At 46.2% G+C, this 127,929-nt stretch overlaps 3 protein-coding genes, 1 long non-coding RNA gene and 1 pseudogene across 9 annotated transcripts; 1 reads left to right on the top strand and 4 right to left on the bottom strand.

Moving 5' to 3' along the window:
* Positions 1–17,259: 17,259 nt before the first annotated feature.
* Positions 17,260–18,126, bottom strand: LOC134340718 (probable G-protein coupled receptor 139). The gene has a single exon (XM_063038189.1). It carries the CDS (start codon positions 18,124–18,126, stop codon positions 17,260–17,262), a length of 867 nt encoding a protein of 288 aa, XP_062894259.1.
* An 11,295-nt stretch (positions 18,127–29,421) lies between these two features.
* LOC134340970 (zinc finger protein 721-like) lies at positions 29,422–48,757 on the bottom strand. Of its 2 annotated transcripts, XM_063038631.1 has the most exons (3): positions 48,742–48,757; positions 38,202–38,467; positions 29,422–34,635 (listed from the first exon to the last, which is right to left on the bottom strand). In XM_063038631.1, the coding sequence occupies exon 3, from the start codon at positions 34,085–34,087 to the stop codon at positions 32,150–32,152; it is 1,938 nt and encodes a 645-aa protein (XP_062894701.1). In that variant the 5' UTR covers positions 34,088–34,635; positions 38,202–38,467; positions 48,742–48,757; the 3' UTR covers positions 29,422–32,149. The 2 variants fall into 2 exon arrangements, with proteins under 2 accessions (XP_062894701.1, XP_062894702.1); XM_063038632.1 differs by lacking the exons at positions 38,202–38,467; positions 48,742–48,757 and adding an exon at positions 35,703–35,727.
* LOC134340971 (oocyte zinc finger protein XlCOF6-like) lies at positions 39,163–49,307 on the bottom strand. Its single transcript, XM_063038633.1, has 2 exons — positions 48,742–49,307; positions 39,163–45,854 (listed from the first exon to the last, which is right to left on the bottom strand). Exon 2 carries the CDS (start codon positions 45,112–45,114, stop codon positions 43,213–43,215), a length of 1,902 nt encoding a protein of 633 aa, XP_062894703.1. The 5' UTR covers positions 45,115–45,854; positions 48,742–49,307; the 3' UTR covers positions 39,163–43,212.
* Positions 49,308–67,375: 18,068 nt separating this feature from the next.
* Positions 67,376–87,629, top strand: LOC134340976 (zinc-binding protein A33-like; annotated as a pseudogene).
* Positions 70,399–89,954, bottom strand: LOC134340987 (uncharacterized). Of its 5 annotated transcripts, XR_010016688.1 has the most exons (5): positions 89,899–89,954; positions 84,059–84,200; positions 82,219–82,256; positions 76,521–76,654; positions 72,062–74,492 (listed from the first exon to the last, which is right to left on the bottom strand). It is a non-coding gene; the product is annotated as an uncharacterized LOC134340987 (long non-coding RNA). The 5 variants fall into 5 exon arrangements; XR_010016686.1 differs by lacking the exons at positions 84,059–84,200; positions 89,899–89,954 and adding an exon at positions 70,399–70,972 and having other exon boundaries at positions 74,207–74,492; positions 82,219–83,143; XR_010016687.1 differs by lacking the exons at positions 84,059–84,200; positions 89,899–89,954 and adding an exon at positions 70,399–70,967 and having other exon boundaries at positions 74,207–74,492; positions 82,219–83,143.
* Between the last annotated feature and the right edge of the window lie 37,975 nt (positions 89,955–127,929).

Genomic DNA, 127,929 nt, shown 5'->3' with positions numbered 1-127,929 from the left:
ACTGATCCATAAGCCACACAGCCAGAATCAAGAACAGATTGAATTACACAAATATAAATGGTCAAAGATTTTAATGTTGCACTCCAAGAATACCCACACAGATGCCTGAGGATATTTAATGCTCCTTCACATTTATCAATTATTTTGCTGATATGGTGCTTCCATGTCAGCTTATTATCTATTCACATGCCTGGAAATCTCACCACTGACATATTTTCAGGAGTTTGACCATATAATTTCAAATCAAGTGCAGGTCTATTAATCCTGTTAGTAAAAACACATAACGTGTTTTAGTGACTGAAAACTTAAAATCTTCGTCTATTTGCCCACTGTTTGATCTATTAATTGTAAATTTCATCTTATTTGCAGTAAAATTGAAATGCTACCTCTAATCTATAAAGCTATATCATCTGTATAAAGTGATTAACCCAGAGTTCCCATCTCAGAGAAAATGCCATTAATCATAATATGAAATAATGAAGGGCTAAAAATACTGCTTTGTGGGGCCACACTCCCCATTTCATAGAAACACAAACATAACATGCCCACCCATACCTGCACAGTCCGTCCAAATAAAAATCTCAGATCAATTATGCAATCTCCCCTCATTCCTAATTTCCAAAATGTAATCAAAAGTCCTTCCATACCATATGTATTTACAATATTAAAAATACTGCTATCACAACATCTTTATTTAGCCGTGCTTTCCTATAATCATCTTCCAAAAATAAAACTGATTCCAATGTCATTCTATCCTTCCGAATAATAAAACACTATATCATCACACTTTCCAAAATATAACTGAAACGCTCGGTTACCATACATTCCATCAGTTTACATAAATGAGACATTAACAATGTAGGCCATAACTAGAAGGATCACACTGAGATCTGCCAGGTTTCAGAAAACAGGCAATCCTGCTGCCAACAACAGGAATTCAGCAGAATCTGGAAATTCAAGCAACATACATCAAAGTTGCTGGTGAACGCAGCAGGCCTGGCAGCATCTCTAGGAAGCGGTACAGTCGACGTTTCAGGCCGAGACCCTTCTTCAGGACTTCAGGAATCCTGCTGCCATATTCCATGAGGGAGGGAGATGGCCCAATCTCTAAACACGATTCAAAAATGTTAGTATTTTCACAAAAGATAGTTACATACAGCTACAAATACATACATCACCCCTTCCTGGGGATGCCTGACTTGCATAAATAATAGACTTTTAAAAAATTGTACAAAGAAAACTCTACATCAATGATACTATCATTGATACAGCTGACTTCCAACACATCAGGATATTCACTTAGAAACATATCCCTATATTGAATAACTTATTATGTCAATATGACCTCCAGTAAATCACATCCTTCTTCACCATGACCTGTGTCCTTTTATTCTTAATAATGTCACTTGGAGACAGATGCATCATCACATTAAAAACTTACATTTCTCCCAATTTGCGTTACCAAATACTCCACCTCCTACAAGTGGCATCCGATCCCCGATATAAATCCAAACTCAAGCTCATAAAGACACAAGTCTGACAGACGTTCATATTAACTAATCACCGTGTGAGTTCTCATTTGATCGACACGCACTACAGCCAATGACCGCAGGGGTCAGAGGAGTTCCTGACCTACGATAGGCTGGTGGAAATCTGCCCCCTGTTCAGCCCCTGCTGCTCCTCTCCATCGCCATGGAGGAGTTCAGCGAGTCGCTGCGGTCGGTGGTCGCCGGTCTCGGCACCCACAGGGACGGGTGCGGTTCTCCTCCGACGCCTCGGTGACTCCATTCCGGTGATGTCTGTGGTGGCAGAGAAAAAAAAATGCAGGGAGTTAGCGGGGAGGAAGGCCTATGACTACAACTCCCAGAAGGCCCCGCTGATGACACAGAAGTCGGGGGTGTTGTGGGTAGTCTGGAGGGTTGTCAGAGATCACGGCGGGAAATAGATAGGATGCAGAACTGGGCTGAGAAGTGGCAGATGGAGTTCAACCCAGATAAGTGTGAAGTGGTTCATTTCGACAGGTCAATTTTGAACACAGAATATAACATTAATGGTAAGACTCTTGGCAGTGTGGAGGGTCAGAGAGATCTTGGGGTCCGTGTCCATACGACACTCAAAGCTGCTGTACAGGTTGGCAGTGTTGTTAAGAAGGTGTCTGGCATGATGGATTCATCAACCGTGGGATTGAGTTGGAGCTGTGAGGGAATGCTGAAGCTATATTAGGAGACATTTAGTCCCCACTTGCAGTACTGTGTTCAATTCTGGTCACCTTACTAATAAAAAACAATGTGGATACGAAAGAGGGAACGAAATGACTAACGTGAGGGGACATAGTTTTAAGGTGCTTGGAAGTCAGTACAAGGGGGATGTCAGGGGTATGTTTTTCACACAGAGATTGGATGGTGTGTGGAATGCACTGCCAGTGACAGTGGTAGACGCAGATACAATAGGATATTGTAAGAGACTCTTAGATAGGTACATGGAGCTAGAAAAATAGACGGCCGTACAATAGGGAAATCCTGGACAGTTTCTAGAGTACTTTACATAGTTGGTACAACATTGTGGGCTGAAGGGCCTGTAATGTGCTGTAGATTTCTATGTTCTGTGTCAAAGGCAGGCAGAGGGATTAGTTTAAATGGACACCAGGACAGCATGGAAAGGTTGGGCCGAAGGGCCTGTGTCAGTGCTGTAAGGTAGGGGTTCTTTCCCAAACATCGACTCCATTCCCCTCAATAGATGCTGCCGGACTTGCCAAAGTTCTTGAAAAGTTGTATTCAGTTCCGCTTAGCATTATGTACAAAGGGTGTTTTGTGCTGGAAGGCTGCAGAGGAGATTCATCATGAGTGAGGGGGTTTGTGTCCATAAGACCATAAAACATAGGAGCAGAATTAGGCCATTCAGCCCATCGAGTCTGCTGCTTTTCTGTCATGGCTGATCCCAGATCGCTCTCAATTCCATACACCTGACCTCTCACCATCTCCTTTGATGCCGTGAGCGATCAGGAAACGATCAACTTCTGCCTTAAATATACCCACAGACTTGGCCTCTACCACAGTCTGTGCAGAGCATTCCACAGATCCAATACTCCCTGGCTAATAAAAAAAATCCGCTTAACTCAGTTTGTAAAGGTGGCTCCTCATTTTGTAGATGTACCCTCTAGATCTTGATAGCCCCACCGTCAGAAACATCCTCTCCACATCCACCTTCAGCAGGTTTCTGTGAGATCCCCTCTGCGTTCTTCAGAATCCCAGTGAGTACAGGGTCAAAGCTGCCGAATGCTTCTCCTATGTTAACCCCTTCATTCCCAGAATCATCCTTCTGAGCCTCCTTTGGACTCTCTCCAATGACAACACATCCTTTCTGAGATATGGGACACAACACTGTTGACAATACTCCTTGTGTGGCCTGACTAGCGTCTCATAAAGGCTCAGCATTATCCCCTTGCGGTTATATTCATGGGATGAGATTGGACAGTATTGATCTGCAGAGGGAGCTTGGAATCTGAGTTCATAACTCCCAGATAGTGGTTCCAGTGTCACGCAGTTACGTTGCCTTTGGAGAATTGCATTCTAATGTAGGAATAATGCGGTGGTTTTGGGTGGTGATTAGAAGAAGCTTAACAGGATGCTGCCTGGATAAAGCGAGACTGGACAATCTCGGGTAATCACCGGCAGAGGCTCAGGGAGGTCTGACAGACGTTTACAGGAATGTACCAGGCACAGACGGAGTGGACAACCGGTATTTTTTCTCTAAGGAGGAAATGTCCAATGCCAGAGGGCATGCACTTCAGGAAAAAGGGGGAAAACAACCTCATTGGTCCTTTTGAACTATTTAAGTATTTTGTAATTTAGTGCTATTTTGTCTCCGCACAGCTGCTGTTAAAAAAAAAGCAGTTACAAAAGACAATGATTTAAAAAAACAGACTCAGAATGTTGAAAGGAGATTTGCGTTTCAAGTTTTGTTTTTCATACTCATCGTGGTGAGTGTCTGGAGTGAATGTCAGGGGTGGTGGTGGAGGCAGATGTGATGGAGGCTATTAGATACTACCTGAATGTGAGGAGAATGGAGTGATGTGGACGTTGTGTAGGCAGAGGGATTGGTTTAGTAAGCATAAGATGACCCATTCAGTTTGTTCAGTACAACACAGTGAGCAGAAGGGCCTGTTCAAGGACAAGTAGAGCAAACAGAGCAGGTAAACTGGATAAAGTGATCCCACTCAGAGAACAGACTGTGACGTTAGTGGAGATATATCAGCATCACAGTTCTCTCACCAAAGATAATTCACTGCTGGATAAAATGAAGTTCGTAATCTTTATAACTGATCTGGTGAATTGTACTGCTCATACATCTCATCCTACTGAGAAAATTAAAATTATTGTGAAAGCTGTAGAAAGGTATCTTGGTGTAACTGGTGTTCTGTGGGAAGCTTTAAATGACGTTTTGTTAGGTGGGGTATCTGTATCTGAGTCTACTTGTGAACATACATAATAGGATTAAAATATTGCAATGAAATGAGAGAACTCTGATTTATAATGGTCAAGACTGTAAGAAGTTTATTTCTGATTTGTCAGACTCTTCCGATGTTATATCTGTTCAGGAAACCTGCACATTTTAAGTTTTCATTCCTGTGCAGGATTATATTGTCATTAGGACAGACAGGTTAGTTAGTAGAAGGGTGGTGTTGCCAGTTGTATAAGGAAAGTGACAGGGTATAGAGTTGTGAATGGGAATAAAATGTATGAGGAACTAGTAGTAGAAATTCTTGATTCAACACGTATGTATGTAATTTTCTTTTGTGAAAACATTAACTTTTTGAATCGTATTTGGAAGTTTAGCCTTGACTTTCCACATGGAAAACAGTTGTAGTAGTGCCCATTCTAAAACCTGGATCTCCCCGTCTGATCCTCCTTGTTATAGGCCAATATCAATAACGTCTCCTTTATGTAAACGTGTGGAATGTATGGTAATCAAGCGTTTGAGTTATATTTTCGATAAAAGAGGTGATTTCGTGTTTTATCAGAGGGGAATTCGGAAGGGTAGGATAACACTGGAATCAGTTTGGGGTTTGGAAGATCACATCAGGATAGCACAGTTAAATAAAGTTGTAATAGTCAGATATTTTGATATTGAAAAGGGAAATGATATTTATTAAAGGAGGGACTTTAAATTAATTTTTGGAAATGCAATTGAGGGGGTTATTGTACAATTTTATCTGGTTGATGTTCTTTGGATGTCTGGTAAAGGTATGGGTGGGCAAGAATGACATTGAATTCATTTTTATGTTTGGAAGATGATATTAGGAAATCACAGTTAAATATAGATGTTGTAACACCAGTATTTTTGCTATTCAAAAAGGCAGATGGCATTTATGGAAGGAAAGGCTTTTTATGAAATTATGGAAATGAGGATGGAGGAGGCGAATATCTAACTTTTTCCTGAGTTTTTTTAATTGGACATCTTGCGTCAGGTACGGGTGGGGGCAGGTTATGATCGGGTTGTTAAAAGTTAAAGATTGGGATCCCACAAGGCAGTTTTTATCACTTCATATTATAATTAATGATATTTTTTCTGAGATAGGTTTAAGAGTGTGTAACTCACGAGATGCAGATGATGGAGGTTTATGGATTAGAGGTAGAAATTTCAACTTTACTGTATATAGGACGCATTGGCAATTAATCAGCTGGAACAGTCGGCAAATGGATGGGATTTAAGCTTTCAGTAGCTACAAGACAAGTTATGTGTTTTACAAACAGGATTAATGGACCTACTCTTGATTTGAAATGATATGGTCAAACTCCTTAAAAGGTGTCAGTGGTAAGAGTTCCAGGCATGTGGATGGATAATAAGCTGACATGGAAGCACCGGATCAGACAATAATTGATAAATATACAGAAACATTAAATATCCTCCTTTATCTCTGTGGGTATTCTGGGGTGTTACTGTCGGGTTTCGGTGGGACTCAAGTGCAGACCGATGAATACTTTTTCGCCAGAATTTGTTAGGGAGAACAAAGGCAACAGTCTTTCAAAAACAGAAGGCAGGCACTAATCCGAAATGGCATGCGGAGGTCTTACCCAGGAAAGGCAGTCAGGCGAGGGCAGACAATCAGGTCCAAGAACGGGCAAAATCCAAAATACAGAATCAGGCAAAATCGGTTGGCAGAAATCGCAATGACAGGCTGGAACGACACAGGTCAGAACTGGGACGAACTGGCAGAGGATGCTAGTCAAACCAGGGTTTAAATGGACAGGGTAATGAGTGAAAATTATAAACAGGTGGGTGCAAATGAGGAGACAGGCAGGTAATTAGAGGAAGTCGAAAAAGGAAAGGGGCTGGGCCAGAACCCACATGTCCAGGTGAAAGAAAACAGAAATTAAAGACTGTCGTGATCCAGAGATACCAGCAGAGGCCCTTCGACCCAGTGTTCAGGCCGGATGCTTAACAAAGACACCCCAGAGGATTCATCCAGCGAGACAATGTCAGTCGTAGAAGAGAGCATAAAAGCGGGTCATTCACTCACGGGTTTACACCACAGATCTCCCAAATGCCAGCAAGAGATAAAGGATCAGAAATGTAGCAGGTTATGAAAGATATAAAAACAAAAGAGTAGTTGCAGTTGGTGAATTTAATTTTCCCTGTGTTGACTGGGGCTCCTTTAGACCCGGATGCTTACATTATTCTGCAGCTACTTGGAAGAATCCTGGGATGTTTCTTAACACGGAAGTGGATATATCTTCAGCGGATTGAACGGGGCACGACTGCGCAAGCGCGTGGTGGTCGGCCAGTGAGAACAGCGGGAAGAGTTTAAAAAGAAGACAGATTTACAGGGCGGGCGAGAGAGTAGGGGGAGACAGAGTATGAAGGCTTTGGCTAAACGGGGCTTAGGCGATAAGTGGTTGAGGCCAGGTAGGTTATGTTTAAAACGAAGACATAAAGAATGTTTCTGAAGCCGGTTTTCTGTGCTTGATGTCAGATGCGGGAGATCCTGGAGACTCCCGGCCTCCCAGACGATCACATCTGCACCAGGTGTGTCGAGCTGCAGCTCCGTAGGGACTGCGTTAAGAAACTGGAGCTGCAGATCCATGACCTTTGTCTGGTCAGGGAGAGTGAGAAGGTGATAGAGAGGAGCTATACGCAGGTAGTCATCCCGGGACCACAGGAGACAGAAAAGTGGGTAACAGTCAGCAGAATGAAGGGCAAGAAGCAGGTGACTGAGAGCATCCCAGTGTCTGTCCACCTTAATAATAAGTACCCCTGCTTGAGTACTGTTGGAGGGGACGGCCTACCTGGGCGAAGCAACAGTGGTCGCGGCTCTCGCAGAGCGTCTGGCCCCCTGGCTCAGAAGGATAGGGAAAGGAAGAGGATGGCGGCAGTGAGAGAGGACTCTATCACTGCCGCCATCCTCTAGGGGGTCAGATAGGCGATTCTGTGGATGCAGGAAGGAAACGCGGATGGTAGTTTCCCTCCCAGGTGGCCACGGTCCAGGATGATTCTGATCGGGTACATGATATCTTGAAGTAGGAAGGAGAACAGTCAGAGGTGGTGTCATATATTGGTACCAACAACAGAGGTAGGAAAGGGGAGGAGGTCCTGAAAACAGACTGCAGAGAGTCGGGAAGGAAGTTGAGAAGCAGGAACTCAAAGGTAGTTATCTCGGGATTACAGCCTGTGCCACGAGATAGTGAGTATAGGAATAGAATGAGGTGGAGAATGAGGGATTGGAGCAGGGGGCAGGGATTCAGATTTCTGGATCATTGGGACCTCTTCTGGGGCAGGTGTGACGTGTACAAAAAGGAATGGTTGCACCTGAGTCAGGGGGGAACAAATATTCTGGCGGGAAGGTTTGCTAAGGCTATTTGGGAGAGATTGAACGAGAATTGCTGCAGGTTGGGAACCAAACTGAAGTGACGGAAGAAAGGGGTGGCGGGGGGGGGGGGGCGGAGTTGGCTCACAAATAGAGAGAGCTTGGAGACATTGCAAAAGGCAGGATAAGCAGGCGATAGAATAGGGATGCACTCAGACCGATGGTTTGAGATATGTGAATTTTAATGCGATGAATATTATGAATAAAGTAGATGAGCTTAGATCGTAGATCAGCACTTGGAGCTATGAAGTTGTGGCCATTATAGAGTCTTGGATGGTGCAGGGTCAGGAATGGTTACTTCAAGTGCCAGGCTTCAGATGTTTCAGAAAGGATGGGGGAGGCAAAAGAGGTGGGGGCGTGGCACGGTCGATTAGAGATAGTGCAACGGTTGCAGAAAAGGAGGAAGTCATGGAGGGGTTGTCTATGCAGTGTCTGTGGGTGGGGTGAAAGTTAGGTATAGGAAGGGGTCAATAACTCCACTGGGTGTTTTACCCAGTAGTAACAGGGATCGAGGAGCTGATAGGGAGGCAGATAATGGAAAGGAGTAATAATAGCTTGGTTCTGGTGGTGGGAGATTTCAATTTCCCAAATACGGATTCGCATCTCCCTAGAGTGAGGCGTTTAGATGGGGTAGCGTTTGTTAGGTATGTTCAGGAAGGTTTCCTGACACAATATGTAGATAAACCTACATGAGGGGAGGCTGTACTTGATCTAGTATTTGGAAATGAACAAGGTCAGGTGTCAGGTCTCTCAGTGGCAGAGCATTTTGGAGATAGTGATAACAATTCCATCTCCTTTACCGTAGCATTGGAGAGGGATAGGAACAGACAAGTTAGGGAAACGTTTAATTAGAGTAAGGAGAGAGATGAGGCTATCAGGCAGGAACTTGGAAGCATAAATTGGAAACAGATGATCCCAAAGAAACATACGGAGGAATTATAGGAAATATTCAGGGGATATTTGCGTGGGGTTCTGAGTAGGTACGTTCCAAGGATGGTAGGGTACCTGATCCGTGATGTACAAAGGCTGTTGTAAATCTAGTCGAGAAGAAAAGAAGAGCTTTCAAAAGGTTCAAAAAACTAGGTAATGATAGGAATCTAGAAGATTATAAGGCCAGCAGGAAGGAGCTTACGAATGAAGTTAGGCGAGCCAGAAGGGGCGACGAGAAGGCCTTGGAGGACAGGATTAAGAAAAAACCCAAGGCATTCTACAAGTATGTGAAGAGCAAGAGGGAAAGGTATGAGGCAATAGGGTCAACCAAGTGTGACAGTGGAAAAGTGTGTATGGAACCTGAGGATATGGGAGAGGTACTTAATAAATACTTCGATTCTGTCATACAAGGGCGGTGGAAGCGGACCCAAATGTCAGACACAGACACTGAAGCGGTAGGAACTGGATTATGTTTTTTTAAGATTGCTTGGGAAGCCAAGGAGCGATGATAAAATGATAACACGAAGGACGACGAAGTGTTACAAACCGGAAAACCTGGACTTGGACTTGGGACGAGAACTCGACAGGGAACTCAGGTCATGACTCGGAACTCGGGTCTCAGCTGGGACTCGGCACCAGGGTCTAGACTTGGCTCTTGGCTGGAGCTAGGACTTGGCTTGGACTGGACTCGGGCTTGACTTCGACTGGACTCTGGACTAGGCCTTGGAACTTGACTCTTGACCTGGACTAGGCTCAGACTTGACTTAGACACAGGACACAGACCACTGAGCCGGCGCTCCTACTTGGACACAGGACATAGAACCGGGACTCTCCCTAGACACAGGACAAGGAACACTGAGCCGGGGCTGCTCCTTGGACACAGAACATAGAACCGGGACTCCTCTTGGACGCAGGGCACGGAACACTGAGCCGAGGCTCCTCCTTCGACAAAGGACATAGAGCCGGGAATGTTCTTGGATGCAGAGCACAAAACACTGAGACCGTTTCCCCCTCGGTAGCGGGAAACAGCCGGACATACCCAGCGGAGGAGAGAACGCAGAGAGACAAAATCATACCACATGAAAAGGCTCCAAGTAGCGGCAAGCCCTAGACGCGGCCCAGGAACCACAGACAGCGGCACTAGTCTCACTCCGGTGGTTAACTTGACGGGGATTCTGAGGAGATTACTGCCGACGTTACTGCCCAGGTTACCGCCGAGGACCCCAGAGCTATGTACGTTACCAGCCGGAAACGAGAACCAGGTGCCCCAATTAAGGCACCCAACGGAGCAAGGAAACAACGGAATTACTGGAGTACGGAATCTACCAACCGGACTGTGAACCGGAGTGCCCACATCACGGACCGGACCGTGACATATTCAGGATTCACTACGGAAAAGGATCTTGGCGATTGTAGGGATGACTTCCAATGGACTGAAAAGCTTGAGCATGCAGATATTAAGGAAGAGAATATGCTGGAGCTTTCGGAAACCATCAAGCCCAGGCTACTGTGGAAGCGAGGGTGGCTGTTGCCGAACCTCTGGCGATTATCTTTGTACCTTAGGATTTGTGAACATTTGTAGAGGCATAATATGATTAGGAATAGTCAGCATGGCTTTGACAAAGGCAGGTCATGCCTTCCGAGCCTGATTGAATATTTTAAGGAGGTGACTAAACACATTGATGAAGGTAGAGCCGTAGATGTAGTGTGTATAGATTTTAGCAAGGCATTTGATACAGTATCCCATGCAAGTCTTATTGAGAAAGTAAGGAGGCATGGGATCCAAAGGGATATTGCTTTGTTGATCCTAACTGGCTTGCCCACAGAAGGCGAACAGTTGTTGTAGACGGGTCGTGTTCTGCATGGAGGCCGGTGACCAGTGGTGTGCCGCCGGGATCTGTTCTAGAACCCCTACTCTTTGTGATTATTTTTTTTTATTGACCTGAATAAAGAAGTCGATGGATAAGTTAGTAAATTTGCTGATGACACAAAGGTTGGGGGTGTTGGATATTGTGGAGGGCTGTCAGATGTTACAACGGGACATTGATAGGATGCAAAACTGGGCTCAGAAGTGGCAGATGGACCAATTAACTGTGAGGTGGTTCATTTTGGTAGGTCAAATATGATGGCAGAATATACTATTAATGACAAGACTCTTGGCAGTGTGGAGGATCAGAGGGATCTTGGGGTCCTAATCCATAGGACACGCAAAGCTGGTACGCAGGTTTACCCTGTGGTTAAGAAGGTATACGGTGCACTGGCCTTCATCAATCGTGGGTCTGAATTTAAGAGCCAAGAGATAAGGTTGTAGCTATATAGGACCCTGGTCAGATCCCACTTGGGGTACTGTGCTCAATTCTGGTCGTCTCACCACAAGAAGGACGTGGAAACCATAGAAAGGGTGCAGAGAAGATTTACAAGGAAGTTGCCTGGATTGGGGAGCATGCCTTATGAAAATAGGTTGAGTGAACTCGGCCTTTTCTCCTTGGAGCGACGGAGGATGAGAGGTGACCTGATAGCAGTGTACAAGATAAAAAATGGCATTGATCGTGTGGGTTATTTCCCAGGGTTGAAATGGCTGGCACGAAAGGACATAGTTTTAAGGTGCTTGGAAGCAGTTACAGAGGAGATGTCAGGAGTAAGTTTTTTTTTTCGCAGAGAGTGGTGAATGCGTGGAATGGGCTACCGGCGGCGATGGTGAGGGCCGAAACGATAACGTCTTTTAAGAGTCTCGTGGATGGATACATGAAGCTTAGAAAAATAGAGGGCTATGGGTAAGCCTAGGTAGTTCTAAGGTAAGGACATATTCAGCAGAGCGTTGTCGGCCGAAGGACCTGTATTGTGCTGTAGGTTTTCTATGCTTCTAATATTATCAAATTTTTCGATGAAATTCCTAAATCTGTGGAAACATAGACCGTAAATGCTGGTAAATAAAACAATGGTAAATACAACATTGTCACCATATATAAGAACAAAGGGGACAGAAGCGACTGCAACAGCTGCAGGGGAATCTCCTTGCTGAGCATCGTTGGGACGGTCTTCGCCTTCGTGGTCCTGAACAGACTGCAGAAAATAGCCGAAAGGTAATATCCCGAGTCTCAGTGCGGTTTCAGGTCAGAACGCTCCATAATCAACATGATCTTCTCCCTTCGACAGCTACAAGAGAAATGCGGAGACCAAAGACAACCACTCCACTCCGCTTTCATTGACCTCACGAAGCCCTTTGACCTTGTGAGCAGAGACGGCCTGTTGAAAATCCTGGCCAGGATTGGTTATCCCCCGAGGCTCCTCAGGATAGTTCAGTCACTCCACACAGACATGAAGGGCGTCGTTCAGTTCGACGGCTCTTCTTCGGAGGCCTTCAACATCCGCAGCGGTGTGAAGCAGGTCTGTGTGCTTGCCCCCACCCTGTTTGGCATCTTCTTCACAGTCATGCTGAAGCACGGCTTTGGAACATCAACCGATGGTGTCTACCACCACACCAGATCGGACTGTTCAGTCTGTCCCGGCTGAGGGCAAAAACCAAGGTTCGTGAAGTACTCATTTTTGGACATGTTGTTTGCAGACGACGCGGCACTGGCAACACACTCTGAAGAGCAACTGCAACGCCTCATTGACAGCTTCTCAAGAGCCTGACAGGACTTCAGCTTGACCATCAGCCTGAAGAAGACCAACGTGTTGGGCCAAGGCGTTGAGCACCCTCCTGCCATTACCATCAAGAACTACGAGCTGGAGGTAGTTCACGAGTTTACATACCTTGGCTCCACCATCACGGACAGCCTCTCCCTAGACCCCGAGATCAACAGACGGATCGGACGAGCAGCCTCAACATTCGCCAGGCTGACAAAGAGAGTCTGGGAGAACTGAAAGCTGACGACGCACACCAAAGTTGCAGTCTACAGGGCCCGCGTCCTCAGCACACTGCTTTACGGCAGCAAGACCTGGAGCCTCTACTACCGACAAGAGCGGTGTCTCAACGCCTTCCACCTTCGCAGCCTGAGACGCATCCTGGACATCACGTGGACTGACCGAGTCACCGACAATGATGTCCTGTCCCGCGCCCAGATACCCAGCCTCTTCACCCTGCTCCAACAACGCCGTCTCCGTTGGCTGGGCCGCATACACCGCAGATCAGTCGGGAGGATCCCGAAAGACCTGCTGCACGGGGAACTAGCCTCCGGCAAGAGAGCACAAGGGCAGCCCGGTCTTCGTTTCAAAGACGTTTGCGAGAGAGACGTGAAGTCACTGAAAATGAAGGTCGAGAGGTCGGAGGACATCGCAAGCTATCGCTCTGACTGGAGGCTGGATCTACGCAGAGGTCTAAAAAGAAGAGAGAGAAGCTGAAGAAAAGCGCACTCGTCGGAAAAACTGGAGGACAGCGCCTTCAAGTGCAGTCGATGCAGCCGAAACTGTCACTCCCGTGTGGGCCTCTACAGCCACAACAGACGCTGCTCTCACACAGACTGATCCAAGACCTTCCAGGCGCAGATCCATGGTCTCGCGAGACTAACGGATGCCACCAGACCAGACCAGACAACAAATTCCACACTAGGATAATCTCAATCAATTTTGTGGAAAATACACACTGCTCTGTTGCTTTTAGAACTTTCCATAACCTGCGTAGATTCTTGTTCCTCTTTCTGCCGGTGGCATTTCCAAAACTTTTCGAAATTGAAGAACACATAATTAAATGTTCTCCTTTATCAACTCCCTTTTACATCCTGAGAGATGCCCAATGGGAGGGAGGGGAAAGATAGTGTCTCTGAATAGCAGTCCAGTAACAGTGCTGTACAGGTCTCTGTCCTTGAAGTGCCTGTGTTGTACAGGAATTCAACGGTGGTGTACAGTGTTGGGTATGTACAGGTCCATGTGCTCAGTGCACAGTGCTCTGAATATCATAGGCCTGTGTCCTGGTAATGAAGGTCTAGATATTGCAGAGTTCACTGTCCGTGCATTCAAGTTCTGCTTTTCTTGAACAGTGACATATGCAGGGTTGTTTATACCAGAAACAGACTCTCCCCTTCCTCTTGCAGGACGGACCAGATATTGTTAAGGTGTGTCTCCTTACAGTACAGTGCCAGCAGTTTAAACCTCATGTTTAACTGCATGTGGTCTGTGTATCCCAAAGGACTAAATAACCCAAAGGATTTACCCATCTAAATGGTCTCAGATTCCCAATAGCACCTCCTCTTCAGTATCAACACGCCAGAGAATATCGCCATACCCGCTTTCTGATCACGCTTTCCTACATGACCTTCTCCTTAGTGAACACCAATGCAATGTGTTCATTTTCTACCTCTCATGATAACTCTGTCTGCAGGTATGAACTCAATGTATTCATTTTCTGGTCACTGTCCGTTCTCCTGATTCACAGAGTGACTAGTTTCTTGCTTCTGGTATCGTCCTCCAAGACCGTGGCTAATTTCACCTTTCTCAACCTTACATCAGCCTCAATTCTCCAATGTCCCTGTCCTTCTCTACTTCCTCTAAGAGACAGGGAAATCCTGAATTCTGACCGGCTGGACTGTAAGTGACGCTCGCATGTCGGACATCACTTAATATTAGCGCCATCTAGTAACATCAGCTCCCAGACTACTCTGCATGATTCATGTCCAATTCTGCTGTAACTTGTCTTCCACAAACTTACATTCATCCAACTGCAGGTGCATACTTATCCTTATCAATAGCCATCTGAATACTTTCTGCATTATCATTCTTAAATCTTTCCCAATGAATCTCCGATCATCTTGCTAGGATCATTTCCCAATACTATGCCAAATATGCCCCCCTCCTTGGCGGACCATCTATACACTGTTTCTGGAAACCTTCATGAACACACCTCACAAATAATGCCCCGTCCAAGCCTCGGATGGTAAAGGAGTCCCAGTCATTCTGAGAAGATTATTCTCCCACTACAGCTACTCTATTGTTTTTACATTAGTCCAGAACCTGCTGACATATCTTTTCCTCTCTCTTACTGGCTATTCGGAGGCCTACAGTATAATCACATCACAGTGATTGTACCTTTCTTATTCCTGATTCTACCCAGACTGTCTTACGCGATGAGGCTCTGGGAGGACCCCGAACTTGTGACGTTCTGTCTGTTCAGCAGTACACCTCCCCAACCTCTTTTTGCACCCTCTGGACTGTCCGAATCATATAAATCCTGGAGTGTTCAGATACCAGTCCTGCCCCTCTCACAACCAGATCTCTGTAATGGATGGTTCACCGTGACATTACTAATTCAGGCTCTAAGTACACCTGCTTTCACTGCTCTACACCCTGCACTGAAATAAACTCACTTCTGCCCTTTGGTACCACTGTGCTCATTAATGTGGCCCCATCTTTACCTCCTTTGGGGGTTCTTTGACCTTACCTCTACCCTCCGCTCAATACTACTTACTGACCTGTAGCTCTGGATCCAAACACCCCCTCCACATAAAACGTGATAAAAATCATCAGGGTGGCTCCAGCAAGATTCCCTGTGAGAATATTCGTTCCCCTTCACCGTAACCCATCCTCCTTACACCAGCCCCACTTATTCTGCAAGAGAGCCCAATGTTCTGTGCTCCTGATGCATCCCCCCACTGCACCAGTTTATTAGCCACTCGTTTAGGTGTACCAAATTACCATCTCTTTCCTCGCAAACATGTGGCAACTGCAGAAATCCTGAAATCATCACCCCAGCTTTCATAATTCTTAACTCCCTAAATACCCTTTGCAGGACGTTGTCTCTGTGTTGTTAGTTCTAACAAACACCAGGACTTTTCGCTGCTCACTCTGCCCTTTCAGAATGGCCCGTATGTACCTTCTCAGAGACATCCTTGGCCCTGGCATGATCGAGGTAACGCACCTTACTGCAATCTCACTCGTTTCCACAGATACTCCTGTTTATGACCCTGTCCCCCACCCCCACCCCGGCTAAAGTGATTGCTGCATGTGATTTATAGCATTCTGTCTCTGTCTATTCATGTCCCTTCAAATAGCCTCTTGGTAATGAAAATTGTTTGAAAATTAATTCACTGTATGCTTTTTTTTTGCTTCAGTTAAGGGTAATGACTTACCCATTCGCAAACAAAGGAGCCTGCACACGTGTTGAAACAAAACACTTTGTTGGAACTCGTACGATTTTAATACAGAAGGAAAAACAAATTTCTACAGGTGTAACTGTCCATAATTCAAAATAATATTTATCATGCACTAAGCAAGCCAATCCCAGGGAAACACAGATCCGACAACATTACGCAGCCTCTTCTGTCTCTCTACCTCTATCTCTGTCTCTGTCTCTATATCTCTCCCTATCTCAGTCTCACTCTCTAGCTCTCTCCATCTCTCTCTATCTGTCTATCTCTATCTCTCTCTATCTCCCTGTCTCACTCATAATGTCTCAGTAGCTTCACTAACTCTCTCTCTTATTCTGTCTTTCACTGTCTCTCCCACACGCCCTCTCTCTCGCGCTCACCCTCGCGTCATCTGCCTCGCGCCCTTTCTCTCCCACACGCCCTCTCTCTCGCGCTCACCCTCGCGTCATCTGCCTCGCGCCAACTCCCCCCGCCATCGTCCTCGCGATGTCCTATTCGCTCTCTCCTTCGCGCCCTCAACCCTCGTGCTCACTCCTTCACGATCTCATTCGCTCTCACTCTCTCTGTCTCTCCTCGCGATGTTTCCTTCTGGCGCTCACCCTCGCGCCCTCTTTCTCGCGATATCTCATTCACGCCCTCAGCCCTCCCGCTGTCTCCTGCTCGCCATCACTTTCTCCCCCTCTCTATCTCACAGAGAGACAAGTGACTGTAACGGTACTTTGTCTTCAATTTTAAAAAAAAAGTTAAAATTCTCTTACAGGAAATAGTTCAAGGTGGCATTCAGAAAAAGAACCTACAGATAAAGCCGGAGGGGAAAAAGAGAGTGAAGGAAAGGACGAGTTTTGTCGTGAGCAGGAGAGGTTGATAGAGACGAAAATATACTCCAAGATCAGGCAGTTTTGTCAGAACCGGGAAGCAGGGGTAACAGTTTCGCCTCAAGCTTCAATTTAACAGGGCGGGACGCGAGTTACAAAGGGAATTTCTCTGGGGTGGTGCGGACAGTACTGCCGTGGGGATCAGCTGTAAACAGCAGTTTTGTAACTCTAAGGCAACACACGCAAATGGAAAGAGTAAACAGTTCACGGGCCTCTGATGAAGGGTTTCGGCCTGAAACGTCGATAATTTACTCTTTTCCATAGATTCTGCCAGATCTGCTGGCTTCCTCCAGCATTTTGTGTGAGGAAAACAGTAAACAGTAGACGTTTCTGGCCGAGACCCTTCATCAGGATCTGATTTTGTGTGTGTTGTTTTGTATTTCGGGCATCCGCAGATTCCCTCATGTTTGTTTTGTAACTCTGTTCATCACGTTGTTTCCATTTACCCACAAGTGGGAAGCTAGAATAGGGAGCATGAAGGCAGCTAAATTGTAAAACTTTACAGCATTTATTTCATAAACAGTTTCAAAAGCTGATTCACTGGATATTTCACCGCATTCTTTAGTTCGTCTCGGAATTTGCTCTGAGTCACGGCGTAAATACACGTGTTTGTGCAGGAACTGAGAATCTGCAGAATTTCCGATGTGTGTTGTGTGATGTAACGGGGATCGGTGAAAGAATAATCAAAACTCTTCGAAATCCGTTGATAGATGTAAAATACCACGTACGTTGCCCAGAACATTATGAAACAACCGGTTATACTGAAGAGCAAAACGATGGATTTGCGCCGGTTCTCCATCTCCCGGTCCTTGTCATTCTCTCCACTCTTCTGTCCCCGGAGCCCCCTGCGGGCTCGACTGGCCGCTAGAATCCGCCTGACAGTCAGAATATTGAACAGTAAAATCAGAAAAAATGGGGCGCAAGGGGTTAAAATAAGGTCAAACATGTCGAATGCCGCCCATGAGGGAGTGTTTGTGTAGCTCTGTGTACGAACACAACCCCAGGGAACACCATCAATTATTTCTCCAGGCCCGTATGCAAAGCTCCAGGGGACTCCCTCCAAACAGGCCAGCACACTCACTGTCCCGATAACCACAGCCGCCGTTCTCTCGGTGCAATATCTTGTTTTCAGCTTCTCACAGCAAATAGCCACAAATCGATCGACGGTGAAAGCTACAGTCAGCCAGACTGAGGCCGCTGTGCTCGCAGAAATCAACCAATGATTGAGTCTACACACAGGAGTGATGAGCAGGAATGATCGGGGGAAATAAATAACAGCAGTCCACCTCATCAGCGGATCGGAGATAACGACCAGGAGATCGGCCGCTGCCATTCCCACCAGGTAGCGAGTGACACATTTGGAGAGACCGCACATTCCCCGGGAGAGGATCACAATCGCCACAAAGTTCGCTGGAAGAGAGACAGGGAACAGCAAGTTGAGAAAATACTGAGCAGAAGCCAACGCAGCAGTTTGAGGAGATCCTGTAATATTTCAACTTCATTGCTGCATTTAGCGGTGGGAGGGTCGATAGAGGGCGCAGAGCTGGCGGAGAGAGAGAACGAGTTTACACAGTAAAATAAAATCAATATGATCTGAAAATGGATTCTTTACTGATGCCCGAATATGATGTGGCAGCGGAAAGCTAAAACTGGGTAGCTACCTCCTCAGATGCAATACTGCCTTCCGCATCTCGTCTGTACGAAATGAGTAAATCGGGGCGCTAATGGCGGGATTCTTCCATTAGAGAATCATCAACTTCCTTGGCGATCCCTGTCAGAAGCAGAACAGCCGAAAGACGGAACACAAACAGGAAATGCTGGAAACACTCACCCAGGCGAAACCTCACTGACTTTACAACAGAACATTGACTGATTCGAACAGATACATCGCAGCCTGACACAACCTCACAGACAGACATAACGCCTCCCACTGAATCCATCACAGGGAAGCGGGGAGAGGAATTCAAACTCGGCGCCGCAGTCAGATGTCCGGAACAGTGTCAGATGTAGATAAAATATAAAACATTTCACAGTATTGATAACTATGAAGCACCACATCTTATTAATTGGCTTAGCAACGACTTCTTTCTGTTTTGTATACAGTCATATCGTAAACATTTATTAAAAATCCACAACAGTTTCGTCTAACAACACGGAACTCCTCAAATTTGCTGAAGTGTTACTGCCAGCCAATGCTTTATTGTTGCATCTAACTCTGAAAACCGCTCAAATAAACATTCAGACAATAAATTGATGTCATCACCCTTATAAACACAATATTTGCAAAAGCTGTGCAGCTCCTACAAGACCAAAAGCAGAGACACGAACATCACTTTGTTGATCACAAACCGCTGCCTGACCCGCTCATGCCAACAGAAATTGACAGATTCGTTGACTTCCTGCATCCAAGTCCCAGCATCTTTTATGTCCCGGCGTTTCAATTCCATTCCTGAAATGCGGAATACCGGCACTGGAATGTGAGAGTTTAAACCAGCGGCAGAATCAATCACATCATCCGAATTAAACTCCAACATCCGCCCACGGCAGCTGACACCGCGGCTTACCGGGAATTCCAAAGGATGAAATAAAAGGATAGTAAACGTCTTCTATCCGCCAGATGACTGGATACACCATTTCAGTGAGAATCTATGATTTCTGCTGCTCCTGTATTCACAGCTCCGGCAGACAGCTGATGCATTCAAAGCAGCCCTGATTTATACAGAGGATCTGTCTCCAGAGATACGGTTATACACCTCACTAACTTTCTTAGTTACAGTTGCTTGAATGTAATTATTGTAGCGATTGGAAACAAATATATCAAAACTCTTGAGCATTACCTCAGCAGTCCCTCTGTTGGAAACAAACCGGTAGATTTAAATTAATTGTGTTGGCTAATTATTCATCTCTGAACGGAGACCAGCGATACTGATCGATCCCTACCTCTGTCTCAGCAGTTTCCCGTCTTAGACTGTCCTTCAGTCCTTCAGCTTCTTCCTGGTGACACACACACACACACACACACACACTCACTCACACACAGACGCGCACACACACACACAACACACACACACACACACACACACAAAACACACACACACACACACACACACACACACACACACAGAGGCATACACACACATACATAGACACACACACACACACACAACACACACACAGACACACACACACAAACATACACACGTACAACACACACACACTTAAACACACACTCACACACACAGACACACAGACACACAGACACACACTCACTCACACACAGACGCGCACACACACACACAACACACACACACACACACACACACACAAAACACACACACACACACACACACACACACAGAGGCATACACACACATACATAGACACACACACACACACACACAACACACACACAGACACACACACACAAACATACACACGTACAACACACACACACAACACACACACACACTTAAACACACACTCACACACACAGACACACAGACACACAGACACACACACACTCACACACACACACACACAGACACACACACACACTCACACACAGACCCACAGACCCACACACACACACTCACAGAAACAATTGTACAATTGTATTTCTATGTTCTAGTGACTGTCCTACTGTACATTCTATTTATTATAAATTACTATAAATTGCAAATTGCACATTTTGACGGAGCCGTAACATAAAGATTTTTACTCCTCGTGTACATGGGGGATGTAATTGATAAATTCAATATAATTCAAAACACACAAACACAAATTCGGACAAAGGTGCAACAAAAAAAACGATATCAGGATGGAAACGGTCAAATGACCACGTTGCTGATGTACAAACAAGAGAAAATATGCAGATGCTGGAAATCCAAATTCCTCCAGCATTTTGTGTGTGATGTTGTTTGTGACAGAAGAGGGTTACAAAAGTACACATAGACTAAGATGTTAACTGTCCTGTGCTATCACCAGTGGGATCATCAGTTGATCTGCCACCTGTCTTCAGGAGAGAGATAAGTAAGACAATGGAGCAGCGTTTGGAAATGTTAATGAAGAGACGAGAGAGATTAACAGAAAGAGACACCGGTCTGAGTATTGTCAAAACTGGTTGCTTTGATCCTGAACTATTTGAAGTCTGATGGATAGGCGATACCCCAACAGGGGGATAAAAAGGGACAGGTTCGCTAAGGCAACAGACACACCACGCAACACGACACCACGAGGTAACGAGATCCTGGAAGAGGTGTGCCCCCACAAGTCGGTGGAGTTTTGGAGGTCTGGTCGCGGAACCAGCCATAGACGCACAGGGTGGAAAGATACGTTCGGGAGGGTACCTGGTGTATGTGTCCTCCCTTGTCTGGGTGCCGGGTTCACCGCAGAAGAACGATCGTATCTGGAACGGAGGGGTCAGAGTCGGTGACCTCAGAAGACATTACAAAGGACTCGCCCGAAAGCTAACTGCGAGGAATATCTGTTTGGAATCCGATCTGCATATTCATTCGTTATCTCTCTCTCTCTCTCTCTTTCCCCAACGGCACGACGGCGATTACTGCGAACTGAACTAAACGGAACTCTGTCACTTCTGATTGATCATTTTACCACTAGACTGCGATAGAGCTTGATTGATCCTATTATCATAGTTCCGTGTACGTGTGTGTTTATTCATTGCTAACCTGTTGCATTTATATCCTTACAATTCGAGCACTGTATTGCTTATTTCTTTACTAAAACTTCCTTAGTTCCAGTAATCCAGACTCCAACTAAGTGGTCCATTTCTTCTGGTTTGGCAACACAGTTACGGGGTACGTAACATAAGTGGGGTTCTCGTCCGCGATTTTGAATGCTAAATTTGGGACGGGGTAGATTGATTGGGTTAAAATTCCCGAAAGAAAGAAAAGGTAAACAGCAGAAATGGAGATTGAGGAATTTCTAAAGGCGCCGACTTTGGAGGTATTAGAGGATGCCAGGAAAACAGAATTGGCAGCTGTGGCCAAACGGTTGAATCTTGTTAAGGGGAAGTCGACAATGAGGAGAGAGGAGATACACAGAGCTATCATAGAGCACTATGTATCTAAAGGTGTGTTTCCCCAAGGGGAACTGGAGATGATGTCTATTGGAAAACCTGGTGGAGACGCAGTACAGGTGTAGATTGAAAAATTGAGACTCGAGCACGAGTTCCGGGTACGGCAGCTAGAACACGAAGAGAAGCAGTTAGAACGGCAGCAGAAAGTGAAACAGTTAGAGCGAGAAGAGAAAGAGAGGCAATGGGAGCGAAGAGAGAGAGAGAGGCAGTTGGAGCGAGAAGAGAGGCAGAGGGAAAGGGAATTCGAGCTGGAAAGGTTAAAGATAAGGGCAGAACAGGGACCCATACCGGACCAAGGTGGAGGGTTCAGGACGAACCAGGAGGTTAGGCTGGTTCCCCCATTTGACGATACCCATGTGGATCGGTACTTTCTCCATTTCGAAAAAGTTGCTGCAAGTCAGGACTGGCCGAGGGATAAGTAGGCTGTTTTGCTTCAGAGTGTTCTTAAAGGAAAAGCCCAACAAGCTTACTCTGCTTTGTCCGCGGAAGATGCCCAGAGGTTTGAGGTGCTGAAAGAGGCCATCCTCAGCATTTATGAGTTGGTCCCGGAGGAATACCGGCAGAGGTTCCGGAATGCGAGGAAGCAGTGGGACCGCACGTATTTGGAGTTTGCCCGTGAGATGCAGACATATTGTGAGCATTGGTGCGCCTCGAAGGGGGTAGAGGGGATTTATGACAGACTGCTACAGCTGATCCTGATTGAGCAGTTTAAAGGTTGTGTCCCTAAAGGTATGAGACCCTACCTAGATGAGAAAGAGGCAGCCACGTTAGCCGCAACTGCTAAGTTTGCGGATGAGTACGCGTTGACGCATAAAGTGAAGTTTGCCCCGAGTAAAGGCTACCAGAAGGGTAGTCAGGACGGCGGGGAGAGTCAGCCAGAAAAGTCAGTAAGTAAACCGGGGGCTAGTGAGAAGGATAAGGTGGACCAGGAGCAGTCTGGTAGGAAGTCTCCTGGGGTCGTCTGTTATAATTGTGGGAAAGTCGGACACTTTGCGTCCAGGTGCTTTGCACCAAAGAAGGAGACGGGGAAAGGAAAAACGGCGATTTCGACTGGTTGTTTTCAGCTGGTGAACAAGCCGCTAGGAGAGGAAAGGTCTGCCAAAGGTCACGAAGGGCGCGAGAGGTTTATCTCGGCCGGATTGGTATCGGTGAAGGAGGGGTTAAACCCAGTTCCAGTACGGATCTGGAGAAACACGGGAGCGTGTCAGTCATTGATATTAAAGGGTGTGTTAGACTTTAGTTCAGAGACCGAGACTGGGAAAGTCAGGGTCATAAAAGGCATTGGACAAGGGACCGAGGCAGTCCGTTTGCACCAGTTACACCTACTGAGCAACTTGGTCTCCGGACTAGTCACGGTCGGGGTGAGGCCCGAACTACCGATGAAAGGCTTGGAAGTCTTGCTCGGTAATGACCTTGCCGGGGGAATGGCATTCTCAGCAGTGAGATTGACGGGTCAGCCCGCCAGCATTGAGGCCCCGCCCGTGGACTCACAGGTTCATCCCGTTTGCGCAGTGACTCGGCGTGTGTCCAGAGAGACTGCCGAAGTAAATTTAGCTGAGACCTTTCTAAAGCCTTGTACCAGGAGGAGGAAGAAAGTGAAAAGAAGGAGTGTAGTGAAACAGGAGGAACTGAGGGAGCTTAGGCAGACTTAGCATTAGCCAGGAAGGAATTTGTACAGGCGCAGGAGCTGATGGTTTCGGCGGAGACAACTCTCTCGGAAGCAGGATTAAAAGGAGAGCCAGTCGGCTATTGTGTGGAGGAGGGAGTGCTACGGAAGAAAGGGAGACCAAGTACTGTACCCGCAGATGAGGAAAGGGGGATGGTGCAAAAATTTATGGGGATGAGATTCTTAACCTGGCCCGCAGGATACCCCTCGGTGGACATTTTGGGGGGAGGAAAACAGTCGGTGGAATCATGAAAGAGTTTTACTGGCTGCACAGGAGGAAGGATGTTATTGACTATTGCAGACGTCAGTTAACACAGTTAGAGGCTATTAACATGCTAAAAGCACACCACGATCAGAGAACAGATCTAGCTGGTGGTATCATGAAAATTAATGAGGCTAAGGTGCCACCTGATAAGGGGAGGACCCATTTTGAATATTTAAGTGTGGTGCCGACCAGATGGGAGATGTCTATTGTTTTGACCCGTTTTGCTGATAAGGTCTCTCACCTAACCCCCGAACAAAGCGGGCCATTGATAAAGCTAATTAACCGGCACGCGCACGTAGGTCTAGGTGTCCCGAGGCGATGCAAAGAGCTGGGACATGGAGCTGTTGTCACATCAGGTCAGCCTAGTGAGCAACACCCCTACAGAATGATTAATTCAGTGACAAACGGGCGAAAGAACACAGAAGTGTATATTGGCGATGTAGTGGTCTGGAGTGACACGTGGGAAAGGCACATTGTGGCACTGTTTAAACAGCTGTCTGAAGCCAGCCTGACAGAGAACCTCGCAAAAAGTGAATTCGGCCGCGACAGAGTCACTTATCTGGGATTTGTGGTAGGACAGGGGCAGCTGGCTCCGATGCAAGCTGAATTCCCCACCCCGACAGACAAGAGAGCCCTGAGAAGGTTCTTGGAGATGGTGGGGTACTATCGGAAGTCTTGCAGGGAAAAAGAAACAACTTTGCGGATAGTACCCCCTGTCATACTAAGCCCTTGCCAAAGAATGCTAAGTTGGTATGGGACGACCCTTGTTATCTGTGTCCGGGGCGAAAACCACTGAGAAGTCACACTGATCACAATTCATTAGTGTTTTCGGCCACTATGAAGTCTGCTAAGTTGGAGCCTGGTTTGAGAGGATTATTAAAGTAACACATATACAAGGAACAGAAAATGTGATTGCTGACTGTCTGTCAGGTGTTGACAACTTAAAATTCTCTGTATTAGCCAAATAGCTGATGAAGATGTATATTTGTGTGTATCTAATAATGTATTCATGCTTGTAATTTTTACCCCGGTAAAAATCCTTAAAGGGGAGGGGTGTGACGAAAGAGGGTGACAAAAGTACACATAGACCAAGATGTAAACTGTCCTGTGCTATCACAAGTGGGATCATCAGTTGATCTGCCACCTGTCTTCAGGAGAGAGAGATAAGTAAGACAATGGAGCAGCATTTGGAAATGTTAATGAAGAGACGAGAGAGTTTAACGGAAGGAGACACCGGTCTGAGATTGTCAAGACCGGCTCCTTTTTGAACCCTGAACTGTTTGAAGTGATGGACAGGCGATACCCCAACAGGGGGATAAAAAGGGACAGGTTCGCTAAGGCAACAGACACCACACAAGACACCACTCACGACACCACGAGGTATCGAGACCCTGGAAGCGGTGCGCCCCCACAAGTCGGTGAGAGTTTTGGAGGGCTGGTCGCGGGACCAGCCATAGACGCACAGGGTGGAAAGATTCGGTCGGCGGGAACCTGGTGTGTGTGTCCGCCCTTGCCTGGGTGCCCGGTTCACCGCAGAGGAACGATCGTATCCGGAACGGAGGGGTCACAGTCGGTGACCTCAGAAGACATTACAAAGGGATCGCCCGAAAGCTAACTGCGAGGAATATCAAAGGTCTGTTGAATCCGATTCGAATATCAGCATTCGCTCTCTCTCTCTCTTCAACGGCACAACAACGATTACTGCGAACTGAACTAAACTGAACTCTGTCACTTGTGATTGAACATTTTACCCCTAGACTGCGATAGAGCTTGATTGATCCCATTATCCTAGTTCTGTGTACATGTGTGTTTATTCAGTGCTAACCTGTTGCATTTATATCCTTACTATTAGAGTACTGTGTTGCTCATTTCTTTAATAAAACTTTCTTAGTTCCAGTAATCCAGACTCCAACTGAGTGATCCATTTCTGCTGGTTTGGTAACCCAGTTACGGGGTACGTAACAGGAGGTGCACGGATTTGGGAATGTCACCGGATTTGGAGGTGTTCATGCATTTGGGCCGCGGGAGTATTTCACGTTCTGAGGATATGGAGGTGCGGTGAATGTACAAGTTGTTTCATTTATAGATACTTTAATATTAAATGCAGTTTGAGCTTTGAAGTTTGCTCTTGCTGTATTATTAACGTGGAACTACTGAAAATGATCCTACCTATGGGATAATCTGATGTGCAGGTAGGGGTGTGACCACGGAATTGGGGTGCACACTGAATAGGGATTGTGCACTGATTTTCGGGTGCACACGGAATGCCGATGCACACAGATTTGGGATATGCCCTGATTTATGGTGACGACAACGAATATCCGGGTAAATACGCATCTGGACGTTTATTGAACTCTGCTCTTGCTTTTTCTTCAAGGTCAAGGCAAATATTTTGTGAAGTGTTTGAAATTATTCCTGCTCTGGGATAGTCTAATGTGTATGGTGTATGAACGGATTGAGCTGCGCACGGATTTGGAGATGAATCTGGGGGTGCATACGGATATGGTGACACATGCGGCTTTGTGGATTTGCGCAGATTTAATGGTGTGTCAGCGAATGTGTGAGTGAACTGGGATTTTGTGGTGTCACTTGCTTTAGGGTCCACACTGACTTGAGGGTTTAATGCGCCTTTGCTAGTGAGCACAACTTTGTTGGATCACACAGATTTGCAGATATGTGCGGAGTTGGGTGACTGACTTAATGGTTTGCTGGTGAGCTGGGGTGTTTTGGGGAATACGGAGTTGCACAGGGATTTGGGGAAGTGCACAGAAATGGACGTTTATCAGGGATTATAAGGCTGCATCTGGATTTGGGGGTGTCGGAGGATGTGGTGGCATATACGGACTTGGATGTGCACACGGATTTCGGGGTGCACACTTATTAGTGAGTGCATGAGGATTTCAGTGGGTGTAGAGTCTGGGAAAGTCGGCGGATTCGACAGGGCACATGGAGTTTGGGGAATCTGCTTTATGAGCATGCAAACCTATGTTTTTTTTTGGATTTGGGGGTGTGTATGTATTTCAGTGTTCTCAGGAATTGAGGTTTGACGACTCTCAAAGTTGTTTTATTAAGAGATACTTAAATAATAAATGCACTTTGAACGTTGACATTTGTTTCTTTTTTTCCATTTTCTCAGGTGTAGTCAGCCGTTTTCGAAACTATTTGAAATGATTCTTGCCTTGGGATAATCCAAAGTGTCTGTGGGGTGTCTGCTGATTTGGAGCTGTGACGAATCCAAAGGTTGTTTCATATGTACAGACATTAATAATAAATGGAATTTGAATTTTGATATCTGCTCTCGATTTTTTTAATGGTTCAGGCACCATTTTTGTGAAATCTTTTATATGAGAGATCGAGAGGACGTACAATTCGCAGAAACAGATGGGAAGGGACTGAACCAAAGGGGATAAACTGAATTCGAGGTATACTCACACGTGTATAGTCAGACAGGGTCAGGCAGAAACAATGGGTCTACCCACACACAGACACAGAAACACGCTGACACACACTAACTCACAAAGAAACACACACACACACACACACACTGACACACACACACACTCATAACTACACTTTCTTATCGGTCTCTGGTTGTAGTCTGGTTGATTTCTGGTTGTAGTCCCACCGAACCTCAATACAAAAGCGTGCTTGCATTGCATGTACCCAATCAATGCACCTCATCATTTTTGAGCAACTCCATTATATCTTCTCCCAATCTTCTACGTTCCAAGCAATGAACTCGTGAGCTATTCAATCTTTTCGTATAACTCAGGTTCTGCTCTGTAATCTGTGGAGAGTCTATGAAGCTGATGCCCCGTTGCCTCACTTCTACAGACTCAGTGTCCGTCTGTTGAGTAATGGAGCTGCAAAAATGTTTCCCTCATCTGTTTTAAGTCCACGCATGGATAACCATTCCGATATACCGGATCATCAGTTGTGTCTCTTGCAATCCTTAATCCCCGCCTCATTACCACCCTCACCTCATCCAAGTACTGGAAGGATTTCGACTCGACCACGAACGCCCCTTCACTTCAGTGTGGAATGGGACAGGATCCCTTTCCGGATCAATGTGAGAGACGTCTCGTCGCGGACCTTCAGCCAGATTAATTCCCGTCGACCACTATCTTGCCTTTTACGGGCAGGGCAATTCTGAATCCAAATGGCCAATTCACCGTGAGGTTTGTGGAGTTTGGTGTTAAATTGAAGGGCAGGACCTCCAGGTTTATGATATCAGGATTGTATTAGCAGGAGTTTGATACAACTTGTCTGCTTGGAGGTTAAGCTCCGGGTTAAAATCTTCTTTCAGCCACGATACGGAGATGTAAACAAATCACACTGTGCTAAAAGTTCACCTCTGTTATTCCGTACGCTGCGCACATTCAAATATAGCACCTTCAGTCCTACATTCATCACCCTTATCGATGTTATCCCACTTTAACGCTTAAACTCGTCCCGCTTGCCCTGACATCAGCCTCTGCTTGCTACTACTGTCACTGCACTCTACCTCTGTTGCCAACCAACGACTTCATCCCCAGCACTCACACTCCGATTTCCATCCCCCTGACAAGTTATTTTAAACACAAGCTGTAACAAACCTGCCCACGAGCACACTGGACCCCGCCAGGTTCAGATACAACCCGTCCCTGTTGTACAGATCATTGCATCCCCAGGAGAGATCCCAATGACCCAGAGATCTGGTTCAATGCCCCTGCACCAGTTCCTCAGCCACACATTCATCTGCCGAATCATCCTATTCTTACCCCATTTTGAAATGTTGCCTCACCTGGAAGAACTGTTTCTGAGCCAGAATGGAGCTGAGGGAGGAAGTAAATGGGAGTGTGTAGAACTTCCCTCGCTGGCAAGGATATGTTCCAGGACGGAGATCAGTGGGGGGAGCGGGGTAAGGTAAAGATAGGAAGGTAGGAAGCGGTTTAGACAAGATAACCATGCAAATCGGTCGAGTTATAAAAAATGTCAGCTGGTGTGAGTGTGTTTTGTGAGCCCTGCTACCTGCCACGGTCGGCGTCTTTCTCAGGTCAGCTGTCAGCTATTGCGCCAGTGTGGATGGTGGAGGGCTTTACAGGGATGGTAAATGGTGTAGGGGTCAGGCGGGGTTACAAAATGACGATGGGTGTAGGGTAAGAAGGGTTTTCACAGATGGTGATGGCCGCAGGGATCGGAGGTGTTAACAGAAATGGGGAGTGATGTAAGGGTTTTCACAGAGGGCGAGGTGTAAAGGAATGTTTCTCCACCACCGGGGAAACGTACTTCACTTGTCGGTCCAAAATGGCATTTCTTTCTGTAACAAAATGGAACCTGTAGTGTATCAGAGTGCTTTGCTAATAATCTTCGTACAACATGATGCTGATGGTACTTGAATGCAGAACCGCAGCTGTGTTACTGGAAGAATGCCAAACATTGATTCAGCAGACAACAGAATGCACCCTGTCCTTGAACTTGTGTCCAAAGGGGTGATGGTATTGTCTCTTTTCGATAAAGCTATTACCAGATCTTGGGCAGTGCTAGTCTTCCCTTGCTGCAAGTAAACATTAGATTAGATTAGATGATGAGGACACTCAGTCCTCGTTTATTGTCATTTAGAAATGCATGCATTAAGAAATGATACAATGTTCCTCCAGTATGATATTACAGAAACACAGGACAGACCAAGACTAAACCGACAAAAAACACATAATTATAACATAGAGTTATGACACAGAGTTATGAGCAATACCGTAATTTGATAAAGAGCAGACCATGGGCACGGTAAAAAAAAGTCACAAAGTCCCGATAGCCCCAACATCTCACGCAGACGACAGAAGGGAGAAACTCTCCCTGCCATGAGCCTCCAGCGCTGCAAACTTGCCGATGCAGCATCCTGGAAGCACCCGACCACAGCCGACTCTGAGTCCGTCCGAAAACATTCGAACCTCCGACCAGCCCTCTGACACCGAGCACCGAGCGCTTCAACTCCGCCCTGTTCTCCGAGCAACAAGCAAAGCTGAGAACTCGGGGCTTTCCCCTCTGGAGATTCTGGATCACACAGTAGCAGAGACAGCGAATCAGGCATTTCAGAAGTTTCACCAAATGTTCCTCCGTGCTCTCATGTCTGTCTCCATCAAATCAGAATTGTGCATGGCACCCTACTTGACAGATAACATATATTCATCACCGGAGTGGCCGCTGCGCGCTGCGTCTCGCCGCCATCTTCTCCTCCTCCTCCTCCTTCTGTGTAAGGGGAGTTCGGACAAACTTGGGCTGTTTTCTCTGGAGTGGAGGAGGCTCTGGGTGACCTGATAGAACTTGATAAGATTACGAAAGATCTCGATAGAGTAGATAGCTGACATTTTTAATCTTCTGGGTCACAATGTCAAATACCAGAGATCATGCATTAAGGGAGATAACGGACCTGTGAAATTCATTGCCACGGACAGCTCAGAGCCCAAGTCATCCTGTTTAGTTAAAACATACATTGACCGGTGCTTGATTAGTAAAGGCAGGAGAATGGGGTTGAGAAGACCATAAAAGACACTGGGACAGCTGCAGAATAAGGAAACTTTAGAGGGAGGTGCATCAAGCACAGACAGATGGGACAGACTCAGACAGGGGTTTTTGTCTGGCACGGAGCAGTGGGACTGAACACCGGTTCATTTTCCACTCTCGGACCTTCACTGAGACCATTTCTCATCAGTACATGTTTTATGAAAAATACGTTTAAATCTTCAAGTTCAACGTAAATTTATTATCAAAGTATGTGAACCAGATGCTATTGAACAATTCACGAACTGTTTACAAGGTAACTCAATGCCCACCCCCAGCCTGGGGAAGGGAATGGGATCAATTCCAGAGGGGGAGGGCTGGGTGAGTCTGGGACTTTGTGAAGGAGCCCTAACTCCAAACTGCTCATTTCGCTTTTCCCTTCTCACTCCCCTTATCTCACGCTCCACTGCATGTGTGTGTGTGAGAGAGACAGAGAGAGCGAAAGAGAGACAGACAGACAGACATACCTGCCCACTCACCCTCCACCAACGATGTCCCCTCTCCCCAACGCACTCACACGCCTGTGCACACTGCAATCCCTGTGAGCTCAAATAATCCAAAAATGTTACGTCCTCCCTGCTGCACCAACTCCTTAGCCACGTGTTAAACAGTTTATCCTTCGTATTCCTGGCACATGGCACAGATGGCAGTCCTGAGACCCCAGCCCTTGATGAGTTGTCTCTTTACTTAGCACCTCACTAACTGAACTTCCTTTGCAGAACCAAGCGCCAGAGACCCTGTAGCTGTGACTTCCCTTTGTGAGGGCATCCCCCCATCCCAACAGTATCTAAGGTGATATATGTGTTGTTCAGGGGGAGGGCCACAGGGGTGCACTGCACTCACTGTTTTACCCCTTTCTCCTTCCTGTCACCCAGTTTCTTGTGCTGTGACCTTGCGTGCAACTACCTCTCTATAGGTCCTACCTATCACCCCTTCAGCCTCCCAAATGATCTGGGGTTCATCCATTTCCAGCTCCAACTCCTCAATGTGGATCGTTCGGAGCTGAAGCCGGATGCCCTTCTCACAGGTGCAGTTATCAGGGACACAGGAGGGTCTCCTGCCTTCCCACATCCCGCAAGAGGAGCTTTCCACTACCCTGCCTGGCATCTCGACTGTTCTAACTGAGCAAATGTAAAGAAGGGGGCAAAAAAAAGTTCCACCTCCAGCGTAATTTTGCCTTCTCGGATTGAAGGCTCTCCTCACTGAAACCTCAAAGACTCCGCTCCAACTTTGTCCACTCCAACATGGGCCGCTCCAACACTGGCCACTCCAACATGGGCCGCTCCAACTTTGTCCACTCCAACATGGGCCGCTCCAACACTGGCCACTCCGCTTGCTCCTGCCTAACATTAAGTTATTTTTGATAATAAATCCTGTACACTGATTGGCCACTGCTCAAAGCTTTAATAAATACTGTCCTGAGCCACTGCCATTAATACTCAATTGTCGAACCTGAGTGAATTACATCCTCTCAAACTTCTGATCTCTCCGATTAATGATGGGTCAAAGCTCAGTAGTGTGAGACAGGGATGAATGACTGATTGAAACCCATCCCACACTCAGAGCAGGTGACCACACTCACCACAGTGGGAACCCACCACTGTCTCTGTAGCGTGGGTAAGTGTGTGAATGCCTTCCCACAGTCTCAGCAGGTCAACGTCCTCTCACTGCCGAAAATAGTCTGGTGTGTCGTTAGGTGAGATGTCTGAGTGAATCTCTTCCGACAATCTGAGGAAGGTGAACAGTTTCTCCCCAGTGTGAACGAGCTGATGTCCCTTCGGTTGTGATGACGGAATGAATTCCTTCCCACAGTCTGAACGGCTGAATGGCTTCTACCCACTGTGAACTCGCTGATGTTTTTTCAATTGAGATGACTGAGTGAATCCCTTCCCACAGTCTGCGCAGGTGAACGGCCTTTCCTCAGTGTGAACTAACTGATGTGACAGTAGGTGAGTGGACCGAGTGAATCCCTTCCCACATTCAGAGCAAATGAATGGCCTGTCACATGTGTGAACTGACTGATGTGTCAGTAGATGAGAAGACTGAGTGAATCCCTTCCCACATTCAGAGCAGGTGAATGGCCTCTCCCCAGTGTGAACTCGCTGGTGTGTCTGTAGCATGGATGACTGAGTGAATGTCTTCCCACAGTCTGAGCAGGTGAACGGCCTCTCCCCAGTGTGAATGAACTGGTGTGTCAGTAACTGACTGGAATGAGTGAATGCCTTCCCACATTCAGAGCAGGTGAAAGGCCTCTCCCCAGTGTGAACTCGCTGATGTTTTTTCAATTGAGGTGACCGACTGAATTCCTTCCCACAGTCTGAGCAGTTGAAAGGTTTCTCCCCAGTGTGAATTCGCTGATGTTCCTTCAATTGCGAAGACCGAGTGAATCCTTTCCCACATTCAGAGCAGGTGAACGGCTTCTCCCCAGTGTGAACTCGCTGATGCACTTTCAAGTCAGATGACCGAATGAATTCCTTCCCACAGACTGAGCAGGTGAATGGTTTCTCCCCAGTGTGAACTAATTGGTGTGTCAGTAGGTGAGAAGATCGAGTGAATCTCTTCCCACATTCGGAGCAGGTGAATAGCTTCTCCCTGGTATGAAGTCGTTGATGCACTTTCAAGTCCGATGACCGTGCAAATTCTTTTCCACAATCTGAACAGGTGAATGGTTTCTCTCCAGTGTGAACTCGTTGATGTACTTTTAAGTCAGATGACCATGTGAATTCCTTCCCACAATCTGAGCAGGTGTACGGCTTCTCCCCAGTGTGAATTCGCTGGTGAACTTTCAAGTCAGATGACCGTGTGAATCCCTTCCCACAAATTGAGCAGATGAATGGTTTCTCCCCAGTGTGAACAAACTGATGTTTCTTTAGTTGAACTGACTGAGTGAATCCCTTCCCACAGTCTGAGCAGGTGAATGGCTTCTCCCCAGTGTGAATTCGACAGTGCTTCACAAGTGTGGATGACTGAGTGAATCTCTTCCCACATTCAGAGCAGCAGAACGGTTTCTCTCCGGTGTGAACTCGCTGATGTACCTTCAGTTGAAATGACCGAGCAAATCCCTTCCCACATTCAGAGCAGATGAATGGCCTATCCCCAGTGTGAACAAACTGATGTTCCTTCAGCTGAGATAACCGAGTGAATCTCTTCCCACATTCAGAGCATGTGAAAGGCCTCTGCCCAGTGTGAACTAACTGGTGTCTCAGTAGGTGAGATGGTCGAGTGAATCCCTTCCCACAGTCTGAGCAAGTGAATGGCCTCTCTTCAGTGTGAACTAACTGATGTTCTTTTAGTTGAGCTGAATGAGTGAATCCCTTCCCACAGTCTGAGCAGGTGAACGGCCTCTCACCAGTGTGAAGTCTGAAGTGCTTCACAAGGGTGGATGACTGAGTGAATCCCTTCCCACATTCAGAACAGCTGAACGGCCACTCCCCCGTGTGAACTAACTGGTGAGTCAGTAGGTGATTTGACCGAGTGAATCCCTTTCCACATTCAGAACACGTGAATGGTCTGTCCCAGGTGTGAACTAACTGGTGTGTCAGTAGGTGAGATGACTGAGTGAATCCTTTCCCACAGTCTGAGCAGGTGAATGGCCTCTCCCCAGTGTGAACTCGCTGGTGCCTCTGAAGTGTGGATGAGTGAGTGAATCCCTTCCCGCAGTCTGTGCAGGTGAATGACATCTTCTCAGTGTGAACCCGCTGGTGTTCATTCAGTGGAGATGACTGAGTGAATCCTTTCCCACATTCAGAGCTGGTAAATGACTTTTCCATGCTGTAAACTTGCTGGTGTCACTGTGGTGTGTTTGAGTGTGTAAATGCCTTCCCACACTCACAGCAGATCAATATCTTCTGACTGCTGAATTTTTGTATATATTTTTCGCATCAATGACAGAATGAATGGCTTCCCACAGTCAGAACAGGTGGAGCATCTCACTATGGTGTGAAATTGCTCATCTATCTTCAGGCTGGATGACTGAGCAGTTCCCCTCCTCCACATAGAACAGGTGAAAGTCAGATATTTGAATCGCTTGTAGAATCAATGCAGTTGAAGAACTGATCTCCAGTGAACAAATGCTGGTGTGTTCTCAGCTCCCGGTTCCAGTAGATAACACTGAGTTACAACAGAAAACTTCATTTCAGACACAAAATACATTTCCAGTTTGGATGAGATACTTCCTCATCTCCAAGGAATGACAACAGATGTGTTGTTGTTGCAAAGACAATATTTGCTCACTCCTTAAATATCCATTCAGAGACAGCAAAACTGACGTGCTGCTGTGTTTGAGATTCCCGTGCACAAGTGTTCTGGAACTTGAAACCTGTAAAAATATTTGCAAAAGATATCAGTGGATGAAGGACAATATTTCAGGTGAGATTTTAGTCTGTCATGAGCTCCAGCATCACAATGTTAGAAAGTTCATCTCAAGTTGAAGCCGAAGGGTTAGTAATGTACTGTATATTTCTATGTATATCTATGAATTCCTCATCTTCTAACTGGGCTAGGATCAGGCATCCTAACTGACTAGAAAATTCTCTGACTGTATTCCTGTCTGGATGAAAATGGGCTATTTCTGCCCTCAATCAACCTGTGACTTGGCTCAATTTGTTTCTGTCCTTTGGTATTATTTCAAGTTCTGGTCATGTTCCACAACACTACAAAGAGCCTTTGTTACTACATGTCTGATCCTGGAGATTTTCTAATTCCTCGGATCCCCTCTCCCGAGCTGATTGACAGAGATAAACCCATCAATGGCAATGCCAACGAATATGAAGGGGAGGGCAGCAGTTATTCGAGTGTGGCACTTTTGTGATGTGAAAGTCACAGGTCACTTGTCATCGAGGACAGAGGTGGTTCATATCATTATTTACCCGGAGAAAACAAAAGCTGACGGAATGTGTCCCCCCCCCCCCCCCACAATTCAGCAGTAAATGACATTTTCACTGACTGGAAGGTAGACTATTTATCGGAGATTAACTTGAAGTATATTTTTTTCCGAGTTCTTAATCCTCGGATTTAAACAGCTGGAGCTCGGCAGTAGTTGGGAGATACATCCACCCACACCATTGCCTCCGCCTGTACGGGGATAGGGCTGGTAACTTCACCTATGGCTGCCTCTTTACCCAGAATACCGGATGCACCAGAAACCTGTCTACTCGCTGTGCAACGATTCAGCGATGCGCATGCGCTGCAGGGCTGGCTGCGGCTCCAGCGCTCATCTGACGAAAGGTCCCTGGGGCCCGGGTACAGATTGTGGGGCTGAGAAAGGGGGAAAGCATCGGGGCTGCCGCGGGGTGTAGAACCAGTGTGGCCGGAGCTCAAAGTAATTGTACTTCAGTCGCGGTTCGAACACCGGTGATTAATTTCCCAGCCGGAGCCTCCTCCTACCTGCGGCCGATCCTCCTGAGCCTCTCGTCTACTGAGCGCATGCGCGTTATCCGGGATTAGCTCAGACCTCTACGCATGCGCATTTGATCCCGAGTGGAAACTTCGTGACGGAAGCGTCATTTACAAACTCACTTGGAATTGCGCAGACTTTGCGAAAAATAAAATATAGAACTATAATAATAGAAACATAGAAACCCTACAGCATAATACAGGCCCTTCGCCCACAAAGTTGTGCCGAAAATGTCTCTACATTAGAAATTACGAGGCTTACCTGGATAGAGCCCTCTATTTTTCTAAGCTCCATGTACCTATCCAAAAGTCTCTTAAAAGACCCTATCGTATCCACCTCCACCACCGCTGCCGGCAGCCCATTCCACGCACTCACCACTCTCTGAGTAAAAAACTTACCGCTGACATCTCTTCTGTACCTACTCTCCAGCACCTTAAACCTCTGTCCTCTTGTGGCAACCATTTCAGCCCTGGGAAAAAGCCTCTGACTATCCAGACGATCAATGCCTCTCATCATCTTATACACCTCTATCAGGTCACCTCTCATCCTCCGTCGCTCCGAGGAGAAAAGGCCGAGTTCACTCAACCTATTCTCATTAGGTACGCTCTCCAATCCAGGCAACATTTTTGTAAATCTCCTCTGCACCCTTTCTATGGCTTCCACATCCTTCCAGTAGTGAGGCGACCAGAACTGAGCACAGTACTCCAAGTGGGGTCTGACCAGGGTCCTATATAGCTGCAACATTACCTCTCGGATCCTAAATTCAATTCCACGATTGATGAAGGCCAATACACCGTACGCCTTCTTAACCAGAGAGTCAACCTGCGCAGCTGCTTTGAGCGTCCTATGGACTTGGACCACGAGATCCCTCTCATCCTCCACACTGCCAAGAGTCTTACCATTAATACTATATTCTGCCATCATATTTGACCTACCAAAATGAACCACTTCACACTTATCTGGGTTGAACTCCATCTGCTATTTCTCAGCCCAGTTTTGCATCCTATCAATGTCCCGCTGTAACCTCTGACAGCCTTCCACACTATCCACAACACCTCCAACCTTTGTGTCATCAACAAACTTTCTAACCCATCCCTCCATTTCCTCATTAGGCCATTTATAAAAATCATGAAGAGTAAGCGTCCCAGAAGAGATCCCTGAGGCACACCATTCGTGACCGGCCTCCATGCAGATTATGACCCGTCTGCAGCCACTTTTTGCCTTCTGTGGGCAAGCCAGTTCTGGATCCACAAAGCAATGTCCCCTTGGATCCATTGTCTCCTTACTTTCTCAATAAGCCTTGAATGGGGTACCTCATCAAATGCCTTGCTGAAATCCATATACACTACATCTACTGCTCTTCCTTGATCAATGTGTTTAGTCACATCCTCAAAAAAAATGAATCAGGCTCGTAAGGCACAACCTGCCCTTGACAAAACCATGCTGACTATTCCTAATAATATTATACCTCTTCAAATGTTCATAAATCCTGCCTCTCAGGATCTTCTCCATCAACTTACCAACCACTGAGGTAAGACTCACTGGTGTATAATTTCCTGGGCTATCTCTCCTCCCTTTCTTGAATAATGGAACAACATCCGCAACCCTCCAATCCTCATGAACCTCTCCCGTCCACATTGATGACGCAAAGATCATCGCCAGAGGCTCAGCAATCTCCTCCCTCGCCTCCCACAGTAGCCTGGGGTACATCTCATCCGGTCCCGGCGACTGATCCAACATGATGCTTTCCAAAAGCTCCAGCACATCCTCTTTCTTAATATCTACATACTCAAGCTTTTCAGTCTGCTGAAAGTCATCACTACAATCACCAAGATCCTTTTCCATAGTGAATACTGAAGTAAAATATTCATTAAGTACCTCTGCTATTTCCTCTGGTTCCATACACACTTTCCCACTGTCACACTTGATAGGTCCTAATCTTTCACATCTTATCCTCTTGCTCTTTACATACTTGGGGTGCCTTGGGGTTTTCCTTAATCCTGACCGCCAAGTCCTTCTCATGACCCCTTCTGGCTCTCCTAATTTCCACCTTAAACTCCTTCCTATTAGCCTTATAATCTTCTAGATCTCTAACATTACCTAGCACTCTGAATCTTCTGTAAGCTTTTTTCTTTCTTCTTGACTAGATTTATTACAGCCTTTGTACACCATGGTTCCTGTACCCTATCGTAACTTCTTGTCTCATTGGAACATTCCCATGCAGAATTCCACAGAAATATCTGCTGAACATTTGCCACATTTCTTCCGTACTTTTCCCTAAGAACATCACTTTCCAATTTAAGCTTCCAATTTCCTGCCTAATAGCCTCATAATTCTCCTTACTCCAATTAAACACTTTTCTAACTTCTCTGTTCCTATCTCTCTCCAACGCTATTCTAAAGGAGATAAAATTATCATCAGTGTTAACTAGGGGGCCGTGCACAATCCTGATTTGATGGAGACAGACGTGAAGAAGCACGGAGGAACACCTGGAGAAACTTCTGAAATGCCTGCTTCATTGCCGCTGCTACTGTGCGATCCAGAATCTCCGGAGGAGAATGCCCCAAATCCTCGGCTTTGCCTATTGCCTGTTGCCGGGGCCAGGGTCGAAGCGCTCGGCAGAGATGGTGCTCGGTGCTCGGTGTCGGAGAGCTGGTCGGAGGCTCAGAGTTTTCGAATGGACTCGGAGTCAGACAGTGGTCGGATGCTTCCAGGATGCTGCGTCGGCAAGTTTATGGCGCTGGAGGTTCACCGCCTGCATGAGATAATGGAACTTGCGACAGACTTTGAGATTTTTTACCATGCCCATGGTATGTTCTTATCAAATTATGATATTGCTTTGCACTGTTGTAACTATATGTTATAATTATATGTTTTTTGTCAGTTTTTCATTTGGTTTGTCATCTGTTTCTGTGATATCATTCTGGAAAAACATTGTATCATTTCTTAATGCATGCATTACTAAATGACAATAAAAGAGGACTGCGTGTCCACATGATCGAATCGAAATCTAAAATCACTATCTCCAAGATGCTTTCCCACTGAGATCTGACACCTGACCAAGTTCTTTTCCCAATACCAGATCAAGTACAGCCTCTCCTCTTGTAGGCTTATCTACAAATTGAGTCAAGAAACCTTCCTGCTCAGAACTAACACCCCATCTAAACCTCCTGCTCTAGGAAGATGCCAATCGATATTTGGGAAATTAAAATCTCCCATCTTGACAACTCTGTTATTATTACACCTTGCCCGGATCTGTTTCCCCATCTGCCCCTCGATATCCCTGTTACTATTGGGCAGCTTATAAAAAATACCCAGTGAAGTTATTGACCCTTTCGTGTTGCTAACCTCCCCCCACAGACACTGTAGCAATAATGTACCAGTTCAGACCTTCACTCAGACCATTTCTCATCAGTACATGTTTTACACACAAAACATTGAAAAGTTCAAGTTCAACGTAAATTTATTATCAAAATGTGTTCACCAGATGCTATCAAACAATTCATTTTCTTGTTGGCAAGGCAAATCAATGCCCAGCCCCAGCCTGGGGTAGGGAATGGGACCAATTCCAGAGGGGGACGGTTGGGTGAGTCTGAGACTTTGTGAATGAGCCCTAACACCATCCTCCTCATTCCCCTTATCCCTTCTCACTCCCCTCCCTCACACTCCACTGCATATGTTTGTGTGTGTGTGTGAGAGAGAGACCTGTCTGCCCATTTCACCCTCCAGCAACGATGTCCCCTCTCCCCCAACATACTCACACTCCTGTACATACAGTAATCCTTGTGGGCTCAAATGATCCAATAACATTATGCCCTCCCTCCTGCACCAAATCCTTAGACACATGTTAAACTGTATAATCTTCCTATTCTTGGCATGTGGCACAGATGAGAGACCTGTGGTCACAGCCCTGGACGAGCTGCCCTTTAACTTAGCACCTCACTCCCTGAACTCCCTTTGCAGAACCTCGTTACTCTACCAGCCCATATCATTGGTACCCACATGGATCACAACCTTCACTGTTCACCCTCCTGAGCAAAGCTGAGTGCTCGGCCGGAGATAACCCAGACCTGGAGAACACAGGAAGCTACATACCATCCTGGAATCTCATTCTCACCCACAGAACATCCAGTAAGTTCCCTTAGCTAATGATTCACCAATGACCACAGCTCGCCTCTTCTCAACCCTCCCCTTCTCAGTCTCAGAGCCAGACTAAGTGCCAGAGACCCACCTGCTCTAACCTTCCTTGGCCAGGTCATCCCACCGTCTCTAACTGTGACCAAAGTGATACATGTGTTGTTCAGGGGGATGAACACAGGGGTACACTGCACTTGCTGTCCCCACCCCCCCACCCCACCCCCCCACTTTCTGCTTTGCAACTGTCACTCAGATCCCTGTGGCGTACAGCCTGGTTACAACTACCTCTCTATATGTCCGACCTATCACCCCTCCAGCCTCCCGAATGATCTGGAGTTCATCCAGTTCCAGCTCCCACTCCTTAATGTGGTTTATTCGGAGCTGAAGCTGGATGCCCTTCTCACAGGTGTAGTTATCGGGGACACAGGAGGGTCTCCTGCCTTCCCACATCCCGCAAGAGGAGCTTTCCACTATCCTGCCTGGCATCTCGACTGTTCTAACTCAGCAACTGTGAGGAAGGGGGCAAAAAAACTTCCACCTCCAGTATAATGTTGCCTTCTCTGTGCGAAGGCTGTCCTGACTGAACCCTCAAAGAGGTAAAGCCTCAAAGTCTCCATTCCAACTCTGCCCAGTCCACCATCGGCCACTCCATTTGCTGCTGCCTAACGTTGGCATCTTCTTGATCATCAATCCTGACTGTTGACTGGCCCCTGGTGAAAGCTCAAAAATAACCTGCCCTGAAACCACTGCCTTTAATGCTCAATTGGCGAACTTGAGTGAATTCCGTCCTCTCAAGCTTCTGATCTCTCCGATTAACGATGGGTCAAAGCCCAGCAGGGTGACACAAGGATGAGTGACTGATTGAAACCCATCCCACATTCAGAGCAGGTGACCACCCTCACCACAGTGTGAACCCGCCACTGTCTCTGCAGTGTGGATGAGTGTGTGAATGCCTTCCCACAGTCTGAGCAGGACAACGTCCTCTCACTGCTGAAAACAGTCTGGTGTGTAGACAGGCGAGATGAAAGTGACAATTCATTTCCAGTTGGAACAGATGAACGGCTTCTACCCAGTGTGAACTCGCTGATGTTCATTCAGTTGAGATGACTGAGTGAATTCCTTCCCGCAGTCTGAGCAGTTGTACAGTTTCTCCCCTGTGTATACGTGCGGAGTTCATTCAATACCGGATGACCGGCGAGACCTCTCTCAGAAAGGGGTATCCTTGGTCACTCCAATAGTGTTGTAAGTAATCCTGGAGTAACAAACATCAGCTCATCGGTCCAAAATGCATTTTCATGTCCCAACATCTTCTCAGTTAAGTTTCATTTCCATTCCTCAGACTTTCCGGCAAGTTCGGGGGTTCCTGTTCTCCAAAACGTAGCATGACAGGTTTGGAGAGGGTGCACCACACAGTGCTGTATTTGAATGCTCGCAGCATAAGAAATAAAGTGGATGGTCTTGAAATTCAGCTAGATTGGCAATATGACGTTGTGGCCAAATCTGAAACTTGGCTAAAGGATGGCTGCCATTGGGTAAAAGAGAGTTGAGAATAGATATACGACCAATAGAAAATGACACGGGAGATATTGTGATGGGAGACACAGAGATGGCAGAGGAACTGAATGCGTATTTTGCATGATTCTTCACGGTGGAAGGCATCTGCAGTACTGAATATCGGACATTCAAGAGTGTCAGGAAAGTGAAGCACATGCAGTGAAAGTTACAACTGAGAAGGTGCTCAGGAAGGTTAAAGGTCTGAGGGTGGATAAATCTCCTGGACCTGATGGAATGCACCTTCGGGTTCTGAAGGAAATAGCTGGAGAGATTGCATAGGCATTACTAAAGATCTTTCAAGAATCGATAGATTCTGGCATAGTACCTGATGACTGGAAAATTACAAATGTTACTCCGCTATTTAAGAAGGGTGGGAGGCAGCAGAAAAGAAACTACAGACCTGAAAGCCTGACTTCAGTGGTTGGGAAGTTGCTGGAATCGATTGTTATGGATGAGGTTACGGAGTACTGGGAGGCACATGACAAGATAGGCCAAAGCCTGCGTGGTTTCTTGAAAGGAAAATCCTGCCTTACTAACCTACTGCAATTCTTTGCGGAAATTACAAGTTGGGTAGACAAAGGAGATGCAGTAGGTGTGGTATACTTGGATTTTCAGGGGCCTTTGAAAGATGTTGCACATGAGGTTGCTTAGCAAGATAAATCCCGTGGAATTACAGGGAATTTACTAGCATGGGTGGAGCATTGGCTGATCAACAGAAAACAGAGTGGGAATAAAGGGATCCTATTCTGGCTGGCTGCCGGTTACCACTGAAGTTCCACTGTGGTCGATGTTGAGATGCTTTTTACGATGTATGTCAATGACTTGGACTGTTGGATTAATGGATTTGTGGAAAAATTTGCCGACGATACAAAGATAGGTGGAGGAGCGGGTAGTGCTGAGGAAACAGAGTGCTGGCAGAGAGATTTAGATAGTTTCAGGGAATGGGCCAAGAAGTAGTTAATGAAATACAATGTTGGAAAGTGTATGGTCGTGCATATTGGTGAAAGAAATAAACAGGCAGACGATTATTTAGATTGAGAGAGAATTCAAAATGCAGAGATGGAAAGGAACTTGGAAGTCCTTGTGCAGGATACCCTAAAGGTTAACCTCCAGGCTGAGTCGGTGGTGAAGAAGGTGGATGCAATGGTGGCATTAATTTCTCGAGGTATAGAATATAAGAGCTGGGATGTGATGTTGAGGCTCTATAAGGCTCTCATGAGACTACACTTGGAGTATTGTGTGCAGTTTTGGGCTCCTTATTTTAGAATGGATATACTGACATTGGAGAGGGTTCAGAGAAGATTCACAAGAATGATTCCAGGAATGAAAGGGTTACCATACGAGAAGCATCTGTCTTCTTTTGGGCTGTATTCCCTGGAGTTCAGGAGAATGGTGGGGGCCGGGAGGCAGTGGGGGGTGGACGGAATCTCATTGAAACATTCTGAATGTTAAAAGCTCTGAACAGAGTAGATATGGGAAAGTTATTCCCAATGTGTCGGGGAGGCTATGACAAGAGAGCACAACTTCAGGATTGGAGGATATCCATTTAGAACAGAGATGAGGAGAACTTACTTTAGTCAGAGGGTGGTAAATTTGTGCAATTTGTTGCCACAAGCAACTGTGGAGGCCAAGTCCTTTGGCGCATCTAAGCCAGAGAGAGATAGGTTCTTGATTAGCCAGGCCATCAAAGGGTATGGGGAGAAGGCAGGGGAGTGGGGATGACTGGAAGAATTGGATCAGCCCGTGACCGAATGGCGGAGCAGACTCGAAAGGTCGAATGGCCGACTTCTGCTCCAATATCTTATAGTCTTAATTGGGATGTCTGAGTGAATCCTTTCCCACATTCAGAACAGGTGAGTGGCATCCCCCAGTGTGAATTTGCTGATGTATTTTAAACTCAGACGACCGAGTGAATTCCTTCCCACGATCTGAGCAGGTGAGGAGTTTCTCCCTAGTGTGAATTCGGTAGTGCCACACAAGTTTGGATGACAAAGTGAATCCCTTCCCACATTCAGAGCAGCTGAATGGTCTCTCCCCAGCGTGATCTCGCTGATGTACCTTCAGTTGAAATGACCGAGCAAAACCCTTCCCACATTCAGAGCATCTGAATGGCCTCTCCCGAGTGTGAACAAACTGATGTTTCTTGAGTTGAGATGACTCAATGAATCCCTTCCCACATTCAGAACACGTGAATGGCCTCTCCCCAGTGTGAACTCGCTGATGTACCTTCAGTCGAGATGACCCAGTGAATCTTTTCCCACATTCAGAGCAGTTGAATGGTTTCTCCCCAGTGTGAACTCGCTGATGTAGCTTCAGTTGACATGACCGAGTGAATCCCTTACCACATTCAGAGCAGCTGAAAGGTTTCTCCCCAGTGTGGAATCGCTGATGCACCTTCAGTTGAGATGACCGAGTGAATCCCTTCCCACAAACTGAGCAAGTGAATGGCCATTCCCCAGTGTGAAGTCGCTGATGTTTCTTCAGTTGAGCTGAATGGGTGAATCCCTTCCCACATTCAGAGCAGATGAATGGTTTCTCCCCAGTGTGATCTAACTGGTGTGTCAGTAGTTGAGAATGCCGAATGAATCCTTTCCCACAGTCTGAGCAGGTGAACGGCCTCTCTGCAGTGTGAACAAACTGATGTTCTTTCAGCTGACTTGAATAGGTGAACCCCTTCCCACATTGTGAGCAGATGAACGGTTTCTCCCCAGTGTGAATTCGCTGGTGTTTCAAGAGCTGAGATGAAGAAATGAATCCTTTCCCACATTCAGAGCAGCTGAACGGCCTCTCCCCAGTGTGAACTCGCTGATGTATCTTCAGTTGAGATGACCGAGAAAATACCTTTCCACATTCAGAGCAAGTGAACGGCTTCTCCCCAGTGTGGACTTGCTGATGTTCCTTCAGTTGAGATTGCCAAGTGAATCCCTTCCCACATTCAGAGCATGTGAATGGTTTCTCCCCAGTGTGATCTAACTGGTGTGTCAGCAGATGAGAATGCCAAATGAATCCTTTCCCACAGTCTGAGCAGGTGAACGGTCTCTCTGCAGTGTGAACAAACTGATGTTCTTTCAGATGAGCTGAATCAGTGAATCCCTTCCCACATTCAGAGCAGATGAATGGTTTCACCCCAGTGTGAATTTGCTGGTGTTTCAAGAGCTGAGATGAATGAATGAATCCTTTCTCACATTCAGAGCAGCTGAATGGCTTCTCCCCAGTGTGAACTCGCTGATGTACCTTCAGTTCAGATGACCGAGCAAATCCCTTCCCACATTCAGAGCAAGTGAACGGCTTTTCCCCAGTGTGAACTCGCTGGTGTCTCTGTCGATTGGACGAGTGAGTGAATCCCTTCCCACAGTCTGAGCAGGTGAATAGCCTCTCCTTAGTGTGAACCCGCCGATGACTCTGTAGTGCGGAAAAGCGAATGAATCCCTTCCCACAGTCTGAGCAGATGAATGGTCTCTCCCCAGTGTGAAGTCGCTGGTGTGTCTGGAGATGAGAACACTGATTGAATCCCTTCCCACAGTCTGAGCAGGTAAATGGTCTCTTCCCAGTGTGAACTAACTGATGTTGTAGCAGGTCGTTTGACTGAATGAATCCTTTCCCACAGTCTGAGCAGGTGAATGGCCTCTCCCCGGTGTGAACTCGCTGGTGTCTATGTAGTGTGGATGATTGAGTGAATCCCTTCCCACAGTCTGAGCAGGTGAACGGCATCTTTTCAGTGTGAACTCGCTCGTGTTCATTCAGTTGAGATGATTTAGTGAATCCTTTCCCACATTCAGAGCATGTGAATGGCTTCTCTCCGGTGTGAACTCACTGGTGTCACTGTGGCGTGATTGAGTGCCTTCCCACCGTCCGAGCAGGTCAATGCCCTCTCACTGGTGTATTTTCTGATATACCTTTAGCATCAATAACAGAATGGCTTCCCGCTTGCAGAACAGCAGGAGCATCTCACTATGGTGTGAACTTGCTGATGTGTCTTCAGACTGGATGACTGAGTGGTTGCCCTCCCTCACACAGAGCGGGTGAATGGCCTCTCCCCACTGTGAACTCACTGGCGTGTCTGTGGGTAGCCTGTGAGTGAATCTCTTTCCACACTGAGAGAAGAAGAATGATATCTCACTGCGAACAATTCTCTGGCAATTCAGAAAGTCAGATGTTTGAATGCCTTGTACGATTGATGCAGTTGAAGAACTGATCTCCAGTGAACAAATGCTGGTGTGTTCTCAGCTCCCAGTTCCAGTGAATTACACAGAGTAAAAACAGAAAACTTCATCTCAGAGACAGAATACATTACCAGATGGGATGAGATACTTCTTCACGTCTAAGAATCAACACCAGATGTGCTGGTGTTGCAAAGAATAAATTTGGTCACTCCTTAAATATCCAAACAGCAAAACTGATGTGTTGTTGTGTTTGAGATTCCCATACACAAGTGTTCTGCCATTTCAAACCTGTAAAAATATTTGCAAAAGACATCAATGGGTGAAGGACAATATTTCAGGAGAGATTTCAGTCTGTGGTGAGAACATAAGAAATAGGAGCAGGAGTCGGCCATCTGGCCCTTTGAGCCTGATCTGCCATTGAATAAGATCATGGCTGATCTGGCCATGGACTCATCTCCACCTACCTGCCTTTTCCCCATAACCCTTAATTCCCCAACTATGCAAAAATCTATCCGACCCTGTCTTAAATATATTTACTGAGGTAGCCTCCACTCCTTCATTGGGCAGAGAAATCCACATATTCACCACCCGCTGGGAAAAGCAGTTCCTCCTCATCTCCATCCCAATTTCCCCCAAATCTTGAGGCAATGTCCTCTAGTTCTAGTCTCATCTACCAGTGGAAACAACTTTCCTGCCTCTATCTTATCTATTCCTTTCATAATTTTACATGTTTCTATATGATCTCCTCTGAATGTGTACTCTGGCATCACAATTTTACCAATTTCAACACAAGTTGGGGGTTGTCAACTTGAGATATACCTCAGGATACTGTGGGAAGTGACGGAGGAAATTGCTGAACCTCTGGCGATGATCTTTGCACATCAATAGGGAGAGGAAAAGTACCAGATGATCAGAAGACACTTTTCCCTTTTCAAAAAAGGGAGTAGAGACAAGCCAGAAAATTACAGACCAGTGGTTCTTACTTCAGTGGAGGGCAAGTTGTTGGAGAAGCTCCTGAGAGGCAGGATTTATGAGCATTTGGAGAAGCATAATCTGATGTGGGATAGTCAGCATGGCTCTGTCTAGGGCAGATCAAGCCTTACAAACCTGATTGAATTCTTTGAGGATGTAACAAAACACACTGATGAAGGTAGAGCATTGGATGTAGTTTACATGGCTTTCAGTGAGACTTTTGATAAGATTCCTCATGCGAGGCTCATTCAGAAAGTAAAGAGGCAAGGATCCAAGTAGACCTTGCTTTGTGGATCCAGAATTGGCTTGCCCACAGAAGCCAAAGGTGGTTGTAGATGGTTTGTATACTGCATGGAGGACGGTGACCAGTGGTGTTCTGCAGGGATGAGTTCTGAGATTCCTTCTCTTTGTGATGTTTATAAATGATCTTGATGAGGAAGTAGAAGAGTTCTGATGACACAAAAGTTGAGGATGTTGTGAAGAGTGTGGACAGTTCTCCAGAGGTTGCAGCAGGATGCAGATAGGATGCAGAACTGGCAGATGGAGTTCAGCCCAGATAAGTGTGCTGTGGTTTATTTTGGTACATCAAATTTGAAGACAGAACACAATATGATGTTGGGACTATTGGCAATGTGGAGGATCAGCAAGATCTTGTGGTCCATGTCAATTTTACACTCAAAGCTGCAGTGCTGATTGAAAAATGTTGTTAAGAAGGCCTTCATCAACCATGGAACTGAGTTCAAGATTGGTGAGGTAATGTTACAGCTATATAAGACTTTCTTTAAACCCACTTAGAGTCTTGTGTTCAGTTACCTCATCACAGGAAGGATGTGGATACCATAGAAAGACTGCAGAGGAGATTTACAAGGATGTTACATGGAATGGAGAATATGCCTTATGAGAATAGGTTGAGTGAACTTTGGAGCGACGGAGGATGAGAGGTGAGCTGACAGATGTGTATAAGATGATGAAAGGCATTGATCATGTGGATAGCCAGAGACTTTTTTCCTAGGGCTGAATTGGCAAACACGAGGGGCATAGTTTTAAGGTGTTGGAAGCAGGGTCAAAGGGGATGTCAGAGGTAGGTTTTTCACACTGAGAGTAGTAGGTGCATGCCAGTGATGATGGTAGAGGCAGATACCATGGAGTCTTTTCAGAGACTGTTAGATATGTACATGGAGCTCAGGAAAACAGAGTGCAATGCGGTTGGGAAATCCGAGGCAGTTTCTAGAATAGGTTACATGGACGGCACAACACTGTGGGCCGAAGGGCCTGTAATATATTCTAGATTTCTATGTTTCTATATGCACTCATCTTCGAACAAGGCACAGATCAGACATTCTGACTGACCATCAAATTCTCTGACAGTATTCCTGTCTGTGTGAGAATGCGCTATTTCTGACTTCAATCAACCTAAGACTTGCTCAATTTGTCTCTGTCCTTTGGTATTATTTCAAGTTCTAGTTATGTTCCACAAGACTACAAAGAGCACTTGTTTCTACATGTATGATCCTGGAGATTTACTAATTACTCGGATACCCTCCCACCAGCTGATTGACAGTGATGAACCCATCGATGGCAATGCCAATGAATAGAAATTGGAGGGCAGTGGCTATTCTCATTGGACTGCGGCACTTTTGTGATGTAAAAGCCACAAGTCACTTGTCATCGAAGCAAAGGTGTTTCATATCGTTATTTACTCAGAGAGAACTAAATCTGACGGAAGGTTTTATTTCCATACAGCTCAAATTGACATTTTCACTGACTGGAAGGTAAATTCTTCCACCAAGATTAACTGGGAACTATATTTTTGTTCCGAGTTACTGATCCTCGGATTTACTCAGCTGAAACACGGCAGTGTTTGGGAGATACATTGGCTCCCATTTCCTTCGACTGTACGGGAACAACACTTGGTAGTATCATCCATGGCTGCCTCTTTACCCAGAAGGCCACACGAACCAGAAACCTATCTGTCAGCCACCGAAAGATCCAGCGATGCGCATGCGCCGCAGAAACGGCGGCGGCCCAGCGCTCATCAGCCGAAAGCCTGGCGGCACTGGGTACGGATCGTGGGGCTGAGAAAGAGGGAACGGACCGGGGCTGTCCTGGGGTGCAGGACCAGTGCGCCAGGAGCTCACAGTAATAGCCCGTCAATCACGTTTCAGACGCCGCTGATTAATTCCCCACCGGAGACCCCTCCTACCTGCGGCCGGTCTTTGTGAGCCTCTCGTCTGCTGAGCGCATGCGCGATATTTGGGATTACCTCATACTTCTGCGCATGCGCGTGTGAGCAAACAGAAGGAAATCTGCAGATGCCGAAATCCAAAACAACAGACGGAAAATGCTGGGGGAAAGTCAGGGAGACAGACGGCAACTATGGAGAGAAGTGAACAGTCGGCCTTTCAGACCCAGACCCTTCTTCAGCACTGGAAAGGAAGGGAGGGAGTCAGAATGTGGGCCAGGTGAGGTGATAGGGTAAACCGGGAGAGGGGGAGGAGTGAAGTAAAGAGCTGGGAAGTTGATTGTTGAGAGATAAAGGGCTGGAGAATAATAATAATAATAATAAATACTCTATTGATTCCGAGTGGGAAATTAATTCGTTTCAGCAGCAACATCTAAAAGCACAGCAAGCAGCGGGCAGACTTTACTGAAAATAAACTAGAGAATAATAATATACACAATAACACTGTATCAGTCTGCAATAATAATGTATGAAACAACAATGCAGAGACTATTGAACTATGATGTGTGTTCACCTGTCGCAGAAGATTTTTGTTACCATCCTTGTGAGGGCGGAGCTGAGTGAGTTTGTTGAAAAGGGGTCGGGGGCTTTGCTGCCGATTCAGTAGGTCATGGAGAGGATGTTCCGGATTGTCCATAATCGATAACAGTTTGTTCAGTGACATCCACTCCACCACTCACTCGAAAGAGTCCGGGTTGTGGCCAAGGATGGATCCAACCTTTCTGATGAGTTTATTTAGTCTTTCCCAACGTAAAGCAGCGAAGAAGACTGCACTCGCTACAACAGACTGGTAAACGATCTGCGACATCCTGCCTCACGTGTTCAAGGATCTCGGCTTCCTTAGAAAATAGAGTCTGCTCATCCCCTTCTTTTAAACAGTCTTGGTGTTGGTTTTCCAGTCATGTCTCTCGCCGAGGCGAACACCCAGGTATTTGTCCTCCTCCACCATCGCAACTTCTTCTCCCAGAATGTATCCAGGACTCATCACAGTCCTCTCCCTCCTAAAATCTATCACCATTTCCCTGGTTTTGACCACGCTCAGGAGCAGGTGATTCTTCCCTCACTATTCCACAATCCTGTTAAACCAGCCCTTTGTACGTCGAGTCCTGCCCGTCTCTGATGCACCCAACTACGGCAGAGTCATCAGGGAACATCTTTAGGTGGCCAGACTCAGAGTCGCACTGAAAGTCTGAGGTGTTCAGTGTGAACAGAAACGGAGACAGGACAATCCCTTGTGGGGCTCCAGTGTCACTCATCTCCACCTCAAGCACAGAACCACCCAGCGGTACAAACTGGGGTCTATCTGTCAGGAAGACAGTAATCCAGGAGAGAGTGAATTTGTCTACTCCCATCCTTGCTCAGACAACGTGGCTGGATTGTATTGAAGGCATTAAAGAAATCAAAAACAGTGACTCTCACAATGCCACCAGCATCATCCCGGTGGGAGTGAGCTCGCTGCAACAGGGAGATGATGGTATCATCCGCTCCCTCATGAGGTTGGTAGGGAAACTGTCGAGGGTCCGAGGTAAGTCAGGACCGGCCTCTGCATCACCTTCATCTCATAAGATGTGAGGGCGATTGGTCTGTAGTGATTGTCCTCATTAAGTTCGGATAATTACCATACTGGGTAAAGGACCAAGGCAGGAGTTATTCCACATCTTTTCCTGACTCGGTCTCAGATTGTCAGGGTGCACCAAAATACCAGACAGCAGGCTCGTACAGGCTTTCAGTACCCTGGGGATGATACTGTCGGGGTCAGCAGATGTAGCCTCTCCGGCTGTTTCCTACCCGGACCTACATTCACTGTCCATCTCCCGGATGGCCTCATCTGCACAAGGTGCACTGAGATGCAGCTCCTGAGAGACCGTGTTAGGGATCTGGAGCCGCGGCTCGATGACCTACAGCTTATTGGAGAGAGTGAACAGGAGATGGAGCGGAGCTACAGGGAGTCAGTCACCCCGAGGCTGCAGGAGTTAGATAAGAGGGTGACTGTCAGGAGAGCAAAGGAAAGAGCTCTGGTAGTGGAGGGGTCCCCTGTGGCCATACCCCTCAGTAATATTTTTCTCGTTATGAATACGATTGAGGGGATGACCTGACAGGACGAACATGGCGATGGGGTCTCTGGCACTAAGCCTGGTTCCATGATGCAGAAGTGAAAGAGGAAGATGCGAAATGCGGTAGTCATAGGAGATCCCATAGTGAGGGGAACAGACAGGAGGTTCTGTCAGCCTGATAGAGATACCTGCATAGTGTGTTCCATCCCAGGTGCCAGGGTACGGGATGTCTCGGATCGGGTGCAGAGTATTCTGAAGGGAGAGGGTGAACAGCCAGAAGTCTTGGTACATGTTGGTACCAATGACACAGGTATAAAAAGAGAAGAGGTCCTGAAGAGAGAGTTCAGGGGGTTAGGTCGGAAGCTCAAAAGCAGGACCTCTGGGGTAGTAATCTCAGGATTGCTGCCTCTGCCACCTGCTGGCGAGTGCAAGAATAGCATGATCAGGCGTATTAATGTGTGGCTGAGAGACTGGTGCAGGGGGCAGGCCTTCAGATTCCTGGATCATTGGGGCCTCTTCCGGGGGAGATCCGACCTGTACAAAAAGAACGGGTTACACCTGAACCCAAAGAGGTCCAATGTCCTTGCGGGCACCTTTAATAGGCTGTTAGAGAAGGTTCAAACTAAACTTGTAGGGGTGTGGGAACCGGGTGATAGGGTTGTGGAAGGGGAAAACAGAAATAAATCAAAGATAGCGTGCCACAGAGATAATCGAAAGATCGGGCAGGAGATGAGGCATAACCACAGGGTAGATGAGTTGAAGGGCAATAATGACATGGTGCAGTTAAAACAGAAAGCAACAAATACTGGATTGAAAGTGTAATATTTGTCTAGCCCCCTGGCGAGCCTCAGGGTCGCTCAGCTCGCTGTCGTCTAGGGAAACAGCCCTCGGCCCCGCCAAACTGGGTAATTAGTTTGTGTGGATGCTGTGTGATGTACCCCACCCCGCCCAAATAACAGACAATACACCAGATACAATTAAATGAACTACAGTTTATAGATATTACTAGAATCATATAATTAATAAAGAATAAAATATAAAAGGAAAATAAAAGGCGCCACACTTATCAAAGTTCTATCTCTTCGTGCACAAACAGTTGGAGCTCAGGACCCTCCTTCTTCACCCTGCGATCCCCTCGGACCACCTCGACCTGCCGCCTGCGACCAAAAACGGTGGTCGACTAGACGCTCCACACGAGTCCGTCTCCGTCTCCTCTCCTCGCCGAACACCACGGACCTCGGACTCCTGATCGGGGTCCGACCCCGTTAACTGACTCACAGTACCTTGTCCATCCTCACTCTCTCTCTTGCGCTTTCTGCCCCAAAACCCGCGCATCGCAATAACTTACAGACACACAGAAAGAATAACATCTATCCCAATTGGTTCGTAACATCCTCTTATCAATAACATTATCCATCCAAACTACTAGCGGGAGGACATTCTCAGCAGATAATATAACAAAGAAGCCATTTCAATTATAACATAAAAAAGAATCATTGTAATTAGCCTACGCAGTAACATAAGAGAAGAAACCCCTTACATTTGAATGCACGGAGCATAAAAATAAAATGGACGATCTTGAAATTCAGCTACAAATTGGCAAATATGTGGCCATCTCTGAAACTTGGATAAAGGATGCCTGCCATTAGGAGCTGAACGTACAAGGATATAGGGTGTATCGGAAAGATAGGTGAGTAGGCAAAGGGGGTGGCGTGGTTCTGTGTATCAGAAATAATATTAAATCATTAAAAGGGATAACATAGGATCGGAAGGTGGAGAATCTCAATGCTTTGAGTTAAGAGTTGCAAGGGTAAAAGGACCCTAATGGCAGTTATATACAGGGTCCAAACAGCAGTCGGGATATGAATTATGGAGGAACATTTCTTTCTGGACACAGATTACCTTCCAACACCACTCTCCTCCATCTTGCGGAACTAGTCCTCACTGTGAATTATTACTCCTTTGGCTCCTCCCACATCCTTCAAACAAAAGGTGTATCCATGGGTTCTCACATGTGTCCCAGCTATGCCTGTCTGTTTGTCAGCTATGTGGAACAGTCTGTTCCAAGCCTAAACAGATGTCACCCCCACACTTTTCCTACTCCACTGGCGCTGCTGCCTGCACCAATGCCAAACCAGTCGACTTCATCGACTTTGCCTCCAACTTCCACCTTACCCTTAACTTTGCCCAGTCCATTTCCAACACCTCTCTCCCGTTTCTCAATGTCTCCGTCTTTATGTCTGGAGACAGCTTATCCATTGATGTCACTGACTGTCAGAGCTACCTGGACAATACCTCTTCCAACTCTGTTATTTGTAAAAATACCATCCTCTTCGCTCAATTCCTCTATCTCCGCTGCATCTGTTCTCAGGATGAGGCTTTTCATTCCAGAATGAAGGAGATGACCTTCTTTTTCAAAGAAAGGGGCTTCCTTTCCTCTTCCATCAACACTGCCCTCTACAGCATCTCTTCCATTTCACACACATCTGCTCTCAGCCCATTCTCCCGTCATCCCACCATGGATAGGGTTCCTCCTGTCCTCACCTGCCTGTGTGTCCACCACATAATTCCCTGTAAATTCCACCATCTCCAATGGGATCCCACCAGCAAGCCCCTCTTTCCCTCCCACCCCCGTCCAGCTTTCCGCTTTCCATCGGCATCACTCCATATGAGTCCCTTGTCCATTTGCCCCTCGCCACTGATCTCCCTCCTGGTACTTATCCATGCAAGTGGAACAAGTGCCCCACCTGCCCCATCACGTCACTTCACCTGTCAGCCCGTCGGGGGTTATCTACCGTGTCTCCATTCCCGGCGAGACCTCGTGTATATCGGTGAGACGCGATTGCTTAGCCAAGGACCTGCACTCTATCTGCCAGAAAAAGCAGGATCTCCCTGTGACACCAATTTTAATTCCACTTCCCATTCGCGTTGTGACGTCAACCCATGCACCCCCCCCCACCGCGCGCGCACACACACACACACACACACACACACACACACACACACACACACACACACACACACCACTATTGCAATGAGGCCACACCCAGACTGGAGGAACAACACTTTATATTCTTTCCGGGTAGCCTCCAACCTGAGGTCATGAATGTCGATTTATTTGAACTTCCGGTAATGCCCCAGCCCCACCTCTATTGCCCATCCCCTTTTCCCTTTCTCCCCTTATCTCGCCTGTACATCACCTCCGTCTGGTGCTCCTCCACCTTGTCTTTCTTCCATGGCCTGTCCTCTCCTATTGGATTCCCCAACCTCCAACCCGGTATCTCGTTCACCAGTCAACTTCCCAACTCTTTGCATCTCCCCTCCCAGTTTCACCTCTGACTTTGTGTTTCTCCCTCCTCTCCCCACACCCTCTAACACTGACCCCTCATCATTTTCCTTCAGTCCTGCTGAAGGGTCTCGGCCTGAAGCGTCGACTGTACTCTTCCATAGACACTGCCCGGAGTGCTGAGTTTCTCCGGCATTCTGTGTGTGTACTTGGATTTGCAGCATCTGCAGATTGTCTCCTGTTTGAAGTAAGAAGCCTGCTGGATATTTAACCTTCACAGTTGCTGAATGCAGAGTGACGTTCAAAAGTGACTGTTGGTTTTGAATACTGTAATTATTACTGTTTTTCATCAAACATTTTATACATTATTGGCCTAAGTAGTTACATTTTTGTTTGTACAGAGACAGGGAAGTGCTGAAGAAGGGTCTCAACCCAAAATATCAATTGTTTTCTCTTTTCCGTGCATGTGCTGCCCTGCTGAGTTCCTCCAGCATTTCTGTGTGTTGCAATAAGCTGCAAGCTTTGACTAATTAAGAGTGTGCAGTGAAACCTCCCCCATCCACTGTTGAGGAACCTCATCACATCGGCCGTGGATGGTCAGGGCCCACATCCCTCTTTTGTGAGGCATCTCCCCCATGTGCAATGGATGTGGTGGGACAGCCCCCTCCCCTGTGAGAAACCACTGTCATCAGCCATCGATCTATTAGGATCACCAACCTCCACTGTGAGAAACCTCCCCCATTGTCCATGCATGGACTGGATCCACCACCCCCCGCTGTGAGAAACCTCCTCCATTGCCAGTGGATGTGCTGGGATCACCAACTCCCCTGTGAGAAACCTCCCCCATTCTCCATGCATGGATTGGATCCATCACCCTCCCCTGTGAGAAACCTCTGCTAATGGCCATGGATGTGCTGGGACGACCAGGCGACCCTGTGAGAAACCTCCCCCATTGACTGTACATGAGTAGGGACCATCACCATCACATCTACGTCGGCCATCCATGGGAAAAATGGAAACACTCTGGGAGGGATTTAGTGGGAACTGGAATCACATCGGTAAGGCTGTGGTCCAGGCCATTCTGCCCCACCGTCCCATGCTGATAACTGGAGCTTAGCCAGTCCTCCTGCTGAGCCACTCAGCTCCATCGTTCTGCAATGGCTGTCTGAACCCCCCTACCACATGACCTGGGCCCAGACAGTCATGGTGAAATAAAAACAGAAATTGTTGGAAAATGCAGCAGGGATGAGACCTGGGAGAGACTGGTCATGGGGTCTTCAATCTGGGACAGAGTGCGTCGGGACCTTCAGTCCAGAAGAGACCTGGTGTGAGAACAGCAGTCCAGAATACACTGGGTGTGAGACCTTCAGTCCGGGAGAGACCGGGGATCGGACCGTCAGTCCGGGAGAGACCGCGGATCGGACCGTCAATCCGGGAGAGACAGGGGATGACATCTTTAGTCCGGGGGAGACTGGTGACGGGACCTTCAGTCTGGGAGAGACGGGGGACAGGACCTTCAGTCCGGGAGAGACGGGGGACAGGACCTTCAGTCCGGGAGAGACGGGGGACGGGACCTTCAGTCCGGGAGAGATGGGGGATGGGACCATCAGTCCGGGAGAGACTGGGGATGGGATCTTCAGTCGGGGAGAGACTGGGAATGAGACCATCAACGGGTCAGCGAGTGGTTTGCTCTCCCAGTCTCTGCTGAACTGAAGATATCATCCCCTGTCTCTGTCAGACTGAATTCTCATCCCTTAGTCTTTGTCAGTCTGCAGCGATTCACTCGGTCGTCTGATCTGCTGCCTCTTCAGCAAGTTCACACTGGGCAGACACCATTCACCTGCTCCCACTGTTGTAGGGGATTCACTCGGTCATCCAGCATACAGAGACACCAGTGAGTTTACACCGGGGAGAAGCCATTCACCTGTTCCATTCGTGATTCACTCGATCATCTCACCAGTATTGGTACACCAGTCAGTTCACACTGGGGAGAGACCTTTCACCTGCTCAGACTGTGGGACGGGATTCAGTCATCCACCCTTGTGAGTCACTACCGAGCTCACACTGGCCAATAAGTTTCAATAAGTTGCTGAGTTTGATGAACAGCAGCAATATTTGCTGAGTTCGGCACCGACAGTCAGTTTTGAACTTTCCTCTGGACTCAGCAACTGAGATGGAGAAATATCCAGCATGCAGCTGATTGAAAATGTCTCCCCAGTGTGAACCCGGTTGTGCAAGACAAGGTTGGATGACCGAGTGAATCTCTTCCCACATTCAGATCAGGTGAGCAGCCTCTGCCCAGTGTGAACTGACTGGTGTGCCAGTAGGTGGGATGATTGAATGAATGCCTTCCGACAAATAGAACAGGCGAACAGCTTCTCCCCAGTGAGAACTCACTGATGATTCCTCAGACTGAATAAGTGTCTGAACCCCTTCCCACGGTCTGAGCAGCTGAACTGGGCTTCTCTCCGGTGTGAACTCGCTGATGTTCTTTCAGACAAGACGAAAGAACAATGTCCACCCAGGAAAAAATTGGGGTAGTCAAACTCAGTGATAAGCAAGGCATGAGTTAAGGTTTGAGCAAAAAAAAAACTCATTGCAAAGGGCAAAATAAGCTTTCATAGCAACAAGGTGACATCTATTCTGAAATGTTAATTGTGTTCCCAGTGTTTAAGTATACCTTGGTTTTGTCGGAGACTATTGCAAAGAGAAGGATGCAATCCAGGGGACATGGTAATGTAGCAGTTAACTTCACACTTCACAGCCCCAGCAATCGGAAGACTGGGTTTCAATTCCTGCCGCTGTTCTCCCCGTGAGGACCTGCGTTTCCTCTGAATGCTCCAGTTTCCTCCCACATTCCGAAAGACAAACGGGTCCGGGTTAGTAAGTTGTGGGCATGTTATGTTGGCACTGGAAACATGGCAACACTTGTTCGGTGCCCACAGCACATCTTCAGGCTGTGTTGGTCATTGACACAAACAGCGCGATTCATTGTCATTCAATATTCCGATATACCTGTGAAAAATAAAGCTCATCTTTCTTTCATCTTCCCTGTGTACTGCATTTTTTCCTTTTATTAGAAGTAGTTCAGAGTAGGGTTACTGGGATATTGAATGGAACAGGCAGATTGTCTTATGGGGAATGCTGGACAATCTAGTCTTGCTTCTTTTGGATTTAGAAGAGCAAGAGGAGATGGCAGAGTAAATGTGGAAATGACATTACATTCCATCACTCCAGTTACTCTATGAGGGTTATTCATTTCAAACAGATTAGACAATGTGTTTTTCTTCTCTCGGAGGGTTATTAGTCCTTGGGACTTTCTTCCTTCAAGGATCTTCGAAGCAGTCTTTGAGTAACTTTAAGCCAAAATTAGATTCTCCACAAGCAACAGAGCCATAGAGAATGGAGAATTGAGGTCACATCTGGATCACCATTAATGTTAATAACTGACAGAGAAGACCCAAGTGTTTCACTCCTGCTTCTCATTTGTATTTGTGCTTGCATGTTGTCAGGCAGTGGAGAACTAAGCAGGAACCAAAGTCAATTGTTGTTTATTAAACTGTAAACAATGCAGTCAGATAAAAATGCAGCTCGTCACAAAGTAATTAAAAGTTAGCAAATAGATCTGAAAACATCAAGTCAAAGCTATTAATGATAAAAGAAGATCAAACTTTGGGAAGCCTTAATAAACTTTGAACATATAATTTTATTGGGATAAAAAGAGGCAAAGTGGAGTGAGACTCCTGGCGAGGAGAGGCTGATGACAGGGCAACATTACAATCAACAGGAGGAGTTGCCAATGTAAAAGGTGGAAAGAATAGAAAAAGGTGACTACAGGACTGAAGGTGTTATATTTGAATATGTGCAGGATACAGAGGAAGGCCGATGAACTTGTAGCACAGTTACAGATTGGCAGGTGTCACTGAATCACGGTTGAAAGCAGACTATAGCTGGTTCTGTCCAAGGACACTCATTGCATTGAAAGGACAGGCAGCAAGGCAGAGAGGGTGGCGTGGCTCTGTTGGTAAACAAGGAAATTCAATCAGTAGAAAGAGGTGACAATGGCTCGGAAGGTGTTGAATCATTGTGGAGAGAGCTGAGGCATTGCAAGTGTAAAAATACCCTAATGGGGGTTATGTACAGACCACCAAACAGTAGTAAGGACGTGGTCTACAAATTCCAGTGCGAAGTAGAAAATGCATGCCAAAGGGCAAAGTTGCAATAGTCATGGCGGATTTCAATATGCAGGCAGACTGGGGAAGTTAGGTTGCTGCTAGTTCCAAATAGGGGGAATTTCCAGAATACCCTCGAGATGGCTCATTGTGGCTGAGCCCACGAGAGGTATTCTGCAATGAATCCTGGAATTGATTAGAGAGCTTAAGGTAAAAAAAATCCTTAGGGTAAAATGTGATTGAATTCACCCTGAAATTTGAGGAGGAGAAGGTAAAATCAGATGTATCAGTATTACAGTGGTGTAAGAGGAATTACAGAGGCATGAGAGAGGAGTTGGCCTGAACTGATTGGAAAAGAACACTGGCAGGGAGGATGGCAGAGCAGCAATGGCTGGAACCTCTGGAAGCAATTGGGAAGGCACAGGATATATACACACCAAAGAAGAAGTATTCTAAAGGTGAGCTGACACAACCATGTCTGTCAAGAGAATTCAAAGCCAACATAAAAAACAAAGAGAGGGTCTATAATAGAGGGTAATTAGTGAGTTGGGAAGTTGTTAAACACCAACTGACGAAGGAAACTAAAAAAATCATTGAAGAGGTAAAGATGAAATATGAAAGTAAACTAGCCAATAATATTCAAGAGGATACCAAAGATTCATAAAGTGCAAAAGAGAACTGAGAGGGGATGTCAGCCCGCTGGAGAACGATGCTGGAGAGTTAGTAACTGGGAACAAGGAAATGGCTAATGAACTGAATAAGTATTTTGCATCAGCTTTCACCGTGGAAGACACTAACAGAATGGTGGAAGTTGCTGGTGTCAAGGGTCACGAAGTGTGTAAAATAACCATCAGCAGAGAGAAGGTTCTTGGAAAACTGAGGGTAGATGTCACCTGGATCAGATGGTGTACGCACCAGGGTTCTGAAAGAGGTGGCTGAAGAGACTGTGGAGACATTTGTAATGATCTTTGAAGAACCTCTAGATTCTGGAATAGTTCCTGAAGAGTGGAAAACTCCACTCTTCAAGAAGGGATGAAGGCAAAAGAAAGGAAATTTAATAGGCCATTTAATCTGACCTTGGTCATTGGGAAGACATTGGAGTCGATTGCTAAGGATGTGTTCTCAGGGTACTTGGAGGCACATGATAAAATAGGACGTAGTCAACATGGTTTCCTCAAGATAAAATCTTGCCTGCCAAATTTGCTGGAATTCATTGAAGAAATAACAAGCAGAATAGACAAAGGAGAATAGGTTAATGTGTTGACAAGGTGCCACACACAAGGCTGCTTAACAAGGTACGAGACCATGGTATTACAGAAAGATTCTAGCATGGAAAGAGCAGAGGCTGACTGGTGGAAGGCAGAGTGGGAATCAAGGGAGCCTTTTCTGGTCGGCTGCCGGAGACTGGTGATGTTCCACGGGGTTCTCCGTTGGGCCAATTCTTTTCACGTTACATGTCAATGATTTGGATGATAGAATTGATGGCTTTGCAGCAAAGTTTGCAGACGATATGAAGACAGGTGGTGGGGCAGGAAGTTCTGAGAAAACAGAAGGGCTACAGAAGGACTTAAGACAGATCAGGAGAAAGAGCAGTGAAGTGGCAGATGGCATACAGTGTTGGCAAGTGTATGGTCATGCACTGTGGTTTCAGAAATAAAAGGGTTGACTGAAAGGGAAAGAGACAGAAGGAGAGACCGGTAGTGATAGGGGATTCGACAGTGAGGGGAACAGACAGGAGATTCTGTGGACGTGAGCAGGACACCCCGATGGTAAGTTGCCTCCCAGGTGCCAGGGTCAGGGATGTCTCAGATCGCATCCAGAACACTGTGGAGAGGGAGGGGGAGCAGCCAGATGTCTGGACACATATTGGTACCAATGACATAGGAAGGAAAAGCAATGAGGTCCTGAAAAGAGAATTTCAAGAGCTCGGTAGAAAGCTGAGAAGCAGGAACTCCTGGGTAGTAATTTCTGGATTGCTCCCTGTGCCACACGCCAGTGAGGGTTAAAACAGAATGATTTGGCAGATAAATACAGTACATGGCTGAGAAGCTGGTGCAAGGGGCAGGGCTTCAGGTTCTTCAATACCTGGGATCTCTTCTGAGGGAACGACCTGTTCAAAAGTGACAGGTTGCACCTGCAGCCGAGGGGGAGCAATATTATCACGGGCAGGTTTGTTAGAGCTGTTGGGGAGGGTGTAAACTAACTTAGCAGGGCGGGGTGGGAATCGGAGTGAAGGGACTCAGAATAGGATGGTTGGTAAAAAACTGACGATAGCGTGCAGTCAGACTGTCAGAAAGGGCAGGCAGGTGATGGGACTTAGTTGCAGCCAACAGGCTGAGTATCAAATCATTAGGGATGCAAAATCAGGAAGGACAGAAAATACGGTACTCAAGGTGTTGTATCTAAATGCGTGTAGTATAGGAAATAAGGTGGATGATCTTGTTGTTGCAATATTACAGATTGCCCGGTGTGATGTTGTGGCCATCACTGAATCGTGGCTGAAGGATGGTTATAGTTGGGAGCAGAATGTCCCAGTTTACACGTTATATTGGAAGGTTGGCAGAGGGGGTGATGTGGCTCTACCGGTAAAGAATGGCATCAAATCAGTCGAAAGATGTGACATAGAGTCAGAAGATGTTGAATCATTGTAGATTGAGTTAAGAAACTGCAAGGTTAAAAGGACATTGATGGCAGATATGTACAGGCCTCCCAACAAAGCAAAAATTAGTGGGAAGGTAGACGATTGGAACAGTTTTAAAACTCTACAGAGAGCAATTAAAAAAATAATTAGAAGGGAAAAGATGAAATCTGAAACAAACTAGCAAATGATAACGAAGTGTATAGTAAGCGTTTTCTCAAGTATGTTAAAATAAAAGAGAAATGACAGTGGATATAGGACCGCTAGAAAATGAGGCAGGAGAAATAGTAACGGGGACAAGGAGATGGCTGATGAACTAAATGAGTATTTTCTGTCAGTTTTCACTGTGGAAGACACTAGCAGTATGTCTGATGTTGTAATGTGTGAAGGAAGAGAAGTGGGTGCAGTTACTGTTTCAAGGGAAAAGGTGCTCAAAAAGCTGAAAGACCTAAAGGTACGTAAGTCCCCCGGACCAGAGGAACTGCACCCTAGGGTTCTGAAAGAGGGAGCATCAGAGATTGTTGTGGAATTAGAAATGATCTTTCAAAAATCAATGGACTATAGCATGGTGCCAGAGGACTGGAAAATTGCAAATGTCACTCCACTCTTTAAGAAAGGAGGAAGGCAGCAGAAAGGAAATTATGGACCAGTTATCCTGGCGTCAGTGGTTCGGAAGATGTTAGAGTCAGTTGTTAAGGATGAGCTGATGGAGTACTTGGTGACACAGGACAAGATAGTACAAAGTCAGAAAAGGAACTTTTCTTCCGCCGTCTCCGTCTCCGAGCCTACTTCTTCGGCAAGGACTCTTCCACCCCCACCGATGACCCCTTCTCCCGTCTTCAACCCTCCTCTTCTTCATGGACACCCCGCTCTGGTCTTCTGCCTGCTCTGGATCTCTTTATCGCTAACTGCTGACGGGACATCAACCGTCTCGACTTCACCGCACCTTGTTCCCATTCCAACCTCACTCCTTCGGAACGCTCTGCTCTCCACTCCCTCCGCACTAATCCTAACATTATTATTAAACCCGCTGATAAAGGGGGTGCTGTTGTAGTCTGGCGTACTGACCTCTACCTTGCCGAGGCACAGCGACAACTCGCGGATACCTCCTCTTATTTACCCCTCGATCGTGACCCCACTAAGGAGCACCAGGCCATTGTCTCCCACACTATCAACGACTTTATCCGCTCAGGGGATCTCCCATCCACTGCTACCAACCTTATAGTTCCCACACCCCGCACTTCCCGTTTCTACCTCCTACCCAAGATCCACAAACCTGCCTGTCCTGGCCGACCTATTGTCTCAGCTTGCTCCTGCCCCACCGAACTCGTTTCTGCATACCTCGACACTGTTTTATCACCCCTTGTTCAATCCCTTCCGACCTATGTTCGTGACACTTCTCACGCTCTTAAACTTTTCGATGATTTTAAGTTCCCTGGCCCCCACCGCTTTATTTTCACCTTGGATGTCCAGTCCCTATATACTTCCATCCCCCATCAGGAAGGTCTCAAAGCTCTACGCTTCTTTTTGGATTCCAGACCTAATCAGTTCCCCTCTACCACCACTCTGCTCCGTCTAGCGGAATTAGTCCTTACTCTTAATAATTTTCTCCTTTTGCTCCTCCCATTTCCTCCAAACTAAAGGTGTAGCTATGGGCACCCATATGGGTCCTAGCTATGCCTGCCTTTTTGTTGGGTTTGTGGAACAATCTATGTTCCGTGCCTATTCTGGTATCTGTCCCCCACTTTTCCTTCGCTACATCGACGACTGCATTGGCGCTGCTTCCTGCACGCATGCAGAACTCGTTGACTTTATTAACTTTGCCTCCAACTTTCACCCTGCCCTCAAGTTTACCTGGTCCATTTCCGACACCTCCCTCCCCTTTCTAGATCTTTCTGTCTCTGTCTCTGGAGACAGCTTATCCACTGATGTCTACTATAAGCCTACTGACTCTCACAGCTATCTGGACTATTCCTCTTCTCACCCTGTCTCTTGCAAAAACGCCATCCCCTTCTCGCAATTCCTCCGTCTCCGCCGCATCTGCTCTCAGGATGAGGCTTTTCATTCTAGGACGAGGGAGATGTCTTCATTTTTTAAAGAAAGGGGCTTCCCTTCCTCCACTATCAACTCTGCTCTTAAACGCATCTCCCCCATTTCACGTACATCTGCTCTCACTCCATCCTCCCACCACCGCACTAGGAATAGGGTTCCCCTGGTCCTCACCTACCACCCCACCAGCCTCCGGGTCCAACATATTATTCTCCGTAACTTCCGCCACCTCCAACAGGATCCCACCACTAAGCACATCTTTCCCTCCCCCCCTCTCTCTGCATTCTGCAGGGATCGCTCCCTACACAACTCCCTTGTCCATTCGTCCCCCCATCCCTCCCCACTGATCTCCCTCCTGGCACTTATCCGTGTAAGCGGAACAAGTGCTACACATGCCCTTACACTTCCTCCCTTACCACCATTCAGGGCCCCAAACAGTCCTTCCAGGTGAGGCATCACTTCACCTGTGAGTCGACTGGGGTGATATACTGCGTCCGGTGCTCCCGATGTGGCCTTTTATATATTGGTGAGACCCGACGCAGACTGGGAGACCGCTTTGCTGAACATCTACGCTCTGTCCGCCAGAGAAAGCAGGATCTCCCAGTGGCCACACATTTTAATTCCACATCCCATTCCCATTCTGACATGTCTATCCACGGCCTCCTCTACTGTAAAGATGAAGCCACACTCAGGTTGGAGGAACAACACCTTATATTCCGTCTGGGTAGCCTCCAACCTGATGGCATGAACATCGACTTCTCTAACTTCCGCTAGGCCCCACCTCCCCCTCGTACCCCAGCTGTTACTCATTTTTATGCACACATTCTTTCTCTCACTCTCCTTTTTCTCCCTCTGTCCCTCTGAATATACCTCTTGCCCATCCTCTGGGTCACCCCCCCCCCCGTCTTTCTTCCCGGACCTCCTGTCCCATGATCCTCTCGTATCCCCTTTTGCCTATCACCTGTCCAGCTCTCGGCTCTATCCCTCCCCCTCCTGTCGTCTCCTATCATTTTGCATCTCCCCCTCCCCCTCCAGCTTTCAAATCCCTTACTCACTCTTCCTTCAGTTAGTCCTGACGAAGGGTCTCGGCCTGAAACGTCGACTGTACCTCTTCCTATAGATGCTGCCTGGCCTGCTGCGTTCACCAGCAACTTTGATGTGTGTTGCACAAAGTCAGAATGGTTTCCTTTTGGGAAAATCTTACCTGATGAATTTGTTGGAATTCTTTGAGGAGATTACAAGTAGGATAGATAAAGGGGATGCAGTGGATGTTGTGTATTTGGACTTTCAGAAGGCCTTTGACAAGGTGCCACACATGAGGCTGCTTACCAAGTTAAGAGCCTATGGTATTACAGGAAAGTTACTAATATGGTTGGAGCATTGGCTGATTGGTGGGAGGCAGCAAGTGCGAATAAAAAGATCGTTTTCTGGTTGGCTCTCAGTGACTAGTGGTGATCCACAGTGGTCGGTGTTGGGACCACTTCTTTTTATTCTGTATATTAATGATTTAGATGATGGAATAGATGGCTTTGTTTCCAGGTTTGCAGATGACACGAAGATTGATGGAGGGGCAGGTACTGTTGAGGAATCAGGTAGGATGCAGAAGGACTTAGACAGATTAGGAGAATAGGCAAGAAAGTGGCAAATTAAATACAATGTTGTAAAATACCTGGTCAGGCACTTTGGTGGTAGAAATAAACATGTGGAATATTTTCTAAACGGGGAGAAAATCCAGGAATCTGAGCTGCACATGGACTTGGGAGTCCTTGTTATTATGTATATTGAAGACAGAGGTTGATTGATTTTTGACTGGTCACGGCATAACGGGATACGGGGTGGGGGGTGCGGCAGGAGATACTGTAGCTGCAGACAGGAAAAATGGATCAGCCGTGATGAAATAGTTAAACAGACCTGATAGGGAAAAAGGTTTTATGGTTTAATACAAGAATACAAAGCTCCTCTGAAGGTATGTGGGGTCCTGTTGAGGGTCTACATGGAACACTGTGCACAGGTCTGGTCTCCTTCCCGGAGACAGTCTATGGGATAAAGGGAATGAAGAATTTTCCCAGATTGATTTCAGGGTTTAGGTTGTGTCCTCAGAGAGATTACATTGACTGGGCCTGTCTCAAAACTAGTGAAATAAGAGGTGGTCTGACTGAGACAGACACAGATTCACAGGGTTTTGACAGGGTGCGGAGAAATTTCCTCACCCAGATTGTAGTGAATATTGGGAATTTTCTTCACAAGTTTTCTAAACTCAAAAGCCAAATTTAGGGGCTCTGCGATGCTGGGAATGTTGCAGGAAAGTGGCGCTGAGGTCAAAGATCGAGTGTATTCCGAGGAAAGGGTAGAACAGGCGCCGCGGGCCGAATGACCACGCCTGCTCCTGTTTCTTATTTTCTAAAGCATGAGTTTACCTTTGTGCCTTGTTCTCCCTTGGATTTCAGCCATTCGGATTGCACAGGGGAGCGGTGAGAGCTCCGGAGATCCATCGGCAGCCGCTGCGGGGCAGCTCCCGTCTCCCAGCAGCAGGGACAACAGGCCCCGATCCTCGGCGGGGAAAGGCCGGGCGCCCTCCGTGTAGCGGAAACATCTCACAGAATCTCCGCCAGTCTCTTCAGCTCTGCCTTCGAAAGGATTCAGGACCCGCCGGTGTTGCAGCCGAAACCCGAGGCGCAGCTCCCGGTCTCCGGCCTCACTCGGTCCCGGTTCCAGACTCCGGCCCGCTTCCAGCGCTCAGCGTCCCGCCCACTGACACCCCTCAGCCAATGAGAGCATCCTTCTCCCAGCAGTGATCGCTGATTGGCTGTGAGTGTGTTTGAGGACGGGCTGCTGCCGGGAGACGGAGCTGTCAGTCACAGTTTGTTCACAGAATCAAAACAAGTTCCCCGAAGCTCAAAGTTTAAAGTAAATTTTATTATCAGAGTTTAGATAAATCACCACATACAATCCCGAGAAGCGTTTTCCTGCGGACATACTTAGAAAAAGTAGAGAATAGTAACCATAACAGAGGCAGGCAGTGAAAGATCAACCAGAGTGCTGAAGGTAACAAACGGTACAAATGCAAATATGGAGAAATAGCGATAAATAACAAGAGATGAAATAACCGCAGCGGCTGCCGATGGATCTCTGGAGCTCTCACCGCTCTCCTGTGCAATCCGACAGGCTGAAGGCCAAGGGAGAACAAGGCGCAAAGGTAAATACGTGCTTTAGAAAATACGAAACAGGAGCAGGCGTTGCTATTCGGCCCCTTGCGCTGTGCTGCCCCTCAATTATAAATGGCTGATCTTTGACCTTTCCTTCAAAGTTCCCATCCATCATCGCCGAGCGCCTAAATATGTCTTTTTAATTTAGAAAACTCCAGATATTCACCGCACTGTGGGCGGGGAAATTTCTCCTCATCTCATTCCTGCTGAGGTCACCTCGGATTTTGAATCTGTGATCCCCGGTTCCACTGCCCAGCCAGGAGAAATATCATTCCTGCCCCCACCCTGTAAATACCCTGTGAGACTGTGTCTGTCACAATCAGGAAGCTTCTCCATGTGAACCTTGTGATAATGAAGCTGGTTACAGTTCTTTCAGACCAGCAGCTTTGACCACAAGAACATCAGACAGTGGTCAGCACGGAATGTCCTGCAGTTACTGCAGGAGAAGGACTGGATGGACACAGTGGAATGGTTCTCTGAGCAGACAGTCCAGACCATCTGGCAGAATGCCTCATCACCAGATCTCACCAACAGGCACCAAGACCTTACCTGCCTGGCGGCGAGAGGGGCCTCCCAGTCTGATCCTTGCTGCATGCCCGGAGATCACTCCCACAGCGCGCTGCCCCGAGATTACTGCAGTGGAGACGAGACGGTCACTCAGCTCTTTGCGGACTGTTGGCTGGCGAAGATATGTGGAGAAAGATGCAAGGACCTGTGCCACAGCAGCTGCGTGACAGAAGGGTCACTGATCTTCGGGCTGTTCCCAGGACGCACAGGAAAACGGACAGCAAGTGCTGCTGGAAGATCATCAACTTGGAGAAAGACCCCCGAAGCCTGTTGGTCTGACATCACATCGAGATGTCCGGAGAGCAGGGGTTCACACCCTGGGGTCCACGGTTAATGGAATTGGTCTTTGGCATAAAATGTTTGGGAATCCCTGTCGTGGAGGAATGCTGCCGACTGGCACATTCCAGGCTGCAGGGACACCATTGAAACTATAGAGATCCTCTAGTACCGGACCGGGAGGGGCCGGGTTGGCTCAGGAAGCCTCTCAGTTATTGTCGGAGTGACCCCCGGGGGGGGGGGGCACATGCACGACAACAGTCCTATCGGTTTTACCGAATGTAAAACACTAAACACGGCATAGACGACAAATGTAAATTCTTTGGGGAAAGGCATTGCACGTTTTATCATTCTAATTATTTTATATAAAGCTTACTTTGATAGGAAGCTTTATATAAAATAATGTAGTGGACAGTCGCGGTACTGCAGGGGATCAGCCCCTCCCCGAAAGTGAAATCATTCTGAATCAGGAAGTGCCGCGAGTTAACATGGCTTCGAAAGGACCGGTCGAGAGTTTAACCGAGGAGGTAATTTGTTCCATCTGCCTGGATTTCTTCACCGATCCGGTGTCACTGGAGTGTGGACACAACTTCTGTCGCTCTTGTATCACACGGTGTTGGGAAAGGGCGGAGAGAAACTCCTGCCCGGAATGTAGAGAGGTGTTTGCTGACCGCACCCTCAGGGTCAATCGGGCCTTGGCAAATCTGGCTGAAAAATTTCGAAATCTAAACCTGAATCTGAAAGGGAAGGAAAGTAAACTTCACTGCGAGGAACATGAGGAAGAACTGAAGCTGTTTTGTGAAACGGACAAGACACTGATCTGTCTGATCTGTAGAGATGCGGAAGAACACAGAGAGCACCGCTTTAAACCGATTAAAGAAGCTGTTAAAATCTATATGGTAAAAACTAACGTTAATTTAATACTTAACACATTTCCTTTCTCCTACATGCCATCACACGAGCCTCCGTAACCAACACATCGTTCTCTGCAACTTCCGCCATCTCCAACGGGATTCTACCATCTATCCGTCCCACAGCCCATCCCACACCCCACAACTCCCCGCTCTCTATACGGATCGCCCTCTACGTACTGTACCGCCCTTATCCACTCGCTCCTCCCCACTGATCTCCCTCCTGGCACTGACACCTGGAAGCGGGACAAGTGCTACACCCGACTCCTAACCCCCTCCCTTGTCACCATTCAGGCCCCAAACAGCCCCAGTTCCTCCCGTTTCTTTCATGGTCGATTGTCCTCTCGTATCAGATTCCTTCTTCTCCAGCTCTTTACCTCTTCCACCTGTCCCCTCTCAGCTTCTCACTTCATCATCCTCAACCACGTTCCCCCTCACATTGTCTCACCCGTCACCTGTCAGCTGGTTCTCGTCCCCAACCTTTTTATTCTGGCTTCTGCCCCATTCCTTCCCAATCCTAGTGAAGGGTCTCATCCCGAAACGTCGACTGTTTCTTTGTCCTGCATACAGTGGCTTGCAAAAGTTTGGGCACTCCTGGTCAAAATTTCTGTTCCTGTGAATAGCTAAGCGAGGAAAAATGAACAGATTTCCAAAAGGCATGAAATTAAAGATGACACATTTCTTTAATATTTTAAGCAAGAAATGTTTTTATTTCCATCTTTTACAGTTTCAAAATAACAAAAAAGGAAAAAGGCCCGAGGCAAAAGTTTGGGCACCCTGCATGGTCAGTACTCAGTAACACCCCCTTTGGCAAGTATCACAGCTTGTAAACGCTTTCTGTAGCCAGCTGAGTCTTTCATTTCATGTTTGGGGGATTTTTGCACATTCTACCTTGCAAAAGGGTTCAAGTTCTGAGAGATTCTTGGGGAGTCTTGCATGAACTGCTCTTTTGAGTTCTATCCACAGATTCTCAATGATGTTTTGGTCGGGGGGACTACGAGGGCCATGGCAAAATCTTCAGCTTGCGCCCCTTGAGGTAGTCCATTGTGGATTTTGGGGTGTGTTTAGGTTCATTATCCTGTTGAAGAAGCCATCCTCTTTTCAGCTTTTTTACAGACGGCGTGACATTTGCTTCCAGAATTGGCTGGTATTTAATTAAATTCATTTTTCCCTCTACCAGTAAATGTTCCCCAGACCACTGGCTGCAACACAAGCCCAAAAGATGATCGGTCCACCCCCGTGCTGAACAGTTGGAGAGGGGTTCTTTTCATGAAATCCTGCACCCTCTTTTGCTCCAACATACCTTTGCTCATTGTGGCCAGAAAGTTCTATTCGAAGAGTTTAAAGAACATCCAAACAAACCTGATGCATTTTGGAAACACGTTCTGTGGACTGATGAACTTAAATTAGTACTTTTAGGCGGCAATGTCATTGTTATTTTGAAACTGCAAAAATATGGAAATAAAAAAAACATTTTTTGCTTAGAACATTAAAGAAATCTGTCATCTTTAACTTTATGCATTTTGGAAATCAGTTCATCTTTTACTCGCTTAGCTATTCTCAGTAAAAGAAATTTTGACCGGGGTGCCCAAACTTTTGCATGCCACTGTAGATGCTGAGTTCCTCTGGCATTTTGTGTGCGGTAATCGCGTTTGATCCCCTGTTTCTTTTGTTCTACCTTTTTTTTCTATTTCTTACGCTCTCTGACTTCCAGGATCAGCTAAAATCTTCCTTAGACTCTCTCACAAAAAAGAAATCAGACTTCCAGGAAAAGGAGCAGCAACAGAAAGAGAAGATTTCCGGAGTTCGGGTGAGGCTTCCTGAGCGGATTTTCTGATATTACTGTAAAGTTTTGCTCCCTTTAATGCAGAATAGCAGAGTATCGCAGCTCTAGTGATTCGGGTTTGATCCTGACCTCTGGTGCTGTCTGTGTGGAGTTTGCATGCTCTTCCTGTGACCACGACAGTTTCAGACACATCCCAAGGACATGCTGGATGAATGGTTAATTACAATTAACCCTGTGAAGGTGGGGGAGGTTGTATGTGAATCAGGTGGGAGTTAATAGGTCAATGAGGGAGGTTTCAGGAAAACGTCAGGGAATGGGGTTGACGGGAATGATTCAGAAGCATGAATTTTAATGGACCGAATGGTCACCTTAACGTCATCAGGAAATACAGACAGCACTACAGTAAATTAATCTTCACCTTTCATTCGATAGGAACAGTCACACAGCGTTCAGACCCAAATCACGTCTCAGTTTGCAGAACTGCGTCAGATTATCACTGAGAAAGAGCAGAGCTTACTCAAGGATCTCAGGGAGGAAGAGGAGAGGATTCTAAATCGAATGGAGACAAATATTCGAGAGATTCAAGAGAATATCAGGTTGATTCAGGAGGAAATCTCAAAGTTAAAGGAACAGATGGATCAAAAAGACAGTGTGATATTTCTCAAGGTGAGGGATTATATTTCAATTTTTTTCCTGCCAAAGGGCACGAAATGAACAGTGGTATATTTGAAATAAACACAGCACAGTGGCCAGTTCTAACAGATCAATTGCCGCTGCAGGCAACCTCACACAGATTGTTACACTTGAATGACGCACCGTCCAATTACTCCAATGATGACGTTCCAAAATGTCTAAGATATGTATTCGATCTTCTATTAGCAACATACAATCTAGAAGCAATGAATCTTAAGCATCATAAATCGTAAGTTAAGCTGCAACGTATCGGTCAACAAAGATTTGACATCCGTCTGTCCCCAGCTCAAAACTTTTGAGAACAAGGTTCGAATATGTAACTTATTCCGTTTGCTTTTCCCACGTCCCCACTCACATGACGTGTTCCCATAATAAACACGTAACACAGAATACATTGCAGACAGAAAACAGATGCATTGCCCCTATACATAGCATTTACAAATGGCAGTAAACTGTTTCTCACCAGACAATTGATGAAACTATTCAGGGTTGTTGTTGTCCCAGAACTGGACTTCCACAATTTCTGTACATCCCAGGACAGAATGTAATCTGCTCTGAAAATAACACAGAGTTACAGACTGTGTCCTTAATTACCTGTTAAATATCCTCTAAAACTTCCATTAACACCCAGTTCCAGTCACAGGCTGTGATTGTGTCTGGTGTGGTGGGTGTGAGGTTCAATCACTGAGAACAAAGAATGTGACCCACACATCAGATTTATCCGCTCTATCCGGTTTCCATCAGATTACAGAAACATTCACCAATTCTTTACTTTTTCAGATAAATTTCACACGGGATTATATCCCATTTTCCATCATAAACAGGCCATTCGTTCCATATTCTGCTATCAATTTCCCTGCTTCACGAGCCTCCTCCCACCTACTCACCACACCCAGCGACAGTGCTCTGAACTCCACGGTCCCTCATCTGTTTATCTAGTTTCCCCATGACATTCAATCTCTGCTGTTCCACTTCAACCACTCCTGTGCCAGTGAGTTCCACATCCTCTTCACTAAATTTCTTATCGGATTCAGTAAAATCCATCTGGAATTTCATCTGCCCATAAATAGATATACTTTCTCCACATGCACACAATCAAATCCATCATTGATCTTAAATTGCTCCATTTTATCACCCTGACGTCTTATCCAGATGAAAATGCGCAACCCGTCCTGTCTTTCCTGTAAGTTTCATCCTCTCAGTAATGACCTAATTTTCAGAAACATTACCTGTAATTTTCCCCGTGGTTCTGTGTTTTTTGTGTGTGTGAGTGACTGCGGGAGAGGGAATTTTCAACACCTTGTAATGATTTGGATAAAATTCAGGATGTAGATGGTAAATCCAAGTCTAATCAGATTTGTGTTTTTATTTATTTCAGGTGGAAACTAGTAGGAACAGGAGGTAGGACATCCTCTTCACTGAAACCTTGTATAGATTTGTAAAATAGTTCAAAATAGCAGTTTATCACCATCAGTTTACTATTTACAGGATTAATGATGATGTCCAGGAATTGTCAGTGACAGATGAGGCCCTACCGGTTGAAAAATTCGATCACCTCTATTTGTTGAACACAGTGCTGAGAGAAACACTTGATGCCAATTATCGAGGTAAAACTTACAAATATTCATTTCTTTTTGTTTCTGAAACACAATTGTTATTATTTAAGGCAAAGATTGGCTGTAATAATGACTGAAGGGGAACTGAAGTCAACCCCACCGACTGGGGGGGGGGCGTGGGAGGCGTCACTGTCACATGGTCAGCTGGAGATGTCAGACCCCTGAACACACCAGCACAGGGTCACAATGCAACCAACACACGGGACTGGCAGATGAACCACTGGGTCCTGATCCCAGGCCACTGCACTAACATGCCAAGACATGAGTTTGAATCCTACCACAGGAGCTGAGAAATTAATACTGACTTGATGATATTGTAGGGAATAAAAGCGGGCATCACTGTGGTCACTGGACTTGTCAGAAAAATGCACAAGTCCTTTGTGCGCTGTGAGTGCAGACTCTGATTGACGCAGGTCTTCCCCCTTCTGGATCAGCAACTCTCACTGTTGTTCGAGGCAAAAGAGGGGAGCGGTAGTGATTGGGGACTCAGTCGGGGAACAGACAGGAGAATCTGTGGATGTGAACGGGACACCCGAATGGTATGTTGCCTCCTAGGTGCTGGAATCAGGGATGCCTCGGATCGTGTCTGCAGCATTTTAGAGAGTGAGGGAAAACAGCTGGATATGTTGGTATATTTTGGGGCCAATGACATTGGAAGTAAAAACAAAGAGGTCCTGAAAATAGAATTTGGAGAGCTTGGTAGAAAGCTCAGAAGCAGTACCTTCAGGTTTATAATTTCTGGACTGCTGCCTGTGCTAAGTGCTGGTGAGGGCAGAAGCAGGATAATTTGGCAGATTAAAGCATGCCTGAGAAGCTGGTGCAGGGGACAGGGCTTCAGGTTTTTGGATCATTGGGATCTTTTCTGGTGGAGAAATAACCTGCTCAAAAGGGATGGGTTGCACCTGGACCCGAGGGAGAACAATATTCTCACAGAGAGGTTTGATAGAGCTGTTGGGGAGGGTATAAACTAATTTGTTCAGGGTGGGGGGTTAGGAACGAGTGAAGGGGTAGGACTGATGGTAAAAATGCAAAGATAGTGTGCAGTCAGACAGTCAGATGGGGCAGACAGATACGAGGACAAAACTGCAGCCAGCAGGGTGAGTATCAGTGTATTAGGGATGCAGAATTAAAAAGGATAGGAAATACAGTACCCAAAGTGTTATATCTCAATGCATGGAGTGTGAGAAATAGGGTGGATGATCTTGTTGCATTATTACAGATTGTCAGGTATGATGTTGTGGCCATCACTGAATCATGGCTGCAGGATGGTTGTAGTTGGGAGATGAATGTCCAAGGTTACACATTGTATCGGTGGTATAGGAATGTAGGCAGAGGGGGTGAAATGGCTCTCCTGGTAAATCAGTAGAAAGATGTGACATAGGATTGGAAGATGTTGATTCCTTGTGGGTTGAGTGAAGGAAGTTCAAAAGTAAAAAATGATACTGATGGCAGTCATATACAGGATCTCAACAGTAGCTGGATGTGGACCACAGATTACAACTGGAAATAGAAAAGGCCGATGAAAAGGACAATGTTATAATAGTCATGGGAGATTTCAACATGCAGGTCAATTGGGAAAATCAGGTTAGTAATGGATCTCAAGAGAGTGAATTTGTTGAAAGTCATGTGATAACTTTTTAGAGCAGTTTGTCGTTGAGCCTACAAGGGGAAAAGCTCTACTGGATTGAGTGTTATGTATTGAACCGGAGGTGATTAGGTAAATGAACCCTTAGGAGTCAGTGCTCACAACATGACTGAGTTCAACCTGAAATTTGTTAAGCAGAAAGTAAAGTCTGATGTTGTAGTATTTCAGTAGAGTAAAGGAAATTACAGTGGTCTGAAAGAGGAGCTGGCCAAAGTAAATTGGAGAGAGATGTTATCTGGGATGACAGCAGAGCAGAAATGATGTCAGATTCTGGGAAAATGAGGAAGGTGAAGGATAGATATATTCCAAATATAAATAAATACTCAAATGGCAAAATAGTACAATCGTGGCTGATGAGGGAAGACAAGCTAATGTAAATGCCAAAGAGTGGGCATACAACAACGTGAAAATTAATAGGAAGACAGAGAATTGGGAGGCTTTTAAATACCTACAGAGAGGAACTGAAAAAATGATTGGGAGGGGAAAAATGAAATATGGAATTGAATTGAATTGACTTTATTACTTACATCCTTTCTATAAACGAGCAGGAAAAATCTTCCGTCTAAATGTCCAGTTTATAGTAATTGATGATAAATAATATGTATAACATTCTAGTCGATATAACATAGAAATACAGTTGTCTCAGCACGAGTTAAGCAGTCTGATGGCCTGGTGGAAGAAGCTGTCCCCAGACCCTGTTGGTTCTGGCTTTTATGCTGCGGTACCAGTTCCTGTATGGTAGCAACCGGCTCAGTTTGTTGTTGGGGTGACTTGGGTCTCCAGTGATCCTTCAGGCCCTTTTTACACACCTGTCTTTATAAAACAAGTAAGCAAACAATATCAAGCAACACACATCAAAGTTGCTGGCGAACGCAGCAGATCAAACAAACAAACAATATCAAATTGATTTTCAAGTATTGTGAAAAAATAACATAGAGATGAGAGTGGATATAGGACCACTAGAAAATGAGGCTGGATATATAATAACAGGGGACAAAGAGATGACAGATGAACTAAATGAGTATTTTCATCAGTCTTCACTGTGGAAGACACTAGCACTGTGTCAGGTGTTGAAGGGTGCGAGGGAAGAGAAGTGAGTGCAGTTACTGTTACACGGGAGAAGGGGCTCAAAAAGGGACATAAGTCACTCAGACCAGATGAACTGCACCCTAGTGTTCTGAAAGAGGTAGCGGTGGACATTGTGGAGGCATTTGAAATGATCTTTCAAAAATCATTGGGCTCTGTTGTGGTGTCAGAGGACTGGAAATTATAAACGTCACCCAACTCTTAGTCATGAGGAAGGCAGCAGAAATGAAGTTATAGACCAGTTTGCCTCACCTCTGTGGGTGGGAAGACATTAGTGTCAATTGTTAAGTATGAGGTAATGGAATACTTGGTGATACTGGACAAGATAGGACAAGTTGGCATATAATAAGATTGGTGGAGGGGCTGGTAGTGTTGAGGAAACAGGTAGGCTGCAGAAGGACTTGGATGAGCAGACTGGGCAAGAAAGTGGCAAATGATACACAATGCTGGAAAATTCATGGTCATGCATTGTGGTGGGAGACATAATATGCAGATTATTTAAAATGGGGAGACAATTCAAAAATCTGAGATGCAGATGGATCTGGGGGTCCTTCTGCAGAACACCCTGAAGGTTAACTTGCAGGTAGAGTCAGTTGTGAGGAAGGTAAATGCAATGTTAGCATTCAGTTCCAGGAGTTTAGTATACAGGAGTAGGGATGTGATGCTGAGGGTTTATAAGGCAATGGTGAGGCCTTACCTTGAGTATTGTGAACAGTTTTGGGCTCCTCATCTAAGAAAAGATGTGCTGGCATTGGAGAGGGTCCAGAGGAGGTTCACAAGGATGATTCCGGGAATGAAAGGGTTATCAGACGTGAAACGTTTGATAGCTCTGTGCCTGTACTCACTGGAATTTAGAAAGATGAGGGGGAATCTCACTGAAACTTTTTGAATGTTGAAAGGCCAAAACAGAGCAGGTGTGGGAAGGATGTTTCCCATAGTGGGGAAGTCTGGGACAAGAGGGCACAGCCTCAGGATACAGGGGCGTCTTATTTAAAAACAGAGACGCAGAGAAATTTCTTTAGCCAGAGGATGGTGAATTTGCAGAACTTGTTACCACAGGCAGCCGTGGAGGCCAGGTCGTTGGGCATATTTAAGGCCGAGCTTGACAGGTTCTAGATTGCACACAGTATCGGAGGTTGTGGTGAGAAGGCCGGGGAGTGGGGCTGAGGAGGAGAAGAAAAGGATCAGCCATGATTGAATGGCGGAGCAGACTCGATGGGCCAAATGGCCAAATTCTGCTCCTATGTCTTATGGGCTTCTGGTTATCAGACCACAACATTGAAGCATTGTGAGAATGAGCCCGGACAACCCAGCCGGCATTGACATCATTCAGGATTTCATCTCAGGAGAAGCACACACAGCATAACCAGACTGGCAAAACAGCCCGACACACACATACACAGGAAGGATTGGCAGATTGTGGTCAGAGACGCGGCAATGTACGTTGATATTTCCTTCAGTAACCTAGAAACTATTCTCTTCAGACACGGTAATTTATTTATTTAAACAACTCACACATGTCACACATTGTCAGCACACACCAGACATGTGATGACACACTGTGACATACAAATATTTCAATGTGCACACTCTCCTTCAATGTGTACACACAAACACACTGATATTTACCACAATCAACACACACACACACACACACACACACACACACACACACAAACATAATATCTGAGTGTTACACTTGGCCAAAGAAATAGGTCCACGTTCTGACTTAGGAATGAAATCTGCCGTCCTTACCCAGTCTGTCTGTTCTGTGCACTGAGCTGCCCTCTGACGTGACGTCACATCAACAGTTCACAGACAGACTCCAGGGTGAGATTCCTCAGGAGGATGATCTGGGAGGGTTTGAACCCACGGCCCACTTCATACATCTGCAAGACCAAGATGCCTTCTTGAGCATGTCCCCCTTGTGTGTGTTTACCCCATATCCCTCTAACCACTTCCAATCTATGTACCTGTGTAAGTTCATCTTAAAATATTTTAATTTTACCTGTTTCTACAGCATCTGACAGCAGATTCCATCTGCCCACCTCCCTCTCTGTGAGAAAGTTACCCCATAGATCCCTCATGAAAATTTCCACCCTCACTTTCAATCTGAGCCCTCTGGTTCTGTACTCCCATTTCTCAGAAAAATACTCACTTTATCTCAGCCTGTTGTGAATGTATTTACCTCGATAAGGGATCAACAATCAACATCCTACACTACAGCTAAATAGCCCAAGCTCAACCACTCTCCGCTTTTTAATCCAAGCCCCCCAGTCCTGGTAACATCCTCCTGAACCTTCCTGTCCAGTGCAATGACATCCTACACAGGTTGACTCTGTGGTTAAGAAGGCGTACGGTGTATTGACCTTCATCAATTGTGGGATTGAGTTTAAGAGCCGAGAGGTAATGTTGCAGCTATAAAGGACTCTGGTCAGCCCACTTGGAGTACTGTGCTCAATTCTGGTCACCGCACTACAACTACAGGAAGGACGTGGAAACCATGGAAAGGGTGCAGAGGAGATTTACAAGGATGTTGCCTTTTTTTGGGGGGGAGGGTATACCTCATGAGAATAGGTTGAGTGAACTCAGCCTTTTCTCCTTGGAACGACTGAGGATGAGAGGTGACCTGACGGAGATGTACAAGATAATGAGAGGCATTGATCGTGTGGATAGTCAGAGGCTTTTTCCCAGGGCTGAAATGGCTAGCATGAGAGGGCATAGTTTTAAGGTGCTTGGAAGGACATACAGAGATGTCAGAGGTATGTTTTTTATGCAGAGAATGGTGAGTGCATGGAACGGGCTGCTGGTGGTGGTGCTGCAGACGGAAACGATAGGGTCTTTTAAGAGACTCATGAATGGCTACATGAAGCTTATAAAAATACAGGGCCATGGGTAAGGCCTAGGTAGTTCTAAGGTAGGGACATGTTCAGCACCAGCTTAGTGGGCCAAAGGGCCTGTATTGTGTTCTATGTTTTCTGTGTTTCTATGTTTCACGATATTCGGGGAAGTGGAAATGCAGACAATACCCGAGCTGTGGTCTATCATCGATATCATAGATCTTGCTTACGTTCATGTGGACAGTGTCGAACATGCTGATGAATACAGAACTGAAGATGTTATATTTGATTGCACCAGTATACGGAATAAGGTAGATGATGTTGTAGCACAGGTAGAGATTGACAGGTATAACGTTGTTGATATCACTAAGTTGTGGCTGAAAGGAGATGCTGGCTTGAAGTTCAACATTCAAGGATACACCTTGTATTCAAAGGACAGGCAGGTAGGCAGAGGGGATGTGGAGGGTCTGTTGTAAAAAATGAAATAAAATCCTTAGAGAGAGGTGACATAGGGTGGGAAGATGTTGAGTCATTGTGGGTGGAGTTAAGGAACTGCAAGGGTAAAAAGACCCTGATGGTAATTATATACAGGCCTCTAAATAGTAGCCAAGATCAAAATGGGATACAAATTACACTAGGAAATGGAAAAAAAAATGCAATGTGACAGTGGGAATGGGGGATTTCAACAAGGAGGAAGGTTGGGACAATCATGTTGGTGCTGCATCCCAAGAGAGGGAATTTGTAGAATGTCCCCAAGATGGCTTTTTTGAACCACTTCTGGTTGAGCCCAATGGGAGAAAGGCAATTCTAGAGTGGGGTTTGTATAATGAACCAGATATGATTTGGGAGACTAAGGAAAAAGAATCTTTAGGAAGCAGTGATCACAAAATGATAGAATTCACCCTGGAGTTTGAGAGGGAGATAAAGTCAGATGTATCGGTATTAGAGTGGAGTAAAGTTAGTTACAGAGGCATGAGGGAAGAGCTGACCAAAGTAGATTGGGAGGGGACGCCAGCAGGGATGATTGCAGAACAACAAAGACTGGAATTTCTGGGGGCAATTTGGATAGATAAATCTCAAAGATGGAGGAGTATTATCCACGGAGGATGAGGCAACCTTGTATAACAAGGGAAGTCAAAGACAGCATAAAAGTGAAATAGAGGGCATACAATAGAGCAAAAATTAGCAGGATGTTGAAGTATTGAGGAGATTTTGATAATCAGCAGAAAGCAATTACAAAGCCCGAAGGAGAGAAAATGAGATATGAGGGAAAGCTTGCCTACAATACTCAAGAGGACACAAAACTCTAAAGAGTAAAAGAGAGGCAAGAGTGGATATTGGACCCCAAGAAAGTGACACTGGAGAGGAGACATGTGACAAAAGACATTGTCGAAGTACTTATTTAATATTTTGTGTCAATCCTCACTGTGGAAGATACCAGCTGTATGTCAGAAATGTGAGAGTGTCTGGGGACAGAATTGAGTGTTGCTGATGTTACTGAGGAGAAAGTGCGTGGGAAGATTGAAGGTCTGAAGGTACCTGGACCAGATGGACTACACCCCAGTGTTCGGAAAGAGTTAGCTGAAGAGAATATGGGGGCATTAGTAATGATCTTTCAGCAATCACTAGATAATTGGACATTCAAGATGAATGGAAATTGCAAAGGTCACTTCACTCTTTATGACGGGAGAGCAGCTGAGGAAAGAAAATTACAGGTGAGTTAGTCTGGATGTGGTGTGCTTGGAAAGATGCTGGGAGTCCAGTATTAATGGAACTGCTTTTGGGTACATGGAGGCACATGATAAAATAGGGCAAAGACAGCATGCCTTCCCTGAAACATAGAAACATAGAAAATAGGTGCAGGAGTAGGCCATTCGGCCCTTCGAGCCTGCACTGCTATTTATTATGATCATGGCTGATCATCCAACTCAGAACCCCGCCCGAGCCTTCCCTCCATACCCCCTGACCCCCGTAGCCACAAGGGCCATATCTAACTCCCTCTTAAATAAGGCCAATGAACTGGCCTCAACAGTTTCCTGTGGCAGAGAATTCCACAGATTCACCACTCTCTGTGTGAAGAAGTTTTTCCTAATCTCGGTCCTAAAAGGCTTCCCTTCTATCCTCAAACTGTGACCCCTCGTTCTGGACTTCCCCAACATCGGGAACAATCTTCCTGCATCTAGCCTGTCCAATCCCTTTAGGATTTTATACGTTTCAATCAGATCCCCCCTCAATCTTCTAAATTCCAACGAGTACAAGCCCAGTTCATCCAGTCTTTCTTCATATGAAAGTCCTGCCATCCCAGGAATCAATCTCGTGAACCTTCTTTGTACTCCCTCTATGGCAAAGATGTCTTTCCTCAGATTAGGGGACCAAAACTGCACACAATACTCCAGGTGTGGTCTCACCAAGGCCTTGTACAACTGCAGTAGTACCTCCCTGCTCCTGTACTCGAATCCTCTCGCTATAAATGCCAGCATACCATTCGCCTTTTTCACCACCTGCTGTACCTGCATGCCCACTTTCAATGACTGGTGTATAATGACACCCAGGTCTCGTTGCACCTCCCCTTTTCCTAATCGGCCACCATTCAGATAATAATCTGTTTTCCTATTTTTGCCACCAAAGTGGATAACTTCACATTTATCCACATTAAATTGCATCTGCCATGAATTTGCCCACTCACCCAACCTATACAAGTCACCCTGCATCCTCTTAGCATCCTCCTCACTGCTAACACTGCCACCCAGCTTCGTGTCATCCGCAAACTTGGAGATGCTGCATTTAATTCCCTCATCCAAGTCATTTATATTGTAAACAAGTGGGGTCCCAGCACTGAGCCCTGCGGTACCCCACTAGTCACCGCCTGCCATTCTGAAAACGTCCCATTTATTTCCACTCTTTGCTTCCTGTCTGCTAACCAATTCTCCACCCACACCAATACCTTACCCCCAATACCGTGTGCTTTAAGTTTGCACACTAATCTCCTGTGTGGGACCTTGTCAAAAGCCTTTTGAAAATCCAAATATACCACATCCACTGGTTCTCCCCTATCCACTCTACTAGTTACATCCTCAAAAAATTCTATGAGATTCGTCAGACATGATTTTCCTTTCACAAATCCATGCTGACTTTGTCCGATGATTTCACTGCTTTCCAAATGTGCTGTTATCACATCTTTGATAACTGACTCCAGCAGTTTCCCCACCACCGACGTTAGGCTAACCGGTCTATAATTCCTCGGTTTCTCTCTCCCTCCTTTTTTTAAAAGTGGGGTTACATTAGCCACCCTCCAATCCTCAGGAACTAGTCCAGAATCTAACGAGTTTTGAAAAATTATCACTAATGCATCCTCTATTTCTTGAAGGGGAAATCTTGCCTGACAAATCTGTTGGAATTTTTCGAGGAACACTAAGCCGAGATAGACAAAGAATGATCTGGATGACAGAATTGTTGCCTTTGTGGCCAAGTTTGCAGATGAGATGAAGTTAGGTGAAGGGGAAGATTGCGCTGCAGAAACTCAGAGTCTGGGGAAGGACAGAGACAGATTCCCTGATGGTTAATTGCAGTTTGAGTCAGTGTTAAGGTCAGCAAGCTCAATGTTAACATTCATTTCAAGAGGACTCGAATAGGATGTCATTCTGAGGGTTTGTAAGGCATTGGTCAGACCACACTCGGAGTATTGTGAGCAGTTTTGGGTCCCTTATATCGGAAAAGATGTGCTGGCATTGGAAAGGGTCCAGGAGGTTCACAGGAATGATTTTGGGAATGAAAGAGTTAACGTATGAGGAGTGTTTGATGGTTTTGGGCTGTACTCATCGGAGTTTAGAAGAATGGCTGATTTATTATCCCTCTCAACTCTACTCTCCCGCCTCCTCCCCATAACATTTGACACCCTGACTAATCAAGAAGTTTACATATCAACTTCTGCGTTAAAAATCACACACGAGAAAATCTGCAGATGCTGGTAATCCAAGCAACACAGGTCCTGATGAAGGGTCTTGGCCTGATCTCTCTGAAACCTACCCGGAGAGAGTGGATGTCGGAAGGATGTTTCCTATAGTGGGTGGGTCGAGAACACAAGGCACAGCCTCCGACTAGAGGGTGTCCATTTAGAACAGAGATGAGGAGGAATTCCTTTATCCACAGGATAGTGAATCTGCCACAGGGAATATATTTCATTGAATATATTTAAGGTGAAGCCACACACACAAAATGCTGGAGGAACTCAGCAGGCAAGGAAGCATCTATGGAAAAGAGTGAACTGTTGATGGTTCAGGCTGAAATCCTGCATCAGGACCTGTGTTGTTTAAGGGTCCCTGCAAATTCTTCCCCGTCCAAATGAGGGGCTGCGGGCGATGGGGTTGTGGGAAAGGGGACAAAGAGGTCCTCATCTCCATCTTTGTCCCCCGCCAGCTTCTCGTTACGTCTGCACGCACAGTTCACCCACAGGCTCTCCACCCCTCCCCCACCTGGTTCTGGTTCAATCTGACGTTTATCTCTCCACTGCTGGTTCCCATTATCACCTCCTTTACTGTCTCGAACCTTCACACTCCCCCACTCCACACTTCACACTCACAAATGAATGTTAACATTGAATGAAGGGTCTGTACCTGTGCTGTATGGTTCTATGTTCCATGTTCCCTGTTCTCTGTTCAGAAGAAAGAGAGGAGATCTCAGGGAAACAAAAAATTCTTCTGGGGTCAACAGGCAAGATACAGGGAGGATGTTTCCCCTGTCTGAGGAGTCAAGGGTCAGGGGTCACTGTCTGTTTGGAATTCTGAGCACCCGAAGGGAGAGTGGGGTTTGGGGGTTCTTATCCATTCAGTTCACAGAGCCATCGCCGTACAGCATAGAAATGTGCCCTTCGACACATCACATCTCTGCTGACCTATTTACCCATCTACATTCATCCCATTGGCCAGCATTAGGTCAGTCTCCTTCTGTGCCTTGCCTATTGAAGTGTCTGTCCAAGTGTCTCTTAAACACAGAGGACTGGAGGCCTGTGACCTGCAGAGGTCGGTGCTGGGGCCGCGGTTATTTGGCATTCCTATTAATGATTTGGATGATAATGTCGGTGACATAGTTGGTGCTGACGAAGGGTCTCGGCCTGAAACGTCGACTGCGCCTCTTCCAAGAGATGCTGCCTGGCCTGCTGCGTTCACCAGCAACTTTGATGTGTGTTGCTTGAATTTCCAGCATCTGCAGAATCCTGTTGTTTGTTGACATAGTTGGTAGGTTTGTTAATGACACTAAAATTCATGGTACAGTGGACAGGGAAGAGGGTTATCTCTGTTTACACCGGGCCCTTGATCAACTGTAGAGATGGGTACAGGGAGAATGTTTTAAAATACATCTTGGCAGGGCCGTGGATAAGAAAAGGTGAAAGGAATAATGGGCAAATGGGACTAGCTCACTAGAGCAAGTTGGTCAGCACAAACAAGCTGGGCCGATGGGCCTCCGTGACCTCCAGTTTAAATCTATTCACCCACCGCTTTCCCGCACTCATTTCTGCTGTCTATTTATTTCTGTTCTTGAGGGAAGATGTCGACCTGAAACGCAGACTGTCCATCTCTCTCCACACCTCCTGCCTGACCCGCTCGGTTCCTCCAGCATTTTGTGTCTGTTTGATCGGGAAATCTCTGCTCTCCGTCCAGCGGAAACCCCTGGGGAGACATTAGTTGTCCATCCGCTTTCGTTGGGTGAAACCTCTGGAAAGGTTCGTGTCGGCCACCCGACTGCGCCTGAGGCCTAGCGGCCTTTCCCCGATCCCCGGGGCCGCGCTGCCCGAGTCTCCCCCCGATCCCCGGGGCCGCGCTGTCCGAGTCTCCCCCCGATCCCCGGGGCCGCGCTGCCCGAGTCTCCCCCCGATCCCCGGGGCCGCGCTGCCCGAGTCTCCCCCCGATCCCCGGGGCCGCGCTGCCCGAGTCTCCCCCCGATCCCCGGGGCCGCGCTGCCCGAGTCTCCCCCCGATCCCCGGGGACTCTCTAATTCTCTGCTTCTCCCCCCAGTCTCTGTCACCCTGGATGTGGAAACGGCGAATCCGTGTCTCGAGGTGTCTGAGGATCGGAAGAGTGTGAGACGGACCAGGAATCGGAGGAATCTCCCTGACACCGGGAAGAGATTCACATTCTGGGCTTGTGTGCTGGGATCGGAGGGATTCACATCGGGGAGACATTACTGGGAGGTGGAGGTGACGAGGATTCGGGGCTGGTATCTGGGAGTCGCCGCAGAGTCTGTGGAGAGGAAGAGATGGATCAGACTGAGTCCGGAGACCGGATTCTGGGTCATCGGGCGGGTTGGTGACGTGTTACATCGGGATTGTGACGTGTTCATCTCCCCTGGGCCCCGTCTCCCTGCCGGTCCCATCCCCGGGAGGGTGGGAGTTTATCTCAGTTACCAGACCGGGACAGTTTCATTTTACAACGCGGAGACCAAGTCCCGTCTCCACACCTTCACTGGGAATAAATTCACGGGGAAACTTTATCCTTTCTTCATGACCTGGGATGAAAACCAGTGGCTGAGAATCTGCTCCGGTTCCGCTCCGGGTCTGTAAACGGGTCGGGTCCCGGGACCGGCGTCAGGAGTAAAGTCCCTGTAAATATAAATGTGCTGAGAGTGAAATAAACACGAGATGAGAATTATCGATCCATTAATTTTAACTCGTTCACCGCATCCGACAACAGAACAGAAACACCGCGGATTCAGCAGCAGCCGCGGGGCGGCGGGTCCTGAGCTCCCCCGGGTCCTAAAGTCCACCCGCACTGAGACAGGTTAAATGGGACAAGTGGGGGCGGTGCTGACTGGAAAAGACAGTGAAGATTGATACAAAGTGTTCATTAAGTTCATCTGACATTTCTTTGTCCCCCATCACTACCTCACCAGCATCATTTTCCAGTGCTCCAATATCAACTCTCATCTCCCTTTCACTGTTCATGTAACTGAAAACTAAACTTGTAGTATCCTGCTTTATATTATTGGCTAGTTTGCCTCATATTTCATCTTTACCATTCTTATGGCTTTTTTTTTTGTTGCCTTTTGTTGGATTTTAAGAGCATCCCAATAATCCAACATCCCACTCACCTTTGCTACCTTATATGCCATATAACACGCAGTCCTTAACTTCCCTTGTCAGCCATAGATTCCTACCCCTGCCATCTGAGAAATTCTTTTGTGGGACATGTCTCTCCTGCGCCTTGTAAACTATTTCCAGATACATCAGCCACCTGTGTTCAACCATCATTCCCGCACTATCCTTCTCCAATTCACCTGAGCAAATTCCTCTCTCATGCCTTTGTAATTCCCTTTATTCCATTGCGAGACTGATACATGTGACTTAGGCTTCTCCCTATGAAAATGCAGTATGAATTCAATTATATTATGATCACTGCCTCTGATGGGTTCCTTTACTTTAAGCTCCGGGATATGATCAGTTTTATTACACAACACCCAATCCAAGATGGCCTTTGTCACAAGTAGGCCCAAACACAAGCTACTTTAAGAAGCCGTCTCGTAGGCATTCAACAAATGCCCTATCGTGATCTAACAACAACCTTATTTTCCCAACCCTTTGCATATTGATGTCCCCGATATAATTGTGACGCTACCGTTATTATAGGCCTTTGCCCGTTCAATACTGCGAATTAATTTAAAGCCAGTCCCTTAACTTAATAAAGTTTTTATCTGAAAACAACCAACCCCACCAAAGATTGTACTGAAGACTGCATTTGATTTTTTTCAGCCATATCTGCTTCACACTGAAATAGTATGTGTTTACCAGTTTCATAATGACAAAATGTACACGACACAGAATGATGTTTTCCAATTAGATACAAGGCATAATTAAACATCGTGTGGGCATTTCTAAGTCGTGTCAATATCATTTCTTCCATTCTTGTTTTTAGCCCTTCTTCCATAAACCCGACTGGTTTATGTATTCTGTGAAGGTGCCTGTCCTGTATCCTACAAGTCTTGCCATAAGTCCCTAACTCTTAACACTACCAACCCCTAAGCTAAGATTTGCTAAGTGGAAGGTCTATATCCACAGTTGAACTTTTAACAGGTTGTGTTGCTAAACAGTCAACCCCATCATTTCCCTCACCAGTGCGCTGTGCAGGGCCCATAAGGTGCAGACACATAAACCAAATTTGTATATGAAATACTGCTTGACGAGGTCCCAACAGTCAATCTGACCTACTGCTAGAATGACCTGTTTTAAGGCTCATCAAATCCTTTTCTTGCTTTTTAAAATCTTTTTATTAATTATTATTGAAAATCAACAAGAGAAAAATACATCAAAATAATCAAGATAACGTATCCATAAGTAGAGTCAAAGTTAAATTATCAACCAGGCTAAACAGAAAAGCAATAATAATCAAAAAAACAAAGTGTTAAAGCTTTTTTTATGGAAAAAAGGAAAGAAGGAATAAAAAGGAACCCCTACTAACTAAAACAGAGAAAACCCCTAATAACTAAAACAGAAAGGAAATAACCCATTTGGAGCACAACCCTGGAGCCATGCGCCATACAAGCTTCCATAAAAAAAAAATCAAACCACCAACCAAATTCATATAACCAAGCATCAGAAAAGGACCATCTTAATTAACTCAAGTCAAATGATAATAACGGGCAAAAGTCCACAGCTTTTCTCAAAGTCAAATTTAGGATCAAAAGTTCCACTTCTAATGTTTTCCAAACTGAGACATAAAATCACCTGAAAGAACCATTGTATCAAAGTGGGAGCAGAGGCATCATTCCATTTTAATAAAATAGCCCTTCTAGCCAATAATGTGACAAATGCAATTACATACTGGTCAGATATAGAAATACCGTGAATATGTTGAGGAATTATACCAAACAAAACTGTCAATTTATTAGGTTGTAAATTGATTCTTAAAGCTTTAGAGATTATAGAAAAAATGAATTTCCAAAATTGCTTCAATACAGAACACGACCAAAACATATGTGTCAATGTAGCTATCTCAGTTTTGCATCTATCATACTGATTATTTACATTAGGAAAAAATTTAGACAATCTCTCCTTCATCAACTAATAACGATGTACAATTTTAAATTGAATTAGATAATGACTGGCACAAAATTCACAACCAATCCTCTGATATCAAGGTCATATTAAGCTCTCTTTCCCAATCTTGCTTGATGTTAAGGAAAGGATAATTGTCCTGTTGTAATAGTAAATTATAAATTTTCCCAATACAGCCTTTCACTAAAGTGTTCATTTTTAAAATAAGGTCAGAATCTTGTATATATGGAAAATTACTTAAATATTCTTGTAAAAAATGTCTGACCTGAAGATATTGCAAAAACCATCAAACCCGAAAAGGATTCTGAACAAATTACAAGTTTGTAAGGACCAATTTCCTGCACCCACTGTAATGATGACAAAGAATTTTGCTTCATATACCCATAAATGGCTGGTAAGTGATTTCTTTATCATTACCTGCAATTCAGACACACAGAAAAAAGCTAACAGCCACACTAACATTCCCAGTTAAATTTTGTTTCAATCCATCTGTAAAAATGGTTACTGTATGATAGTAACTGTCATTAATATACTCATGAACCAACAGACTCTCAGGCAGAACAGAATCCACGAGTGTAACCTAAAATTAACTACAGTCATTGAAAGAAAACACAAAATGGGGTTAAGGAGAAAGCTACAGTGGGACATATTGTATCAACCAATAGTCATAGTCATAGTCATACTTTATTGATCCCGGGGGAAATTGGATTTCGTTACAGTTGCAGCATAATTAATAGTAATAAAACCATAAATAGTTAAATAGTAATATGTAAGTTATGCCAGTAAATTATAAATAAGTCCAGGACCAGCCTATTGGCTCAGGGTGTCTGACCCTCCAGGGGAGGAGTTGTAAAGTTTGATGGCCACAGGCAGGAATGACTTCCTATGACGCTCTGTGTTGCATCTCGGTGGAATGAGTCTCTGGCTGAATGTACTCCTGTGCCCACCCAGGACGTTATGTACTGGATGGGAGACTTTGTCCAAGATGGCATGCAACTTGGACAGCATCCTCTTTTCAGACACCACCATGAGAGAGTCCAGTTCCATCCCCACAACATCACTGGCCTTACCAATGAGTTTGTTGATGCTGTTGGTGTCTGCTACCCTCAGCCTGCTGCCCCAGCACACAACAGCAAACAGGATCGCACTGGCCACCACAGACTCGTAGAACATCCTCAGCATCGTCCGGCAGATGTTAAAGGACCTCAGTCTCCTCAGGAAATAGAGATGGCTCTGACCCTTCTTGTAGACAGCCTCGGTGTTTCTGTGACCAGTCCAGTTTATTGTCAATTCATATCCCCGGGTATTTGTCATCCTCCACCATGTCCACACTGACCCCCTGGATGGAAACAGGGGTCACCGGTACCTTAGGTCTCCTCAGGTCTACCACCAGCTCCTTAGTCTTTTTCACATTAAGCGGCAGATAATTCTGCTCACACCGTGTGACAAAGTTTCCTACCGTGGCCCTGTATTCAGGGTTACACCTGAGTACAGTACACCCAACAATACACCCATGTTCCCAGCGTGATATGAACCCAGCCACCTAAAACTGAAAACCAAATGTCCTCTAGCACAGGATGATAATTTCTTTGCCCGCTCAAATTAATCCAATTTGTTAACAGCAGCTTCAACCTCTGTCGCTGGAAGGGCAATTGTCCCATTTCAACCAGTAAAGCCGAAACAAGGGACGACTTTATTGCACCACAGCAAAATCTTAAAACCTGTGCTCGTATCACACCCAAGTATTTAAAAGTTGAATATGAAACTGATCCATAAGCCACACAGCCAGAATCAAGAACAGATTGAATTACACAAATATAAATGGTCAACAAAGATTTTAATGTTGCACTCCAAGAATACCCACACAGACGCCTGAGGATATTTAATGCTCCTTTACATTTATCAATTATTTTACTGATATGGTGCTTCCATGTCAGCTTATTATCCATCCACATGCCTGGAAATCTCACCACTGACATATTTTCAGGAGTTTGACCATATAGTTCCAAATCAAGTGCAGGTCTATTAATCCTGTTTGTAAAACACATTAACGTGTTTTAGTGACTGAAAACTTTAAATCTTCATCTATTTGCCCACTGTTTGACCTATTCATTGTAAATTTCATCCTATTTGCAGTAAAATTGAAATGCTACCTCTAATCAAAAAAGCTATATCATCTGTATAAAGGGATTAACCCAGCATACCCATCTCAGAGAAAATGCCATTAATCATAATATTAAATAATGAAGGGCTAAAATACTGCTTTATGGGGTCACATTTTCCATCTCATAGAAACACAAACATAACATGCCCACCCGTACCTGCACAGTCCGTCCAAATAAAAAACTCAGATAAATTATGCAATCTCCCCTCACTCCTAATTTCCAAAATTCAATCAAAAATCCTTCCAAACATATCATATGTATTTACAATATTAAAATACTGCTATTACAACATCTTTATTTAGCCGTGCTTTCCTATAATCATCTTCCAAACCTAAAACTGCTTCCAATGTCATTCTATCCTTCCAAAATCCAGTCTAATAAAACACTTTATCATCTCTCTTTCCAAAATATAACTGAAGCATTCGATTACCATACATTCCATCAGTTTACATAAATGAGACATTAACAATATAGGCCATAACTAGAAAGATCAAACTGGGATCTGCCAGGTTTCAGAAAACAGGCAATCCTGCTGCCATATTCCATGAGGGAGGGAGATGGCCCAATTTCTAAACATGATTCAAAAATGTTAATATTTTCACAAAAGAGAGTTACATACAGCTACAATTACATATATCACCCTTTCCTGGGGATGTATGACTTGCATTAATAATAGACTTTTAAAATTTGTACAAAGAAAACTCTACGTCAATGATACTATCATTGCTACAACTGCCTTCCAACACATCAGGGTATTCACTTAGAAACATATCCCAACGCTGTTTAACTTCTTCACTTAAATTATCTTGATTAAGAATGACAGCAGATGACCCAGAAAGTAACACAACTTTCCATGGTTCAGTAAAAATCATTTTGCCCTGATTAATCAATCCTGAAATACTAATACCATTTTAAATCCCCCCATTTTCTAAATCATACCCCAAACAACTCCAAGTTAAATATCCCTTCAAATATTATGTCAATATGACCTCCAGTAAATCACATCCTTCCTCACCACGACCTGTGTCCTTTTATTCTTAATAGTGTCACTTGGAGACAGATGCATCATCACATTAAAAACTTACATTTCTCCCAATTTGCTTTACCAAAGACTCCACCTCCTACAAGTGGCATCCGATCCCCGATATAAATCCAAACTCAAGCTCATAGAGACACAAGGCTGACTGACGTTCATATTAACTAATCATCGTGTGAGTTCTCATTTGACCGACACGCATTACAGCCAATGATAGCAGGGTTTAGAGGCGGGTCTGACCTACGATAGGCTGGTGGGAATCTGCCCCCTGTTCGCCTCCTCCTCTTCCGCTCCATCGCCATGGCGGAGTTCAGCGAGTCGCTGCGGTCGGTGGTCGCCGGTCTCGGCACCCACAGGGACGGGTGCGGTTCTCCTCCGACGCCTCGGTGAGTCCATTCCGGTGATGTCTGTGGTGGCTGAGAAAAAAATGCAGGGAGTTAGCGGGAAGGAAGACATACTGACTACAACTCCCAGAAGGCCCCGCTGATGACACAGAAGTCGGGGGTGTTGTGGAGAGTCTGGAAGATTGTCAGTGATCACAGCGGGAAATAGATAGGATGCAGAACTGGGCTGAGAAGTGGCAGATGGAGTTCAACACAGATACGTGTGAAGTGGTTCATTTCGACAGGTCAATTTTGAACACAGAATATAACATTAATGGTAAGACTCTTGGCAGTGTGGAGGGTCAGAGAGATCTTGGGGTCCGTGTCCATACGACACTCAAAGCTGCTGTACAGGTTGGCAGTGTTGTTAAGAAGGCGTCTGGTGTGATGGATTCATCAACCGTAGGATTGAGTTCAAGAGCTGTGAGGGAATGTTGAAGCTATATAAGGCCTCAGTTACACCCCACTTGCAGTACTGTGTTCAACTCTGGTCACCTCACTAAAAAAAGAATGTGGATATGAAAGAGGGAGTGAAATGACTAATGCGAAGGTGCATAGTTTTAAGGCGCTTGGAAGTCAGTACTAGGGGGATGTTAGGGGTAAGTTTTTCACACAGAGATTGGATGGTGTGTGGAATGCACTGCCAGTGACAGTGGTAGACGCAGATACAATAGGATATTGTAAGAGACTCTTAGATAGGTACATGGAGCTTAGGAAAATAGACGGCCGTACAATAGGGAATCCTAGACAGTTTCTAGAGTACTTTACATAGTTGGTACAACATTGTGGGCTGAAGGGCCTGTAATGTGCTGTAGATTTCTATGTTCTATGTCAAAGGCAGGCAGAGGGATTAGTTTAAATGGACACCAGGACAGCATGGAAAGGTTGGGCCGAAGGGCCTGTGTCAGTGCCGTAAGGGAGGGGCTCTGTCCCAAACATCGACTCCATTCCTCTCAATAGATGCTGCCTGACTTGCCAAAGTTCTTGAAAAGTTGCATTCAGTTCTGCTTAGCATTCTGTACAAAGGGTGTTTTGTGCTGGAAGACTGCAGAGGAGATTCATCATGATTGAGGGGGTTTGTGTCCATAAGACCATAAAACATAGGAGCAGAAATAGGCCATTCAGCCCATCGAGTCTTCTGCCTTTCTGTCACGGCTGATCCCAGATTGCACCCAGCCCCGTACACCTAACATGGATAGAAAATTAGTTAGCAGACAGGAAACAAAGAGTAGGGATTAACTGGTACCTTTCAGAATGGCAGGCAGTGACTAGTGGGGTACCGCAAGGCTCGGTGCTGGGACTGCAGCTATTTACTATGTACATTAATGATTTAGATGAAGGGATTAAAAGTAAATTAGCAAATTTGCAGATGATACGATGCTGAGTGGCAGTGTGAAATGTGAGGAGGATGTTATGAAAATGCAGGGTGACTTGAACAGGCTGGGTGAGTGGGCAAATTCATGGCAGATACAGTTTAATGTGGATAAATGTGAGGTTATCCACTTTGGTGGCAAGAACAGGAAGGCAGATTACACTCTGAATGGTGTCAAGTTAGGAAAAGCAGAAGTACAAGATCTGGGTGTTCTTGTACATCAGTCACTGAAAGTAAGCATGCAGGACAGCAGGCAGTGAAGAAAGCTAATGGGACGTCGGCCTTCATAACAAGGGGAATTGAGTATAGGAGCAAAGACGACCTTCTGCAGTTGTACAGGGCCCTGGTGAGACCACACCTGGAATATTGTGAGCAGTTTTGGACTCCAGATTTGAGGAAGGACATTCTTGCTATTGAAGGAGTGCAGTGCAGGTTCACAAGGTTAATTCCCGGTATGGCCGGACTGTCATATGTTGAAAGGTTGGAACGACTGGGCTTCTATACTCTAGAATTTAGAAGGATGAGAGGGGATTTGATTGAAACATATAAGATTATTAAGGGATTGCACACGCTAGAGGCAGGAAACATGTTCCCGATGTTGGGGGAGTACAGAACGGGGCCAGAGTTTAAGAATAAGGGGTAGGTCATTTAGAACGGGGTTGAGGAAAAACATTTTCACCCAGAGGGTTGTGGATCTGTGGAATGCTCTGCCTCAGAAGGCAATGGAGGCCAATTCTCTGGATGCTTTCAAGAAAGAGTTAGATAGAGCTCTTAGTGATAGCGGTGTCAATGGATATGGGGAGAAGGCAGGAACGGGATACTGATAGTGGATGATCAGCCATGATCACAGTGAATGGCAGCGCTGGCTCAAAGGGCCAAATGGCCTACTCCTGCACCTATTGTCTATTGCACCCCTCATACAAACTCTTCTCCCTCCTGCTATGTGGCAAAAGGTACTGAAGCATAGAAACATAGAAACATAGAAAATAGGTGCAGGAGCAGGCCATTCGGCCCTTCGAGCCTGCACCGCCATTTATTATCATCATGGCTGATCATCCAACTCAGAAAACTGCACCAGCCTTCCCTCCATACCCCCTGACCCCCGTAGCCACAAGGGCCATATCTAACTCCCTCTTAAATATAGCCAATGAACCGGCCTCAACTGTTTCCTGTGGCAGAGAATTCCACAGATTCACCACTCTCTGTGTGAAGAAGTTTTTCCTAATCTCAGTCCTAAAAGGCTTCCCCTTTATCCTCAAACTGTGACCCCTCGTTCTGGACTTCCCCAACATCGGGAACAATCTTCCTGCATCTAGCCTGTCCAATCCCTTTAGAATTTTATACGTTTCAATCAGATCACCCCTCAATCTTCTAAATTCCAATGAGTACAAGCCTAGTTCATCCAGTCTTTCTTCATATGAAAGTCCTGCCATCCCAGGAATCCATCTGGAACCTTCTTTGTACTCCCCTCTATGGCATTGATGTCTTTCCTCAGATTAGGGGACCAAAACTGCACACAATACTCCAGGTGTGGTCTCACCAAGGCCTTGTACAACTGCAGTAGTACCTCCCTGCTCCTGTACTCGAATCCTCTCGCTATAAATGCCAGCATACCATTCGCCTTTTTCACCGCCTGCTGTACCTGCATGCCCACTTTCAATGACTGGTGTATAATGACACCCAGGTCTCGTTGCACCTCCCCTTTTCCTAATCGGCCACCATTCAGATAATAATCTGTTTTCCTATTTTTGCCACCAAAGTGGATAACTTCACATTTATCCACATTAAATTGCATCTGCCATGAATTTGCCCTCTCACCCAACCTATCCAAGTCACCCTGCATCCTCTTAGCATCCTCCTCACAGCTAACACTGTCACCCAGCTTCGTGTCATCCGCAGACTTGGAGATGCTGCATTTAATTCCCTCATCCAAGTCATTAATATATATTGTAAACAACTGGGGTCCCAGCACTGAGCCTTGCGGTATCCCACTTGTCACTGCCTGCCATTCTGAAAAGGTCCCGGTTATTCCCACTCTTTGCTTCCTGTCTGCAAACCAATTCTCTATCCACATCAATACCTTACCCCCAATACCGTGTGCTTTAAGTTTGCACACTGGTCTCCTGTCTGGGACCTTGTCAAAAGCCTTTTGAAAATCCAAATATACCACATCCACTGGTTCTCCCCATCCACTCTACTAGTTACATCCTCAAAAAATTCTATGAGATTCGTCAGACATGATTTTCCTTTCACAAATCCATGCTGACTTTGTCCGATGATTTTACTGCTTTAATGTGCAGATATCACATCTTTGATAACTGACTCCAGCAGTTTCCCCACCACCGACGTTAGGCTAACCGGTCTATAATTACCCGGATTCTCTATCCCTCCTTTTTTAAAAAGTGGGATTACATTAGCCACCCTCCAAACCTCAGGAACTAGTCCAGAATCTAACGAGTTTTGAAAAATTATCACTAATGCATCCACTATTTCTTGGGCTACTTCCTTAAGCACTCTGGGATGCAGACCATCTGGCCCTGGGGATTTATCTGCCTTTAATCCCTTCAATTTACCTAACACCACTTCCCTACTAACATGTATTTCTCTCAGTTCCTCCATCTCACTGGACCCTCTGTCCCCTACTATTTCTGGAAGATTACTTATGTCCTCCTTAGTGAAGACAGAACCAAAGTAATTATTCAATTGGTCTGCCATGTCCTTGCTCCCCATAATCAATTCACCTGTTTCTGTCTGTAGGGGACCGACATTTGTCTTTACCAGTCTTTTCCTTTTTACATATCTATAAAAGCTTTTACAGTCAGTTTTTATGTTCCCTGCCAGTTTTCTCTCATAATCTTTTTTCCCCTTCCTAATTAAGCCCTTTGTCCTCCTCTGCTGAACTCTGAATTTCTCCCAGTCCTCAGGTGAGCCACTTTTTCTGGCTAATTTGTATGCTTCTTCTTTGGAATTGATACTATCCCTAATTTCTCTTGTCAGCCAGGGGTACACTACCTTCCTTGATTTATTCTTTTGCCAAACTGGGATGAACAATTGTTGTAGTTCATCCATGCAACCTTTAAATGCTTGCCACTGCATATCCACCGTCAATCCTTTAAGTGTCATTTGCCAGTCTATCTTAGCTAATTCACGACTCATACCTTCAAAGTTACCCCTCTTTAAGTTCAGAACCTTTGTTTCTGAATTAACTATGTCACTCTCCATCTTAATGAAGAATTCCACCATATTATGGTCACTCTTACCCAAGGGGCCTCTCACGACAAGATTGCTAATTAACCCTTCCTCATTGCTCAAAACCCAGTCCAGAATAGCCTGCTCTCCAGTTGGTTCCTCGACATGTTGGTTCAAAAAACCATCCCGCATACATTCCAAGAAATCCTTTTCCTCAGCACCTTTACCAATTTGGTTCACCCAATCTACATGTAGATTGAAGTCACCCATTATAACTGCTGTTCCTTTATTGCACACATTTCTAATTTCCTGTTTAATACCATCTCCGACCTCACTACGACTGTTAGGTGGCCTGTACACAACTCCCACCAGCGTCTTCTGCCCCTTAGTGTTACGCAGCTCTACCCATATCGATTCCACATCTTCCCGGCTTATGTCGTTCCTTTCTATTGTGTTAATCTCATCTTTAACCAGCAACGCCACCCCACCTCCTTTTCTTTCATGTCTATCCCTCCTGAATATTGAATATCCCTGAACGTTGAGCTCCCATCCTTGGTCACCCTGGAGCCATGTCTCTGTGATCCCAACTATATCATAATCATTAATAACAATCTGCACTATCAATTCATCCACCTTGTTACGAATGCTCCTTGCATTGACACACAAAGCCTTCAGGCACTCTTTTACAACTCTCTTAGCCCTTCTGGCTGTCACGACCAGACTGTGCAACAGTTTCTTCCCCCCAGCCATCAGACTGCTTAACACCCAGAGTCTAGACTGACATCTACATCATTTATTATTATATTGTAATTTGTCCTCTACTCTGCCTATTGTCTTGTTTATTAATTATTGTACTGCCTTCCACTTTATGTAGTGCTGTGCAGGGCTGTAGTCTAGTGCAGTTTTTATGTTGTTTTATGTAGTCTAGTGTAGCCTTGTGCTGTCTCACATAGTCTAGTGTAGTTTTGTGTTGTTTCATGTAGCACCAGGGTCCTGGAGGAACATTGTTTTGTTTTTACTGTGTACTGTACCAGCAGTTTATGGTCGAAATGACAATAAACTTGACTTGACTTGATGACACAAAAGTTGGGGGTGTTGTGGAGAGTCTGCAGGGTTGTCAGAGATCACAGCGGGAAATAGATAGGATGCAGAAGTGGGCTGAGAAGTGGCAGATGGAGTTCAACCCAGATACGTGTGAAGTGGTTCATTTCGACAGGTCAATTTTGAACACAGAATATAATATTAATGGTAAGACTCTTGGCAGTGTGGAGGGTCAGAGAGATCTTGGGGTCCGTGTCCATATGACACTCAAAGCTGCTGTACAGGTTGGTAGTGTTGTTAAGAGGGCGTCTGGTGTGATGGATTCATCAACCGTGGGATTGAGTTGGAGCTGTGAGGGAATGTTGAAGCTATATAAGGCCTTAGTTACACCCCACTTGGAGTACTGTGTTCAATTCTGGTCGCCTCACTACAAAAGGAATGTGGAAACGAAAGAGGGAGCGAAATGACTAGCATGAGGGGACATAGTTTTAAGGTGCTTGGAAGTCGGTACAAGGGGGATGTCAGGGGTTAAGGTTTTCACACAGAGAGTGGATGGTGTGTGGAATAGAAACATAGAAAAACATAGAAAATAGGTGCAGTAGGCCATTCGACCCTTCGAGCCTGCACCGCCATTCAGTAATCTCATGGCTGATCATCCAACTCAGAACCCTGTATCTGCCTTCTCTCCATACCCCCGATCCCTTTAGCCACAAGGTCCTTATCTAACTCCCTCTTAAATATAGCCAATGAACTGGCCTCAACTGTTTCCTGTGGCAGAGAATTCCACAGATTCACCACTCTCTGTGTGAAGAAGTTTTTCCTAATCTCGGTCCTAAAAGGCTTCCCCTTCATCCTCAAATTGTGACCCCCCCGTTCTGGACTTCCCCAACATCGGGAACAATCTTCCTGCATCTCACCTGTCCAATCCCATTAGGATTTTATATGTTTCAATAAGATCCCCCCCTCAATCTTCTAAATTCCAACGAGTACAAGCCTAGTCGATCCAGTCTTTCATCATATGAAAGTCCTGCCATCCCAGGAATCAATCTGGTGAACCTTTTTTGTACTCCCTCTATGGCAAGGATGTCTTTCCTCAGATTAGGGGACCAGAACTGCACACAATACTCCAGGTCTTGTCTCACCAAGGCCTTGTACAACTGCAGTAGTACTTCCCTGCTCCTGCACTTGAATCCTCTCGCTATAAATGCCAGCATACCATTCGGCTTTTTCACCGCCTGCTGTACCTGCATGCCCACTTTCAATGACTCGTGTACAATGACACCCAGGTCTCGTTGCACCTCCCCTTTTCCTAATCGGCCACCATTCAGATAATAATCTGTTTTCCTGTTTTTGCCACCAAAGTGGATAACCTCACATTTATCCACATTAAATTGCATCTGCCATGAATTTTCCCACTCACCTAACCTATCCAAGTCACCCTGCACTGCCAACGATGGTGGTAGACGCAGTTACAATAGGATATTGTAAGAGACTTTTAGATAGGTACATGGAGCTTAGAAAAATAGACGGCTATATGATAGGGAACTCCTAGACAGTTTCTAGAGTAGGTTACATGGTCAACACAACATTGTGGGCTGAAGGGCCTGTAATGTGATGTAGATTTCTATGTTCTATGTCAAAGACAGGCAGAGGGATTTGTTTAAGTGTACCGCAGGACAGCATGGAAAGGTTGGGCCGAAGGGTCTGTGTCAGTGCTGTAAGAGAGAGGTTCTGTCCAAAACATCGACTCCATTCCCCCCAATAGATGGACCCTGACTTGCCAAAGTTCTTGAAAAGTTGTATTCAGTTCTTCTTGGCTTTCCATACAAAGGATGTTTTGTGCTGGAAGACTGCAGAGGAGGTTCATCATGATTAAGGGGGCTTGTGTCCATCAGACCATAAGTAATTGGAGCCGAATTAGGCCATTCACCCCACTGAGTCTGTTGCCTTTCTGTCATGGTTTGTCTTGGATCGCAGTCAATTCCATACACCAGACCTCTTGCCACATCCTTTGATGCCCTGACCGATCAGGAAACGATCAACTTCCGCCTTAAATATACCCACAGACTTGGCCTGTACTGCAGTCTGTGCAGAGCATTGCACAGATCCAATACTCCCTGGCTAATAAAAAACTATAAACTTACCTCTGTTTGAAAAGGTGGCCCCTCATTTTTGTGGATGTGCCCTCCGGATTTTGATAGCCCCACCATCAGAAACATCCTCTCCACATCCACCGTATCTGGTCCTTTCATCATTCAACAGGTTTCAATGAGATCCCCTCTGCATTCTTCAGAATCCCAGTGAGTACATGCTCAGAGTTGCCAAATGCTCTTCATATGTTAACCACTTCATTCCCAAAATCATCCTTTTGAACCTCTTTTGGACTTTCTCCAATGACAGCACATCCTTTCTGAGATATGAGGCCCAACACTGTTGACAATACTCCAAGTGTGGTCTGACTAGAGTGTTATAAAGGCTCAGCATACCCCCTTGCGGTTATATTCATGGGACGGGATTGGACAGTACTGATCTACTGAGGGAGCTTGGAATCCGAGTTCACAACTCCAGATACTGGTTCCAGTGTCAGGCAGTTATGGTGCATCTGGAGAATTGCATTCTAATGTAGGAATAATGCGGTGGTTTTGGATGGTGAGTGGCTAAACAGGATGCTGCCTGGATAAAGTGAGACTGGACAATCTAGGGATCTAGTTTCTCTGGAGCGGCTGAGGCTGAGGGAGGTCTGACAGACGTTTACAGGAACGTGAGAGGCACAGACAGAGTGGACAACGGGTATTTTGATCTCTATGGAGGAAATGTCTAATACCAGAGGGCATGCACTTCAGGAGAAAGGGGAAAAACTACCTCATTGGTCCTTTTTGCACTATTTATGTATTTTGTAATTTAGTGTAATTTTGCATCTTTTCTGGGCACAGCTGCTGTTTAAAAAAAAAGTTACAAAAGATGTTAAAAACCTGACTCAGAATTGTAAGGGAGATTTGTGTTTCAAGTTCTGTTTTTTATGCTCATAGTGACGGGTGTCTGGAATGAACGCCGGGGTGGTGGTGGAGGCAGATGTGGTGGAGTCTATTAGATACTACATGAATGTGAGGAGAATACAGGGATGTGTTCCTTGTGTAGGCAGAGGGATTGGTTTAGTAAGGCATGAAATGTCCGGTTCAGTTGGTTCAGAACAACACAAGGAGCAGAAGGGCCTGTTATGGACAAGTACAGCAAGCAGAGCAGGTAAACTGGATAAAGTGTTCCCAGTCAGAGAGCAGACTGTGACGTCAGTGGATATGCCGGCATCACAGTTCTCCCACCAAAGATACTTTACTGCCGGATAAAATGAAGTTTGTGATGTTTATAACCGATGTGGTGAATTGTACTGCTCAGACATCTCATCCTACTGAGTAAATTAAAATTATTGTGAAAGCTGCAGAAAGGGATCTTGGTGTAACTGGTGTTTTGTGGGAGGCCTTAAAAAGTTTTGTTAGGTGGGGTATCTGTATCCCAGTCTACTTGTGAACGTACATAACAGGATTAAAATATTGCAATGAAATGTGAGAACTCTGATTTATAGTGGTCACGACTTTAAGAAGTTTACTTCTCATTTGTCAAAGTTTTCCAATGTTATATCTATTCAGGAAACCTGCACATTTTAAGTTTTTATTCCTGTATAGGATTATATTGTCGTTCGGCTTGACAGGTTAGTTGGCAGAGGGGCGATGTTGCCAGTTTTATAAGGAAAAGGGCAGGGTATAGAGTTGTGAATGGGAACAAAATGTGTGAGGAACTTGTAGAAGAAATTCTTGATTCATCCGGTATGTATCAAATTTCCTTTTTTGAAAATATTAACATTTTGAATCGTATTTTGAGGTTTGGCCATCGACTTTCCTCATGGAAAATGGTCCTCCTTGTTATAGGCCAATATCAATAACATCTTCTTTATGTAAACGTGTGGAATGTATGGTAATTGAGTGTTTAAAAACATAGGAACATAGAAAACCTATAGCACAATACAGGCCTTAGTTCTCTAATTTTGAGACAGGACTAGTCAGTATACTATTTCTGAGGACACTACCTCACCTCCCTTATCAAGCTGGGAAATCTTCACTCATTCCCTTCATCCCACAGGCTGACTCTGGGAGGGAGACCAGACCTGTGCACGGTGTTCCATATACGCCCTCACCAGGACCCCATATACCTTCAGAGGAGATCTTTATTCTTGTATTCAAACCTTCCTTCCCATTCAATGCTCTTCATTTAATATCGATCTCAAACAGTGAACAGATATAATACAGCCTCAGACATGAATTTAAAGGACAGGTGTTGTAACAGTTTGAGCTTCATACCGGGGGCCACGGAGCAAGCAGGGAGTCACAACGGGAGGAATGTGGGAGTGTTGTGTGTCTGATCCCAGCTGTGTGTGTTTGTGTATCAGAATCAGGTTTAATATCACTGGCATATGTGGTGAAATTTGTTGTTTTGTGACAGCAGTACATTGCAATATCTAATGATAAAAACTACAAATTACAATCAGTATGTATAAAATTAAATTTGAAGAGCACTGCAAAAAGCGAGGGAAAATACTGAGGAAGTGTTCTTGAGTTCATTGTCCATTTAGAAATCTGATGGCAGAGGGGAAGATGCTGTTCCTGAACCGGTGAGTGTGTCTTCGGGCCCTGTACGTCCTCCTTGATGGTAGCAATGAGAAGATGGCCTGTCCTGGGTGTTGGGTGTCCTTAGTGATGGCATCATCTTTTGACTGTGTCCTGGATGCTGTGGAGTCCAGTGTCCATGAAGGAGCTGGCTGAGTTTACAACTTTCTGCAGCATTTTCCGATCCTGTGCAGTGGCCTCTCCACACCAGGCAGTGATGCAACCAGTTAGAATGCTCTCCACAGTATATCTGTAGAAATGTGCAAGTGTCTTTAGTGACAGACCGATTCCCCTCAATCTCTGAATGAAATATAGCCGATGTTGTGCCTTCATTGTAACTGCATCAATATGTTGGGCCCAGGATAGTTCCTCAGAGATGTTGACAGGCAGGAAATGGAAACTGCTCACCCTTTTCACTTCTGATCCCACGATGAGGACTGGTGTGTGTTCCCTCGACTTCCCCTTCCTGAATCCACAATCAATTCCTCTGTCTTAATGATGTTGAGGTCAAGTTTATAGATGAGCCTGGCCACACAGACGTGGGTGTGGGGAGAGTAGAGCAGTGGGCTGAGCACGCATCGTTGAGGTGTGTCAGTGTTGATTGTCAGCAAGGAGGAGATGTTATTTCTGATCCACACAGACTGTGGTCTCCTGGTGAGGATCCAGTTGCAGAAGGAGGTACAGAGGCCCAGGGTTTGGAGCTTGTTGATTACAATTGAGGGTCTGATTGTGTTGAACGTTGAGCTGTAATCAGCAGCCTGACTTGTGTATTGCTTATTGTCCTGCTGATCTAAGGCTGAGTGGAGAGACAGTGAGATTGCATCTGCTGTGGACAGATTGTGGCCATCGGCAAATTGCAGTGGGTCCAGGTCCATGCACAGGCAGGAGTTGATTCTCGTCATGACCAACCCCTCATATAACCGTATAACAAGTACAGCACGGAAACAGGCCATGTCGGCCCTTCTGGTCCGTGCCGAACTCTTACTCTCACCTAGTCCCACCGACCTGCACTCGGTCCATAACCCTCCATTCCTTTCCTGTCCATATATCTATCCAATTTAACTTTAAACGACAACATCGAACCTCCCTGAACCACTTCTGCTGGAATCCCGAGATTCGTTTTTTCTGTGGACAAACACAGTAAATCAAAGAACCATAATAGAATTCATAAATAGGCATCCGTTAGTTTCGCGAGACCATGGATTTGCGCCTTGGAAGGTTTCCAGGGCGCAGGCCTGGGCAAGGTTGTATGGAAGACCGGCAGTTGCCCATGCTGCAAGTCTCCCCTCTCCACGCCACCGATGTTGTCCAAGGGAAGGGCACTAGGACCCATACAGCTTGACACCAGTGTCATCACAAAGCAATGTGTGGTTAAGTGCCTTGCTCAAGGACACAACACGCTGCCTCAGCCAAGGCTCGAACTAGCGACCTTCAGATCACTAGACGAAAGCCTTAACCACTTGGCCACGCGCCAACATAAAAAAACTGCACTCAACAGGACAGACAAAAGAAAAAGGAAATCAAATGCAAAAAAAAACAACAAACTATGCAAATACAAAAGAAAATAAATAAATATAATAATAATAATAATAATGCATATTAATAACATGAGATGAAGAGCCTTGAAGGTGATTACAAAGGTTTGAGGTTGGTGACCCTGTCCACCTTTGATCCCCGATGAGGACTGGCTCATGGACCTCCTGTTCCCTCCCTCTGGGGTTAATAATCAGCTCCTTGCTCTTGCTGACATTGAATGAGAGTTTGTTATGAGACCACAGGTTACAGGAGAATAATTAGGCCATTTGGCTCATCGAGTCTGCACCGTAATTTCAACACGGCTGATTCATTATCCCTCTCAGCTCCAGTCTCCTGCCTTCTCCCTGTATCCCTTCATGCCCTGACCAGTCAAGGATCTATCAACCTCTGCCTTAAATATTAATAATGTCGACCTCCGCCGCTGGCTGTAGCAAGGAATTTCACAGATTCACTCATCTCTGGTTTAAGAAATTCTTCCTCATCTCCATTTCAAAAGGACATTCCCACATCCTTTCCACAGGCCTTGCAACAGGGCTGGGATTCTTGTGTATTTGAGTCTGTGTGGGTGTTTGTTTCTATTGAGTGTGTGAGTGTGCATGTACTGTACACAGTATGTGTCTGTGCGAGCACGTGTGTGTATCTCGATATGTGTCTGTCTGTCTGTGTTTCGTATGAGTCTCATGGCCTGTGTGCACATTTATGTCAATGTGTGCCTCTCTGCGCGAGCACATGTGGATCGGTGTTTGAGTGTGTGTGAGTGAGTGTGTGTGTCTGGGTGAGTGTGTGTGTCTGGGTGAGTGAGTGTGTGTGTGTGAGTGTGTGTGTCTGGCTGAGTGAGTGTGTGTGAGTGTGTGTGTCTGTGAGTGAGTGAGTGTGTGTGAGTGTGTTTGTGTGTGTCTGTTAGTCTGAGTGTGTGCTTGTTTGTGTGAGTGTGTTTGTGTGTGTGTGTCTGTTAGTCTGAGTGTGTGAGTGTGTGTGTGAGTATGTGAGTGTGAGTTTGTGAGTCTGTGTCTCATTCTGCCTTTGGATGGATGTCTGTGTGCTTTTGCGTCTTTCCTCAAATTTGAAATTAAACTTATTATGCAAGTACATATACATAACCATGTACAACCACGATATTCATTTTCTTACGGGCATGCACAGTAGAACAGAAAAATGTAATAAAATAAAAATAAACTACTCAGGAAGACCGACAGACTCATAATACTGAGACGATGAGTTGCAGAGGCCTGGAAAATGTGTCCATACGTGTGGGTCCTCTTTCCCCAAGGCAGCAGCGGGAAGAGAGCGTGGCCTGAGCGGGTGGGGGGTGTTATCATTGATGCTGCTTTCTTGTGGCAGCACTTCTTGTCGATGTGCTGAATTTTTCTTTGCTGTCTGGGAGATGTCCAGCACTTTCTGTAGATTTTTACCGTTCTTGGGAACTGGTTTCTGTCCCGGGCTGTGATGCAAGCAGTCAGGATACTGTCTATCATGCATTTATCGAAGTTTGTCAGAGTTTTAGACGATAAGCTGAATTTGTGAAAACTTCTAAAGCAGTAGCAGTGCTGTGCCTTCTCTGTGACAGGACGTACGTGTCAGCTCTCTGAACCGGCAGCGCCAAAGCATTTAAAGTCATCAGCCCTGTGGAAGAACATTTGAAATATGAAATCAAAAGAGCTGTGTGCTGTTAAAGCTTTGTGGCCTTGTGGATTTTTCCTGGATATAAACACAAGCTGATTTCCCTGTAACTCGGAGGGAGGAGAATGGAGAGAAGGGGAGGCGGTGGGGCAGAGAGGGTTAAAAGAGTTGTGTGCTGTTAAAGTTTGTGACTTCGTCGATAGCCTGTATTTATCCAATTCAGTTGCAAGTCTGTTAACTAAGATCATTGTGCTGACCACAACCCCTCAGCAGAGCGATAATACAGCTGTACAAATGAGATAAGTGCAGACGGTTGGGAAAGAACGTTCTGAATTAACTCCTCTGTTCTGATAAAGTCACACACACTTGTCTGCTACTGGATCCGAACTCAAGCTCAGTTCCCTCTAACTCAGAGGGTGGAGAGTGGGGGAGGGTGGAGGGAGAGTCGGGGGAGGGGGAGATGTAGTGAAAGAAGGGGAGGGAGGGGGCAGAGAGGGTTAAAAGTGTTGTGTGCTGTTAAAGCTTCATGATTTTTTCCATGGCCAGTATTTATCCAATTCAGTTGCAAGTTTGGTAACTAAGATTATTGTGCTGACCACAACCCCTCAGTAGAGCGATAATACAGCTGTACAGATGAGATAAGTGTGGACGGATGGGAAAGAACGTTTTGAATTAACTCCTCTGTTCTGAGGAGTTCATACACACTTGTCTGCTACTGGAAGCAAACACGAGCTGATTTCTCTCTCATTCAGAGGGTGCAGAGTGGCGGCAGAGATATGGAGAGAGGGTCAGGGTGGCAGACAGAGAAGGGAAGTGAGGGGGAAGAGAGGGTTAAAAGAACTGTGTGCTGTTAAAGCTTTGTGACTTGACAGCCTGTATTTATCCAATTCAGTTGCAAGTCTGCAGTACTAAGATTATTGTACTGACCACAGCCCCTCAGCAGAGCGATAATACAGCTGTACAGATGAGATAAGTGTGGACGGATGGTAAAGAACGTTCTAACTAACACGTCTGTTCTGATATGGACACAAACACTTGTCAGCTACTGGATCCAAACACAAGCTGATTTTCCTCAAACTCAGAGTTCCACAAATGTGGACTCTCTATGATCTCATGGTAAAATAAATGATTTTGCACAATGACTGTGGGCAGAGGTTAAGTCACCTGCGACATATTCACTGGAATTTAGAAGAATGAGACGAGGTCTTACGGAAACATATAAAGTTATGAAAGGGAGGGATAAGATTAAGGCAGGAAAGTTGCTTCCACTGGGAGGTGAGACTGGAACTTGCCTCAAGATTCTGAGGAGTAGATTTAGGACGGAGATGAGATGGAACCGCTTTTCCTGGAGTGGTGAATTTGTAGAATTCTCTGCAAAATGAAGCAGTAGAGGCAACCTCAGTAAATATATTTATGAAAAGGGTGGATAGATTTTGCATCGTATGGGAATTAAGGGTTATGGAGAAAAGACAGGTAGGTGAAGGTGAGTCCTTGGCCACATCAGCCATGATCTTATTGAGTGGTGCAGCAGGCTCGATGGGCCAGATGGCCGACCCCTGCTCCTAATTCTTATCTTCGTATGCTCTTATATCCCCACCTACAGAGTCTAAGACAGCCCGATTCCAGCCCGGATCCAGGATTCTGGATGGAGTTTTAATGTTAGCAGACGACAGAATCAAAGAGCTCGAACATGCAGTAGAAAGTGCTTTTGAACTCCACGGACGAAGAGAGGGAGATTGGACACGAACCATTAATGACATTAATAATGTTACCATGGAAACGTGGTTAAAGGGACTGTGTAAGGCTGCCAGTGATGGGACAGCCCGTCAGCATAGTGATTTCGTAAATGTCACCAGGTGAATACAAAAAGCGGGATACACTATAACTGACTTTATTTTCCGTTTCCAGGACACATGGGAGTCTTCTGCTGGAATAGACTTGCAGGACAGCTCTGCTGTCGAGGTACAGACAGTCTTGAACTGCCCAGCGACGCTGATTATCTACGACACCTTCTTCTGACATGTAAACCTCTGATGCATTTACATTCTACCACCCTGTATACTGAACTGTCAGCTGATTTATTATCAACTGGTCCTTACCGAACACAGAGCAGAAACTCTTTCTTTAACCGGACACACCTATTACGTACGGTCCAGAGGGTGTATCAGCAGAGATGTCATTGAGTGAAGAACAGAAAGAAGAATTTGAAATACCAAACACAACCCCTCATGTCACTATCCGTCAGATGTCAGGATGTACAACTGTTCCTGTCTCCTGTCCTCCTCAGCACGGTGTCCCCACGGCTGTGTGCTGAGCCCGTAGCTGTACACTCTGCTCACACATGAGTCCACAGTCAAACACCCGAGTGATCACATCGTCAGGGTCGCCTGTGACACCACACTTGGGGGGCTCATCGCCAACAGCTGTGAGATGGCCGACAGAGAGGAGGTGGAAGAGCGCTCAGCCTGATGCCTCTTCCTCAATGTCAGCAGGATAAAGGAGATGGTTATTGACTTTGGGAGAACTCGCACCACTCACATCGCTCTTTACATCAGTGACGTGGCAGTGGAAACGGTCAGCAGTCTCAAACTCTCATGGTGCCAGAACACATCCCACACCGTCACAGTAAACTCACCCACCCTCTGCTTTCTGAGGAGGCTGCAGAGAGCTGGGCTGTGCACTGTATATCCACACTCATTTCAATCTGCTGGTGCGCAGTGGAGAGTATCCTAACTCGTTGCATCACAGCACGGTACGGAAACTGCACCACGGCTGACAGGAAGGCTCTGAACTGCCGGTCCAAACTGCCCAAAGCATCAGTGACATCAGCCTGTCCACCATCAGGGAGATGGATACAAAAAGGTGTCTGTCCACCATCAGGGAGATGGATACAAAAAGGAGCCTGTCCACCATCAGGGAGATGGTTACAAAAAGGTGTCTGTCCACCATCAGGGAGATGGATACAAAAAGGAGCCTGTCCACCATCAGGGAGATGGATACAAAAAGGAGCCTGTCCACCATCAGGGAGATGGATACAAAAAGGAGCCTGTCCACCATCAGGGAGATGGATACAAAAAGGTGCCTGTCCACCATCAGGGAGATGGATACAAAAAGGTGCCTGTCCACCATCAGGGAGATGGATACAAAAAGGTGCCTGTCCACCATCAGGGAGATGGATTCAAAAAGGAGCCTGTCCACCATCAGGGAGATGGATACAAAAAAGGTGCCCCCACTCACCCTACTCACGGGCTGTTGCCCCAATCCCGTCATGGAGGAGGCTACACCAGAAACGCCCTAGTTACTCGCCCCAAGAAGCAAAGTTAATCAACACCTCCTCCCACTAACCCACTCCTGCACACCGGCAACCACCACTACTTCATCATTCCTGTCAGTCACCTCATGTACAGCCAGGCGTCACTTTACGGACATGCAATCAATCGTGTATAAAGCTATCTTATGTATTTATATTTATTGTATTTTTATTGTTGTTCTTTATCATTGTGTGTTTCCTTTTTTATTGCTGCTTCTGATGCGGAGTAACAATTATTTTCTTTTCCTTTACAGTTGTGTACAGAAAATGACATTAAACACAGCTGCTCTGATAAACATACCGGCAACAACATCACAGACACATGGCAAAGCCGCGCTCACAACAACAGAAACACAAATCATTCACACATTTTATGAGAAAGAACACAAATAGAACAAAACCATGTAGAGCGTAGTGGTCAACATATTCATAGTACAACATCGCACTCATAGTGTTCAAAACTTAGAAATACTACACCTGTCCATTCATCTCCCTTACTCTATTCATCGCCCAAAGAGATTCTCCCAGGTGAGGCAACACTTGTCCATTGTATCCGGTTCTCCTGATGCAGCTCCTCCACATCGGAGAGACCTGGCGTAAATTGGGGAAATTGCTCTGTCCAGCACTTCCTTTTCATCTGACAAAAGTGGAACTCCCCTGTGCCCAAACAATTTCATTCCTGTCTTCATTTCCATTCCAACATATCGTTCCATGACTTCCTCTTCTGCCATCATGATGCCAACCTGCGGGTGGAGGAGCAACACCTTACATTTTCTTTATATAACCTCCAACCAGATGGATGAGTATCGATTTCTCCTTCCAGTAAACTTTACCCTTCCCCTCCCCTCATCTCCCCCCCCCGACTCTGGCTCTTACCTCCTTTTCTCACCTGCATATCAACTACTTTTCCCACTCCTCCTTCCCTTTCTCCCATGGCCCATCCTCTCCTCTCAAACCAGATGCCTTGCTCTCCAGCTCTTTATCTTCCCACTCAACGGACTTCACCAATCACTTTCTGTCTATCCTCTTTCTACTGCCCGCCTTACCCCTTCATTTCCCATCCTGAAAAAGGGTTTCAGCTCGAAATGTCAACTGTTGATTCATTTCCATAGACGCTGCTTCACCCGTGAGTTCCTCCAGTACATTCTGTGGGCAATTATCCCACCTAGTGGTGACCTGCCGGAATGGCAGTTCCTCTGTGGACGGGACTCTCACCTGGAGGTTTCCTGCCGCAATGGCCGGTCCCTTGTTGATAACACTGCCACCTAGTGGTGTCCTGCCGGAATGGCAGGGCCTCTGTGGACGGGACTCTCACCTGGAGGTTTCCTGCCGCAATGGCCGGTCCCTTGTTGATAACATTGCCACCTAGTGGTGTCCTGCCGGAATGGCAGGGCCTCTGTGGACGGGACTCTCACCTGGAGGTTTCCTGCCGCAATGGCCGGTCCCTTGTTGATAACACTGCCACCTGGTGGTGTCCTGCCGGAATGGCAGGGCCTCTGTAACAGCATTCTCACCTGGAGATTTTCCGCCGCAATGGCCGGTCCCTTGTTGATAACACTGCCACCTGGTGGTGTCCTGCCGCATGACCGGTCCGCAATGGAAAACACGCCCACCGGGTGAGTCCTGCTTCAAAGACAGGTCCGCTGTGAACAACACTCCCACCTGGCGGTGTCCAGCCGCAATGACATGTCCGCTGTGGACAACACTACAGTTAACAGACAGCCGTCAACTTTTTTGTAAAATGACACTTCATCAGGACCGGAAAGGACGGGGATAGATGGTAGAATGATAAATTGAGGAAAGTGGTCGAAGTTGAAGTTGGTAGTTGGTAGATGAGGGGCAAGGTTGGTGGGAGGGGATGGAATTGAAATCGGAAGCTGGGAGATGAGAGTTGGAAAAGTTCAAGAGCTGCAGAAGAACGAATCTAATAGGAGAGTAGAGTGGAATACTGACGAAAGGAAGGATTACTAGAATCAGAGAAAGGTGATGGGCAGGCAAGAAGAGAAGGGGTGATAGGGTAACTAGTAACACACTATATTGCTGGAGGAACTCAGCAGGCTATGCAGCATCTATGAAAGGGAGTACATAAATGGGAAACCAGCGGGACTGGTGGAATAAAGATGAGAAGTCAGGCTTAGAAGCTGTGGGGATGAGGGAGATAAACACAAGGTGATATGTTCAACCGGAAGGAAGGTATAGGGTGAAGTAAAGAAGACAATAGAACAAATAAAAGAGGGTGGATCACCAGACGAAGGCGCTGCCCATCTGTCCTCTATTAGATTTCCCACTTCCAGTCCGATATCTCTTCCAGCTGTCACGTACAAGTTTGGGGGTAAGGAGATACTGTCTTACGATGATGATTAAAGCTCAGCTCAGTTCAGTTCAGTCCGTGGTATTGAGTTGAGTAGTGATGGACAGACAGAGAGAGAGAGGGATTTGAATCTTCAGGTGAGCTGACGCCGTCGATCTTCCCTTTGTCCTCCGAAATCATTTAATAGTCACCGACTGTGACTTCAACAATGGGGACCGGTTTTCTGTGGTGGAGCTATCAACCCAGGCAAGGGTGGACACATGGACAACTCCCCACCGGTCACTGCCTTTTCTTTTCACTGCAAGAGCCACTGATCGATCCTCCAAAAACCCGCTTTTTCTGCGGGCACAACAAAGCTCATTCAGTGTCCAAAACATGTATCTGAGGTCTATATGATCTGACCTTCTATTTTACCTTCCCGTGCTGAGCGCCAACTGTCTCTCAAATAACTCCACCCTTCTCTGTCTGTGGAAGAATACAAGCAGGCGATGTCCTTGAAGAAGGTATAAACAACCTGTGAGCAGTCTGCGTCTCTCTGCCTCTTTCAAAAGCACATGTCAGTGTTAAATAACTCTCTCTCTCTTTCAAAAGCACAGTTCATAGGGGTAAACAAGCACAATTTATAGGGTAATTTAGGACCCCGTCACACCCCTTTCTTCAGAGAGAGAGAAAAAAAATGACAAAGGCAATTTTTTTTTCGTCCAAATGTAGATTACAGACTTTGAAACAATACATGTTGATCATCAGATGACAGAGCAAAAATCTGTACAGTTTCCAACTTAACATCTGGATAAACAATCAGCTATAATATTGTCAGTACCTTCACATGTTTGTATTTTAAGTCACATTCTTGCAATATCAGACTCCAATTTAACAACCTTCTATTCTTATCCTTCATCTTAGTTCAAACACCAACGGATTATAGTCCATGTAAACCACAAGCGGTCTCTGGGCAACAGGCAGATTTTGAGGTCTCTGAACATCGACCTTAAAATGTTGTAAAGCCAGAATAAGTGCTAACAATTCCTTTTCAACAGTTGAATAATTTCTCTGAGAATTTCTTTGAGAAATAAGCTACTGGATGTTCAATGTCATCCACACCCTTCTGTAACAGTACCGCCCCAACAGCTTCGTAACTAGCATCGGTTGCTATCGCGAATGGTTTCAAAAAATCAGCTGCTTTGAGCAGAGGATGACAACACAGGATGGTTTTCAGATGTTCAAATGCCTCCTGGCAAAAGTCATTCCAGACAAATCTTTCACTCTTCCCTGGGAATTTTGTTAGGGGGAGGGCGATGTCAGCAAATTTCTTACAAAACTTACGACAATACCCAACCATTCCTAAAAACCTTCTTAAAGCTTTCTTGCCGGTCAGAACAGGAACCTCAGCAACAGCTTGAACCTTGGCGTGAACAGGAGCCAGTTGGCCCTGGCCTACTACATAGTCAAGATAAATAACAGTAGCATGATCAATTTCACTCTTATAAAAGTTCACAGTAAGATTGGCCTTGGAAAGTCTGTCATATAGTTTTTCTACTGCTGCAGTATGCTCTTCCCATGTGTCATTCCAGGCCTGTCAATCATTGATATAAGCCCCTGTGTTTTCTAAACCTCCAATCACAGAACTGATCATTCTTTGAAATGTCCCTGGTGCATTTTTCATCCCGAAGGGTAAAACATTATGTTCATACGGTCCAGATGGTGTCCCAAATGCTGATATCTCTTTAGCCCTCTCTGTTAAAGGAACACCCCAGCATCCTTTTAACAGGTCAATCTTTGTAAGGTATTTAGCCTTCCCCACTCTATCAATACAGTCATCCATTCTCCTTCCTTGTTCTTTCTAGTTTCTAATTTCTTGCTCAACCATTTTACTTTTCTCAAGGTTCGCTCTGTAAAGATGCTGTTTCATGGGCTGGACTGAATTTATAATGACGTGACGCACTGCATATGTGCACCATTTCAAAATGTCACAAAATACATTTCCATGCTTGTCGATTAGCTCCTTCACTTGTTTCTTGCGGTCTAGGGTCCAACTGATGGACCATATCAGTAATATTTTTCAAAACAATGGAATTGGAACATCTTGGTGAGACTAGGTTCAGTGGGGAAACAGGATTTTGCATTTCATTATCAGATGCCAAGACTCCGTTTTGTTCCATAACAATTCTCCCACGTGCCATTCCAGCGAACAAATATTTTATTTAAGTCCTGGATACTGTTGGCGGGGACGACCGACCAGGTGTGAGCTACGGTGGCAGGGCCTCCGGCACTGAGTCTGACCCGGTGGTGCAGAAGGATGGGACGGAGAAGAGGAGAGCTGTCGTCATTGGAGATTCTATAGTCAGGGGAGCAGACAGGAAATTTTGTGGACGTGAGAAGGACACCCGCATGGTTTGTTGCCTCCCGGGTGCCAGGGTCCGGGATGTCTCTGACCGGGTGCACGACATCCTGGTACGAGAGGGAAAACAACCAGAAGTCGTGATACATGTTAGGACCAACGACATAGGCAGGAAGAGGGATGAGGTCCTGAAGTGTGAGTTTCGGGAACTATGCAGAAGGCTGAAGAACAGGACCTCAAGGGTGGCGTTCTCAGGATTACTGCCAGTGCTACGTGACAGTGATGGTAAGAATTGGAGGAGATGGCAGTTGAATGCGTGGCTGAGGAGTTAGTGCAGGGAACACAGTTTTAGATTTTTAGATCATTGGGATCACTTCTGGTGAAGGTGGGACTCGTACAGATTGGATGGTTTGCACCTGAACTCGAGGGGGAGCAATATCCTGGCAGGTAGGTTTGCTAGCATGGTTCGGGAGGGTTTAAACTAATTTGCGAGGGGGATGGGACCCAGAGCGACAGAGCAGTGAAAGAAGTGCATGGAGTAAAGCCAGATCTAACATACAGAGAGACTTTGAGGAAAGAGAAGCAGAATAAGCAGTGTAAAGACAGTAAGGTAGAAGGGCTGAAATGTGTGTACCTCAATTCAAGAAGCATCAGGAACAAAGGTGATGAACTGAGAGCTTCGATACATACATGGAATTATGATGTAGTGGCCATTACAGAGACTTGGCTGGCACCAGGGCAGGAATGGATTCTCAATATTTCTGGATTTCAGTGCTTTAAAAGTGATAGAGAGGGCGGAAAAAGGTGAGTAGGGGTGGCATTACTGGTCAGGAATACTATTACAGCTACAGAAAGGGTGGGTAATGTAGCAGGATCCTCTTTTGAGTCAATATGGGTGGAAGTCGGGAACAAGAAGGGAGCAGTTACTCTGTTGGGGGTATTCTATAGGCCCCCTAATAACAGCAGAGATTACAGAGGAGCAGTTTGGGAGGAATATTTTGGAAAGGTACAAAAATAACAGGGTTGTTATCATGGGTGACTTTAACTTGCCGAATATTGATTGGCACCTGATTAGTTCCAAGGGTTTAGATGGGGCAGAGTTTGTTAAGGGTGTCGAGGACGGATTGCTGTCACAGTATGTAGACAGGCCGACCAGAGGGAATGCCAAACTAGATCTAGCACTAGGTAATGAACTGGGTCAGGTCACAGATCTCTCAGTGGGTGAGCATCTGGGGAACAGTGACCACCGCTCCCTGGCCTTTAACATTACCATGGAAAAGGAGAGAATCAGAGAGGACAGGATTTTTTTAAATTGGTGAAAAGCAAATTATGAGGCTATAAGATGTTTTTGCAGGGAAATGTACTATGGACATGTGGTTTATGTCTAGAGATCTCTTGCGGGATGTTAAGGATAAATTTGTCCCGGTGAGGAAGATAAAGAATCGTAGGGTAAAGGAACCATGGGTGACAAGTGAGGTGGAAAATCTAGTCAGGTGGAAGACGGCAGCATACATGAGGTTTAGGAAGCAAGGATCAGATGGGTCTATTGAGGAATATAGGGAAGCAAGAGAGGAGCTTAAGAAGGGGCTGAGAAGAGCAAGAAGGGGGCATGAGAAGGCCTTGGCGAGTAGGGTAAAGGAAAACCCCAAGGCATTCTTCAATTATGTTAAGAAAAAAAGGATGACAGGAGTGAAGTTAGGACCGATTAGAGATAAAGGTGGGAAGATGTGCCTGGAGGCTGTGGAAGTGAGCGAGGTCCTCAACGAATACTTCTCTTCGGTATTCACCAATAAGAGGGAACTTGATGATCGTGAGGAAAATATGAGTGAGGTTGATGTTCTGGAGCATGTTGATATTAAGGGAGAGGAGGTGTTGGAATTGTTAAAATACATTAGGATAGATAAAGCCCCAGGGCCTGACGGAATATTCCCCAGGCTGCTCCACGAGGCGAGGGAAGAGATTGCTGAGCCTCTGGCTAGGATCTTTATGTCCTCCTTGTCCACGGGAATGGTACCGGAGGATTGGAGGGAGGCGAATGTTGTCCCCTTGTTCAAAAAAGTTGGTAGGGATAGTCCGGGTAATTATAGACCAGTGAGCCTTACGTCTGTGGTGGGAAAGCTGTTAGAAAAGATTCTTAGAGATAGGATCTATAGGAATTTAGAGAATCATGGTCTGATCAGGGACAGTCAGCATGGCTTTGTGAAAGGCAGATCGTGTCTAATAAGCCTGATAGAGTTCTTTGAGGAGGTGACCAGCCATATAGATGAGGTTAGTACAGTGGATGTGATCTATATGGATTTTAGTAAGGCATTTGACAAGGTTCCACACGGTAGGCTTATTCAGAAAGTTAGAAGGCATGGTATCCAGGGAAGTTTGGCCAGGTGGATTCGGAATTGGGTTGCCTGCAGAGGGCAGAGGGTCTTGGTGGAGGGAGTACATTCAGATGGGAGGATTGTGACTAGTGGTGTCCCACAAGGATCTGTTCTGGGACCTATACTTTTCGTGATTTTTATTAACGACCTGGATGTGGGTGTAGAAGGGTGGGTTGACAAGTTTGCGACGACACAAAGGTTGGTGGTTTTGTAGATAGTGTAGAGGATTGTCGAAGATTGCAGAGAGACATTAATAGGATGCAGAAGTGGGCTGAGAAGTGGCAGGTGGAGTTCAACCCGGAGAAATGTGAGGTGGTACACTTTGGAAAGACAAACTCCAATGCAGAGTACAAAGTAAATGGCAGGATACTTGGTAGTGTGGAGGAGCAGAGGGATCTCGGGGTACATGTCCACAGATCCCTGAAAGTTGCCTCACAGGTGGATAGGGTAGTTAAGAAAGCTTATGGGGTGTTAGCTTTCATAAGTCGAGGGATAGAGTTTAAGAGCTGCGATGTAATTATGCAGCTCTTTAAAACTCTGGTTAGGCCACACTTGGAGTACTGTGTCCAGTTCTGGTCGCCTCACTGTAGGGAGGATGTGGAACCATTGGAAAAGGTAAGGAGGAGATTTACGAGGATGCTGCCTGTTTTAGAGAGTATGCATTATGATCAGAGATTAAGTGAGCTAGGGCTTTACTCTTTGGAGAGAAGGAGGATGAGAGGAGACATGATAGAGCTGTACAAGATAATAAGAGGAATAGATAGAGTGGATAGCCAGCGCCTCTTCCCCAATGTACCACTGCTGAAAACATGGCTTTAAGGTAAGGGGTGGGAGGTTCAAGGAAGATATTAGAGGAAGGGTCTTTACTCAGGGAGTGGTTGGTGCGTGGAATACACTGCCTGAGTCAGTGGTGGAGGCAGATACACTCGTGAAGATTAAGAGACTACTAGACAGTTATATGGAGGAATTTAAGGTGGGGGTTATATGAGAGGCAGGGTTTGAGGGTCGGCATAACTTTGTGGACCGAAGGGCCTGTAATGTGCTGTATGTTCTATGCATATGTAAGCCTACGCCAGACAGGGTTCCTTACTGGGACAGCACGACCATCTCCTCCGGGAGGTCATGGAGAACCTCCGTTCCGTGTCTGCTCCCGTCACGCAGATCGGTGACCAGGTGTACCGTGTATCCACTCATCTCACTCAGCCCACTCCTGGAACGCTGTCTAACGAGCCCAGACAGCCTGTAGTGGCAACCCCCTACGTGTCAGCAACAACCCCGCCAAGACAGCCTCGCGTACCTGAACCGGAGCACTACGTGTCGGCCCTTCCTTCATCAGTGCTGCCTGGTGTTTGAACAGCAGTCGTCCACGTACTCCACAGATAAGTCAAATATTGCTTATATCATGGGATTGTTGCGGGGAAGTGCATTAGCGTGGGCCACAGCTGTTTGGGATAACCAAGTGGATATCTGCTCTTCTTTCGCCACCTTTATCGCGGAGATGTGAAAGATCTTTGACCACCCCGTCCGTGGTAAACACGCCGCCAAGCGTCTACTCACTCTCCGCCAGGGCTCACGCAGTGTTGCCGAATATTCCCTGCAGTTCCGGACGTTAGCGACCGACACGGGGTGGGACGATGAGGTACTCCAACGGATATTTCAGAATGGTCTCAGTGACATGGTGAAAGGCGAGTTGGCAGCAAGAGACGACACCGACAGCCTGGATTCCCTGATCTCCCGAGCCACCAGGTTGGACAATCGCCTCCGAGAACACCATAGAGAAAGAACTGGTCGTCCACCACCTTTGCCCAACTCTTCGACACGCATTACCGCCTCCCGCCAGAACAGGCAGCTCTCCGCCTCCTGCTCCTAGAGTAGCTCCCAGCCCTGTCGTTTCCACCGCCCCGGGAGAGGAAACCATGCAGCTGGGACGGAACCGCCTTTCTCCTACAAAGTCTATTGCACCCTCGGGAGCGGAAGTTGGCGGTAATGCACCATTAAGCTGGGTTCCAACCGCGGTAAAACACGAAGAAGAAGAAGGGGAAGAAACAGGAGAAGAAGAAGTGATGATGAAGATTCCGGAGATTCAGAGCGGGTGAGTGTCTATATTGCTGCCAGTCCGGCCTCTTCGGCGCTACCTGTCCCCTTCCGCCAAAAGGGAAGGTTCACCAGCGGAAAGGGGGACTCTGGTGAGCCAGACAACACTCCCTTCCCACCCCCGACCCCCGATGCAGCTTCAAGCTACTTTGTGTTACAACCAACAGTCCCTGCCTCTGTTAGCACCAGTGGACTCCGGCAGTGAGGGATTTTTTTTTGGATGAAAACTTAGCCTTCCAAGCCGGAATTCCTCGTGAGCCATGTTCACACCCCTGGAAGCTCGGGCGCTGGGCGGTAGACTTCTGGCCCGAGTCACACACTGCACAGAACCCCTGCTTCTCCTTCTCTCCGGAAAACAGCGGGAACAGGTACGATTCAAATTAATTTCCTCCACTCAAGCCCCTATAGTTCATGGTTACCCCTGGTTAAGTCGTCATAACCCCCACATCGACTGGCCCACCGGGAAGATAGTCAGCTGGAGTTCGCTCTGCCATTCCACTTGTCTGCAATCAGCCCTTTCCCCAGTGGAGGTCAACGCGACCTCGTCCGCCTCTGACCCCCCTGACTTGTCCAGGGTTCCCGTAGAGTATCAGGATCCGGGAGAAGTGTTTAGCAAGCATCGGGCCCTTTCTCCGCCTCCACATCGCCCTTACGACTGCGCAATTGACCTTCTCCCTGGAGCTTCATCACACACCAGACGGCTGCCATGCCTCTCGGTCTCACTAATGCCCCCGCCGACTTCCAAGCCCTGGTAAACGACGTCATTGGGTACTTTATTAACCGTTTCGTTTTCGTTTGTTTGGACGACATCCTAATCTTCTCCCGCAGTCTTCAGGAGCACACCCAACATGTCCGTCAGGTTCTTCAGAGGCTTTTGGAGAACACGCTATTCGTTAAGGCAGAGAAGTGCGAGTTCCATGCCCGATCTGTCAGTTTTCTGAGGTACGTCATGGAGAGCGGGCAAGTGAGGGCGGATCCCGAAAATATCCGGGCGGTGGCGGAGTGGCAAAACCCACGACCTTAAACAACTCCAGCGATTTCTGGAGTTCGCAAACTTCTACCGTCGCCTCATCAGGGATTACAGCCGGGTGGCTGCGGCCCCTTACTCAACTCATCTCTCCTGCGACCCCTTCTCACTGGACCCCCGAAGCGGACTCAACCTTCTCGGAGCTGAAGAGGCGTTTTACCTCCGCTCCCATCCTGGTCCAGCCCGACCCCTGTCGCCAATTCGCTGTGGAAGTTGACGCCTCCGACTCTGGGGTGGGAGCGGTCCTCTCCCAATGCTCCGTCCCAGACCAGAAGCTCCATCCCTGCGCCTTCTTCTCTCACCGTCTATCCCCCGCCGAAAGTAACCACAACGTTGGGAACCGGTAGTTGCTGGTCGTCAAACTCGCCTTGCAGGAGCGGAGGCACTGGCTGGGGGAGCTGAACATCCATTCATCGTCTGGACGGACCCCAAGCACCTGCCATACATCCAGAACGCTAAACGCCTTAATTCCCGCCAAGCCTGTTGGGATTATGTTTTGGCCGTTTCAAATTCACCCTCACCTGTCGTCCTGGTTCCAGGAACGTGAAGCCAGATGCTCTCTCTCGTCAATAGGTCTTCGAGGAGGGCCTTCCCAAACTCGATACCGTCCTTCAACCATCCTGTGTTGTGGCTGCCCTCTCCTGGGAGACCGAATCCATCGTCAAAGAGGCCCAACGGACGCAACCTGACCCAGGCAATGGGCCCCCCAATCGCCTATTCTTGCCTGACTCTGTCCGGTCTCAGGTTCTCCAGTGGGGGCATATTTCCCGGTTCGCCTGCCATCCCGGAATCGATCGAACTCTGTCCCTTCTGAAGCGACATTTCTGGTGGTCCCCCATGGATGCTGACACTCGCTCCTTCGTCTCTGCCTGTTCTGTGTGTGCCCGCGGAAAAGCCTCCCATCGGCCCCCTTGATGGGTTGCTTCGACCCCTACCTGTCCCTAGCCGCCCTTGGTCCGACATTGCTTTGGATTTCGTCACTGGACTAACCTCTTCACATGGTAACACTGCCTTACTTACCGTGGTGGACCGTTTCTCCAAAGCCGTGCACTTCACATCCCTTCCCAAACTCCCTACAGCCCGCGAAACAGCCGACCTCCTTGTTCAACACGTCTTCCGCCTTCATGGAATTCCCTCTGACATTGTTTCTGACCGGGATGCCCAATTCATCTCTTAAGTCTGGAGGTCCTTCTGTTAAGGCCTTGGACCCTCGGTAAGTCTGCCTTCCGGTTTCTATCCACAGACTAACGGTCAAACGGAGCGAGCAAACCACGATTTGGAAGCAGCACTGCGCTGCATATCCGCCAACAACCCGACATCCTGGAGCACCCATCTCACTTGGGTGGAGTACGCCCACAACTCCCTGGTCAACAGCACCACCGGAATGTCTCCCTTCGAATGCTTCCTCGGTTATCAACCCCTCTGTTTCCTGCCCATGCAGACGATATTGCTGTGTCTTCAGTTCAGGCCCGTCTCCGCCGGAGCCGCAGGGACTGGAAGGATGTACGCGCGGCCCTGCTCCGTTCAGCTGACCACAAATGGAAGATTGCCGATCGCTATCGAATTCCTGGACCCAACTATCGGCCTGGTCAGAAGGTTTGGTTTTCTTCAAAATACATCCCCCTCAACAATGAATCCAAGAATCTCGCCCCTCTTTACCTCCGACCATTCGAAATTGTGAGCATCACCAAGCCCTCGGTGGTCAAACTCAAACTGTCTAGAGCCATGCAGATTCATCCCACGTTCCACGTCTCCTAATTGAAACCTGTGTCTGTCAGCCCTTTGTACCCTCCTGATGAAGCTCCTCCACCCGCTTGGCTTACACCGTCTGGCGAATCCCGGATGTGCGTCACCGAGCCAGGGGTCTGTTTCACTTGGTTGATTGGGAAGGCTACGGTCCTGAGAAGCGCACCTGGATTCCCCGCTTGGACCCTTCCCTCATCCGAAATTTCCATCGAGACAATCCGGACGAACCTTGTGGTTTGCTTGGAGGCTCCTGCTTGTGGGGTGGGGTGGGGACGGCTGGCCTGATGCTTTCACGTTCCCGACCGTTAATTCCCCATTTTCTTCTAATTCCCTTTGATTGTACCACGGTTCCGACCATTAATTCCCTATTTTCCCCTAATTTCCTTTGATGGTGGCACACCTGGTTTTCATCAAGACCTGCAGCAAAAGAACCCCGGCTTTGCAGCCACTAGCTGCCAGATCGTTGGTTTTGCCAGTGTAGTATTTAACGTTTCCCGGCCGCTCAGGATTGTGTGTTCTAAGTTTTCCTTCAGTACCGAGATTTACCTGTGAAACTCGCTCTCTCCGCGTCAGGATAAGTTTTCCATGTTCCACTTCAGTTCCGAGGGTAACCTGTGAAACTCCGTCTCTCCCTGTCAAGATAAGGATTCTAAGTTTTACTTCAGCACCGAGGTTTACCTGCATAATTCCGTCTATCCGTGTTAAGAAAAGTTTTGTCTGCCGCTTTCCTTTCTAGACTGCGTGTCAAGATCTGCCTGCCTTCTGTTTTCCTTCACACCCACCTGTTTGCCGTTCAACGCTCACACCCTTGTCAGCTTCCTAACTCAATCTCCGGGCCTATGTCCTGTCTTTGGATTCACCTCGTTCCTTGCAACACAACGACTATTTTGCGCGCATCCTCAAATCCACATGAGCCACCAGAAGCCGTGTGCATTTTATGACAAACCTCTAAAGGTATTCAATCCCCAAATCAGTGCGCACCTTCATGTGCGAAAACACAGCCCTAAATCAGTGCGTATCCCCAATTCATGTTCACCCCCAAACCCGTGGGCTCCCCAATACTGCGTTCTCTGCAATTTGGTGCGCACCCCAAACCCGCTGACACACCCGCAGGCACCACAGCAACAATCAGTTCAAACCGTTCAGGAAATTGTTGCCTTGGGAAAAAATAAATATATCATGCAACCGAAGATTCTTTGCAAATCTTGGTGTAACTTCAAACCTGTGTGCACTCCCATATTAGAATAGATTAGATTAGATTAGATTATGAGGACACTCAGTCCGCTTTTGTTGTCATTTAGAAATGCATGTATTAAAAATGATACAATGTTCCTCCAGAAAGATATCACAGAAACAGAGGACAAACCAAGACTAAAACTAACAAATCGCATAATTATAAAATCTAGTTACAACAGTGCAAAGGAACACAGTAATTTGATAAAGAGCAGCCCATGAGCACATTAAAAAAAGTCTCAAGTCCCGATAGCCCCATCATCTCACGCAGACGGTAGAAGGGAGAAACTCTCCCTGCCATGAACCCCTAAGCGCCACAAACTTGCCGATGCATTGGAAGCACCAGACCGCAGCGGACTCTGAGTCCGTCCGAATACTTCGAGCCTCCGACCAGCCCTCCGACACCGAGGACCGAGCACCATCCACTGCCGAGCGGTTCGACCCCACCCCGGCCGCCGAGCAACAAGCAAAGCCGAGGACTCGGGGCTTTCCCCTCCCGGAGATTCTGGATCACACAGTAGCAGCGGCAGCGAAGCAGGCATTTCAGAAGTTTCACCAGATCTTCCTCCGTGCTCTCACGTCGGTCTCCATCAAATCAGGATTGTGCACGGCACCCCACTTGACAGAGAACAGATATCATTCACTGACTGAGTGCTCATCCCCATCTCAGTCGACACAGCCCTAAATCTGCAAAATCCCCAAATCAGTGCTTTCCCGCATATTCGAGAATACATCCAGGACCATCCCGAAATCCATCTCAAATCCAATACGTTGTAGACGACGTTATTCGCCGACAATCTGCGCAATCCCCAGTTCACTGCGCAACTCAAGCACATTAGTATCCCAGTCTAAGAATTATTTCAAACAGTTCACACAGTCGCTGCCTCCACCATGAAATAACAAGAGAAGTGCACTTATGAATGTATTTATAATTAGAAAAAAAAACTTGAGAAATGTCACAACTCCAGATCCGCGGACACCACAACACTGTGAGAAACCGCGAAATCTGTAAACATCCCCACATTAAATCACATAATTAAATATGTTTGCATCCCCAAACCACTGTGAATCCTTATATTTGCCTACACCGCTCGAAATCGGCACGATCCCTAAATCAGTGCATACGCACCCCCATATTCGACAAGACATAACTGAATCTCCAAGCATCACCAAATCCATGTGCACACACCCATCAATTCCACATTTTTTCTGCACTCATTGTTTGACGCCACAGCCCTAAATGTACGCAATCCACAAAGCAGTGAGCACCAACATTTTCTAGAATACACCGCTAAATCCGTGCATTCCCAATATCAATGGGCACCCCTAAATCTGCATAATAGAATATCTTTGATCAGGACTCATTTCAAACAATTCATAAGATGGCTGTCTCGGCATTGAAGACCCCCACGCACCCCAAAATTCATTTGTAACACCAGATCGGCCGACACACCCGAATCTGGATGGAACACCAAATGAGTGTGTGCACACCTACTTGCACTAAACCTCTACATTGCTCAATCTCCAAGTCGGTGAACACCGCCATTTTCGAGAACACATCCCGAAATCCATGTGCACCACCAAAACCGTGTGCACACTCATATTAGCCGTTCAAATTTCAGTTCTCTATCCCAAATTCTTTGCGCACACCAAAAGCACACGTACATTGGGTTATCTTAGAGCAAGTATTGTGTCAAACAGTTGAGAATATGGCTGCCTCGATATTAAAAAAAAACGAGGCCCAAATTTCGTGTGCAAATCTTGAGTAACAAACTCAAACTTAAAAACACAGTACGAAAAGATTTGAAAAACGAAAGTACATTGATTAATAAAGTCCCTATAAATGAAACAAACTTCAGATTCATCACGATTTTAAATCCACAAAACCTGCTCACACCTGAGTATGCACATTTGAGTACGCCAAGGAAAGAATCATTTCAAACACTTCACGAAATATCGGTCTTCACAATTTTACAGTGCAGTTCAATGTTTAACTTTAAAGTTCAAAGTTTAAAGTTCAATTGTATTAAAGCCTTTATAAATTAAACAACTTTGTGGCTCGTCAAAATCCCATAGCGACCGACAGCCACAATTTCATATGCGCCGACACACACCAAAAGCTGCGTACATCTCCAAATCCGTTTGCACGCAATATCGGTGTGCACGCTCAAAGCCACACGGACTCCTAGATCCCTGTACATACATGTCTACCGATACACTCCTAAATCTATGCACACCATCAAATCTGTGTGAAAACCCAAATCCGCTTACACCCCACATGCATATTAGATTAGGCCACAGCAAGAATCATTTTAAACTGCTCACAAAACAGCTGGCTCATAGCTAAATAATAGGAAGAACAACATTCAACTTCCGACGTGCATTTATTAATCAGGTTTCTATAAATAAGAAACCCTCACAATTGTCACACAGCCCCTCCCCACCTCGCAACAACCACCGGCAGCCCAATCCATGTTCACCCCTGAAATCCGTGAAGATTTCCAAATCGGCACGTGCCCCCAGATCCTTGCGCAACCTCAAGTCCATGTGTGCCACTAATCCGCCAGCCTCTGCAAACCCGTTAACAGATTATACTTCAGCAAAAATATTTTCAAACTGCTCACAAAACAGGTTTAACGAATTGTTATGCCCTGGTAATGGGTTCACTGCTAACAGTATTCGCATTTTGTTAGAGATATGGGCGGCTTCGGAATGTGGGGCCGCCCGCTCCGGAGGGAAGGCTGTGAAAGCGGATGATTCTTGTGCCTGACACCGGTGGGAGTCTTTGTTTTCGTTCGGCGGAGGATGAAAAGCGAAGACGCTGGAGACAACTGGCTGTAGGATTCAAGCGAGAAGTGACCTTGATTTGATGGAGTCAAGGTGCGATCGCCAACTGTGGATCGGTGAATATGATTTCAGGAAGATTTAAGCCCCAACCTGTGCTTATACTTACAATGGGCCTCGTTACTTTTTTTTCCCCTTTTCGTTTCTCTACTGACCCTTCAGTTAAATTACCATTCATAAATATAGTTCCTTTAATTGTATGCCGTGTACGATCTTTTATTTCTCGCGGCGAGCTTGCAACACTCTCCCCGGGGTTTTCCGTCGTTCAAAGGCCCACCTGAAGTGTCCCTCTTCTCCACAGTTACAACAGACAATACCAGCCGCTCCCCTTCTTGCGGGACCCCGGCTGCTAGTAACCCTTTTGCATTGTCTCACCCCTCAGAGGATCCGTCTCTCGATCAACTCCATCTGTGGGCCGCAGCCACTCATAACAACCGGGACATCTCAGTTCTCACATCTGCCGCAGTCTCCTCTTACCGCTCCCCTCGGCATGCAGTCCGTGGTCAGTTCAACGAAGGACATCACTAGCGAGGACTGTACCCTGCCGACGGAGGCGTCCCGGGCCTCCTCCGCATTCTCCTCCTCCAGTACGTCTCTGATCAGCTCGACAGCCGGTGGTGTGTCGCGCCTCTTACGCGACAGTCGGAGACCCCCAAGCGATCAGGTTCTGGGACTGGGCGCCTTTCGCTATTTGGTCCATTCTCAACTGATCCAACTCAACCGTCTGAATGGTTCTTCTGTGCCGCAAGCAATTTAGCTGCCTCTCCAGTCGAAAGAAAAATGTAGGCCGAGACTTTCTCTCCCTCCTCCTGACACACGCTCCGAAACCCCGTGATGAGCTGCACTGGGCTTTCCGTCGCAACAAACACCTTTTCCGGTGCTTGCATTTAGGCCGCAGAATGTCAGTGAGATTCTGAGCTTCACGGCTCTCAGTCGGTCAGCAGCCCGCCCGCTCAAACTTCCAGCCAATCGCTGTCGCTTTACGTTATCAGAGCAATGCCACTCGTCTAACAACTGAGAGGTCTGCCTCGCCCAAGTCTCATACTCCTCCTCCCCTTTAGCGCTGGGCTTCGTTCCTGAGAACAGATGGAGTCTACCATAGCTGGGACCTTGAACCTGGGCATTTTTCTGGGCATTGGGTAGTTAACCCAATGCACTGCTCGCTGGGAAGCTAATTAGACTTTCCAAATCAGACCATCCCTTCGCTTTGCTACGCAGAAACACGAGAACCATGTCTTTGAACTCTCCACCCCCGGCTGCGGGAGACTCGACTTACGATTCGGCCCGCTCTCTTACACTCTCCATTTCCCGGAAGGTGTGGCCTCCCCCTCCTGTGGTCTCAATATAACCAGGCAGTTCCACTGCCGTTATGTCAGCGCTGGTCTGAACTAAAACGAATTCTGTGTCCATTATTTTATCAAATCTCCACCCCACAATGTTAACTTTCCCTACAGTTTAACTGTACTTAAAATTCGAATGAACAGTTCATCAGCAATACGAATATCGATCCCACGCAATACTTACGCGTTCAATGCCAGTAACCCCGTGTATTCACACCACCGCTCAAACCCGGCAGCATCCATGCCCACGTATCATAATCACTTTACTTCACAATAGTTTAGCACAGGAGTAAACACACGTCCCACTGGTTCAGTGCAGCATCACACTATATCCAACGAAATCCATCCCGGACGAGCCCCCACAATGGTAACTACTCAGTTCTGTTGGCCTTATTAGTCAAGGGAAGACAATCTCTGGCCCTGACAAGCGGGTGAGATTGAGATGGGAGTCCACCCCGAACATCCCTGTTTGTGCGGGCGCTGCGTGATTTGTTACCCTGTAACAAATCAGGACCACGAAATGTCAGACAGTGCAGCGCATACAATTAAACGACTTAGCTTTATAATTCTTAATTTAACTACAGGGTTAATTAGGAGAAAGCAAAAAAAGACAAGGGCCCATTTTAATGAAACAGTCTAATGTGCACAAGTTGGAGATCACGGTTTCCCCTTTGCTGATTCTCCTTCGATCTCCACGGCCTTCGTCTTGTCATGGCTCCGTTTCGGCGTCGTCTCTTTTCATCTCTCGCCGAACAAAAGGCCCAGATCACCATGGTGTCAGGCAGACTGCATGAAAACACCATCCCATCTTGGACGTCTCATATTCCAAAGCAGCCGTTATCTCTAACCATAACCCACTGCTCCTGCAGAAAGACCATTACATGAGCCGCGAGACCTTTCCCAGGATGTTACACTAATTTATTGCTGTTCACTCATATTTACGCTTAGGTTCTAGGGACAGTGTAATTTGGCTGACAGCGAGTTCCACTTTTAATTGCTCTATCGCACTTTGTTGAAAACCGCCGCGGGAACGATACTGCACCAACAGACCAACCACTGGGGTTATAATGATTATGTCGTTCGCTCTATCAACAACCCTATTTAGTAGCTTCTATCATCCAGCAGAAACCAAACAACAGCTCGCTTATATGTCGCAAATGTTTAGTTTGTGGACCAATACGTGTATCTTTGGATTAATGTAGTCTCATTCAGAGAAGAGCTGAAGAGTGGATGAATCATGTGTTTACATTCATTCGTCTGCTGTGCAGATAACTCGCGACTCCTTTTGCACGTTGGAGAAATTGGAAACAAATGTTGGGAAATGCTAGTGTGTTTGGAATGTCTGCCATTTGTTAATGATTTAAACAATCATGCGTTTATAGAGATTGAAATAAACACTTTCGCAGAACGGGTCTTTTTTGGCCAAGAGTCCTATCTACGCTCATCCAGTGGCTTGCTAGCCACTTCCAGTTAACTCTATGTAACATAGAAACATAGAAAATAGGTGCAGGAGTAGGCCATTCGGCCCTTCGAGCCTGCACCGCCATTTATTATGATCATGGCTGATCATCCAACTCAGAACCCTGCACCAGCCTTCCCTCCATACCCCCTTCTCCCCGTAGCCACAAGGGCCATATCTAACTCCCTCTTAAATATAGCCAATGAACTGGCCTCAACTGTTTGCTGTGGCAGAGAATTCCACAGATTCACCACTCTCTGTGTGAAGAAGTTTTTCCTAATCTCGGTCCTAAAAGGCTTCCCCTTTATCCTCAAACTGTCCAAACGCGTGCAAGTCATTTAACTTGTGCTTATCTCTACCTGTTCTGTCAGTTCGTTCCAAACATTATCGAACATTTGTGTGAAATTCCTTTCCATGTTAACATGTTAAATCGTAGGGCATCACCGTAATCTAAATGGACCATATATCCTGTCCCTTTCCAAGGTAAGTATATTAATTCTGAAAGGCATTTCCTTGACCATTGGGATCATCTTACATCCACTGAAGGTTGTACATTCGTTTAGTTAGGAAACTGGGGTGTACTACAAAGTGTAGGGGATATTATTGGCAGAAATTTATGACGGGGAGGATTTTATTATTATTATTTAAATGGCAATGCATTGCAGCATGCTGCTGTGCATAGGTACTTGGGAGTGCTTGTGTATGAATCGCAAAAGGTTGGCTTGCATGTGCAGAAGGCTATGAAAAATTGTATGCTTCAACTGTACAGGGTATTGATGGGGCCATTTCAGGATTACTGCGTGCAGTTCTGGTCTCCTTACTGTCTTTGGAGGCGGTGCAGAGGAGGTTCATCAGATTTTTTTCCAGAGATGAGAGGGTTAAACTATGAGGAAAGATTGAGCTGCCTGAAGAATCAGAGGAGTTACGATAGAAGCAAATGAAATTATGAAACGGATAGATAATATAGGGACAGGAAAGTTGTTTCCACTGATAGGTGAGACTAAAATTAGGGCATGTAGTCTCAAGATTCGGAGAATAAATTTAGGACGAAGATGAGGAGGAACTGCTTTTCCCAATCTGCTGAATCTGTGGATTGTGCTGCACAATGAAGCAGTGGAGGCTACCTCAGTAGGTATATTTAAGACGAAGTTGAATAGACTTTTGAATAGAAGGGAAGTTACCGGTTATGGGGAAAAGGCAAACTTTTTCAGCCCAATCACCCCATAAAACACCGCCAGATTTGCAAAGGCTCTGAACCACCTTCATGTTTGCCAGGGCCCATTTATACGCAATATACATTCCGGCGCCCCTTTAGTGTAAAAACATGTCGACCGCATCCCAAAATGTGAAAAAAAATTCTGCTCATTTTTTTTCTTTGCCTTTAAACCTAGCTTAAAACAGTCTTAAGTATATCAGTGTTTATTTTTTATTACAATTTAAAATATCTGGTTCAAATTCTGACAAAAAATGCCTTAAATGTTCGAGCGCTATGACTTTTTGTGAGTTTGTGGTTAACTGTGCAAACGCCTCTTTCAACTAGGTCGGAAGATGGAAATGCAGTGAAAGGCCAACTGGGTCATTTTTGCTTGTTCATCATTCCGAATATGGATCATTTCTTTTTACAAGCTCTCTTCGTGTTCTACCATTTGCAAAAAAAAAGGTTAGTTACGCATTCTGGAATTTTCATATTTTTCAGATCCTTGAACTAAATCTGAAAAATCTTTCTTCGGTGACTGCTTGTGTAAGCAGCACCCTTGTAAATCACCATCTATGAAAGAGATTTTCACACTTTCTATGACACTCTCACAGGGCAACTGCGAAAACATCCTTCTCCAAAAGTCTTGCTTACATTTCTCCAATTTTCCGATAAAATGGACAAGCCACCTTTCTCCTGGATTAAATTGAATTTCCCACCTACAGATTCATATTTAGAATGTTGATTTTGTCATATGGATCGGTTAGGTATGCAACATCTCGACGTACAAGTTCAATTTTCTTTCCCACGCTCCTGCCGAACTTGAGCAAACATTCAATCACAGTGTCAAAAAGGTGACATAGATGTTTTAAGCAGCAGCCTTTGGACAGCCAACACACTCTAGTGTGAAGACGCAAGCGTGCAAACTCTTCATCGTTATCTTGGCATATCTGGCGAAATATTCTGCTATTTAATTCATGAACTTTAATTTTGTTGATAGCAGATATTATAA

Source organism: Mobula hypostoma, chromosome X2 (assembly GCF_963921235.1).
Source record: "Mobula hypostoma chromosome X2, sMobHyp1.1, whole genome shotgun sequence".
In the NCBI taxonomy this organism is placed as follows: Eukaryota; Metazoa; Chordata; class Chondrichthyes; order Myliobatiformes; family Myliobatidae; genus Mobula; species Mobula hypostoma.
The sequence above is the reverse complement of the archived record's forward strand: the minus strand, read 5'-3'. Positions and strand labels throughout refer to the sequence as shown.

Coding starts and splice junctions, on each gene's coding strand:
- LOC134340718 (XM_063038189.1), bottom strand. CDS start 18,126: ATGTGCGGTCTCTCCAAATGTGTCACTCGCTACCTGGTGGGAATGGCA.
- LOC134340970 (XM_063038631.1), bottom strand. CDS start 34,087: ATGGAAAAGTCATTTACCAGCTCTGAATGTGGGAAAGGATTCACTCAG.
- LOC134340971 (XM_063038633.1), bottom strand. CDS start 45,114: ATGCCGTTCACCTGCTCAGACTGTGGGAAGGGATTCACTCAATCATCC.